Source organism: Hydra vulgaris, chromosome 15, assembly GCF_038396675.1.
Source record: "Hydra vulgaris chromosome 15, alternate assembly HydraT2T_AEP".
NCBI classification, from domain to species: domain Eukaryota; kingdom Metazoa; phylum Cnidaria; class Hydrozoa; order Anthoathecata; family Hydridae; genus Hydra; species Hydra vulgaris.
The window spans coordinates 29,258,803-29,402,981 of NC_088934.1; the positions used below are offsets into that span (position 1 = coordinate 29,258,803).

A 144,179-nucleotide genomic window follows, 5' to 3' on the forward strand; every position below is an offset into this window, starting at 1 on the left:
ATATTAGAAAAAAGTTGTGTGGAATTAAAAATTCAGTATCAAAAGGTCGACCGATAGCCTGTGATCAGGACAGTTTAATAAAAGCAATTGTAGATATTGCCATGAAAGGGTCTGCTTCTGATGATAGGAGAAGAACTGAAATGGTTCGAACTGTAAAAACATTAAATGACTTGGTTGAAGAATTGAAAAATCATGGTTACAATCTCTCGAGATCAGGAGTTTGCTTAAGATTACTTCCAAGCAGATCATTGAGCACAGAAGGAAAAAGAAATGTTAAAACTGCACCTGTCCGGTTAATAAGAGCACAAAATTCTGAGCATAAATATCATGCAGACACAAAATTTGCCAAACCATCCATTAGTGCCCTTGAAGAACTTGCGGCAGTCTTGGGTCCTAAAGAAGTGACGATTCACTCCCAAGATGATAAAGCTAGGGTGCCAATTGGATTGACAGCGGCAAGCAAACAAGCACCAATGATGATGCATATTGAGTACAAGGTAACTTTAGCTGATCATGATTTTGTAATTGCCTCTCAACACAAACTTATTCCTTCAGTAATTGCAGCCATAGAAATTAAAAAGGATTTCATGGAAAAACAAGCAGTCACATACTCTGGCCCAACATACATAGCAATCAGAAGTGCAAAACATGATTCATCAAAAGCACTTAGTCACTTAAAAGACATGAACAAAATAAACCATCTTCCTGCATTTAAAAGCAGCTTATTTACTGAAGATGGAGTTAGCAAACCAATCATGATTATAACTGTTGATGTGGGCTAGATGAAAATCCAAGATATGAAAAAACAATTTATTGTGCCAAGACTTATTTCAAAGAACATGATCTTGATGCAATGTTTGTGGCCACTAATGCTCATGGAAGAAGTGCCTTTAACAGGGTTGAGAGAAGAATGGCTCTGCTAAGCCATGACCTAGCAGGAATTATACTTCCATTTGATCATTTTGGAAGCCATCTTAATTCAAGAGGAGAAACAACAGACAAAGTTATGGAGAAGGCAAACTTTGCCAAAGCAGGTGAAGTTCTTGCACAAATTTGGTCTAGCACAGTCATTGATGGATTTGAAACTAAAGCCGAGTACATAAAACCAAACAGTGAAAAATGTGTACAGTTAAAACATTTTGGAGCAGAGTGGGATGCTAAACATGTCAGAGAAAGTCAATACTTCCTTCAAATTGTAAAATGTAATGATCAATAATGCTGTGGTCATCGTCGCAGCTCACTGTTTCATCTTATTCCAACTGGTTTTTTTCCACCACCAATTTCTTTGTTCCAAGGAGAAGATGGTCTTGAATGCAATAATACAAAGAACAACTTTGCATCTCTCTTTTTAAACTTATCACTTTGCAAAACAATTATGCCCACGACAGTTACAAAAAATCCCAATGGATTGCCATACGACTACTCATGTCCAAGCATTCAAAATTCCTTACCAAAAAGAGTTTGTACCAATTGCAGTTTATATTTTGCAATTATCAAATCAATGAAACAACACAAAACAGTTTGCTCAAGTATTGGATATTCGAATGAAATTCAAAAAGTTAGACCTCAACGCTTAGTTGCTCAACGTCTATCTGAACTCATGTGTGTCTTTTTAAATTCGGACAAAGAAACAATTGAGTGGTATGATCAAGATGATGTTGATACCTCTGACCTCAACTGGCCTTCAAAAATTATTGAAGAACATGGAACTCCAATACTTGAAGTTCAAAGTCCGATTTAGGAACAAATTTAGGTTTTAGACAGATATTCATCAATTGTATTTTTCTTTATAAAAATAAACTATTACAGTTAAAATATAAATTTATAAAAAATTTTTTTTGTCACGTCACACAGGGTGGGTAGGTGGGGGTGGGGGGTTCTTCAAAATGTCACATATGGGGAGGGGGGTGTTAGAAAAACGACAAAAAAAGTCACGTATTATTTGAACAGCCCCTTAGATAAAAAACATTTTATACTATTATAAAAACACATTTATAAAACAATTGTATAACACATACAAGTATTTATCAAAAACTTTTTAACTTTGAGCATATAATAAACATATATGCAAACTATAATTATATGTAACTTGAATAGCGCAAACAAAAAAATTAAAATTAACATGAGAAAATCTTCATATATAAGACGCAAATCCAAAAAGTAAAAAGTTTTAACTTGCTTGGTATATCTTTTTTGAATGACCGCGTGTATTTTGAGAACGCGCTATTTCAAGAAAGCCTAGTAACTAATTAAAACTACTTTAAAAGCAAAAGTGAAACGACACTACTAATAAATTACAGTATTAGTATTAAGATTAAATTATCAATATTAACAATATTAAATAATGTACATTATTATTATTAATAGATATTTATTTTTTATGGCACCTGCGACTAAATATTTTTTCCTGAAATTTGGTAGGTGCTCAGATAATATGTATAAAAAATTATCCTGATAGTTTTGAAAAAATCCCAACATTCCTTCAACATTAATTTGACACAAGAATAGCAACTAAATTTCCAACATCAATAAAGTCAAATCAAAATGTGTAATCCATACATAAATACCACTTTAAAATCAAGCCTTTCTATTTTTCTATTTCTATTTTTCAAAAATAATCTAAGTTGACATTTTTAAAAAGCCACAAAGAACTCTTGCACTACTTAAAAAAAAAGTCGAAAGTGTGGCGCATAATTTTAGCATTATTTCTGGCTCCGTAAAACGCGATATTCGCGTACCTACATTAGGATCAAGGGTGTTAACCCTCTCCATTTTTACAAAAATTCTTTTTTTGTCGTATTTGATGCTTCTATAGCTTACCAAAAGCAACCATACAAAGAGGTGAATAGTTTAGTTACAAAATGGCATAAGCAAAGTTATTCAACTCAAAAAAATATTAAAGATGTGAGGTTCTATGCAAAAGTGAAAAAATTACTTATTGTCGTCAAAATCAAAACTAAAACACAATTAATTTTGATATTTATAATAATATTTTGATATTTATAATTTTGATATTATAATATTTATAACATGCTGGTTATCAACCCTCTTTAATAAGTTATGTAAGTATGGAGATAACACTGTAGGATCAAAGGTGCTTACGGATCAAAGATGCAAATTCTCCCCTACGCATCCGAAATAACAATACGTCCACAATATGCATAATTGACGTTATATCTTTTAACCTTGGTTTCAATCAGGATTGATAAAAATGTTTTTTTTCTGCTTTAAATGTTGCGGCATTTAAAGCAGAATTCCAATTGGTTTTATTATTAAGGACAACGACAAATAGCTGCTCTTCATCAGATTTTGTTTTGAACTTAATTTGCTTAGCTTCATTTGTTGATTCAACTAATTTAAATATATTTAGAATCAATTTTCTGTCTTCTTATTTAGCACTTGCTGTATTGAAATTTTACTAATGCCAAATGTTATCACATTGTTTTTAATCTAATTCGCTTAAAGAAGGTTTTGTTTTTATATTATTTAGATTGCTAGAACCACCAAATCAAATTATTTTAAATATGAAGCAAGGTAATAGGCTTAAGACACTTGAAAGACTGATCATGCGAATGAGATAGCTTAAAACCAATTAAAGGGTGGTAATATTGATTTTAAAACGCTTGCCTTATACCTCTCTAAGTGTCGATCCCCTCTGTGTTTTGGCCCAATTTAAATGGCTGATACCAAATAACTGATAGATTGACTTTAGCGCATTTTTAATTGTCCAAAATCGAAATATTAGCAACTAATATAATCCATAAAATAATGTCAATGCCATAAAACGCATCTTATTTAATTACAATAATAGTTCTATTTTCATTTTTTCATAACCTTGGGTACATTTTTTTTCATTTCTAGAATTCGCCATTTAATGTAAAAATATATTTGAACCTTTAAAAGAGTTTATAGATAACTTTTTATATTGATATTTGTATTTATTATAATTTATTATAATTTGTATTTATTATAATTTCATTACTAATTTTATAATTGCTTCTAATTGTAAAACTAAAAATTAAAAAAAAAATTTAATTAGATTCTAGCAACAATTTAAAAGGGTGGTTGTTTCACAACTTAGTTAGAGGTTAGAGGTTAGTCCCAAAGGAGAATTTAGAGTTCTAAAAAGATTGAAAGTTCCTCCTCACAAAACATAAGGATCAACTTAAGAAAAAAACGTCAACAATACTCTAAATAAGTAAAATTTTATATTTATTTTTTTCACATTAGGTTGTTGCATAAGTTTCTTTTGCGATTTATTTGTTTGTTTATAAACCGCATTTTCCACATGCATCTAAAAAGAAAGAAAAGATTGTAAGTTAAATTTTTAGCAACATTTTTACGGAAAAAAAAATTTAAAAAAATTATACCGGTGCATGATTTGCAACATTTATCGTGCATTCTTTTACGTTGCGCCAGATCACTCGCTAAACAATAACCTTGTTTTAACCATATTCCGCAGTTCGGTTCAATATCTGCACAACCTGGTGCAACAGTAACTGGCTTTACTAAAAAAATAAAGAATTAAAGATGAGTTATTTCTGATATATAGCTGGTAATTTTGTTTTAACAAACGTTAAATTCAAAAAAGTCAAATCAAGACTAGAAATATTTTTTAAAGGTAAGCCAAGACACTAAGTTAATAACGGTTTATACTACCATTAAATTAAACAATACTGTCCTGTCAGAAGAACAATACTGTCCTGTCAGAAAAACAATACTGCCCTGTCAGAAGAACAATACTGTCCTGTCAGAAGAACAATACTGTCCGATCAGAAGAACAATACTGTCCTGTCAAGACAGAAAAAAACAAGTCACCAAATTGCGATTTTGTAAAAAAAAAACCAAAACAATATTATCAAAACCTTTACATACATGATCATAGGTTTCACAGTGAAAATATGAATTAATGTTTGTTTATGCGACACAATGGTCGCAAAAAGTGACCAACGGAGCCGTCCAGTTACGTAGACCTGGGAGATGTGAAAATAAAAGCAGATTGTAGGTGGTGTCATTGAATAAAAAATAAAAATCATAAGAAAATATAAAATGTGTGGCAAGACTTTTGTGAAGTAGAAAAACGAAGAATAGACGATAAGGGGGTATGGGGAGTGTTGAACATATGCAACAAAGAACAAATATTTGATATACTGATTTTAGAGACTGTTGATGTGTACAGGTGTGATGGTGTAGTGCATTAGTATGTACCGTTTGGTCGTCTCGTCTGGTCTCGTTATGTTTTCGTTCACTTTCAAATCGGGTGAATAGAAAGCTAAACACACTCACTCCTTGCGCTTATGGGCTAGCGCATCAGAGCCAGACGTAAGACCTACAGAATGGATTTCAATTGATCGAATGCACACATTAGTCACCGTAGGCCACAAGCCATCGCTCTTAGTCAAAAGAGCTACTGCCCCGTGCTGGTGTGGAATGATGTGCTATGGAGTGAGATTTTAGATCCGAGCACATAGTCAGCGAGCGCTGATCCGACGTGCATTGTGGAGCTTCCGAATGAACGTGTGCGTGAGTGTTAGCGTAGCCATTAGGTTATTGAGCGCCGTAACCACATCCAGCGGGATAGCCTAATGTCCGTTTTGTCGTTGTAGTGTACATTGGAAGAAGTCGGGGCTCACCAGCCACAAAGAATAAATTTGTTTGTTAAAAAAAGATTTATACATTATCATAGGTTTCACAGTGAAAATATGAATTAATAAACTAATGATGAATGAACGAATAATGAATGAATGATAATTTATGTATACCATTGTGTAACTTGATTGTTAGATTTAAAACAAAAAAGTTAAAGACCAAAAGTAGGTTCTGCTTTATGGCATAATAGTACTAACCTTCTCCTCCACCACAAGAGTACATTTTGTTAATTTGAACAATGTCTGTTGCGCTAAAGCCGGAAATTCTGTTATAGTTGTCAATGAGCCTTTGCTTTGAAGGATCTTTTGTTGTTATCGTTTTAGTGTTAGACCTTGCAAATGCTGTTGAACTAAATTACAAAATACAAAAAACAATTTTATAAATTTAATCGAAACATTTATAAAAACATTTGTAATTAAACTCTGTGGCTATTATCTATATCGGATATTATTACTGTTACCTATAATGCATCATGGAACTTAAATCATATGGTGTACCAAGAGAATCCACTTCGTTTGAAATTGCGAAAGCATACGCCCATGCTGTTAAATGTAAAACAATAAATACAATAGAAAATTGCAAAATTTTATTATGAAATATGATTGCGATTTGTAACTTTATACTTTTTATTGTAAACTATTCAATTATTAATGTAATCTTTTAATTGGTATTTATAACTTGTCAAACAATTTTTTTTGAAAAAAGTGTCAATGTTTATGTAGTTAATAACAATGAATATATTGTTTCATTACTGTTTTTTATTGTTAGCGTTGTAATAAAGAAATAAATGCTTACGCCCATCAATATTTTTGGTATGAACTATAACATGTTGATCACGGTCAGGACGGCATTGTTCGTGTTGAAGACCTAAGTTGTTAAAGTTTCTATTTGGTTTAATAAAATTATTTGTGTAGACATAAAATTTTTTAGTTAAATAATATTATTAAAAAAATTTAAACTAAAAAAAAAGTTTAACATAGTAGAAATTAAAGAGTTTTTTTTACCGATGCTGTGTCCAATTTCATGAAGAGCAGTTCCTTTGTCAAGACAACCAGCACCTAATGAAATTCTATTTACGCCATACATTCCAACCGGTGAGTTACATCTATATATAGATATATATAACTTAAACGACATGGCGATATTATTGTAACATGCCAAAATTAGGGGCATCTTAACAACATTATTTTTATATAGTTATAACTAATGCTGGGAGCTGTTCTTAATTAGTTGCAGCTGAATTAGCTATCATAGTTGTCAAACGGCTCTTTTTACTTTTACAAATGTTGCCAGCCAATATTTCACCAGGTAATTTTCAAGTATAAAAATATTGACAAACTTATGCAAAACATATGAAAAAAGATTTGTACTTTGTACCTTTAGTGGTTTAAAAAACATAAAAGTTGGAGTTACAGCAATCTTGCTAACCAATATTAGTGTTTAACTTATTCTAAAGCTGCAAAATTCAATCAGTTTTTTTTTTGTAATAAACGTTGTATATTTATATTAACTATAATTTTGCCATCGTTGATGACAAAAACCTTTAGTAAACTTGAAGGTGTTCTTAATTTAGCCATCTCTGTTAGCTAAATGAAGACTTTTCAGCATATTGTTAATGCCAAATTAGAGAATTTTTGTTTCTTACCCATTACCACTGAAGAAAGATATATAGTTTGACTCTCCATTTCGTGGAGTAAACCTTAAACACGTAAATTTGTGGTAATCTGCAATTGCTGCATGTACTGCATCTCTTCCTTGTTGCCCTGAAAAAAATGACTTTTATATTTTGAGCTACTTTTTTGAGTTAACTATTATTTGTATTATAAGTAATTAACAATAGTTAAGAAGTTAGTTAAATTTTTTATTACCTAAAGAACTTTCAAAAGCATATGGTATTTTTCCATTTGGCCAACGTCTGTTTCTGATTGAACCGAAAGGACTGCTTCTATTTTGTACCCTTTCCCATTGTTCAGGTGACAATTGAATGTCTCCCTGATAATAACCAGGGGCTAAATTACATTAAAACATAATTAAAAATAAAACTAACTATTTGTTAAATATATATTATTTATTATATATATATATATATATATATATATATATATATATATATATACACTAAAAGTTTGAGGTATTTTTTTAGGTACAATAAAAGAGTACCTGATAAAGTAAATATCGTAAGCAAATATATATATATATATATATATATATATACATATATATATATATATATATATATATATACATATATATATATATATATATATATATATATATATATATATATATATATATATATATATATATATATATATATATATATATATATATATATATATATATATATATATATATATATATATATATATATATATATATATATATATATAGTACAATCGCTCTAATTCTAATCTCCTTAATTCGAAAACCTCCATAATTCGATAAAATACAAAGTCGCCGTGAAATGCGTTTAAGAAAAATCAACTTTCTATAATTCGAAAATCTCTTTAATTCGAACTTTTATTTTCTCCCATAAAATTCGAATTAGAGATATTCTACTGTATATATATTTGATCAGCGCTATTTACTTTATCAGGTGCTCTCTTAATGTATTTAATAAAATACCTCAAACGCCTTACAAAATTAACATATTGTCGTTACAAAAGAAAAATTAAAGATTGTACAAATTTAAATGTGTACAAATATTATTGTTGAGAAACATTGTAAGCGAATTTTTATTTTTTAAACTTTAAATTTATTATAAATATAGTCAATTGTTTTTGTTTAACTTGATGTTTAAACAAATAAAATTTAAATTTAAATAAAAATTTTAAAATTTTATTGGTATGACGTCACCAGTGACTCGTTAGAAAATTTGACTAAGCCATTTCGTCACGTTGCACGATGAGTACAAATTGCAAAAAAGTGGCGAAAACTTTTTTCCGATTTTTTTTTTAACAGAAAGTGATCTTTTTACTTTAAACAGGTGCTAACTGTATTTAAACTCAACATAGAATCGTTTTCTGTAAAATATTTATTGCAAAATTTATTGCATCTAGAAGATTATACAGGTATTTTTTCTTTGTTGTTGATTAAACATGAAAAGATTAGAACTAATAAACACAATTCAAGAAGTTGGTATTAATTATGCGAATTTGCAAGCCGTTTTAGAAACTGAAGCAAAAAATAAATTGCTAACCAATGACGAACCAATGTTATTTATATTTATTTTAGTTTGACTAAAACTCATGCAACTGAAGAATTAGCAGAAGCTGTTGTTGTACGTGCAAAATCAAGTCCTGGAAAATCTGATTTGGGAGAGAATATTAAAAATGTTTTCTAAAGATCTACCTGGCCAAACTTACCGATCTGATAATTATCAGCCAACTATGATGTCTGCAGATCAAGCTTTATCACTTAAAATTCAATGTGATTTGAGTGATTTACAATACCAAATTATTCAAAACTAATCTCTGATGCAAAATGTTGACATTTAGCCTCCATTAAAAGCAATCCTAAAATCAAAAGCAGATTGTTATCCAGAGGGTTTGCATATTATAGAAATGTCTGCAAACTGCAGTTTGTACATGGTTAACCATACCTTGCTTCAAATTTTGAAACTAAATTCTGAGCAGCTTCAAAATTTAGATAAAACGGTTACACATGGAGTATTCAATTTGAAATGTGGCATGGATGGTGCATCTTCACAAAGTATCTATAATCAAACGTTTGATGATACTGATCTTGCTACTGGAGTACAGAATGAACAGTCAGTATTTCAAACTGCGATAGTTCCTTTGAAATTAAAAATTGGGAGTTCAAACAAGTGGAATAATCCTATACCATCCAACCCTCATTTTTGTAGATCTCTTGAACTACAATACCTAAAAGAAACAGATGAACTCATTGCAGCACAAGAAATAAATCTTAGAAAACAAATCGAAAATCTGCAAGACTATATTTTAGATCTAGATCTTCTCAGTAATAAAAAGCAATGTTCCGTAAAAATTAAAATTGTTGTTGACTTGAATATGTTGGATGGCAAGTCGGTAAATGCTATCATGTTTTCGAATTCATCACAATCGTGCAATGTCTGTTTTTCAAAATTGAGTAATATAAACAATCTAGTAAAAATCAGAATGTTTACTCCAAATAAAATATCTCTTACTATGGGACTATCTACTTAACATTGTTGGATTAGACTTTTTGAGTATGTGCTACACTTAGGATATACAATGAAAATTAAAAAATATCAGTCAAGATCAAAAGAACATAAGCTTTCTGTTATTGAGCAAAAAAATTAAATTCAGAATTGGTTTAGGACCGAGCTCAGCCTTGTTGTCGATATGCCAAAGCATGGCTATGGTTCCTCAAACACAGGTAACACAGCCAGAAGAGCATTTGACAATCCAGATACTTTTGCAGGCAATACAGGAGTTGATAATAAAATAATTGTTAGATTGAGAAATATAATGAAAGCTGTGTGCAGTGGATACCACCTTTATTTAGGGGCCTTCAAAAAATAGTGTTTAGCCACTTCTGAAATAATAATTCAAAAATATAACTGGTACATAATGCCACCTACAGTACACAAGTTATTAGAGCATGGTTATCAAATTTCTGATTGCTTTGAACTCCCAATTGGTGTATATTTAGAAGAGGCACAGGAAGCAAAAAATAAATACATTTGAAATGCAAGACTAAACCATACATGTAAATTTTCAAGAAAAAATGCAATGGAAAACCAATATCATTATCTGTTGTTACGTAGTGATCAAATAGTATCAACATTCATCTTCAAAATAACTAAATCTATTGGTTCTGTTAACTTAGATTCTGAAGTTTTAAACCTTTTGCTTGATGAACAATAAATATATTTTAAATAATAACTTTTAATATATTACTAAATGTTGCAAATATTGGTTTATATATATATATATATATATATATATATATATATATATATATATATATATATATATATATATATATATATATAAATATATATATAAACCAATATATATATATATATATATATATATATATATATATATATATATATATATATATATATATATATATATATATATATATATATATAAATATATATATAAACCAATACATTCGAAAAGACCCCCTCCCCGGGTCTTTTCGAATGTATTTTCTGATATATATATATATATATATATCAGAAAATACATTCGAAAAGACCCGGGGAGGGGGTAAGAACAACAAATGATTTCATTTCAGCATTTTTATAACTTGAGATCTTTAAAAGTTTGTATATATATGTGTGTATATACATATATATATATATATATATATATATATATATATATATATATATATATATATATATATATATATATATATATATATATATATATATATATATATATATATATATATTGGAATACTTTTGAAAAACGACTTTTGACCTTATTTTTGTGATTTGATTCATAGTGCGTTCGTTTGACAAAGTTCAAAATAAATTTTTTTACATTAGAAGAATTTAGAAAAAATCTTTTAACTTTTTTTTAATGTTTAATTAAAATTATTTATATTATTATTTTTTTATTTGTCTATGTACTCTTTTTTTGATTGATGCATAAAAATACATAAATAAATATTTTTATTTAGACAATAAAAAAAAAAGAAAAACGATTTATTTGCTATTCTCCTAATATAAAAAAAATCAGTTAGAACATTGTCAAACCAACGCGACGATTTATAAAGATAAAATTCTTCTTATAAAATGTTAGTCGCTGAATTCGTTTGAAATTTTTTTAAATTTATTTTAAGTAAAAAAACTAAATACCAACGTTTTAATTTGGATGAGCAGGTTTTATACAGAACTGTTTGTCTCTAGATATCTACTTCATAAGTTCTCAACTGTTGAAGAGTGTGAACAAAATATTATTTCTTAACAAAAGCTAAGAAAATAAATTTGTTCTTGTAAAATTTAAAATGTAAAAAAACGCTGAACTCCTACAAACATTTTGACTTCAAATAGCCCTGTACTTCAGTAAGGGTGAAAAAAAAAAAATTAAAAAAACATGTCACTAAATCTTAATTAAATAAATTAGTCGATGCTTTGTAAGAAATCCTTATTACTCATACAAAACCGCAAAAAAAAAAAAAAAAAGGTTTTAGCAAAGAAACCTCTTAAAAATAAATGTATATAGTATTTAAAATATACTATTTATAGAACAGCTCAAATCCTAGCTTTATTTTCAGAAGTAAGTTATGAATTAATTTTATGTAACTTTCACTTACTTTCCATCTGCTTGATCCATCCTGCAGATAAGGTTAAAAGACTTGAACATACGATAGAAATCAATAGAAACATGGTATGCTTTATATAAACCAGATTTTTTTTTCCTTATAAGTATGTTTTATTATCGTTAACACCTGTTTCTTGAGCTAACATACAACCCAACAAGTAAACGGCGGTGATTATTATTCGTTTAAATTCTGTTTCAAATGCATTTATTTAATTGAACATCTGCCAATAATTGTTTGTACTATCCAAATATTTAATGTAGAGACAACTCAAGCAACTTTTACCAAATCATTACTAAACAATATTTCGTTGCTGATTCCAACAATGTTTAAGAAGTAAAATACTTTCTTATCTCCTTTTAAACAAAAATCTTGTTTTAAAGAATTGAAGTTTTTTACTTGTCCTTATAATTAGTTAGGGCTGGTAGATCAAGTAATTAAATAATGGAATTGATGCTGATAATTTTTTTGCGTTAATAGTCGATAAACCTTCAATCGGTAATACAACTAGGGACTTATACTTATTTTGATGTATTTTAAATATACTATTTATAGAACAGCTCAAATTCTAGCTTTATTGTCAGAAGTAAGTTATAAATTAATTTTATGTAACTTTCACTTACTTTCCATCTGCTTGATCCATCCTGCAGATAAGGCTAAAAGACTTGAACATACGATAGAAATTAATAGAAACATGGTATGCTTTATATAAACCTGATTTTTTTTCCTTATAAGTATGTTTTATTATCGTTAACACCTGTTTCTTGATATATATATATATATATATATATATATATATATATATATATATATATATATATATATAATAGATTTTACATCAAAATATATATATTATATATATTATTATAAATATGTATATATATTATATATATATGTATATTATATATATTTATACATATGTATATATATACATATATATAATATATATATATATATATTTATAATAATATATATAATATATATGTATATTTATAATAATATATATAATTTATATATTTTGATGTAAATTCTATTTTATATATATATATATATATATATATATATATATATATATATATATATATATATATATATATATATATATATATATATATCAGTTCATAAACATGATATGCTCTATATAAATCAGATTTCTTTTTCCTTATAAGTATGTTTTTTTATTGTTAACACCTGTTTCTTGAGCTAACATACAACCCAACAAGTAAATGGCGGTAATTATTATTCGTTCAAATCCTGTTTCAAATGCATTTATTTAATTGAAAATCTGTTAAAAATTGTTTGTACAACCCAAATATTTAATGTGGAGACAACTGAAGCAATTTTTACCAAATCATTACTAAACAATATTATGTTGCTAATTCCAACAATGTTTAAGAAGAAAAAATACTTTCTTATCTCCTTTTAAACAAAAATCTTGTTTTGAAGAATTGAAGTTTTGTCCTTTTAATTAGTTAGGACTGGTAGATCAAATAATTAAAGAATGGAATTGATGCTGATAATTTTTTTGCGTTAAGAGTTGATAAAGCTTCAGTCAGTAATACTACTTTTAAATACGTTTCTAAATAAATTTACTATAAATAGCTTATAAATTTTCTTTATTAATTTACTTTATTTTATATGTTATATTTATCTGTTCACTACATAAATTAGTGTTTGGAAAAAAGTTTAGATTTTCAACTTAAAAATTAGTTAGCTGGCAACTGTCAGTTTTAAGTCAAAAAAACTTTTGCGGTTTTTGGTGTTATATCTTCATTCACAAAATCACAACACGTTTTAACTAAGTATTTCAAATTCTCAATTTATACTTAATCGTTTTCAACAAATTTAAAATTGAATTAAACTCAACAGCAGAATGTAAAAAGCTGTCAAATTAAAACAACGTTATGAAGGTATTTTATTTAGGGGTAGACCAAAAATTACGTCACGCAGTTTTTGACTGTTTTGGACACCTTATCTCTGCCCTATTGTAAAAAATCTTCACGTTTTTTCAACTCCATCTTCCTACCGCTAAAATTATGCAACAAATTTATAACCACGTTATAACAAATTTATAACCTCTTTATAACCCAACAAATTTATAACTCCATTAAAGTTAAGCAACAAATTTTAAGCTACTTCCCCCCCATCCCCCAAAGAAAAAAAATATTTTGGTTTAAATTACAATAATGTTTTAAATTTTATTAGCTGCTTTTTAGTTAACTAATTGATATATCGTGTCGTTAGAATTATTTCCACATTTTTGAGTTTCAAAATAAAACGATTTAAAATAAAAAAACTTTAGGAGGTGGCAAATAAATATTTTTGTGTAATTTATGTTTTTACAATAACTTTTTATTTTAACATAGGTTTCAATACAGTAAAAAATATTATTCTGAGGTCAAAGCGAATTTGCCATATTTTAAAACTAGGCGTAGGGGAGCCAACCAAAACGAGGCGCTTGGTATTTCATTTTCTTTGAGGAGTTGTAGTTTTTAGTGTAGATATGTAATTTTTTAAATTTTATCACGAACTTTTAGGCGAAAATTATTCATATGCCTGAGGGCGACGTTAATTAATTAGGCACCGTCAGAGCAGTCGTAGCGCAGTGGTTAGCACGCTTGCCTCAAAAGCTAGAGATCCGTGCTTCAACGCCAATTCTGAGCAAGTTTTATAACATTGGTAAGGAAGGAGGCGTGAACTTTCTTTTATATGTTCTTCAGCGGTACTCTGTGATAAGACCGTTAGAACTTCTTGGGGCACCTAAAATAAATAAAAATTGAACAACGTTACGAATGCGATCCTGTCTATGGTACATAATATACATAACATAAAAAGACGTCAATAACTCAAAATTTTTTCAAAAAGTGGAGATAAAATAAGATAATTCTAACGTCGCGATATTTCAATAGATATAAATTTTAATTTTTATAATATCATTTTACTTTTTTGCACTCCTATTTCATTTGCAGCTCTACAAAAACTCTTTAAATTAATTTTCTGTAAAACTTTTTAAATTATGTTTCTATAAAACTTTTCAAATTAATTTTCTGTAAAACTTTTTAAATTATGTTTCTATAAAACTCTTTAAATTAATTTTCTAATAAACTTTTTAAATTAGTTTTCTATAAAACTCATTAAATTACATTTCCATAAAACTCTTCAACTTAATTTTCTAAAAAACTCTTTAAATTAATTTTCTATAAAACTCTTCAAACTAACGGTGACTATACAGACCAATATTGTGGGAGAATATTTGTTATATTATAAATTTTTTTAAAATATTTTTAAAGTTTATGCAGTATCGTATATACCACTCTTTTGCAAAAGCAGAGTAACGGATCTTAATTGTGGAAAAGCACGTTTTTATTTTTTAACATTTTATGTTTTTATAAATAACTTTATTTTCTGGTGTTGTTTTTTTAAGTACTTTATATACAGTTTTTGCTTTATTTTTGAGGATTTCTTAAGATTTTTATTGACCCATGGTGACTTTAAACTTTTATTGGTTATAATAAATTCACGTTTTGGAAAATTTGCATCATATATTTCATAGAAAGTTTGAAAGAATGTATCGTATACTTCATTAGCTTCAAATGAACTGTTAATATGGTTCCAATTTATTAAAGATCCTTAAACGATGCTAGATTTGCATCGGTGAAAAAACGTTTGATAATGACTTTTTTATGTTGTTGTATTAAGAATTCTGTTCAACCAAATATCTAATCATCTTGCTGTTAATAATATACTTTACAAAAATCAATACGGTTTTAAAAGAAATAACTCTACTGAACATACAATAATTCATCTTACTCGTAGTATAACTGATTCATTCGAAAAGTCAGAGTTTACTTTAGGCGTCTTTATAGACCTATCTAAGGGTTTCGACACAATTGACCATGAAATACTGTTTAAAAAACTTGAACATTATGGTATCACCGGTAATGCTTTAAAACTACTAAAAAGCTATTTAAAACATCGCAAACAATTTGTCTATGTCGACGGATCTTCTTCACAAGATTATCTAAATATAACGTGTGGTGTTACACAGGGATCTATATTAGGGCCCTTATTATTTCTGATTTATGTTAATGATCTCAATGAAGTCTCAAAATTAACAACTATAATGTTTGCTGATGATACAAACCTATTCCTATCTAATAATAACATCGATAAACTTTTTTATGATATGAACATTGAACTATCAAAAATATCAGACTGGTTCAAGTCAAATAAACTTTCACTCAACATTGATAAAACTAAATGGATTTTCTTTCATTCACAATTTAAAAAACATTTACTTCCAAGTAATATGCCTCTTCTTCATGTTGATAATATTCAAATAAAAAGAGTAATTTTCACAAAATTCTTAGGTATCATTGTAGATGAAAATCTATCATGGAAGAATCACATCGGACATTTATGCAATACAATTGCAAAAAGCATTGGAGTTTTATATAAAGCAAGAAGTGTTTTAAACAAACATTCATTAACTCAACTATATTACTCTTTTATACACTGTCATATTAATTATGCCAATATTGCATGGGGTAGTACCCATAAAAGTAAATTAAATCCACTTTACTGTCAGCAGAAGCATATTGCACGTCTTATAAATTTCAAAAATCGTTTTACTCACTCAAGGCCACTTTTATTTAACATGAATGTTTTTAATATATATCAAGTAAATGTTTATAATGTTCTTTGTTTTATGTTTAAATGTAAAACCAACTCATCTCCAGCTTCCTTTTTTGATTTATATTCTTTAAAAGAAAAAAATAAATATTCTTTAAGAAATGATAATTTTATTAAACAACCAAAATTTCAAACAAACTTTGCATTTCTTTTCGTGGACCTTTTTTATGGAACCAAATAATTTTAAAAAATTTTGATTTTTCTCATGAATGGAATTAAAAAAAGAAAACTAAAAAAATTAATTTTCTCAATTAAAAATATTTTTATATACTTTTAATTGTACCCAGTTTTGTCATCACTCATTTATATTTTACTTTTATACAATATTGATTTAAAGTTTAAGTGAGAAACTATATTTAAACATCATTATTTGAATTTTGTTAAAAGTTGCACTGACATTATTTGTACAGTAGTCATTTATTAATTACTTGTTTACTTTAATTTTTATTTTAATTCGTAATATTTGTAAATAATTTGTATCACGAATGGAAATGTTTAAAATTTGTATTTATTTATTTTATTTATATTTACTAAGTTCAAAGTTCTTCAACAGCGGTTCTCGGTGACAAGACCTGTATGGTCTTCTTGAGTTCCCGCGTTCTTTATCTTTATTCTTTATTTTTATTTATTTATTTTTAACGATTTCTTTGCATGTAATTTTTCTTATTGATATGTTTGTAAATATTGTGTTAAATATTGTAATAAAGAACAAACAAAAAAAATCAAAAAAAAAATGTTTTTAACTATTATTGTTGTTTAATAATTATTATATTATGTGTATATATATATATATATATATATATATATATATATAAAAATTAGTAAAAAACACTTATCTAACTTTAGTTAGATTTAGATAGAGTTAGATAAGTGTTTTTTACTAATTAATTATTGCTCTGTTCTTTAAGAACATTGAGCACTCTATTTGTAAAATACACTAACATAATTTACATATATATATATATATATATATATATATATATATATATATATATATATATTTCTGATGAATCTTTGTTGATGAAACACAGTGTAAAATGAAAAAAAATATTTGTTAAGTGATTTTCTACTAATATATAACTGCTCTGTTCTTTTAAGAACATTGAGCACTCTATTGTGTAGAATACATTTTAAAGTTGTTTAAATATATATATTATATATATATATATATATATATATATATATATATATATATATATATATATATATATATATATATATATATATATATATATATATATATATATATTTCTGATGAATCTTTGTTGATGAAACAAAGATATAAAACCATTCTTGTTGTTGTTGTTGCATACGTCTTGTAAGAAAAAAAAATATTAAAAGGAAATATGCAGTTTTAACATATAATTAACTGATTGGGAAGGAGTTTAAAAAAGCATTAACATATGCATAAACTGATTGTGAAAAGAAATAAAGATTTATTAAGTGTTTGGAAAAATTTTTCTGTACATTTAGTTTTTGTATTAGTTGTTTTTTTTAAATGGTAGGCAATTTAAAGATTTTCCTGAAAATTTAAGCCTAACTCTATACCTATACAAAAACTATGATCAAAAAATATAACTTCAGCATTATTTTTTTCACAGAATCTTGGTGTAAATATGAACAAAGTACACAATTTGAATTCAAAAACTTTAAATTTGTTCATCAACCGCGTGAAACTCATACTGGTGTAGGTGTAAGTGTTTTACGTTACACAAAATAAAGTCAATCGATTTTATTTTGCGCAAGGATTTTAGTGTGAATGAAACAAACTTGTGAGTTATTATGCATAGAATTAGTTAACAAAACTCTAGAAACATAATCTTCAATACTATTTATAGACAACCAGATAGTAAATTTAAAACAGTCAAAACTCATTTTATCGTTACCTGAGAACTGGTTTGTTCAACAGACCAATTTACATATTGTTGGTATAACGCGGTTATAGTTTAGGAGGGTATTACTGCTCTCGTATTTTGTTTATATCTAGTTTAGGTGTTTCAATATATAATCTTTACTTGAAAATTATGATTGATATAATACTTAAAATCTATTTATCTAAAATTAAAAAGGTTTTCGCATACACAACATTGTATATAATATATAATCTTGTTTGCTATAACATTTTTACAAAAGGAAATAGCATAAAAATAAGAAACTCAAAAATGTTTCTCTACCCAACATATAGGTTATCACAAACTTGAAGAACTATATTATAACTATAATATTATCTCTATTATCATAAAGCATAAATTCTTATTAGTCTTCTTTGGTTTTTTTCTTTTGTTTTATGATACTTTTTGTTTTTAAAATCAATTCATAATATTGCTTATCTATTTCATAGGTAAAACACTTGAGTATTTCGGCTAAATCTCTTTTATTTTCAATAGTGCTCAGTTTTAAAAAGCCTAGTTTTTTGATAATTGCATTAATTCAGTAGATTTTTGTTTCCTTATATTTTGTATATACCCAATTCTAACAAATTTAAAGTTTTAAAAAATGTTTAAAAAATATGCTTTTATTGCACATATTTTATTTTCGAGAAATTTTGGAAAAAAGAAAGCTAATAGTCTATTAAATCTGTGGGAACCATCTGCATCATTTTGAAATTACTTGACTTTGTAGACATTTTTTATAGCAGTTATTAGACCAATTGGACTGTATACTTATACTTTTTTTTTTAATACAACGCTCTGTAACACAGTGTATTGCATCAATTTCATGAAAGTTACGATGTCCCGCTCAGAAACATTTTTTCTATAACCTCAATGTTGCTGCTGTCTTCTGACTTTAACAAATTAAGTAATGCAAAATTCATTATTGAACTGTCCGACTAAAAAAAAGATTTTTAATAATATAATGTCTTTTACTATATAATTCTAAATTCAATAATACCTTATCTTAAAAAGCTACCGGTTTTTGTCTTACGCAAGACTACCTCACAGACATTTGCATGGTCTGTTGATAACACTTTCATCACGGGCACCAGTTTATTAGACAAAGTAAAATACAAATTGCTCTCAATGATGAAAATGGCAACTCAAATTTTTTACTTCGCCGCAGCCTTATCATTGCTGAATCCCTGATAATAAGCCAGCAATTTTCGTAACTAGTCATTTTCCGGTAATTTTGTCATATTACTTATATGAATGACACACTTCTCTTATGCTTAACAGAAGACTATATCCGTTTTAATACTTCAGTACTTTTTCTTTGTTAACCATGTTTTCAATTTCTTTTCTTTCAGCCAGTTGTCTAAAAACTTTGAAGTCTATATCGTGGATTTTTAGAATCGTTGTCTTTCTTACTCAAGGCCGGCTCGAGGAATTCTTATCGTAGTAATAATTGCAAAGTATCGAACAGTACTTCAACAGAGAGTGTCTTATATATTTATATTGTGTTATTAAAATTGCACCTTGTTGATACCAAATCAAAAAGATTATTATGGCAGTAACAAAATCAGACATAAAGAAAATTTTGACAGAAATGTTCAGCGAATACAAAAATGAAACTGAAATAATGCTGAAGCAACAAGAAAAAAACTTTGTTGAGATTTTAAGCTCCAATTTAAAAATAATTAATGATCGATTAAGCTAAATTGAAAACAAATCGGCGGAAAGTATAAACAAAATAAACAAATTAGAAAAAGAACTTGATGAATTAAAAGATAGTCTTAACTTTCACGAACATTTAATCGACCAAAAAATTAAAACGGCATGTAATAACTTAGAGAACGAAAGCCCTATAAAAAATATTAGCGAGGAAAATAGGATATTAGAAAATCGATCAAGACGAAATAACTTTAGAATAGATGGTATTACCGAAAGTATAAACGAAACCTGGGATGAGACCGAAGATAAAGTTTTAAAGCTATTCTCTTATGCTTTAAGAGTTAATGAAGTTGAAATTGATAGAGCTCACCACAAAGGTTACAAAAACGAAGGACGACTGAGAACTATAATGAAACTACTAAAATATAAAGACAAAGTTAAAATTCTAAAAGAAGCTCATCGTCTAAAGGGACTAAACATCTACATCAATGAAGATTATTCTCGAAAGACAGCAATAATAAGGAAGAAATTGTTTATTGAGGCAAAACAAAGAAGAGAAAAGGAAGAAAATGTCGGATTAAGGTACAATAAAATTATTAAACTAAAAAACGTATCTACAAAAAAAGGTATAGCTAAGTAAAAATATTAATTTTTATTATCATAAAAGAGATATAGAAATTTAATAACAAAAATGACAGATAAAATAACTAAAACAAAAACTTTTGAGATTTTCAATAAGAAAAATACACTACTTTTGAATAAAAATAATGATCCTGATATAAATCTTTTTGAGGATAATGATATTGAGTCTTGTTACTGTAATGTTGAGAAAGTTTCTTGATATATAGGCTCAACGCAACCATCATTTACGTCATTAACTTTAAACATTAGAAGTCTGAAAAAAATTTTGAAAATTTTAAATCTATGTTACATAACATAAACTGTGAATTTAAGGTAATATGCCTTATAGAAACTTGGTGTCAAGATGAAGATTCCAATAATTCGAATCTTCCCTTGACAGGGTACAAATCAATTCATCAAACCAGAGGTAAAGGTATGGGCGGCGGTATATGTTTTTTATCCACAATACACTGCAATTTAAAAAAGCAGAAAATCTTACATTTCTCAAGGCCTCATCAAATCTTCCACGAAAAAACAAAAACTCTACGAAAAATATTAAAAAAAAAACTCAACAAAAATGAAAAAAAATAAAAAAATTATTAAAACCTTTTTGAAAAACTAAAGAAACAAGCTATTATTCAAATTTTTTACAAAATAATATTGGTAATAATAAAAAACATGGGATGTTATAAAAGAAGTAATAGGAAAGGAAAAGATTATTTCAGGTGATATCCTGCCAAACCATTTAAACCATAGAGGCAAACAAAAAATAAGTAGATTTCTGCAATACCTGCGTAACGGTAGAAGCTCCGTTAAAGTCGACGAAGAAATAGATACAGTGCCTTCTTTATTTAAATGCCGAAAATTTGTGATAGTAATAGTAATATATTTAAATAAGTCCTCGTAGATAAAATGACAAATAATTAAAAACCAAACATACAAAACAAACAAATTATACAAAAATTTATGGTTTGTGAAATATAAACTTTAAGTAAAAAAAAAAAAAGCAATTGTTATTCATAGCAAGTTGATAAAAAATTGGGAATAGGGAAAAAAGGTTGCTTTCATTTAATTAAAGTTTACATCTATGACAAATAGTATCTAAAAAGCCAATATTTGTAGCTGCTAAAGCACGAATTAATTAATAAACGTGCAGCTCATCTTCAGTAAAAGATGTACTGTTTGCAGCTGGAGACAAAAAATACTTGTCAATTCTATTCTTAAATGCGTTAACTGACGGAACCTTTTTGCATCCTGACGGCAAGTTATTCTAATCATTGACAATACGATTTGTAAAAAAATTGTGACGAACATTGTTATATGTGAATTCACGCATTAGGGCGTTGGAAGATGATCTGCGAATTGGTGGATTATGTCAATTGATACTCTCAAAACCGTTTTCTAGCTTAAACTGTTGGATTAAGTCGCCACGTCTCCGACGACACCTTTCAGCGTAAGGTACTTTTACAGCATGAGGTACTTTTGTTGCTTTGTGCTGAATTTTTTCGATTTCTTTGATGTCACCTTTTAAGTAAGGACACCATACCGGAATAGTGAATTCCAGGTGCGGCCTAACATACGTAGTGTATAACTTACTCCAAACTTTCATATCTCTTGATCTAAATGTTTTTTAATAGGCCAAGTATCATATTCGCTTTACGTGTTGCAACCTGTATGTGTTGATTCCATTTTAGATCATTAGATATGAAGATACCCAGGTCCCTCTCAATATCCGTTGCCTCAAGAGTAAGTGATGTATTTCTATCATTCATTACATATTTATAACTACTATTTCCATAACCAAGGTGCATAACTTTACATTTTGGAACATTTAACTCCATCAGCCATTCCTTTGACCATTCTGTGACAATGTTTAAATCATTTTGTAGGATCAGGCGATCAGTATCGTGAAACTCAGGTCTTATTTCTTGTAAGAGTTTAGTATCGTCAGCATAGATTCTATGAACTGATTTTAACTTATCCGTTAAGTCGTTTACATAAATGATAAATAATGTTGGACCAAGTACAGACCCTTGAGGAACTCCGCTTAGAACATCGGTCCAGTTGCTAGAGTGTTCACCTAAAACAGTTCGCTGTTTTCTACTAATCAAAAATGACTCAATCCATTTTAGAACATTGTCATTAATCCCAAATGCTTTCAATTTATGAAGTAGTCTACGGTGAGAAACTTTATCAAACGCTTTCGCGAAGTCCAAAAATGCAATACCGACAAAAAAATTTTTACTTAACGCTTTCGTGATGTAGTCGACACTCTCCAATAAGTTAGATGTGCATCCTTTTTTGGACATAAATCCATGTTGATTATGTGAGATGCAGCTCGTTTTTTCAAGATATTTAGTTATCTGTTCCCTGATAATCTTTTCCATTACTTTACATGGAGCTGATGTGATAGACACTGGTCTGTAATTAGCGGCATCAAGACGACTTCCTTTTTTAAACAACGTGTGACGTGTGACTGTTTCCAAGCTGTAGGTGTTGAGTCTTCGGTAAGTCATTTGAGCTGCGCATTCTTTAAGTACCTTTGGACTAATGTTATCAGCACCAATAGATTTATTCGGGTTCAAACCTTTCAAATAAGCTAGCGTCGCTTCAAAATTAATAGTTATATCGCCTAAGTCTTCTTGATAATGCCTTTTCTCGAAAATAGGTAACTGACTACTTTTATTATCATCAACAAAAACTGATTTGAAGTGCTCGTTAAGTCTGTTTGCGATATGTATTCCCTCTGTTAACGTTTCATCTTTTGCATCAGATATAGTACTAATAGATACATGAACATTCTGTTGCGCCTTAGCATAAGCGTACACCCTTTTTGGATTACTTTTATCTGATGCTAGTTGTGCTTCAAATACTCGAACACGACGTTTACATGCTTTCTGCACTTGGCTTCTTAGTTTCCTATATTCACGAATCAGTGTCGCTGATCGCCAGTTAGTCGCAGATAAGTAATTGCCCAGTTGTTTTTTTTGCTTTATCATAGCTAATACCTCCCTATTCATTAACGGCGCATTACGGGACTTTTTTTAACGGAATAAATTGCTTGCTGAGTTTATTATATTTATTGCAGAAAAGTTCATAGCACTCATTAGTGTTTTTATTTTCAAATAATTGCTTCCAGTTAGTTTCCATAATCTTTTTACCGAAATTTATATATTCACCTTTATTAAAGTCATATTTTTTGTTTGAGAAAGTAGTCTCATTTTTAGAAAGGACGACATAATTCCAACTCAATATGCGATGACCTTGTGACGAATTACCAAACGGCAGAGAGCTAGATAAGTTGATTACTCTTGTTGATAAGCCTGTAATAATTAAATCCAAAATGTTTTTTGCTTTACCGTTAGATGCTTCGAATGTTGAGATAGAGTTGATAGAACGCTGATATGCTGGATTTGATTGAGGAACCTGAAATGGTACCTGAATAATTCTTTAAGTAATCTTTTAACCTGTAAGTAATTCTTTAAGTATTGAAGAGGAACTTGATCGTGTTATTAAAGAAGGACAATCTTCGATGCAACCAGTTAGACATGAAACAGTGTTATTTAAAATTCAAAAAGAAATGACGCTATTTGAAAATGGTGGTACACGTGGCGACTATTTAGAAAAAACCTATTCATTTCTAATGACCGTGAAACTGACTAAATTAATTAACATGTTAAATAAATGTTTTTGCGTGTAACAATGTAATGTAAACTGCCATCATTTAATAGTTATTATTTTGCCTAAAATTGTACTGTTTTTATTCTATATACACTGTCATCCGAAACGTTAGCAACCAAATAAAATAAAAACAATTTTTTACTTTGATTACATATTACAGCAATTTTGTTTTTTTAATTACGCTTTAAATGAAAAAAATGGTTAATGTTACATATAACAAAAAAATTTTTAACATAATTTTAACATAAGACTACTTGAAAAAAAAAAATAAACGAGAATTTTTGTTTGTATTGGTATTTTAACACAAACACGTGGTCCTCCAAAACATTAGCAACTTTTTTAAAACTACCCAAAAAAATGTTAATATCAATACTTAATGGCATATCCTTTACTTTTTAGGATCAAGGAACATTTTCTCGGCATAGCCTCTACGAGTTTATTAATTTTTTTGTGTAATCTCATTCCACGTGGCTTCAATAAATTTTCAATCGGGCTGAGATCAGGTAATTGAGCTGGCCATTTCATTAATTTAATTTGATTTGCTTCAAACCATTCTTTAACGAGTTTAGAGGTGTGTTTGGGGTCGTTGTCTTGTTGAAATGTCCGTAAAAGAGGCATATTATTATCAGTATGAGGAACCACTTTTTCCTTGAGAATATCACGATAAACATACTGATCCATAATGCCATTTATTCGGTAAATAGTTCCGACTCCACTAAAACCAGAAAAACAACCCCAAACCATTACACTTATTCCACCATGCTTGATTATTCCTCTTGTGTATTTGGGATCTAAGCGTTTACCTTTAGGTCTACGTACCTTTAAATTTCCATCAGGACCTTTCAAATTGTACTTTGATTCATCGCTCCAGAGTACTCTATTCCAATCATTTATAGTCCAGTCTCTATGAAAATTTGCAAACTCAATTCTAGCTTTTCTATTCTTCTGAGAAATGAAAGATTTTTATGCTGATCTAATGCTCAAAAGTCCTGAAAGTTGTAACCGTCTACAAACTGTATTTTGAGACACAGAAATTTTCAGTTTTTTAATAGTATCATTAGCGCTGTCAAAAGGATTTTTTTTAACATGACGAATAACTTTTCGATTGGTGAAACGACATGTTTTGAGTGGTCTTCCGCCCTTATGTTCTGTTTCTAAAGGACTACCTTTATTAAATCGTTTGATTATTCCACATACAATTGACTTGTTAATGGAGTATTTCGTTGCGATTTCCTTTAGTTTGATTCCTTTCTTGTAATCTTTTACAATACGTTCTCGAAAAGCTAAATTATACTTGTTTCCTGCCATTATAATCCAAAACAGCATATATACGCGATCTTAAATTAATATTGTGATAATTGTAACACTCCATATTCATCTCTGGACAAAAATTAACAATTAGTTGATTCTAATTGGTTAAGTACTAATAATTACAACACAACAATTCCCTTGGGCATTATTTCCACATTTGTGCTGCTGATTTTCCGTAAGTTTTTGTGAGTAATTATAAAAAGTTGCTAATGTTTTGGAGGACCACGTTTTTGCGTTAAAATACCAATAAAAGCAAAAAAACAAGTTTATTCATTTTTAAGTAATCTTTTTATGTACAAATCTTTTTTCTTATATGTAATATTAAGTTAAGCATTTTTTGTATTCAAAGCGTAATTAAAAAATTTGTATGACTAATCTTTTTTAAACAAACTTATAAAATAAAAGAGTATAAATTTTTAAACATAAAATTTTAAATATTGAATTTTCATTCAAACAGTCTAGAAAAAAAATTTCAAAACTATTGGAATGTTATATAGAGCTAAACCATTTCTTAAATTTAAATCACTAAAAGGTTTATACTTTTCTTTTATTTATAGTTACTTAACATACTGTAACATCGCTTTAAGTACTAATCATACAAACTAAAAAAGCTTTACAGTAAACAAAAACATGTCGAATTATATTTGGTGCTAAATAATAAGAACCTTATGAACCTCTCCTGTGTTTACTTGGAGCATTAAATATACAGTATCGGACAAAACGAGTGCAACCAAATAATGCTAATTTAGTTTCTTTATATAAAAGTGCTGCTTTTTTTCAATTTAGAGAATAACTATGTAACTGTTTAGAGACAAAGTTCTTCAAGTTTTATTCATTACAAAACTCATTATTTGTACACGAAAATTAATAAATTAATCAAAAGTATTAAAAAAAGTTGATTTCCTTCTGGACAAAACAAGTGCAACTCGACAAAATGTTTACCAAGCTGTATTTTGTTATCAATATTTCGTGGCGAACCCTTTGTTGTCGATCACAGCCTTGCATCTTCGAGGCATAGATTTGATCAGGTGATCAATGAAACTTTGTGAAATCGCTGCCCAGGCCTTTTAGATTTGTTCAAACAGTTGATCCTTATTACGAACACCTTCACAATTAATTCTGCGGTTAACGATCTCCCACAGGTTCTCGATAGGGTTGAGATCCGGAGATTGAGGCGGCCAATCCTTCACTGATAGGTGGTTGTCTTGAAACCACTGCTTGACTACTTTTGCAGTGTGTTTCGGATTGTTGTCTTGCTGAAAAACCCATTTTATTGGCATATTCCATTCAGCATAAGGTAACATAACATCTTTCAGGATATTTATACATGAAACGGTCCATTATTCCATCGTTTCGATGTATTGGACCTAGACTGTTAGCAGAAAAACACCCCCATACCATTACATTGCCTCTATCATGCTTCACGGTCTTATGTCAGTAACGTAAATCGAGGCGTTTTCCGGCCGGTCGACGTACACGGCAAATGCCATCGCTCCCAATGATGTTGAACTTCGATTCATCACTGAACAGGACAGTTCGCCATTTCTGCACATTCCAGTCAGTATGAGATGTAGCAAACAGGAGTCTTTTCTTCTGGTTTTTTAGTGAAATCAACGGTTTCTTTGCAGGGCGTCGAGAAAACAACCCGGCTTCAACGTCGTCTGATTGTTTGGTCCGATACAGGCAGCTCTAATTGCTTTTGTATCTCGACTGACGATATCCAGGGATCCTTCTTGACGGATCTGACGATCATAGAATCCTCTCTAGAAGTGGTGGAACGCGCTCTTCCGCTCTTCTTTCTGCTGCCAATTTCCCCGTAGAACGATATTTGGAACATAGTCTTGATACGGTCCATTTATTCACGCGATTTTTATCACAAATACTTTTTTGTGACATTCCACTTACGTAATCGCCAATAATTTTCTTTCTTAGTTCCAATCCAAGACTGTCGGGAGCCATTTTTGCACTTGAAGTCATAAAAATAATAAAAATAAATAATCACGCTTCTCAAGGCTTACCGAGTTACATTTACCTTGTGATGATACAATAATGCTCTGTGGAACACAACGTCTTGGTTGGATGTGGACTGTATTGATGTAATGAAACACTTGTTGTATTTCACTTCTTGTATTGATGTTCTTTGATAAAACAATTTGATAAAACTCACTTCGATAAACTGTCTTGATAATACTAACTGATTGACTTCCATATACTGACTGAATAACATGTCAATTTACATGTCTCTTATATAGTAAAATGAACCTGTGTGAACCTGTTCTGGAAGATTCTAGATGCTTCTTTTCGATGTTTCTGGAAGCTTCTGGATGCGTCTGGATGCTTCTGAATGTTTCTGGATATTTCTGGATGCTACTGGATGCTTCCAGATGCTTTTTCTGGAAACTTCTGGAAGCTTCTGCATGCTTCTGGAAACTTCTAGATATTCCTTTAATTATTAAAAAACTTCCGAGACGTTGACTCGGACCAGACTTAAGAAAATGAAACAAACCAAAAAAGTTGCACTTGTTTTGTCCGCTGCAAAATGGCACTTGTCAACAAAATTTTGCCTGTGTGTTGTCACCTGTCAGCTGATTGCTCATGTCATGGCATGCTATGACTCCAGACTCCTTAACTGATTGCTGTGGTAGTATAGTTCGTTTCGTTTTTAAGACATGTAAAATTAGGAACACTTTTTAGCACTGTTCGATATTGGTTGCAAATGTTTTGTCCAATACTGTATATAAAATCAATTTACATCAAATTTTAGTCTTTATGTATAGAACTAAGTTAGCATTGTCTCCAAACCTATTTGAATCCTATTTTAGTGTCATAAATACACTACAACATCTCAAAAAACAACTTCGTTGTTCCAAAATATAGTTTGAAATTGAGCTCATACTCAATTTAGCATCGTGCTAATAAAAAGGTAACCTCTCTAGATTTATTTAAAAATCAAAACAGTACTTCTTATTTATGGATTACCCTATGTTTGATTTTAAATGTTTTTTTAAAATAAAGTTAAACTCAAATATAAAAGTTAAGATATATTAAAAAAAAAATTATCAAAATCCATATAAAACGATATATTATCTTTTAGTTTATATATTTACATCTTTACGATAAAATATTTGTAAATTACGATTTTATAAAAATGGTGCTCGGTGATAAGACATTATGTCTTCTTCTTCCTCAAGCAATTTTTTTTTTTTATTGCATATGTATGTAACGTCTGTTCACAAAAAATCCGGAATGAAAAATTGTTCTTAATTGAATACAAAATTAATCGATTTTTGACAAAAATTTTAACTAAAATGATTGACTGGACATTGTTAACTATTTTATAACCGAAAGTGGTCCTAAATCAGCGGCTTTTCGAACTTTAGTTTTGACTGAATCCATTAGGTTGAAAAAGTAGTCTGGATCAAACTCTTTCAACTTTAATCGAATTCTATTCTTAAGGTGGTCAAGATTTTTCGCAGTAAATCCATTTCCATAAAATTTTGCTTTTAAATGTGCCCAAAAATTTTCAATTGGCCTTAACTGCGGTACATTTGGGGGGTTATCTTTAGCGTCGACAAAGTTAATACCTAAAATGTTGTAAGTTTCTAATGTGTGTTTTGCATAATGACATCTCGCTCCGTCAGGCCAAAATAAAATTTTCATGGTTTGATGCTTGGAATTTATAAAAGGAAGAAGTCTTTTTGTAATACATTCTTTAGAATAAGTTTTTGCATCCAGTGCACAGTTTTTTACAGCAAAATAAGGCGATGAATGACCAAAACGACTGATTGCAATCCAAACGAGAACTTTCTCGTCAAACTTTTTTTTGAAGTTGAATTTAATGTTAGGATCAGTTTGAGAACTATCCTTTGTATAGTAGCCAGAGTTTTGTGAACAATTTGCACCATTTACACAGAAATAAGATTCATCGTCCATGATGATTTCAAACTCATTTGATGGCTTGAAAAAAGTTTTTGAAAGTTTTAATAAGTTTTTCTTTTGTTTAATTTCTTGCTTTTCTGTTGTTTTTTGTGCATTTTTTCTTTTGGTATACTTTAGTCCATGCATACTTAATAATCTATTTACGTATGAAACGCTTATCTTATATTTTAGTGCCAATTTTCTTTGCGAAATCCCGATTCTCTCTTCTGCTCTTGCAATCATGGACTCTCTCTTTTCTGGTGTAATTTTAAAAGGTTTTCTGCCGCAACCGATTTTTCTATTCATTGGCAAATTATTTTCAGACCTTTTAATTATGTCATAAATTGTAGATTTAGCGATTCCCATTTTCTTAAAATGATCCACTGTAAATTTCTTTCCACTGTTTATGTTTTGTTTATAAAAATTTCCAATCACATTTCTAACATCGTTCTCTTTTAGATGCTCCATGTTTATTTGAATTAATTATTTAAACTCAATTTTGCCACAAAATGAAACTGTTGTTGTTGACCGATTAAATTTAAAAATTTTGAATCGAAAATTCGAAATTTAGAACAATTTGTGTACATTTGAAATCAGTCCGGATTTTTTGTGAACAGACGTTATACGAAAACTGTATTTGTAGTGAAAGGCGAAATAAACTTAAAAAAAACAAAAATATTTGATAATTAAAATAGTATCAAACAATTGTTTGTGGGTTGAAATTGTTTAGTCTAGTTAGAGAAATGCTACACACATTTCTATATCAAAAATTCACAAAAAAAAACGAACGTAAAATAAAAATGTTTTCATAGAAAATCTAATGATCTTTAAGCTACCGGTTAGTTTGCTAAAGTTATACAAGATTAGTTATGGAGAAACCCCCTCCAAATTTACCTGAAAATGTTTTTACTTATTTTAAAGTACAAAGAATTCAAAATTGTTGATCGGTTCATTTTTTTTTATCGTTAACTAATTAAAATTTTGCATTATTTTAAAGTAAATCCAAGTTTTAAGTTTAGCAACGTCTATACCAACGGTGTAACAACGTGTTAAAAATCATAAAACTTAAGTGTCGAATATCATCAAATATATAAAATCGAATATAATGCCATGGATACTTTACTTATCTAATTCGACTTCACAGCCAATTGACTGCTCCGCAACAATTCGACTGTTTCGCAGCCAACTAACTGTTCCACAGCCAATTGACTGTTCTACAGCCAAATTTTTTACAGTCAAAGTCGTTACGGACGAGAACGTAAAAAACTGAAAAACAAAATGATTGTATTGAGCTTAACTACAGGATAACCAAAATTTACAACTTTGAATCTAGGCTTGATGATTATCTCACAACCAATAGCACAAAGCAATTATGATAAGCTTGCTGTCAAAGTAGGTGTTGTTATACAAGAATTTGCTAAATATTTTATGCAGTAGCAGAATTACGTAAACATGCCGCTAATTATGAAGATAAAAATATTATTAACGCATGGTAAGTATGAATAAGGATTGGGACTGACAAACAAAGACAACGTATATGTTACTCAATAGTTAAAGTTTGGTGTGTACCTTAGGGTAGCAAATTTTAATGTTGGCATTAAAAATTAGTTTTTGCAATAATTATATATATAAACAGGTGCTTTTATAGTTAAAGGTTCAATTAGAATAAACAATAAAAGAACAAACCTTTCTACTTATGAATGAAAAGAATAAGTTGAGAAGATAATTGAGTAGAGCAAAGCATAAAACAATACAGTTTAAAAAAAGAGAGTAAAACCTATAACATTTACTACTTTATTAAATTATTTTTGATATATATATATATATATATATATATATATATATATATATATATATATATATATATATATATATATATATATATATATATATACACACAGAACACTGGTACCACTTACTATTTTGACTTGTTGATGTTTCGTCCAAATCTTCACGGCAATATTTACACTTGACTTGGTTAGCTGTTGTTATAGTTGTACTGTTTTTGTTGAAGTTGTTGTTGGAGTCGCAATTTTGATTTGATTTATTTGCTGCTCATCATCAAAGTTAGGCCTACGTTGTTTTTTAACTTGTTTGCTACAAAGAGCAGTCAGTGTGTTTCATTCAACTACATAGTTTGACGTTTCCGTTTTTAACTTATAACTTTCTTTCGGATATGGTAAGCTTTGTTTTGAAAAATGATTCTTTACCGGCATAAAAAATTGGGACAAGTTTTGATTCAAGCATACATTTTAAGTTAGCTGACGACAAAATCCTAGAGTTAAATTTATTACGTGGCTGAAAATTTCGTAAATAATTAAAACATTTTAATATCATTTTATTATAAAAATTTCTATGCAACATGTTCTAAAAATATTTGCAAAAAGTTTAAACTTGTTCTATAAAATATTTGCAAAATAATAAACTTTGTCATAACTATTTCATTATACCCTCTAATTCATTTTATTCTGTTTTACTTTATAAGGTTTAACTAAACATTAGTAAAGATATTATTCATTGTTACGTAGGATAGAGCGAGGCATATTGGGAAAGTGGGGCTTTTCCGGACAGTTTTACCTAAAGCTTAATATCTCAGCTGATTGCGTTTCATTTTGTAAAAAAAATTAGTTTTGAAGTACAAAAGTAAAAGTACCAGAATGCATCCGTAAGTTCGGAAAAAACAAAACTTTTCCATTATCTTAAGTGATACAACGACGAAAAATTTATCTTGAATTAATGCAAGTTTGCTTGACTAAAAAGTTTAAGTTTTTCAGACATTATCTTTATCTTGTTTTAGAATCTCATTCTAAAAAGATATCTGGTATTGAACTTTTTGAATAGCAATGATTTCAGTAAAATGACGTTTGAGGAGCTGGGGTAAGATAAGGAGATGGATAATAGTCTCCATACTTAAGGTAAGACAATAATGTTTTATGTAGAAACTGACATTAAAGATCAGTTTCCACTCATCTGTTTTTCAACGGTAACAGGAATGGAGAAATAGTTATATGAGCATGCCTAGCATAAATTTTAATTTGTTTAAAGCAAAACTACGCATATCCACGTGATTATTTTTCCATTCCCTTTTGGTTCCCGTAAAAAAACGGATGAGTGGAAACTGACCTTAACAACAGTAATAAAATTAGTTTAATAATAAAAAAACAAACAAATAATTTCAATTCTTGAGTTAAAACTTTGATAAAGTAGTTTAGCAAATATTTTATAGTTATTTAAATATTTTTCAAGATCTTATTATCTAAAAGTAAGTGATTAGCAAAGATTTCTTAAGGAGTTAGATCTCCGAAATTATTGTAGGGTGCTTATATATTTTTTTCTGTTTAAGTGTTAAGAAAAATATAAAAAAAATACAAAAATAAAGTCCTTGAGAAATCCTTATAACCATAATTTTACGTCATATCGCTATGACGTAAAATTATGGCGTAAAAAACTATTTTTTTACACCAGCCTTTCAAAACTGCAATATATTGAGAAAATTGTCCTATATTAACTATGGTCTTATATGCAGCTATTATGTAATCACAATATAACATAACGTTTAGGTGGAAGGGAGGGGGTCACTTTATTTACAATCAAAATTAGTTCAGTTGTTATATGCTTATTTTAATAAATACAATCAAAATATTTTTAAAATATCAAAACATTAAATAGTATATAAATGTATATATTTTCTGTGAATTTAGCTTCATTGAATATCAAGTTTTGCTTTTTGGAGTTAAAAAAAAAAGGTCAGATAAGCTTTAAAATATACATCTCCAGTTTAGTGAATATCCTCGGACTTGGAAGAAGTAAATATATTTAAATAAGATAAAAGAAAAACCAATCGTTTAATACAGGAATGTTTTCATTCAACAGTTATAACAGTGCAACGAGTTTTTATAATTATTTATGCGTTGTAAATTGAAGCTTATGTTATGTTATGTTATTTTATAACTTTTTTACTGACAAACAGCAATATTTAGAAAAATGTATATATACACAGTTTAAACTCTTCACTTCGTCTTCAATTTTTTATTCACTGTTGAGAATGGATAATCCCATACCTTGGACGATATGCCGAATCCTGAAAAAAAAAAAAAAAATTCTATAATTTTAGAAACAAGAAATACTTAATAAAAACATCAATAAAAAATATCAATATAATAAAAGAAATCTTGAGCTCAATTTATTACAAATATGTAAACAATTTACCGCTATTATGGTCGTCAAAATGATGTAGAACATGATAGTGCTTTAGAGAGTGCATATAACTTCCTCGATCTGGAGATCCATGATGGAGATAATAATGAATCAAGTCATACATAATGTATCCTACAAGCATTCCAGCCATTGTGCAACCCCCAAGACCATAAGGAAGTATAAAATTCAAAAAAAAAAAAATTGGAGTGGCTAAAATACCGGCAGCAACAGGTGGAAACACTAATCGATTACTATCGAAAGGAACCTGAACAAAAAAAGTCTTAAAATTAACTTCAAAACATAAATAAGACAAAGTTTGTTGACATTTTTTTCTTACATTCTTCCTATCGGTTATTATTGTAATAATATTAGTTTATATTATTTATATTATTTGCATGTTTTTCTTTGTAAGCAATTTTTAAAACCATTTATCTCAAATTTTAATTTTTTAAAACTTTTATTTCAATATCTTTTTTTTTTATTTATATAAAAAAAAATCACTCTTGCCTGTTTTTCAATTATGCCTAATAAACTTTATTATTTACTAATTGACTAACTTGTGAAGTACGTAAAGTGTCATAATTAACTAACTAGTTGAGTACCTGAAGCGTCATAATAAAATACTTATCCTTGTTGTAGTATATATCTTTGATGTAGCGCTTATACTATATCCTTGTTGTAGTACTTAGTTACCACAACTAAGCGTAGCAAATAAAAAAATTACCTTGTGATGTTGGCCGTGTAATAGGAAATGCAAAGTAATAAAGAACCATGATTCAGCACTTGGTTGCATATGAAACAAGTAACGATGAAGAATATATTCCGATAGAGACCATAGTGGGATCCCAAGCAAAAAAAAGCCGAAAGAAAAAAAATACGCAACCTTTTTTTCAGAAGTGTAAAACTCAGAAACAAAATTCTGATAAACTCTAGTAGTCGAATAAAACTGTATTATTATAGCAATCGGTAGCCAAATCAAAGGAATCATCCACCACTTTGTTTTTGAAAAAAATTCAATAAAATCAGAGTCAAACAACCGTAATTTTTTAACAACTGGAGAGTGCACCCACTTGAAATAATTTTTGCCAAACTTGTGTGCTTGGAAAACCATTCCACGTTCCCAATTTACGAGATCCTAAAAAAATTAAATTAGCACTTGTAATTTGTAGGAGGCAACATATGGAGCATTCAATTCTTAAATGCAAATTATCTGATGAACAACTAAATCAATTCTAACTTTGAAAAAAGTAACGAACGACGCATTTTGCAAATATTACACGTTTTAAATTAAAAAGTTTAAACTCTGTTTACATATTACATTAGTTTAAATAACCAAGGAAATAAATAAGAAAATGTTTAATAATAAAAAAAAGTGTTTACATTTAGCATACAGGATTTAAAATTAAAGGAAATTTTCCCCAAAATAAAAAGCAATTTAAAAATGGACGCTTTTCAACAAAAATAAAAGTCACGCTTAAATTTTGAAAATGCTTTAAACAATTTGCTAAAAAAAAAATATGTTAGATATATAAAAAATTGAATTGATAAAAAAAAAAAATATTTATTTCAAATTTGTTAGAGTTTAAAAGTAGGAGAAAGGGTAGATAATAAAAATGCAACTTTTAACCTATTTAACTATTTTTAAACCAACATAAAAAAAAATAAATAAAGAAATTAGATTACAGCTTTGCTGCAAAAAGTAGTGGTGTTTAGTGGGTGTTGGGCATTACCGTTACTTTGATATCTGCGGTAACTTTGATGGGGTTAATACATGTGACTTTTATAAGGAATGACCTTGGAAACAAAAATGTTGAATGTAAAAGAGGCCTAATTATTTGATGAGAACTCAACAGTAGTGCTTGAACCTCAATTCAAACTTCTACACTAGAGTCATTTAAGCAACCATAGAGGAAAACATTTGCTTCACATGCCTGGCATCCATTGCAATACATTTATCACAATCTCTTGATCTTTCATAAGTTTTTCTCCGAAAGTGACTGTTCCGCAAGTTATTGTTGCGAAAGAATTCATTTCGACAAAAAAAATTTTTATCATTGTTTCAAAAAGTAAACTTTTATATTGGTAATACTTTGTCACTATTAAAACAGTATTTAATTACAAACATTTGGGTACATAGATGTTTAATTTTTACAATTTTATTTATTAAGAGAACAAATTTTCATAATGGACTTCGAAACGTCGTTTAGCAAAAACACTCGTTTCACAATTGCTACATCCGAAAGCGCTAATTTCGTATATACAACTGAAGAGTATTAGAACATCTTTTCTAATCATCTTCGAAAAGGTCTTGATTGTTTTTTTCCAATCAAAACAATATATCATAAAAAATAAAGTTGTTCTTATCAAAATAATTTATAAAATGCTAATTCGCAAATCATTTTATTGAAAAGATGGTCGATCACTAAGACCATCTTGCACAAAAAGGCATTTATCGAAAATGCATCAAAATGTAAAAAAACCATAATCACACACCACAAAAATGTGGAACTAAAACTTGTCAAAGAAAATAACTCTAGTAAGTTTTTTAGTTACGTAAATAAAAATCTACGCAACCCCCTAAAAAATAAATCCTCTAAAAACCAATAACAGCTTTACTACCAGCAATGTTGAAATCGCTGAAGTGTTTTACAAACACTTTAGAAATATTTTTACGGTAGATGACGGAAACTTGGCTAAAACAAATACTTTTGTTAATAAATATATTAAGATGGATTTCGTAGATTTTTCAGCAAAAAAAAAAGTTTTTAAAAACTAAAAAATCTAGAACCTAGCCCATAATTTGGACCTGACGGTATACCAATATACTTTTAAAGCAGTTAGCACATATAATATATATTCCGCTTTGGCATATATTCGTATCAAGTTTTACGTCAAGCTTGTTACCAAAATTGTGGCTTTAACTTCGGTTTTTCCTATTTTTAAAAAAGGACTTAATTCAGACACTAAAAATTATAGACCTATCTACCTCACATGTGGTAGATGTCGTTTTATAGAAAGTATTGTTGGTTTAAATATCGCTGATTATCTAAATATAAATAATCTAATAACACCTAATCAACTCGGCTTTTTATCCAAAAGATTTAAAAAATCTTCTTGAGTCAACTAATGACTGGAATAAAGGTTTATAGCCATTTAATTACTGACGTAGTGTACATTGATTTGACCTAATCCAAAACTTTTGAAAAAATTTGTAATGCACGGTATAATAGATAACCCCCTTCATTGGATATCAGCATTTTTTTCCAACAGATATCAAAGGGTTCTGGTTAGAAATTCCTTATCTAATCCGACCAGCATTCCAAGTGGAGTTCCACAGGGTAGCGCATTGTGTCTTTGAGTTGTTATTCTATAATAATGGTCTCTAATGTTATATTCCAACGATATCAAGCTATATAGTTCATTTAAGGCTGCCAACAGTCACGATCTTGCTGTTGCCATTTATAAAGTTTATCTCTAGTCAGAAAAAAAGCAGTTAAAATTCAAATTGCGAAATGCTATAATTTGAAACGAGCATTTGCAAAGTATATTTTGTTTATTTTGGTACAAAAAAAGTTAATTTCTCGGTTTTAATATCCTTTCGAAATAACTTTTTTCCCTGGAATTTTAAAAAATCTTCCGGTTAACAACTCTAATATAAATATATAATATAGTCTCTTAGAATTGATAAATTTTTAGATTTCAAACAAGGTTTGAGTAATTTTTTACAAATAAACTACCTCATTCCATCCAGACATGTCAACATCCATATCATAATAAGTTTTTTCATTTGTAATTTTCTCCTCGTGACTGGGCTAAAAAAAAAAGTTAACAATTTTTAAAGGCATCAAATAAATATACTTCCGTAATTACATAAAAGTTTTAATGCATTTCATTTCTTATTTTTAAGTAATAATATTTAAAAAAATTTAAACCAACAAAAAAATCAAAATATAGGAAAAATTAACCTGAATAGAAAACAGAATTAAATTATCTTATACTTTGCAGTTAATTGTTTTTATGTTTTGTGAATTAAAAACACAAAAGACTTTTTGTGCCTTAAAAGCATATAATTTAAATTTTTTAGGTTTAATTTTTAGCATGATATAGTTTCTTGCTGAACAAAAAAAAACTATAAATCTTAAAATGGATTTTTGTTGTTCTTAAACAACACAAAGACAAACTATAATCTACACATAATAACTATAAAAAGAATAAAATGTGTTTATAAGTACGAGTTTATTTAGTGGCGTGGCTGCGAACTCATGGCTTCGCTGTACGATTTTCAAAATCCTCCCCCTCTTAACGCAAGCAACTAGACAAGCAGAATTTTTCAAATGATTAATAAAATCATTAGAATTAAATGATTTTATGTTTTTTATTTAGTTATCTATTATATTTTATGTTATATTTATTTTATAAATAATTTGTATTTCGTTAAATGAAAAATTTGCATTAAACTAAAATTGATTTAACCATTTTAGTAAAGTTTACTAAATTTTAGGAACCAATTTTCAATGACGCATAAACACGTTTGCATTTAATTGCTGCTACATCACAATCAATCAGTAATCGTTTGGTCTTAAGTCAACTCTTGATCTCGTCAAACAAACTAGTCATTTTCCATATATAGCTAAACTACTAACGCGTATTTGACCCAAAGAATTATAAAGATCCGATTTGAATCTTTTGGCCGAAAGTTCTTGACAAGTCTGGAGAAAGGGGGTTTGCGAATGACGTATATGAGATGGGGAGGGGGTCAATCATAAAAGTAGAGACACTAAGTTAAGAAAAATATTATAAAACGTTGAGTAAAGTAAGTTAAAAGCGAAGGTACTTTTAGGGAGGTGGAGGGTACTCAAAAAAGCGTATAGCAAAATGCGGGAGGATGGGGGGGGGGGGAAAGGTTGAAATAAAAGCGTCCATACGTCCATAAGTACGACCATTTACTAAACTAACACCAAACGTACAAAAAGTGAGTGTAAATTTAAAACAAAATCTTTTACTTATTTAATAAAGTAAATTTATCTAAAAACTTTATTTGCGTAATCCTTTTTTTTTATTGAAATTTTTTTTTTGTGTGTGTTGTGTTGCCATAACTTTTTTTATTTTATCATAGGATTAAAAGTTTAGTATATAAATAGTATATTAATAATATTAAGTAACTAATTCTATAAATATACGGGCAATTCCACGGCGGAAAATGAAAAAGTAGTCAAATTTTATTCACTTTTTTGTCAAACTTTAGCAAATGAATGTTGATGTAGACACATGAAAGTTTATTTAAAATATGTTTTTAGTACTAAAACTAATTAATTTAAGTCATTTTTATGCCGAATTTTACGTGTTTTTATTGTCGCATGATAAAAAAAGTATCAACCGTGAATTTATTTGCATAACCGAATTAATTTAGGGTGAAAATGGAGCTAACATGTTCAGTTTGTTGTTGGTCAGATTTTAAAAATATATATATTTCAAGAAAATAACGAAAGAACTTTTGCAATTTTCATGTAACATAAATTAACAAAAACATAATAATGTTTTTCTTTCTAAAATTTAGTTAAAAAACTTAAATCTTTTAATATTATATGCGAAAGATTAATAAATATTTCGTTTTTACATTTAAAGCCTGAATAACGATGCTTAGATGCTTAAATGAACACACGTTTTTACGTAATTTTTATTTGGTTAATATTTTTTTTTTAGTAAAACAAATCGTTTGTAAATGCAATTAAGGGGGGTCGTCAATAAAGTACTTTGTCCTATATTTGTCAATTTTTATTCCCTTTCCTCCTGTCACAAACAATTAGATATACCTGTACCATCTCTCCCTCCTTAACTGTAATACAGTTTTTACGTCAAAAAGATTTAAATGTAAATACTTTGCAGCACTTTAAAAATTCAACCTAATAAAATTAAGGCAATAAACGCGTAAACATAAGAAGTGTAAGTAAAATTTTCAACAAAATTTTTTTTTATTTAAATGACTTAATATTATTAATATTATAAATTTGAATGAATTAATAATATTAATAAATTTGTCATACTAAAGTAATTTTTTGAAGTTGCTCTCGCAGAAAAAACTGTTATCGATTTGATAACTTTCATGAATGTTATAAAAAATAAATCAGGAAGAGTGCAACCAGTTTTTAAAATTGCTTGTGTTAATTACTTTTAATTAATGAGTTCAATACTTTTGCAAAAGACATTCCGAAAATTTCGTTCCGAAAATTTTGTGAAATGAAAAGTAAAATAACACATATAAATTAAGATAGTAACCTTAAAAGAAACATTTGTTTACTTAAGATTTTTTTTGTTTTGTTATAAAAATGACATTAATTTAGCTTTATATAGGTTTATTTCAACTATTATAAGTCTAAAATCTATACTGTTTATATCTTTGTGTTATGTGATAATTGTAATAAAGGAAAAAAAAATTATATGTTGAGTGTAAAAAGCTCTAAATAGTATTGGAAAGAAGAATGCAAAATGGTAATATATATTTACACACACACATACACACACACACACACACACACACATATATATATATATATATATATATATATATATATATATATATATATATATATATATATATATATATATATATATATATATATATATATATATATATATATATATATATATATATATGTATATATATATATATGTATATATATATATGTATATATATATATATATATGTATATATATATATATATATGTATATATATATCTATACATATATATATATATATACATATATATATATATACATATATATATATATATACATATATATATGCATATATATACATATATATACATATATATATACATATATATATATATATATATATATATATATATATATATATATATGTATATATATATATATATATATATATATATATATATATATATATATATATATATATATATATATATATATATATATTACTAGCTTGTATCTTACTAATTAGTATTAGTATTTCTTTTTAAATAAACTTCTAAATAAACTTGAATGAAAATAAATACTAAAATTGAAAAACGTAAAACATTTCAAAAAACATTTTATTTGTCCTTTTAAAAAAGTTTCATATTCTTACAGATATTTCCTGTTCTAAACAATCACACAGTTCTTCTTCCAGTTTTTGTTCAGGTGATGTTGGTAGGCCATAAATGTGTTTATAATAATCAAAACGTCTATCTTTCACGTCTCGTCATTCATCTTTGGATAAAATAATTTCACATTTTTTTAGCCTATTTTCCACCCTAACAAAAAATCTGTATTCCGTTTATACTTGTAGAATTATTGGGTTGAATCTGAAGAAAATGCATTGCTGTTCTCAACACAATATTATTTTTGTTTTGAGAAACACATCGATTGCAAAATAAGCGTAGTAACTTCTTCGATTGAAAATCAGTATTCTATAAAAAATGCAGTAAGGCTGATGATACCTCCTGGGTGACTCTCCAGGTATAGAATAATGGCTTAGTACAGCTAAGATCAGTGATACATATATTATAAAAATTTATTTATCTTGAATAAAATACCTCTTGAAAGAAAGCTTTTGGCAAGGGCTGGATTTGCTGCATATCGAAACAAAAACTTGAAACAGTTGGTATGTCTGCTTACAAAATCGAATAAAACGCATTAGGTCGTTTCTTGTGAATCATTTTTTGAGTGATATAATTATTACGTTCACTAGAACCTTTTACAGAATTTTTTATTTGTATTTTCAACAAAGTGCAGTAACTGCACACATCAATAGATGGAGACTTAAAACCTATATTAAATTAATTCAAAAAAATTCTTCTGAACTTTACAAAATGGACCTTCTTATTTTTTTTACAGGTTTCATTGTTAGAGTGCTTAATTTTTTGATACTAAGATCACATCGCAAATAAATTCTTCCTGATTTATTCCTATTATAATAGCTTTCCGTACCCCGCAATAGACTTATGAATGCTCTCACAGAAGCTTTCTTTTCAATAGACTTATGGCTTGTTCTGTCTCCACCTCTTTTGTCTTCTACGTGATGTCCAACAATTGTTTTCTTGTTAAAATTTTACAATTTTGTACGACCTATTTTCATTACACTGAGGAATAGGTTTTTACAAACATGCAAGCATGGTAACTGGTCAGATTTTAGAAAATATTTACTTTGAAATTCTGTGAACCTCCTTTCTTTTGTTTTTGAGCTATGAGTCTTGGCCGCCTTCTTATGATAGCACTTAAATCTTCTAACATATTGGCAATCATGCTATCTTGTCTCTGTTTATTTGCCTGTTTATAAAAATTATCCCTTATGTTCTAATCAAATAATGGTGTTATTTTATAACATAAAAAACGATTGTTTGATGAATTGTGGTTGCAAGGTGCATCGATGTTTGAGCCTGGGGAGCCGAATATTTTTTTTATCCTCTGCTCTTTTTCCATTTGTTACTTTTCTTTTCCTGTTTCCCACATTTGCATCACCCGCAAGAACTGTATCTTTCTCGTGGTCCGACATTACTAATTATTTTTTCAATTAAACATTACAAAATCATCAAAACGACAAAATTATCAAATATCACTACAATGCGCTACAACTCAAAGACAAAAACAACAACATAACCTCAAAATTTGAACGCATTTTATTCAAGAAGTGATTTGTCACAAAAATATGGTCGCCGTGAAATTGTTTTGTTTGGTTAGATGGACAAATATTTTTTTGAATGAAATTAATTTGGGATTTACCTCGATTTTATTTTATTTAGATATATTGAAGAAAAAATGTTATGTATGAAAATCTCTGCGTTATATTATGAAATTTATAAAAGCGAAAATGTTTACTACCATAGATTATTTTTTTATTTTTGTGACAAAACTATATATATGTGTGTGTGTGTGTGTGTGTGTGTGTGTGTGTGTGTGTGTGTGTGTGTGTGTGTGTGTGTGTGTGTGTGTGTGTGTGTGTGTGTGTGTGTGGTACAAAATACAAAAATATTTCAACATCCTCCCCCCTCCTCCCTCACCCCTCTATTAAAAATTACTGAATCCGTCACTGATATATATTAAAGGATAAATTCTAGACTTAAAATGGTTAAAATAAACTTAAATAAAGCAAAATCAATGTCTTTATTATGAAAAGAAAAAAGAAATCTCATGTAAGCAACTGTTTCTTTCAAGAATGCTTTCGTAATGTAGTTGTGTATTTACTTTTTTTTATGCGATACTGCGCTTAAGGAACAATGACCTACTGTTAAAATCATTGATCTCAAAATATAACTGGATAGCGTATGCGGCAAATTTTTTGAAGCCAGTTTTGGCCTCCCAAGATGGCGACGGTTTCGGCTGATTACAAATGATGAAATTTTTGTTATGAACTTATATGTCATTTACATATATAAATATTATGAAATGTACATGTCTCAAATATAATTTTTGGTTTTACTTAACAATAATTTAAAAAAAAAGGCAATATTACATATTTACGTAAATTTCTCTATTGTTTAACAAAATATATTCTAAACAATAAGTTTGTATAATTATTATTATTAATAAAGCAAGATATTATAATAATATCTTGCTTTTTTAAAGATAAATAAATTTTATTAAATAAGATAAAAATTTTTAGTTTTTTTTAATTAAGAATTAGTTTATTTAACATTAGTAAAGAACAAATAAGGAACTAGTAGTTATACAAGTTAACAATTTCCAAACAACTTTCGAATAATTATTTTAAGTTTGAAAAACTGAAATAATTTTATTCATATTTTGTTTATTTTTCATTTAACTACTTTCTTTTAATTTTAGTTTTACTATAAATTATTTGATTAATATTGTTTATAATACAATTTATGCACCTTTTAGTTCTTAACTACCTAATGCTGTGTGCTAGAAGGTTAATAACATAACTGCATGGTAGGCAGCTAAATATCTTTTTAAAATAAACTATTATGAAATTAGTTTTTCAAATAGATATCACAAATTTACAAATGCTGCATGAACTATTAGCTGAGCTCTGTAAGTACACACAACTCAGGGGTTCCTTCTAGAATGTTTTATTTAGTTATTTGTGTCTTATATTATTTTATATATATATATATATATATATATATATATATATATATATATATATATATATATATATATATATATATATATATATATATATATATATATATATACATATTTATTTTTCTAGTTAATTTGGCAGCCAAACTACCAAATGAGCCAAAAAACAAGGAAAATATATAATTTATAATTTCATTTGGAAAAAGGCAATCTGTTAAAACAACCAATTAATTTGGAAACACCTTTCTGTTTTTTTGCATATAACACTTATGGTTGGTTTAATCAAACCTCCTATGTCTTTGAATTTTAAAAAGCTATTTTGTTTTAAATGAAAAGGGAGTACTAGTGCATTCTGACATTTAATGAGGATATTTCTTTTTGAAGTCATTTTATCTACGTATCCAGCAATATATGGGATCAAAGTTTTTTTGTATTCAAATAGATTGTTGCAGTTTAAAATATCTGGATTATCGTGATCACTAACTGTTGGTTCTCTCTCCAACAAATCATTTTTTCTTATTAATTCAATTTCAGTAAAAGATATTTTAGAACTAAAATCACCAAAAGAATCGTCTAAAACATATATATGAGTTTTATCTCTGATGCTGCAGTTTTCATTTGAAAATTAAACGGTACTTTGCATAAAAAGTTATTTATATGTGAATTGTTGGCAATTGATATTGCTGTTAAACATTTCTGCAGATCTCACAGCACCAAAAAAGAGCTCTAGATGGTTTTGACTGAGTTTATATGATAATAAATAATTTAATGGTGAACCTTCTTTTTCAACCCAGTTAAGAAATACCTTAAGCAGATTTAATTGCTGCCAAATATCCAATGAAATGTTTTTCGATTATACAAGATCAATGTTTTTCGATTATACAAGATCATTTGTGTAGCAGTAATCTCTTTAAGACTAATGATATTCTTTAGCAAATCATTTTCTTGAATTTAATGTCTTATAATCAATCTATTATGCAAATAAACTTAACAACATATTTATAAAATTATTTAACAGCTATTTACAGTTCATTAATATAAAAAAGTCAGCAAGCTGTAATATATAACCATAATACTTAACAGCAGGTAAGCAGGATATTTATTTAAAGTTAAGGGGATATTTCAAAGAGGAGGAAATGTTTTGAACATTTCTATATAAAGATATAAATAAATTTTTTTCAAACAAATGTATTTTTATATACATTTATTTCTTCAATTGTATTGAGTGATTATCCTTCAAACTATAAGAAACTATTATTTACTTTTTATTTGTTTTAAAAGTTGTTAAAATAACTATAATTCAGACCTGGGTTTTTTTTACCAGTATAAGTGACACTTAATAATCTTTTATTCAAATAGGTTATGCAATAATAAAATTCAAGTATAATATAATTCTAGAAGGAACCCTTAGGTTTTTGTATACTCACAGCACTCAGTTAACAATTCATGTAGAATTTGTACAAAATGGCATCTTGCTACAAAAAATAGAGAATATAGTAGTAGAGAATATATAGGGTAGAAATGATTGTCGTTTATCATACTGTTATGTTATTAACCTTCTAGCATACAGCATTGGGAACTAAAAACGATAAGACTTATAGTTTTTAGTTCCCAATACTTATACATAAGACTTAACTAAATTTGTAAATGCCATTTAATAATAAATTCAATTATACAAAAAAATAATTTCTTTTTTTCTCTAATATTTATAAAATTCATTTGTTTTCTTTTATTTTTAACAAATTTATAAGCTTATTTAATTTTTTTTTTTTTGTAATTTGATATAGCCATTTAAAATGTATAACGGTTTCACCGATAGGAACTAAAATCGCCGCCATCTTGGGAGGCCAATTTTAGCTTCAACTTTTTTCGGAAAAAAACAATAGAACCAGCTATCCAGTTATATTTTGAGATCAGTGGTTAAAATATGCATGCGCACGAAATTATCGGAACTGTGAAGAGGTCTTTTATTACGTAACTCTAAAAAATCAAACTCTTAATAATAGTTATAAAATAATCCGCGATAATAAACGCATGGTGATGTAAGTTACGTAACGGTAACGTAAGTGATGTAACGGTAACGTAAGTGATGTAAGTTAAATATACATTCTCAATAAAAAAAATTTTCGTAGCCGGTCGCCTCTGATGAATTTTTATATATTATTTTAATTGATAAACAAATGCAATCCGCTTTACTGATTCGCTTAAATCTGATCTAAAAAGTAAAAAAAAATTTTAATTTTTTGTTCTGCGTAACGTAAGTTAAGTGCCATTTTCAGTAATAAGTTCCCTCATTTTTGACCAAACTCTTTTGATTGCAAACACTTTTGACTCAAAACTTTTTAGCTTATTTTATTCTTTTAAAGAATAAAATAAAGCATATAATATCCTTTTAAAATAATATCCTTTTAAAGAATAAATAGTCTAAAGACTTTAGACTAACAACTTTTATAAAAAATAGCTAAAAATTTAATTTACAGTTTAAATAGGTAAATATTTGATAAAATTGTCGCGCATGTAACGTAAGTTAAAAATGGAAGTGCCCATATATTTATAACATATACTTATATTTAAAATATACAAAATGTATATACTAATTATCTTTACTTAATTAAAAAGACTTATTGAGACAATTTTTGAGTAGAAGTATTTAAAAAATTTTAGTGGATTTATTAAAGTACATTAGGCCGGGTGAATAAAAAAAAGCTCACAAACAATCTCTCTGAGTAAAAGCTAAAAAGCATAATCCAAAAGTGATGGTGAAGGAATAGTGAGACCACCCCTAGAAATAATTGTTAAATAAGTATGATCAGGATTGCTTTTATCAATATTGACACAACATAAAAATTCCTTACAACATGTACCAAAAACGTTTTTTAAGTTTCTTTGCTATATATCCAGCAATATGAGCACCTACTTATTGGTGCAAGTATCATGATTTCTGGAGTACACTGAGCTTTATCAATATCAAGAAGAAAGTTTTTCAAATCTGTTAAATTATTTTTTGACTCAAGAGGCATTTTCAAACTATCATCAAAATTAATACTTTCTTTAACTTTATACTTTTGATTTTTAATATTTTTTCAGAAATAGTGACATCTTTTAAACCCACCAAAAATCTTCCACCACTCATTTGTCTACATTGTCCAAATCTCCTTTCTAATGGGTCACTTTGAAATCTCGCAGTTAAAACAAAGTGATACCCATCATTAAGTAAGTCCTTGGTCAATGAGGTATGACTATTAAGTGTTCTTATTAGTGCTGCAGCTGTCTGAACACTTAAAGTAAACTTCTCACAGTTTAGTATCTTTTGTGATTACCAAGCTTCAATCCAATGGGTCATTTCCCTAAGAAATTCAGGTTTTTTATCACCAGAAGCGACTGCATTACCTTAAATATTCCAAGTTGAATACTGACATTTAGAATTTGATAAAACCCACTACTTGTTAAATACTGTAAGAAAATCTGCACTACTATTAAGATCAGGAAAATATGAGTGATTCGCTGCAGATGTAGCTTCATCAAAAATTGCTAAAGAAACATTTTATTTAAAATTGCCACGATGTAATACTTTCATTGTTATTTTCGGTGCTTTACGCTAGCCGGCATTAAGAGGTCTTTTTCATAAATATTGTGGAAGGTTCTGCATTTAATTTCTCCCCCACATACAATTATAGGATCTTTAAATCCATTAAAGTTAAAATCTGGAAATAAAAATCTTATGCAGTTTAACAAATTATTTCTGATGTTTTTAATAAGATGTACAACATCAAAACAAAGGTAAATTTTTTTTAGATTGTAAATAAAAAACAAATCTTTGGCTTGTTGATTCGATGCACAAAGAATTTTTTTAAAACAAGAAACATTAGAGGAATGGTTGTCACACAAAATAACTCTAACATTAAATTCGCATTCAGTTAAAATACGAAGACATTCAAAAATTTCTTCTTTCAACCATTCAGCATTAATTGTTTTTTCAGGAGACGTTTTAATCACATATGGAATGTTTTGTTTCAGGCCAACTATCATAAAACAAACTATTCCCTTATACATTTCTTCAGACTCATCGCTACCAATCATTTCTCCAGCAAAATACTCCTCACATTTTTGCAAGTATATTTCATCAAAAATCAAGCAAATGTCTTGAGATATCTTACCTTCTAATTTTAAACGTTTTGCACAACTTAGAGCATCAATATTTCCACTAGTTATTTTTTTAAGTAATGATAATGATGGTAAAGGCAATTCTTCACGCAAAAGTTGGTATGACTGCATAGAAGTATATCGTAATATCAGTGAACACTTTATAATATTGGCTGAATAAATAGGTTTTTTCATATATTTAATTTGCTGTAATTTAGTCAATACAGATGAAAATTGTTCAGCTTGTGATTTAATGTAATGTAGGTAGGAAAATAATTCTACTTTTCCAAGATAAACAACAATCTCTTCCTTGACGAAACCACTGAGGCAATGGCAGAGGTGAACCTTTGTGAAAGAATTTAACATGCATCTCATTGTTTACACGAATGCACTCTGTAAATTCTGGAATAGATAAAGTACTATGACTCAATTTTAAAAAAATTACACGATCATGATACTTCAAGAATGAAAAACCATGTGGAGCAAGACTTTCAGTAATATAATCAATGCTACTAATCAAATCATTCAATAAAAACTGTTCATATTAATCTGGCTGAAATATTCTTTAAGTTGGTGATTTTCTTAACGAATTAGAAGATTTTATAAGTTTTGATGAACCTTCTTCAGTCAAATTTGTGCAATCAAAAATAGTTGGAATAGGCTTCAGTTTTTTTATTTTTGTAAAATATTTCATAATATTATTATATTTTTATATCAATTTTAATTCTTACTTTTATTTTATTTTTTTTTAATACACAAATAATACACATTAACACATAACAAATATTTTAAACAACATTAATCATATAACTATTTCACAATTATTAGCCAACTAAAAACAAAATAATAATATTATTAACCTAACTACTAATCAATTTCCGTCCCGTAACGATCTAAAATACAAATATAAACCGTAACGTCCACTAAACAAATCGTAGCAAAATTAAACTTTTACTACTTGCCTGATGATTGTGATAACACATGAAACTCAGAGTTGCAATATTAAATTATATTATAAACATTAGCATTTAGCTAATTCCTGGTACTGCGGGTAACAGTAACATATATATTATATATATATATATATATATATATATATATATATATATATATATATATATATATATATATATATATAAATTAGTAAAAACACTTAACTAATTTTTTTCTTGGACACTTGTTTCTCCATCAGTCGGTTCTTTTTTAGGAAGATTTCTTCCTGAAGAACCTACTGATGGAGAAACAAGCTGTCGAAGAAAAAAAATTAGATAAGTGTTTTTACTAACTTATTATTGCTCTGTTTAAGAACATTGAGCACTCTATTTGTAGAATACACTGACATAATTTATATATATATATATATATATATATATATATATATATATATATATATATATATATATATATATATATATATATATATATATATATATATATATATATATATATATATATATATATACAGAGGCGTAGAAAGAATTTTTTGGTATTCGAGATAGGTAACTTCCAGACATGGAGCAAACTCCAAACATTTATATGTTTATACTTATGTCAAATAATGAGGGTTTGCAAAACATTGCTATGATTGAAGGCTGGGAACAAAAAAGCCCCAAAACTTTTGCCCCACCTGCCCCAAACGTGAGAGCAACAAGTTGATGAAGTATTTTTTGTACTATTCTTAACTAGACTTATACTCATCGATAAATTTTAGATTTCATTTTAAAATATTTTAGCGTTCAAAAATTATGACCATATAAAGTTTAAACCCCCCTCAATTTGAGGGGGTTACAAATTTTATATGGTAATAATTTTTAAACGCTAATAGATAATACTATGAAACTTAAAATCTCGAACACCAAAAAATTCTTTCTTCGCCTACGTATATAAATATATATATATATATATATATATATATATATATATATATATATATATATATATATATATATATATATATATATATATATATATATATATATCCTTATTTTTATTTCGTGTAAGTTTATAAAAAGGATTGAGCGCTTTATAAAATATCCTAGAATAATAACAATAAAGTTTGTTCTTAAAGTTATTATAGGCCTGATAATGTAAAGTAAATAATAATTTTTGTCTGACAAGAAACATACACGTATACGCTATAATTGCGTTTGGAAATTGGTTTTGAATCTGGTGAATAAATCTTGAAATCACCGCTGTTTCCGTCTTAGCCGGTAGAAATTCTCGAAGAACCTAAAGTTAAAAAAAAACGCTATTTCCGCAAAAATCCTTTTCTTCTTCAAAACTTAGAAACGATTCTAGGTCATTATACTTTTGAAAAAAATTTTCTTTTTTTACTGCTTTTAGTTCTTTGACATGATATAAATATCCAAACATAGTATCATAATTAGTTATTTGTTCAAACCTTTTTTTCAAGGACTGTGCTGCAGTATCTGCAATAACTAAAAAAATACTCCACGCTCGGCAGATTCTGCCGTCGATTATCTTTTCCCTCGTACTCAAACATTCTTCTTTTCTTTCTCTCCCTGACATATTTAAAATTTGGCTCTACACCCAGAGTGACACTCTGGGTGTAGAGCCTGTAGGCTTTTGTGTTTGAGCCTGTAGGCTTTTGCTAACACTGTTTATTGAAAACAGTACATCATGCCAAATCCTAGTAAAAACTCATTAATACTTATTTCATCCATCACTAATTGTGTTTCACTATTGGCTTTTGGATCCTTAGTGAACTAAACTAGTTCAACTAATGCAGTATGAACTTCCTTAATTTGATATCGAAGCCCTTTACGCTTTCCAGTTTAAACGAAGAAGAATCTTGTTGATATGTTTTTTAATTATTAAATACTCTTTTGTGCTTAATAGACGTCTCCCCCCCTCCCGCTAATTAATTTTTCAAAAATTTTCCACCCAGGACATTCTTATTCCAACCCACCCGGCTATTAAATTTTAGAAAAAATTCCATCGAAGACAAGACAATTTTTTATAAAAATTTTCTTTTTCACTACTTACTTACGTTACGTAATATCATTCATTCAAAAAACTTTGTTTTAAAAAAAAGAACGTTCTATTTACTACTTTCTATCGTTACGCCATTTTTCATTAAAAAAGAAATTTTCTTCTTTCTATCGCACGTCATATCATTTACTGTACTTATTTACTTGTATACGTTGTAATGTTATATATTTCTTCTTTGGACTTTAGTACTTCTTTATTATATATTTACTTTTTTCAGACACTAATATATATGTTAATAATTAACAAAAACATTACTTAGTTATTACTTTTAGTATATAAAAAATACTATAATATATATATAGTATATAAAAAATACTATAATATATATATAGTATATAAAAAACTCGAAATTTTCCAACCCCCTTCCCCCGCTTATTCCAGCCCCCCTGCTTATTAAGTTTTAGTGATATTTCCAACCCCCCCCCCCCGCTTATTCCAACTCCCCCCCTTCTATTAAGCACCAAAGAGTAATTGAACTTATTGCGCGGGTGGTCAGATATTTTTGGCACGTATATTATTATTATATTATTTTCATTTAACCAAAACTTTTTCTTATTTTTTAACGACAGTTAAAAAGACCTTTTACTTATTTTTTTAAAGAGAGTTAATATAAGTTGTTAATAATAAGTAAAAGTTTTGGTTGCTCTGGAACGGCTGCTCACCCTAAGGACGGTACTGCTTATATCGTAGTAGAAAGAGACTTTTATGGTAAAAAATTATACTTCTTACGTGGTCACTACTTCTGAACGCCATAAGATTTTACTATGTATTTTTGAATTCTGTCGATAAACTTCAATCTTAATTTAAATTTTCATAAAAACACTTTCCCCTCTTACTAAGTGTTTGGGGTTTGTAATTTAGGTACTTCTCCAACATCTGATTAAACTATTATAGAGCAACTATTATAGATGCTCGGAAAATAAGAAATTTAAAAATTTTATTCACCCAGCCTACTGTCTAGGGTATTAGCACTTAATAAGTTGGTATCTCAAAGACGACCTGAATAATGACGTTTTTTACCCTGAGCAGGAGGGAAACTCCAGACGTTTTAGCACTTGCTTAGCTCACCGCTCTACACACTAAACTTTATTCAACTAAATTGTTTGGAATCACAAACACGTTTTTATTGAACGTTTTAAACAAATCAAACTTCATATTACGTATGAATAGTCTTTCATTGGTTGGAAACATATAAATACTGCTTGTGAAGTAAAAAGTTGCACTAAATAAAACATTTAAGAACAATTTACGTCACAGAATCAAAAATGCATGTCATATTTCATAGAAAGAAGAAAATTTGTTATTTTAAGATCCAAGCTGACGTCAATTTAAAATACATTTGTCTGTCATGTTGACTTGAAAACAAATTTTACTTAACTTCAGAAGTTGAGCTAAATTTGTTTTAAATTTATTCAGAAGCGTTTTTATATGTGAATACTTTAGCTATTGAGAAGGCATCCTCAATACTTTTTAGTATAAATTTTAACTTGGAAATTATTAATATTAAAACAAAGTTCAAACAAAAGGGTTTTGTTTGAATAACTAATAATCTTTCATATATTTAAATATGATATTTTTGCAACATTTTTATTGCAGTAACCGTTTTAAAAAGTTGCAAAAAAAATTTTATAAATTTTCATTTGTTATAAATCACCTTAGTAAAGATGCAGAATTGTTGCTAACTTAGCAAAGAGAAAATTTATTTGTCTGTAGGATAGAGCGGGGCATATAAGGACACCTAAAAAACAAATGCTTATTGCGGATAAATTAATCTTAGTCCACACTATTTTTTATAATTTTCCTAAAATTCATTGATATAAGAAAAAACATAAGAAAAAATTCTTAAAATTTATTGCTGCGACAACCTAAGTAACGAAACTCTAGACTAGCAAAGTTTATTTTACAAATGGATGGGGCAAAACGGGATCAGATCAGTTAAAGATCAGCAGTGATTCGTTAATTGTAAAGCTTTAAAAATAGTAAAAATAAGTCTATCTATCATTTAAACATGTTTAGACATCAAACTCTCAAAAAAGTAACAAACCCATTTAAACTACACGCCCATACGCCCATACACCACAAAAAAGATAAAACAACTAAAATAAAAAAAACTTTTTCTGTATTATTATAAAATACTCTTAAAAAAACAAACTTAAGAAGTTGTTTTAAAAATTAGGTAGGGCAAAACTAGAATATATTAAATTAGTAACTACTACTAAATTTAAAATTAAACAAAAAATAAATCGCACAAAAATAACTATTTGACAGCATTTTTATTAGTAATATGCCAATGTAGAGCAAATTTAAATATGCATCAGAGCTAGGATATATAAAGAAAAAGTATAAAAAAGTTTGGTTAGGAATTGACTTACGAAGACCCATATTTTTACAGGTCCAATCTCAGCTAGTATTGTATTAAAAGCTTTATCTATTTAAAATATATTTTCATAAACTTACAATATATAGTTTTATATTCTGTAGTAAAAAAATTTCCCCTGTTTTAATTGCTTGTCTGTTTCTTTACCCTCAATTTTACAATTATTATTTGCATCAATTTAATTTTTTGGATAAAAAATATTTAAATGTATCTTAATAATGTATCAGCAAACTTAAATATATATCAGCAGCTTTTCTGATTCAAAGTTTCTTTTTACTCACAGCTAAAACTGGATTTCATCCCACTTTGGATGATTGATCTTACTTATATAATCTCTTACCATCGTTGTTTACATTAAACACTATTAATAATCAAAGTTAAGTTATAAAAATAACAACTTTTTTGAATTTATTACTAATATTGCTTTTTTAAATAAGAAAAATTATAATTAGATTGAAAATAAAATTATAAAACTGTAAATAGCATTACGAAATGGTAGTAATATACTTAATTATATAAATAACTTTTTGTCCAGATATGCCCCACAAAAGTCATTTTTCTAAAATTAATACTATTCAAAAAGTTCAATTCCAGATATTTTTTTTAAAACGAGATTCTAAAAGAGGATAAAAAATGCTGTCTGAAAAATAAACTTTTTATGAATAAAGCAAATTAGTCATTGTTCAAAATAAATCTTTTGTCGTTGAACCACTTAATTTAATTTAAAATATTTTATCAAAAAAGCCTTTGGCAAAAAAGTAATTTTTTGAGAAAATATAAGGCCTAAGTCATAACTTCACCGTTATGCCCCGATATAAGGCGTTAGGCATAACTACTACAATGTCCTGATATGGCCCCGTTCTACCCTAAAATTACAATATATTGATACCAAACACTGCAGAAATTGTTTTGAAAATTTTACTTCAGATTATTTAAAATTAATAAATTCATTTGCATAAATAATATATATACAATATTTTTGTTCATGCATAACAACACTCTGATTAAAAAGACTAAAAATGCTGAAAATAAGCTATAAATACAAACTGTTAACAGCAAAAGGTTCATAAAATAAAGTGACAACATGAAGTCAATTAATAATTCGTAAAGGTTGAACTGGAATCCATACTGGCAGTGCCACTAATATTATTGACAGTGCCATTAATATTATTGACACTGGGATCAATATTATTGACAGTATTTATAATGCTTATGACTTTATATAATTTTTTATGTTATAAGTAAAATACCGGGTACAAAGCCATGTTAAAGTAATATTCAGTATATTAGTTTTGTCTTCGATGAGATTCATTTAACATTAAAAGTCATAGTTTTCTTAGGTTAAATTAAGATGTTTTAAAGTCCACAAGGGGCCATCTATAAAGTACATACCACTAATTTAGGATCCCTTTACCCCCTTGTACTCACTTGTATGCTTTTAACGACCTCACCCTCTCTCTGCGTACGTACGCATTATTTTTTTAAAAAAATTACCCCCTCCTTTCCTTACCCAACGCATAACTTTTCAAAACACTAAAAACAAAAAAATTATAAATTCGTCATTTTATTGATTAATTATATTTAATATTAAATTAATTTGTCATATTTCTGTTACATAACACAATATCGATTTTTTTAACTTCGTGAAATTCAACGTTTTTGTAAAAAAAAAAAGAAATCCAATTTTAGGAGAGATCCTAAAACTAAATTTTTATATAGTCCAACCGCCTACGTACTCGTTGTCTTAAACACCCCTTCTCCCCTTTAAAGGATTAATACTTTTTTTAGTAATCCACTCCTCCAAACATGCGTACGCGCTTTAAGCTCGACGAATTTTGACGTTTTTGTTCACTTAACATATCAATGTAACAATATATCAACATCAGATTATCATACTATTTTTAACAACCAACGTTTCCGTGTACATTAAAACAGTTAAGTTCACCATCTTATTTTGCAATGACAATTTTTTTTAATGCTTATATTTAAGGGAAAGGCTCTAGAACTATTATATATACCCCAAAACGCTCAGATTTTAGCGTACATATATGAACTTGATTTCGCATTCTTTGACAATCAGTTGCTATAATTTCAGGTAAAATGCGTTTTATACAGAAGCCCTTTTGCCTAAGTTTATCTGGGTTTTCATTTATGGTGTATATTGCTGATAACTTTGTTTTTAACAACTTTAAAAAAACAACAGTTATAACACGTTTAATACGCACATCACCACATTATGTGCAATGTGGCATCAGGTAATGGATCCATGTATAGATCTATTTTTATCTACTGTAGATAAAAATATATCACATTCTGAAATGTTTAAATTTTATAACGAACACACAATATTATCAATGCTTTTTCTCCATTCATTTCTCCTATCTTCTAAACTCTAATTAAGCAGCTTATTTTTGACACAAGCTTTTTGTTTATATTAGAGATTGTTTTCTTTTGGATTGAATGACTACACTGTAAGCATTGCATGATGTAATTCTTCCGGTAAAATATAAAAACTAAAATAAACATACCTCTAAGTAATTCATGTTTAATACAATTATATTTCATATATATTTTTACTTCAAAAACTTCGTGACACACTGTACAACGCTCAGTAAAAGTTGTATTTAAAAAAAAAGTAAAAAAAACTGTATAGCCATCAGAAAAGAATATATGATTTATCAATATTAGTGTTTTTAATGTAGCAAATCAAGGAATGTAAAAACTTATTTTCATATTTGAGGTTTGGTGGATGAGGCAAACATTACTTTTATTCATTACTAGAGGCCATTAAGTGGTCTCTGATTATGATTAAAATCATGATTATTATCCCATTTATTTTATTATATTAAATGGTTGTATTGAATTCAAAAAAATGTTTAAAAGAAAGCTAAGTTCTACTGTGCAAAAACAAAAAAAACGAAAAAAAAAATAAAAAATATAACATAAATCAGAATGTTCTTTTTTGAAATTTAAACAAATTAAATAAATAGACTTTGCACAAAAACTATATTGAGTTAGGAAAAATATTTAAAACTTGTACTTATATGAAAATACTTGTTGCTACAATAACAATATTTAGGGAGTTGAGGGTAATTTTAATTTCTACTGAAATTAGTTAACAAACTTTTAAGTTCAACATAATTGGTCGACTAACTTTAGCTTAACTGAAATTTATTTTAATAAAATACTGCTTAACCTAAAAACAACTCACAATTGGCGTTTTACTAACGTTTTACTATCGTATTTTGATAACCGTGGGATAAGATTATTTAAAGATACCCTAAAACTACCGTGAAATTGAATTATTATTTGATATTGGCAGTAGAAAACACTATGATATGATGAAAATTGAAACTATTTGATTGCTTAATGGCTGTTTATATGTTTTTATAATTATATTTGGATTTAATTATAATTGAATTTTGTTGTCACTTGTTATATAACTTTATATTACCGATTAGGAACGCCCAACAGTTAGGGCAACCTTTGTCTCAACAAACTCGACATTAGATAAAAGTGTTACGATATAATAAAGTTCTATTTATGTTGAAATATGTTTATAAGGAAAAATGTAAACGTGCCAACTAAATAGACGCTACAAAATAACTATATGCTTCATTCTTTCTTTTTAGCGAAGTTGGTAAACACAGGGCCACATACAGAAAAAAGATCCTATGCTTAGATGTTAATTTAAGTTAATTAATATACTTAGAGGTAATTAATATACTTGTGGATATACATATATATACATCTATGTATACTTAATAATAAATATAACTCGTAGATGTGCGTGCACTCGTTTACGCCAGTGCATAAATAATTCTGTCAATTTAATTATTTCATAATATACACAGGTCAACAAAAAAAATTTTTTTTCTGGTGCCGAGCAAACAAATTGATTTTTGTATAGCATTTCTCTTTTTGATTTCAAATATGCAACTCATTTTTTACCATCACGTCAAGTTGTAAAGATATTTAGGTTCAAATCTTTAGTATTTGGGGAAAAGTCCCTGATATTGTCGAAAAAAAAGTTATTCAAAAGTATGTCAACCTGGGTCTCAAAAGAAGCGTATTTTCATAGAGATTTTAGAAAACATAAATATTTTTCCTTAAAATTTATTGACAAAAAAATTATGAGAAAAAATGCTAAAGACTCTAATAAAAATTTCAACAAAATGTTATTTAGCAATAATACAAAAAATACTTATTTCTATTACAAATGAATAACGTTTTTAAAATCTCTATGAAAATACGCTTCTTTTGAACCCCAGGTTGACACACTTTTGAATAACTTTTTTTTCGACAATATTAGGGACTTTACTCTAAATACTTAAGATTTGAGCCTAAATATCTTTACAACTTGACGTGATGGTAAAAAAAGAGTTGCATATTTGAAATCAAAATGAGAAATGCTATACAAGAAACAAATTGTTTGCTCGGCACCAGAAAAAAATATTTTTTTTGTTGACCTGTGATATGCTTTTAACGACCTCACCCTCTCTCTGAATTAAAGAAATATACATTAATTTAACTAAGAAATTTAACCCAGCATGGAATTTGGTCCCAAAAAAACGTTCTGAACGTATTTCAAATGTTTTGGGAATTGAACAAGTTTAATATCATTTCTAATAATAAGGCAGCAAAGCTTTTTTATAGCAAAGTACTGCACAGGTTTTTCGTTGACCAAATTAAATAATTCTTTTGTTTTAATTTGATGGTAGGAATTAAAGATTTTCCGACTATTATTTTGTTAGCAGTTATGTAGTCCAAAAATTTCGTTAGTTTTTGCAAAATACCGATTTAAATTGTTTCATTAAAAAAAAAATCACAAATCAAATGCCTATTTCAAAAAAATATTTACTTTTAAGAAAAAATTACAGGAATAATAAAAACTTATTTTTGTTTAATTGCCTCTCTTTCGTAATGAAAAAATCTCATCTTGCAATTCCATGGGTTTTACCTATCACCTTGAAGTCAAGTGTAGTTTATGTGAATGGAAAACTTATATTCTTCTAAGCAGAGTAGTAAATTGAACTGAAATACAGCTCAGGGTAGGAAAAAATTTAAAGCAAACACACGAATGATAATTGGATTTAGAGAAATAGGTGAAGGGTATCAATCTATGAAAAACTTTAGTCGCCGTATGAATTTACAGTTTGACAGCCACTCTATTTAGCAAACTAATTATAGAAATATCAAATACGATAAAACTGCTAAAGAAAGTACGAAATGTGCCACAATGGAAATGAAAGATAACCATATTGATAACAATAAACCAATAATGAAGCATGTTAAGATTGATGGTGCATGGTAATGACGCGGCCATACCTCCCTTAATGGATTTGTAAGTGCAATTGTGGTTAGTGTTTAATCTTGAATACTTTCTCGAGAATTTCTCGAGAAAAAATCATTATTTTTATTTTTCAATTCTCGAGAAATTGAATAAAAATTCTCAAGAAAAAAATTAACATTAAATTTTAACATTAAATACTAATACTATGATAGCAAGAGTTTTTAAGTAATAATTTATTGCAATATTTTATATTTTATATAAGAAAAGAACGATTAAATTTTTTAGGAAATTCATGATTTGTCTGATTCTTTCAAACGATCTTACAAAAAGTTATCTGTAGTTTATTTCATTTATTTATTTATTTATTCTAGTTTTTATTGAAAAAATGAGCAACAACGGCAAGGGCAAGACTTAAAAAGATGTTAAGTCTTGTTTTAAAATAAACAACGATGAGACACATTGCAATTTATGTACAAGAAAATTATTATGCAAAGGTTTAGCAACGATTGGTATGCGGAGACATCTCGAAAATGTCCACAAATACACTCGCGTATTAGAAAGTTCTACGTCTCATCAAAATATACGGAATAAAGTTGAAAATCTAACTAATCAAACTATTTTAAAATTTGTAAAACGACCAACCTTGGCTGAATTGATTTCTAAATTGGCTGCTGAGGACGGTATATCGTTCAATAAAATTACTAAAAGTGAATTTATACAGCAAAGTATGAACGCCAAAGGATTCAGATTAACTCAAAAGCCTTCTGAGGTGAGACAAATAATGGTGGAATTTTACCATAGCAAGAAAGAAAAGATAGTACAGATTATAAGAAACTAAAGAACAAAGAAAGAAAGTTCAGCGTATCTATTGACGAATGGACAAGCGATAAAAATCGTAGATTCATGGGTGTTTATTTATACAGAAATAATGAAAATAATTCATTTAACCTTGGTTTGATTTTTATCGAAGGAAGTTGTACATCATAAATAACTTTGGAAATATTGTCGCAAAAATTAGAAGAATTTGGTCTATCTTTACAAGAAGATATTGTGGCTGTTATGAGCGATGGTGCTGCGGTTATGAAGAAACTTGGTAGATTATCGCCTGCCTTGCAGCAATTATGCTACAATCATGCCATACATCTAGCAGTTTTGAAAACATTTTACGCTGAACCGAAAAATGAAATAAACAAATCCGTAGAAATAAATGGTGCTAGCATTGGAAGTACAGAAGATGACTTTAATTTGGAAATTGATGTGTTACGTAGCAAAAACTTTCAACTTAAATCCTAAATTAAAGATGCAATTGTAGGAATACGGAAAATTGTAAAACTCTTTAAAAATTCTCCAGTGAAAAATGGAGTTTTACAAAAATATGTAAAAGACCAAGTACAAAAAGAATTTGCTTTGCTACTAGACTGAAAAATACGCTGGAATACTATTGAAACAATGGTGAAACTGTTCTTAAAAATCAAAAACTGTGTGCAAATGGCATTAAGTGAACTAAATTTAAACCATTTGTGGAAAGATAATTACATACAAATGACCGAAATTTTATTAGCTGGATTAGAACCAACACGAACAACTGTAGAAGCTTTAAGTCCAGGAGATGCAACAATTTTAACGCCCGAAGGAGCCTTAAAATTTTTATTTAATAAATTAGAGGAAAAATGTAGAAAGAATTAAATAATTAGAGAATTCTTAAAGAATATCAAAGAAGAAATAAGTAAAAGGAGAAATGATAATGTTGTATCTTTATACAAATTTTTACATAACCCAACAAATATATTCTACTTCTTCTTTGAAATCTTCGTCAAAAAATGATATTTATAAAACTGCTAGAGAAATATTCGATAGATTGTATGGGTCATCCGATTCCGAAAAAGATCTAACTGAAGAAACATCACTAGCAGCAATGTCAACACTGAGCTATCACTTAAAGAACAACTAAATTTAGCTATAACAAATACAACAAAATAAATTATGCCGCGCCAACGTTGCGGTAACGAAAACCAGAATCTTTATCAGACACTTAAAAAAGAATGCAGCATATTCCAATTAACTGCAATAAGGTCACAAAATTTGGAAAATCTAAAAGATGCATTATCTACAAAAAAACCAAGTTCAACGCAAAACGAACGTAATTTCTCGACTACTAATGATTTTGTTACAAAAAAAAAGAAATAGATTATCATTCACGTCATTGAATGCGCTATGCTTTTTAAAATATTACTTCAAAAACAATAAATAAAAATTATTATTTATGTGCTTATAATTTGTCTATCTGTTGTTTTCGTTTCACACTTTTGTACTAGTATTTTTGTGTTACATAAATTAACTAATAAATAACAATTAAAAAATCCTTACACTTGTATATTTTAGAGTATATCTTTTTTTCGTCATATTTTTATACCATTTTTTTCTTATATTAATTGACTTAATATAAGTCAATTAATATAAGAAAAGTTTGTTACTCTGCTGTTTTTTTAATCCAATGTTTGTCCATATACATTTTATGTACATAAATTATATTAAAATTAAAAAAAAATTACGATTTTGACATTCCTCAAACTTTCTCGAGAATTCTCGAGAAGCTCATTCTCAATTTCTCATTTCTCGAGAATTAAAAAACATCGAAAAATCTTAAACATTAATTGTGGGTGATAATTGCGTTGATTATGAAGCAATGCATGTCAAAACTTTGCATGGGCTGTAGTATATGGAAAAATAAAAAAGCTTCACCACGATACAATGTTTTGAAAGCTCAACATATCTGTCATATAAATCATAAACATTCTTCTGGGTCAATGGAAGAAGCTGGTGCTGTAAAAATATTTGCACGTTCAATTAAAAATAATAATATTATTTATATTCATTATCTTGAAGACGGAGATAGCTCATCTTATAAAGAAGTAATAAAATCTGATCCCTATAAAGACTATAAAATAACTCCTGAAAAGTTAGAGTGTGTTGCACATGTACAAAAAAGAACTGGTACACGGCTACGAAATTTTATCAAAAGTTACAAAGGAACGTCGACTCCACTAGGTGGAAAAAATAAACTGACAGAAAATGTGATTAATGCAAAATTATTATGGTTTAGCTATAAGAAGCAATAAAAATAACATTTATGCCATGAAAAACGCAATATGGGCTATTTTATTTCACTGTATTGGATATTCAAATCAAGAGACACTGTTTTTGCCCAAGAACTGAAACAAGTTGGTGTCAGTATCAGTATTACAAATTACATAATACTTCAAAGTATAAAGAATATATTAATTTACTATTATGGATTAGTAACCTTTTAAAACTAGTGTTTAAAGATCTATCAAATGAAGAATTACTGTTAAAATGCGTACATGGGCAGGCCCAAAATGCAAGTCTTAATGCATTGGTTTGGCCTCGTTGCCCTAAAAACATATTTGTTTGTAAACAAATATTTGAAGCGAGTATTAATTCAGCAATTTTACACTACAATGAAGGTGTTAAAAATATTTTACTTTTATTTGGGCGTTGTTACAAACTCTAAATCTTATGAACAAATTATTTCACGTGTAAAGAGCATGGATATAAAGACAAGTGAGAAAGTAAAAAATAGAAGAAAAAGTTTCAGAGCAATAAAAAAAAGATCATTTTATGTATCAAGAGGGTTTTAAACGTCATGTATATACATTTTTAAATATATTACAACTTGATTGAACTTTGATTTTTTGCAAGATTTTGTAACTTCAAAACCCACCATCACAGGTTAGAAAAATTCAATTTACTTTTTAAATAAATTTTCACAGTATCTTCAGTATACATATAAAATTCATATGAACTAACCCCTTATAACAATTAAATGTATTTATTGCATATTATTTGTTTTTTATTCACAATTTGGTAATTTTTTGGGGGGAAAGATGGATATTTTTTATTCTATTAAGATTTCATATGCTGTTTTAGTTCAAATGAATTATCTATTGTTGAAGAACAAACAAACAAAAATTCATTGTGACTTGTTGATTAAATTTTGTGTTGTGCTTTGAAATTTCCTTATTATTTTATATAAGTATGGGTAGGCGAGGCAAGTTAATAAAAAAAAAAGCCAAATGATTATTAACATGAATTCAAATTTTTTTAGAAGTTCTTAAGAAATAATAATAGTTTTTAAAAGAATTAGGTTTTTTCCATTCCTACCACCTTAAACTCCTTTTTTAAAAAAAACAAACATGTTTAGTCAACTTTTTCAATAAAAAAAACCCAGTTATTTCACTTCAGTAAATTTTCTACTAATTCATCTAGTAATCATTCTAGTAATTCATCAACCAATACATCATTATTTAATGTTCTGTATATAAAAACAAGGTTTACCGTTTTTACTACTTCCATCTTGTTTCTTATCTTGGAATGAACAAGTCTAAAAGTTAAAAAAATTCTTTCAATTCCAGCACTAGAAGCTGGTGCGTTTAACAAACCTTCAATATCCATAATGTTGCAGTCCAAAGATTTTAGAGATTTCCACCGTTATATTGATGATACATATTTTTAAAACAGATTCACTATACAAATAACTTTTATCGAACGGAGAAGATTTGGTTTTTAACTTGAATATTATTGGTTACAAGTTCTTATATTCTTTATCTCTAAAGGTCATTGCAGCTTCATTTTCATTTTCAGAAAGATTAGATCCAAAGTTGATATTTTTTTGATGGGTTTAAACCATCGGTTTAAACCATTTGGTTAACCCTAACTAATGTATCTTCGAAGCAGTCATTTTAATAACTTTGATTTTTTTATTCTTTGAATTTAAAGAACTTAGCAAATTTTTGTTATTTAATTTTTAAAATTAAAAGATAAGTATATCAATTTTTATAAAAAGAGAATATATCAATTTTTGTTGAAAAAAACTTTAATAAATATAAAAACAAAAATGCATACAACAGCTACTTATTTTCTAAACATAAGACAGTTGAGAATAAAATGAGGAATGCGAAAACGTAAAACGCAGAAATAAAGTGCGGAAATTTTTCGATAGATACACACACTTTAACGCACATTTTAAACAAATCAAGTTTTAAAGTTGTTTAACTTCCTTATACTTTATTTATAATTTGTACTACTGTTGTAGCAATTTTTTACAACTAAATCTCCATCTTGGCATTAACCTATTTTGCAGATCAGGACATAGCATTTTTGTGATACTGCAACTAGGAAGACTCAATATTTATAAGTTCCTTTCTATCCTTCTTTCTCCAAAGTAAGTTGTGTTGATTGTGGCTATAGAGCCACATGTAGAATTATATTAATATCATATAATAATATGTTCATAATATCATATATTATATATTAATATCATATATTAATATTATATAAATATATTAGTGTTATATTAATATATTAATGTTATATTAATATATCTTATATTAATATTATATATTAATATTAATATAATATATATTAATAATAATATATATTATATTATTATTATATATTAATATCACATATTAATATCATATTAATTTGTTCGATCCTATATAATTCGTCTGAGTAGACGAATTATATAGGATTGAACATATGGGACAGATTGTGTAAAATCGGACAAAGATTATTATCAATATTTTTTTTTATAACATATATGTAAAATATTTTATTTTTTTAATGCACGTCTTTTTGACGTCAAATAAATTGTCAATAACATACTTCAGCTTTTTTAGATCTGGTGTTTCAATTTTTTTACATGTGGTGTTACAATTTTTTTACAAGTGGAGTTTTAATTTTTGAAAAAAAAGTATGAGGTTCGATAGCTACTAAAGTAAGATTGTAAAGGAATTCTAACAATTTTCCCATTAAATGCTTACCCGTGTTGCTCTGTGACAAGACTTATATTTGTAATGTTTATCATAAAAAAAGAGCACTTAAAAATACATTCTTGAGTAAGCTTTGGGAATGCATTGTTATTTTAAAAATAAAATTAAAAAAATAGAAACTGTCCTTAAATATACATAGTGTACATAAGCCCTGTGCATAGTGTACATAGGTTATAAATGTGCATAGTGTTCGCAATTAAGAGCTGATATAGGAGACGGGGAAAAAATCCTAGGCCGACAAAACAATCCTCAGACTCTATTATCTATATATTCAAGGTATAAATAATAGAACTCTATCATCTATGTCTTTTAAGAGAGCCCAAATGCGAACCTCTAAGCACTATAATTTGGGCTTTAAATTGTGTATAAACAAAACGACCGATAAACAAAAACCGCGATGAAAAATTTGCGTAGGTTAAGATATTTTTTGCATAATAACTTTCAGCAAACTTTTTTTCTAAGAAATTGCAAAATTAAATATGAACGTTCATGTATTAAGAAAAAATTCGTTACCGTGATATTATCTTCCACTTCACCGATCTGGAAGTCTTTTAATAAGTTTAACGCGCTTTTGGAGTGCAAATGTATAGTTTTATCTTGTAAGTAGTGTGTGATATCATTTCCAGCATGAGATAAAATCAGGTTTTCGCCACCAGGATGTTGGTTTAGGAAACGAGTGATGTCGTATACTTTACCACTCTCAATAATCCAACAATCTTGTGCGCTGCAGTGTTTTTTAATTTCGTTGTAAGTAAAAGTTTTAAATCTTGCAGAAAAATTGTTAGAAGACGGAGCCATAATTAAATCATTGAATAAGTGGTAATAATAAATTCTCTACTTGACTATATTCAAATTCATAAGAAACACGTTTTCATTAAAAAAATAATCACATAAATACATACTTCACAAAATAATTCACAAAAGAAAATTGCCAATTTAATGACAAAAGAATCATATTAAAAACGAGAAAATAAAATTCTTTGTAACAAAACGTGCAACAGTAACAACAACAAATAGTCCTTGAAATCTGTTTAAAAACATCAAAAATTTTTGCTAAACTCGATATTATATTAATTATGAACGATTGAAAGTGTTTATTGAACTCAAACGTCTTAGATGCGCTAATTACTAAATGTTTCTATGAATAGACGAATTAGGAAACTATACATTTCTGCCATCCTAAGCGTCACAATTTAAAAAAATAAAAAATAATAACATTGGTTTACGATTAAAAATAACTGCAGCAGGGTTGCTAGAATTGTTTTTATCAAAAGTTAACTACATAGCATAATTAACTACATTTTAATACATTAAATTTAAGTGTTTTGTATCGCAAAACACTTAAACAGAAGATAATAAAGTAATATTTAAAGGAATAACTTCTTTTTAAATCAAATAATTCAATAAAACTTTTTTATAAACAAAAGCTACTTTTTTAAATAAAAATTTATAAAAGTTCAAAAGTATCATAAATATTTTTAATAAAGTATAAGCAGAATTTTACTTTTTTCGTTTTACTTTTTGACTTATTTTATTTTGAATATTTACTTTTGACGTTTTTTTAATGCTTGAGGAAAGATGTTTAAACCGCGTAGTTTAATATGTCTGAAAAAAAAGATACAAAAATTCGTTCGAAATATTCAGTATTTCTTGACAACGCTTTATTTAAAACTTTTAAAATACCGCCAATTTGAAACGTAAATTACGATTTTAAAAATACAATAAAGAAAAATTTCAGGTTCGAATATTCCACAGTTATGCCTTCTAATTCCAATCAAATTGTAATAAGCGCCCTTAGATTAATTATCTTGATAAGGTTGTGAAAATTATATATATGTATATATGTGTGTGTATATATATATATATATATATATATATATATATATATATATATATATATATATATATATATATATATATATATATATATATATATATACATATATATATATTTATATATATATATATATATATATATATATATATATATATATATATTATATATATATATATATATATATATATATATATATATATATATATATATATATATATATATATATATATATATATATATATATATATATATATATATATATATATATATATATATATATATATATATGTATCTGTACCTCAGAAGTCAAAGGTCAGTTGTCACATTTTAGAAATTGCTCAGGAGTGAGGAAATAGTAAAATGATTAGTCTTTATTGGCTTATTCTTGATGGTTAAATTTATGTAATTTTTTTTTGTGTTTTATTTAATTTGTCTTAAGGCACATTAAATATAATTATGATAAAAATTATAAAATTCGTTTTTATTCACAATTTTTATATATTTTTAAAATTCTTTTTAATTACTTTCCATTTTCAAATGTTTTTTTTCTTTTAACTTTGTTTTTTTGTCTTTTTCTTATCTAATTTTTTTCTTTTTTTAATTTGTTTGGTTTGGTTTTTAATTTTTTTTTCAGTTTTTGCTTTTTTATACCTTTTTTTTCTTTTCTTCATTCTCTTTATTTTATATTTTATTTCTTTATTTTTATTTTATTTATTTTTCTTATTTTATTCTTTTTTCTTTATCTTTCTTTTTTTTTTTAATTTATTTCTAAAATTCGTTATAAAAAATCGTCCGCCATTCCGGAACTCTCTGCACTGTCTCTAACAACACTGTCATTAACAACAACTTAATTATCGATAATAAAACTATTGCTAATTCATTTAATGATTATTTTTTAAATATATCAATGAATATTTCTGAAAAAATTGAACCTTCAATTAATAAATTTAACGATTTTCTTAAAATCCCAAATTTTAACTCATTTTTCCTTTCACCTGTTACAAAAGAAGAAATTGAAGCAATTATTTCCGTGATGAATGATAGGAAAAGTATTGGCCCTAATAGCCTTCCCACTTCAATTCTTAAACTATCTTCAAAAATTATATCTGAACCAATCTCTAAAATGGTTAATAACTCATTTAAAAAAGGAATTTTTCCTGACGTTTTTAAGATTTCTAACATTATTCCAATTCACAAAAATGGGTCAAAGCTTGAACCATCTAATTACAGACCTATTTCTTTGTTATCCAACATCGGAAAAATATTTGAAAAAACTATGTACAAGAGACTGTACAGCTTTTTTGATACCTTTAATTGCTTTCATAAATTACAATACGGATTTAGATGTAATCATTCTACTACACATGCGCTAATTGATTTTACAGAAACTTTAAGAAACGCCCTTGATAAAAATAAGTTTGTTTGTGGTGTTTTCCTTGACGTGCAAAAAGCATTCGACACAGTAAATCACGATGTTCTTCTTGCTAAAATTACAATACTATGGTGTACGTGGAATTCCACTTAAATGGTTTAAATCCTACTTAAATAACAGACTTCAATACGTTACAGTTAAGGAAACATCCTCAATAGCCAAAACTATAATTTCGGGAGTCCCACAAGGGTCAATATTGGGGCCTCTGCTTTTCCTTGTATACATCAACGAACTAAACACCTGCATTAATAATGTTTTAACATACCATTTCGCCGATGACACTAGCCTGTTAATTGTTGAAGATTCGCTTGAAAAAATGCAGTTAAAAACTAATGAGGCCATATTTTCTTTTATTAATTGGCTCAGAGCAAATAAAATTTCACTAAACGCTACAAAAACTAAAATAGTTATCTTTAAAACCAAAACCCAAAAAAACAAGGAACAATGCACTTTTAACATTAATGGAAAAATATTAACTTCGTCAAAAACTGTGAAGTACCTTTTATATATATATATATATATATGCATATATATGCATATATATATATATATATATATATATGCATATATATGCATATATATATATATATATATGCATATATATACACATATAAATATATATATATATGCATATATATATACATATATATACATATCATATATATATATATATATATATATATATATATATATATATATATATATATATATATATATATATATATATATATATATATATATATGAGTTTGATACAATCAGTAACCAAATTAATACGTTAATGTTAACCGCAAATCAGTAACCAAATTAATGTTAACGGCAAAATGCCGTAGCAGTAATAAAAAATATATATACGTATATATTTAAATGTTAAATTATTAATTTGATGAAGAGACTTTTCCAGGAGTCTCTATGCTGATTTAACAGTTTATCACATCGAAATACGATTTTTAAATGTATTCAAAGTTGGAGCGTTTGCAGTGTGCTGTGTGAGAGAATTCCAATGGACCGCAAGTTTGATCTCTCCTCACGTCCTCTTACGATTTGACGGTTGAGTTGCTTGTCATAGCCGCGCAGGTTGTACACCTCACGCCCAATTAGTTGGTGCTGTGGGACCAAAAAATGAACTTCATTAATGTTGTTGAAAATCTTGAATTTTTGAGGGTGGTAAGTTTGAGTATCTTAAGACACTTTGTTTTATCAATATGGCTGATGAATGATATTGTCTTAGTGACGCGGTCTTGAACATTCTCAAGTAACTTAATGTCTGTTTCTAGATACGGGGACCAGGCTTGAATGGCGAATTCTTGATGTGGCCGGATATACGTTATATAGAGTGTGCTCTTCGATGGATTTGTAAAATGTTTCATTAAAATTGAAATCTCTATAAAGAAGCATTGACGAGCAGCCAAGTTTTTGAAGAACTCTTTTTGCTGCTAATATGGTAGTTAAAACACAAACAAATTAGTCATCGTCGTAGTCGTGAGGACGATAAATACAACCGATGAGAATGATATCTTTCCCAATTTTGATCACACGCCATATTTGTTCAATTTTGGGCGAGTTAAGTTATGCAACATTATTTTTCTCAGCTACAATACTATCCTTGATGTAGATGGCAACACCACTTCCTCTGCCAATTCTGCCCATACGATATAGTTGATAACCAGCGATTGATCTATCAGAATTGCTCGTGAATCAGGTTTATGTAAACCATATGACATGCGGTAACAGTGATGGATCACAGATGTTAGCTAACCTAACAACAACTTCATCATGTTTATCTTTATTTAGTGAGCATGGATTGTTGGCCCATTGGGGCAGGGAGGGGCAAAAATATCAGGGCTTTTTTGTTCCCAGGCTCCAATCATGTGTAATCGTTTAAAAAAATGTTTGTGAAATAAGTCAGTAAGTTGATAAGGGCATTAAAAAACATTTAAACTATTTAACTTCAAAGTTTCAGATAAAATATAAATTAAGAACTATGTGACAAAGTTCAGTTATTTAACAGTTATTTAACAACTTTATTTTATCAAAACTTTTCCTGGTCTTTAAAGCAGCAAACTTGTCAATCATTTCATCAAAATCATTATCTTTTATCATATCACTTTCAATTGATAATAGAGCCTGATTAAAAAGGCTTGACTGTCCTGGGTTTCAATTTTGAAAAGCTCCTGTCACACAAAGCCACAGACATGCAGATTGTAAGAAATAGTTGTAGGCTTAGTACGAGTATTGGGAGAGACTCAGGGAAGTCCCATTAAGCTATCAACTTTAAAACATCAAATACTGACCGGTCTGTAGCTTCGTGGGGATCGATATTTGCTGCATTCGAGTGCCTTCTCAGCCTTGTTATTTCTCTTAAAAGGTCAACTTTGGATAATTTTTCATAGAAAGTGGTCAGTTTTAGAACTGACACCAGCAACTCTTTTACGGTTGCTGATAGAAGATCTTAGTTTTAACGGCTTCAAACAAGTTTGCTACATTCTTGATCCCCGCTGACCTAGTCTGGAGTTCAGAATGAAAAAGATCAATGCAAAGTGGGCTTAGCACTTTCTTAGTTATTTCTCTGCCATTTTTTTCTTAAAGCAAATGGAATTCCATATTGGTCTGATTTTAAAAGTCTGTTCAATTGCTTGCTCCACTAAGTGACTACGCTTCTCCTGCAAAAAAAGTCTTAATGGATCTAGCTTAGTAACCACTTTGTTAAAAATTAAGCCTTTATTCTGAAGACGCTGCTGAGTAATATTAACTTTCTCAAGAACAGCAGCCCAAAAGTACAGGTAGCAGAAAAATGTAAAATCACAGAGATCAGGTAAAGACTTTGTACTGTACCTCTTGTGCTCACATTTTCACTAGGAACACATAGAGTTTCAATTGCCTTCACACATTCATTAAACTTATCTTTTACTAGTTTAAGAGCAGCATTATTTGCTCTCCGACCTGTTGTTGATAGCTTTTTGACCGACATTGCAGAGTGGTCAATTAAAATATCCCATCGATGGGTGGAAGCAGCAAAGAAATATGTTCTTTCAAGAGCTTCAAAACATGTTACACATGAAGCATTTTCAGCAAAAAAGTGTTGACCACATAAGTTAAACGAACGGTCCACACTTTCATTTCTTTCATTTCAGAGTGGCCTAAACGCCTCCATAGATTCCAGACATGTGGCAGCATTATCATTACTTAAGGCTCTTGACATCATAGTGTCAAGTCTATTACTTTCTAGATTTTAAAAAATGTCAGAGCTAAGGTTATTAGCTTTTTTGCCTTTTAAAGTAAAAAATTCTAGAAATACTTCTCTTACTTTAACTTTTCCATTGTAGATTTTCACAAATCTAATCATCTCAAACAGCTGGTCAGTATTTGATTGGTCAAATGTGCTGACAAACAAAGTTCCAAAATACCTTGCAGCCTCTATTTTGTTGACAAGAATTAACTTCACATGATTTGCCAGAACGTTTAAAACTTTTTTCTGAGTTTCTGGTTAAAGATAGGGATGCTTTTGCAGTACCTGAAATTTGCTTTAATCTCATTAGGTGTTCTATCAGCGCATGTAATATTTAAAAACCATCTCAACTATTTCGAAAAAGTTTCCCCTATTCAATGAAGAATAATATTACTAATGGTCACAAAATGCCAGATTTTGTTTATCAAAATACAATGTGATATCTAGCAACCTGTACAAGATATTCCCCCAATTTTTTTTCTCCCTTTCACCACAGCAATACTTTCAGCAATAAGTGTTGTGTGCAGCTTATGTACTGCTGCTAATGTTCTCCGTTTTTCAAGGTAACATAGATGATTATTCGATATCTCATGACTATATAACTTTGGGCTTAGCTTCCACAACATTTGAAACCCAGTGACAAATTTGAATGTTGCATTAAAAGCAAAGAGTTTGCAGTAAAAGCAGTATAGCTTCTCACTGACGAGCGAGTAAATCATTCATTACCGCAGCATTTTCTCAATAATTGATATCATCTTGAAAAACCATTCTTTTGACAGCTGGCGCACATCTTCTTTCGCTTTTGCGCCTCGCCTTGTCAAAGCACTTAACAGACCATCCTTATTTTGAAAAACAAAAGCTTCCTCTTTCTCAAAATAATACATTCCAGAAAAAAATCAGATAAAATATTATAAGATTTTTGATCAACTTGATTCATCGTCACATTTACAATATCATGAGAAGAATCGTATTTAACGCCAATTTCTGTTTCATATTTATCCACTGCTACTTAGTTTTTGCCTACTGTGTTTCTATATTAATCCTCTTACACTTCTGTCTCTATTTCCCTTATTGAAAAATGCACACTGCTGGCATTGACGGAGTAAGTATCAATTACATAACTCGAATTGTGCTATCAAAAGTGTGACAAGCGAAATCTTAATTTATCCTAAAAATAATACATGATAGTGGAATAGATATAGTCAAAAAATCAAAACAAATATTAGCCTCTTTGGGGAATTTATTGTACGTTTCCCGGAGATATTAATGAATCACTAATTTTCAATAACGTGCTATTTATATATTTAAATCTTTTAAAGTCGGTTTTCATAAACGTGGTCGCGCGACCTTATGGAAACATCGTACGACAAATTTTGTCTTGCAAGATTGTTTTACGGTTGTGTCATTGATGTCATAGAGATTTATAAAATTCTATTCCAACGACAATTTTCACACGACTCTATGATTGGCTGATTCTATTATTGCGCGCTGTACTATGTTTTCTATTGGTTGATACTAAACAACGCAACCAATATATTTCAAAAATAGAATGTAAACAAAAATAAAATTGTAATTTGATAAAAACATTAGGTCGTAAGACACGATATTATCGTGTATATATATGGAAACTATATGGAAACCAACCTTTAGAAACAAATATAAATTCTTTTTATATTAAAATCGCATTCGTTAATGGCTCTCTAGCGTATTATATAACGTGCCACATTAATCTTTTACAAAAGGACGCTATTTGCTTCTTAGCAACTTGAACGCGTGACTTTCAACACTTCAAAATAAATTTTGTCAAACACTATAATTCTTGTTGAATATAAAACATCAAAAGTAGGTAGTTTTGTGATAAACAAAGCCAAGATAATAAAATCGGAAAACATAATGGCTTATCATAAAATCAACAAAACGTTACTGTCATTAATTTTTATGAAAGACATCCGAAATACAATCTTTTGTGAAAGGCATAAGAAATACCATTCCTTGATCTTGAATAAAAGACGAAAGATTTGTATGTGAAATGAAAAAATAGTTATTAATAAACAATATCAAAAAAACCCCTAAAACTGTTGGTTTGGTCAAACGCAAAAATAAGTTAACACAAGCATGAGCAGTTCTGTCAAATTTGCATTTTTTTCATTATGGTGTCACCTCTCAGGTCGTGATTATTTCACCCGGTACGGTCCGCACAATCATCCCCTAGCGACGCCACTGGTTTTTTACTAATGTATTACGAACTATATATTTTTATCTAATAAACAAGAAAAAGAAAATAATATTAAAAAATAATAACAATAATGAAAAAAATAAGTAAATATGTATGTATCTTTATTTTCTTTTGTAATAATCTTATTTTCAATCATATCTTTGGTATTCAAATATCACTCAGAAAACTTTTAAAGACCGTTTTATTGTAAACAAGTTGGTATTAACAATGGTTATGAAAAGTTGAACTAAAATTTATATTCGTAAAATATTTTTAAAATATATTATATATTATATTAGTTTTTTCTATAATAATTCCTACAATTTCGTCATAAATAATAATTCATTAAATACTAAATATATGTGCAATTGATTTCTTAAATTTCATTCTTTTTTTAAAACATTTCACACGTAAAATGAGCATCTTGGTGAAAATTTCATAGTGACTATGATTAATAAAAGCAATTTATTATTGTAGAAAAAAAATTTTGATTTCGAAAAATTAGAATTATGAAAACAAAAATAATATATAATGAAAGAAAACAAAGATATAAAGATATATAAACTTGAAAAATAAAAATATTTTGAAAAAAAAAGTGACCTAAGAGCATCTAAATCCAAAAAGCTTTATTGATATGCCACCAATATAAAATGCTTTATTAAATGCCACCAATGCACCTACTAAAACTAATTGGATTTTTCTAAAAATTTCTTATTTACAGTAGAAAAAGGGTAATCCCACAACTTCGTAGAAATGCCGAAACCTAAAATTAAAACAATGTATCAAAATAATATTACATCGAAAAACGTTTACTTTTCAATTTATTAAAAATATCTAAAAATATAAAACCTGTACTGTGATCATCAAAGTGATGAAGAACATGATAATACTTTAAAGAGTGGAACCAACTGCCTCTCGCAGGTGAACCATGGTGCAAATAGTAGTGTGTCAGATCGTAGATAACATAACCTAACATCCCCCCTGCAAAAACAGCTCGACCAATCCCGTGTGGCAAAACTGATACAAGAAGGTAATTCAATAAAAAGGCAAAGACTGAAGCACAGGCAGGTGGAAAAACTAAACGCATTTCATCAAATGGAACCTTAAAAACAAATAAGATATATCATCATCAAGGTCATAACAAAAGTAGTAAAAGAGATAGTATGAAATGAAAAGAGATAGCATGAAACAGATATAGAAAAAGGCAAATGTAAGTAAATCAAGTGGTGGATTATGATAATCAAGTGGTGTGTTAAAATATTGTTGTAGGTTAAAAGTGACTAGCTTTTCTTTTGCACAGCATGTATTTATGTATACACACATATACATACTAATATTATATGCAAGTGCCAATGTCGATACAACAATTAAAAAACCTAGTTATAAAATCTTTATGAAGAGCTGTATAATAAATAGGAAGATAGATATGGTATGACATATCCATCTTCCTATTATCTTCTAATGAGGGTACAGCTCTAAAACTCAGTTTTACGGTTCTGAGGCTAGCTATTAGTCAGGTTTCCCAAACACTGTAGTAGCTCTCATAGAGGCTGATTCCATCAACAGTTGAAAAATATCGAAGTATTAACAGTGCCATGTTGCAGATAGATGGTGTCCCTGTTTTTACTTTTGATGTGCATTACCAAGGCAACATTTAGAGCCCTTTTTTACGGCTTAGGGTATATAATAGTAATGAGCCAATTGCTTGGGTTATTAAACAGTGTACTGAGTACTATCTATGACTTGAGTCAAGTTCTTTAACAAATTTAAAAATGAATAAAGTTCCAAAAACTATAAAACACAAATAACCATCATCATCACCAAGTTCTCTAAACCTATCATTCACTAATATTCGTGGTCTTCGAAGTAACTTTTCTTTGGTTGAGTCTTGCAAAGTCTACCAGACCTACTTGCTCTTTGTGAGACTAAATTGAGTTCAGCTGTCTCATCTTGGGATCTTAGTGTTGATGGCTATCTTCCTTTAATTCGTAAAGACTCCAATAGTCACATTCTTGACCTGGGCATTTACATTCGTAAGAATTCACCCATTTGTCAGGAAACTAGGTTTGAATCCAAAGACTATTCCTTTATGTGCTTTCGTTTAGCACCACTTCACTTTATTGCCTTTCTCTTTGTTCTATATCACCATCCTTCATATCAAGACTGCACTCTTTTTGATGTTATTTCTGATCAAATTGACCAAGCCCTCTCTCTTTATCCATCAGCCAATATTGTTGTTATTGTTGACTTTAATGATCATCACCCTGAATGGCATGGTTCTAGTGTCAGTGACTCTGCAAGCATTAAAGCCCACAACTTTTGCCTTTCTCAATCCCTAACTCAAATAGTCCACTTTCCAACTCGCTTTCCAGACAACCTGAATCATTTACCTTCTCTACTCAACTTATGTCTTGTTTCTGATCCTAGTCAGTGCTCAGTTTCTCCACATTCACCATTAGGTGCTTCTGATCACGGTTTGATCTCTCGAAAACTATTATCTCATTCTTCTTCATCATCTAAATCCCCCTATCATCATACCTCTTAAAACTACTTTAAAGCTGACTGGGACTCTATCCGTGATTTTCTTTGTGATGGCCCTTGAGTAGAAATCTTTTGTCTTCCAGTAGACAAATGTGCTTCTTACATAACTCTGTGGATTCAGGCTGGCATGGAATCTTTTATTCCCAATTGACGATTCCAGGTAAAGCCTAACTCTTCTTCATGGTTTTCCTCACATTGTGCTGCTGCAATTGCCAATCAAAACCATTACTTTCATATCTATCAGCAAAACAATTCTCCAGAAAACAGACACCTGTTTATTACTGCTAGTAACCATTGTAAAAAGGTTTTGTCTAACGCCAAAGCCCGCTATTCTCAGGTCATAAAATCTCATACTTCATCACAAAAATTAGGCTCTGGTGACTTCTGGAGAATCTTCAATAGTATCAATAATAAGGGCAAATCTGTAATTCCATCTCTCTTTTATGGTTCAGACTTTGTCACCTCACCTAAAGACAAAGCTAAATAGCTTGCTAAGAACTTTTCATCAATATCATCTCTTGATTCCACAACTTGCGTTCTACCTGATATAGCCGTCAAGCAGGTTGATCGATTGCTTGACATTCGTATCACTTCAGCTTCTGTATCTAAAGTGATTTCCTGCTTAGACTCTTCTACAGCTTGTGGCCCAGACAACATATAACCTATACTATAACCTGTTATAGTCTTGCTGAAGTGTTCTCTGAAACCGTCGTCTATACTTTCAAAACTATTCAACAAATGTTTAACAGTCTTGTTTTTCAGCCTGCTGGAAAGCGGCATCTGTTATCTCTATTTTCAAAAATTCTGGAGAACAATCTGATTTGTCTAACTACCATCCCATTAGTCTTCTTCCTATCATAAGCAAGGTTTTTGAATCTTTAACTAACAAACACTTTACCTCTCATCTTGAATCTAATAATTTACTTTCTGACCATCAATATGGATTTCGATCTTCTTGCTCTACAGCTGATTTGCTAACAGTAATAACTGATAGGTTTTATCGTGCATTAGATAAAGGTGGAGAGGTTAAAATAAAGTATGGCATGCTGGTCTTCTCCTGAGCTTTCTCCTTATAGTGTATCTGGTAACATCTTTAAGATTATTGAATTCTTCCTTTCCAATCATAGTATAAAAGTTGTCCTTGATGGACAGCACTCTTCTTATGTAACTACAAGGGTTCCTCAAGATTCTCTCCTTGGCCCTATACTCTTTAATTAACATTAACAACCCTTTAAGTCGTCTGTCAATCGTTATCTTGCTCTACAATCTTCATCTTTTCTCTTTCAGTAACTTCCAACTTTAATTAGTGGTTGCTTGCAGCCTTGTTGGAAGCAAAGATGGTTAAAAAATAAGAAAAAAAAGCATAGGATGGATTTGGTATATGAGATTTAATGGAACCAAAATCGAATTTTTATTTTAATACTTTCATTTACCATTAATTAATCACTAAATTAATATATGTTTTTTTCTTAATATAAAATATAAAAAAGATCTTAAAGGGAATCACAGTTTAAGGGTCTTAAAGGGAATCACAGCTTTACCACAACGTGATAAAGCTGTTTAAATATCTTTATGGTTTAATTAAAGTTTTTTGGTAATTTAATTTTTAAATATTGATAGTTATATAGGCAATGAAAATACCCTTGATATAAAAAGAAATCATTAGGGAATTTAATCATACTATAGAATGCACTATATAATGCTATGGTTAAATTTCTCAACTATCATGTACCAGAGCTGATAAGGCCGCCCGGCGGCAAAGTAACTTTCTGCCTAAAGGCGAACTTTTTAGGGAGGCAGAAGCTGTAGGTGGCAGCCTCCCAATCAATTTTTAGCAGCAAAATGTTCTTTCTTCTGGCTCTAGTAGCTTCTGTTCTTTTATTGGCGACCGCAGTAAGAGTTATTTTTTGGAGGCAAATTGTTTTGGAGGCTAACCCCATTAGGAGGCGGAAGCCATTGGTGGCTGCCTCCAAACAAAAAATGGAGGCAGAACCATTTGGAGGTCGCTTCCAATGGCTTCTGCCTCCCAACTGGCTGCAGTCACTAAATTGGAGGCGGAAATATTTACCTTCTGCCAGCAGATGAAATAAAAAATAATTGCATGTCTGCTTTTAAGTTAATGAGCAATTAAATATTAACTAGAAACAAATGTTAAATATTTGACATTAAGTTTCATTTTATATGATTGCATGCAAAAGTTTTGAGTATTTAAAAAAATTTTAATTTTTTCTTTTAAACTAATAAATTAAGTAGAATAAATTAGTAGTGCAACAACAACAACAAAAATTTATAAACTTTAAATATATATACTTTTATAAATATTATCTATACTTTATTCTATACTTTTAAAATGTTTAAAAATATAGACTCATCTACTTTTACATGTTTTAAAGCTTTAAGCGATTAAAAGTTTAAAACGTTTAAAAGTTAAAAAAGTTTAAAATGTTTAAAAATTCAAAACATTTAAAACATTGAAAAGTTTAAAAAAACATAATTGAAAATTTAAAAAGATGTAAATTTTTAAATTGAGTTTATTAAATATTTTAATTGCTTCAGCGATGTTTCTTGTTGTACTTTCAAAACTATAAAATGTCTGCAAGCATTATTCGTTTATTTGCGCGTTTGAATAATTTTTTCTCATTTGTATGCGCCTATTTGTACATAAATTATTACCATTTATTTTGGCTGTTTCATCAAAAAATCCACTGTAATTTAATTGAACAACTTTTAATATAAATTAGATTAATTTATTAACCACTATATCCTATTAAAATAAATATTGAAATGCTTTTAGTTTAAAGACACCTCCAAAAGCCTACCCAATGGAAATGTGTCGTCCGTCAGACAAAGGGTTCCCACTGGGTAAACCATCTATTTATGTCAGTCAGTCTATGTACACTACACTATGACTACGGCTATATTAGTCGATTATGATTAGGCTATACTAGTATGTATGTGCATGTATTCTAAAAAACTTTGAAAAATAAAAACAAAGAAATTTTTAATAAACATTAATTATAGGTTAAACAGTAATGTCACAGTTAACACGCAAAAAAAAATTTTTTTTTTTTTTTTAAATATTAATTATTGATCAAAAACTTATTTGTCATAAATTTTTTTTTGATTTTTTTTGCTTAAGGCTTGTAAACAAAATTTCGAATTTTTAACATTTGTTTTGAATATAAAATTACAAACTTATTCGATAGTCCTAGAAAAACAGCCGCTCTGGCAAAATCATAATTATTTTTTTCAAAAAATTATTTAAATAGTCAATAAACCATATGAAACCAAACTCTGATGTAAAATATTTAATATTTGTTCTCAGTTAATATTTTAATTGCTTGTTAACTTAAAGACAAATGTGCAATTACTTTTATTACATCTGCCGGCGGGAGGCAAATATTTCCACCTTCAATTTGGCGGCCGCAGCCAGCTGGGAGGCAGAAGCTATTAGAGGTGACCTCCAAATGGTTTTGCCTTCAAAATTTCTTCTGGAGGCAGCCACCATTGGCTTCTGCCTCCCTATTGGCGTTGGCCTCTAAAACATTTTGCCTACAAAAAGAAATCTGCGGAGGCGAAAAGATTTACACCATTTTTCAACACTCTCATGTACAATAAACTGGGACCGAATTCTCCACTTCTAACATAAAAATTTATTTGTTAAAATTTAAAGAAAAAGTGTATACCACACAATGTAATGAATATAATGCAGCGCTTAAAAAGAATAGAAAACCTGGAAATAAAGTTATGAGCTTAAGTAAAAATTTGGAAATGGTAGGTGTATCTGATAGAAACTGCCCGAGAAGATTTAGGATATGTTTTTAGGTTTAGGATTTGATTTAGGAAGTTTTTACATGTAAAGCATAAAAGTGCAGAAAATTAATTGGGAAGAGAAACTTGCTAGTTTTTGGAGAAAAAAAAGGAGCAGATGTAGAAAAACTTGTAAAATGGTAAAGTATTAAAATAAAATATCAACTAACCTTGTGGTGTTGACCATGAAAAAAGAAATGCATTGTAATCCAAAAAAAAGAAGGTCCTTTTGGCTCCAAATGAAATAAATAGCGATGTAACATATATTCGATCAATGTCCACAATGGTAAACCAATTGAAAAACTGAAGCAGAAGCACGCCAGAGCTAACGACTTATAAACGTAAATATTCTCAAACTTAAATTTATCTGAAATGGTTTCATGCATTTCATTAATTGAAAGCATAGAAACGATTATAATTATAGGTATCCATACCAAAGGTATTACATACCAAGGCGTTTTAGAAAAAAATTCAACAAATTCAGAATCAAATAACTTCAATTTCTTGTTCACAGGTGAGTGTACCCATTTCAAATAGTTATGGCCTAATTTGTGAACTTGAAAAACCATGCCTTTATTCCAATCCACAAGATTCTAAAAAAAAGTTTTATTTAGTAATTAAAACAAATTTATATATATATTTATATATATATAATCAATATATATATATATATATATATATATATATATATATATATATATATATATATATATATATATATATATATATATAATTAATATATATAGGCTTGGTCGGGAAGCAGGTGCGATCACACTCTATATCTGATCAGGCAAATAATATTTAATTGCAACAACATGGCCACAGCTTTTCAGTTATTTTGAGAACATTTCAAAAAGCACAAAAAAATAATTTTTTTTATAAAATTAAGTGACAATTTTATAAAAAGTTACAACTTACAATTAATGACCGTTTAAAAAAAAAAACGTTCTTCAATTTATCAAAGAGTATAATGTAATTTTTAATTAAGTATTTATGTTTTTTCAAGATTCTAATGAAACTAACGGTAGTTGAATTATATATATAAAAAAAAAAGAAAACTTTTTTATATAAATTATTTAAAGCAATTCTTCTTAAGTAAGATAAACAAGAAAAAAAATAAATTGTTGTGTTACTATAATCGTTGCGGTCTATAATGATCATTATCTAAACTGCAGACTACGTATACATTTAAAAACTTTATATTATACTTAAACTAAGCGATGATTTACTTTTATTGATCGTTTATAAAAAGAAAATTTTAAATTTTATTTTTTAAATTATATAAAGTTAAGTAAGTTATAAAATTCTATAAATAATTATACATATAAAAATATACAGTATGTCAAAAGTCAAAAAAGTGTATCGCCCCTTAAAAGTCTAAAAAGTGTATCGCCCCTTAAATAACTATTTTGCTAATATAAAATTAATAGTCTATTTGTGCGCCTTTTGCCTTGATGACTGCAAGACGCCTTTTAGGGATTGAATTTACTAAGTTTTTAAGCCATCGTGTGTCTAATTTTTCCCATTCCTCAATGAGAATTGCCTTTAATTGCGACAAGCTGGATGGTTTTTGATCAGCTACTTCAATTTTAAAATGATTCCATAAATTTTCAATCGCACTTAGGTTTGGTGACTGAGAAACCCAACCTAACACTTTAATACTGTTTTTTTTTAAACCACTCAGTTGCTAATTTTGATGTGTATTTATGATCTCTATCCTATTGAAAGGTAAAATTACGAGATAAGCATGCACTTCTGGCGCTTGATCTCAGTTTTTGCTTCAGAATATCAGTATAAACCTCTGATGTCATTATTCCATCAATGAATTCACTAACATCACTCCAAGCAAAAGAGCCCCAAACCATCATCCGACCTATGATAAAAGGAAAAAATAAGTAAGAATATATCATTTTGAAATGTTATTGACAGTTAGTCTCATACATTTAGGATTTTGGCGTTCACTATTTTTTCTCCATTTGTGTATGATACCATCAGAACCAAACATATATATTTTTGTTTCATTTGACCATAAAACTCTTTGCCTATGGTCAATAGTCCTACTTAAATGTTTCTTAGCCTAAGCCAATCTTTTCTTTTGATTCTTTTTACTCAAAAGTCTTTTTTGGAGCAATTCTACCTACAAAATCTTGGTTTTTCAAGTGATTACGAACAGTTTGAGGATTTACGGTTATACCATGATCTGTTTGTAAATCTTTTGCAAGCTTTGGTGCAGATAATCCTCGATCTTGTTTAACTTTTAGAATAATTTCTATATCAATGCGTAAAGTAGTATTAGCTGGGTGTCCTTTTTTTGGCAATTTTTTTACAGTACCCATTTTTTTATATTTTCTAATGATATTTCCTACACTATTAGGCTTAATATTTACTATTTTATAAATAGTTTTATATACTTGCCTACTTTTATAGTGTCCCAGGATCAGTTTTTTTACTGATTCATGAATTTCATATCTTTTCTAAAAAGAGAACAAACTTTGCTAAAAAATTATTTAGAATAACTTCTATTAATCAATTTTGTTTGTTTTTGGCTTTTTTTCTGCAATTTTACCAAGTAAACAACACAAAAAAAAAAAAGTTAAAAAATGATTAGGGGGTGGTACACTTTTTTGACTTACACTTTTTCTAATTTAGTGGATAATTTTTGTTTTAAGTATAAGAATATTAATTTCTTGTTATAAAAATGTTTTTTTATATAAATTCAACATTAAAAAAAAAAAATTCAGGTCAAAAATCTAAATTTAAGCATATAAAAATTTGTTTTTATTGAAAAATCATCAGGCGGTGATGGACTTTTTCGACATACTGTAGATTAACTTTTAATTCTTTAAATGTAAATCTTTTTAAAATATTTGTACAATTGATTTTTATAAAAATCAACAAATGCGTTTTCAATAAAATTAAAAAAATAATAATCAAAGATAATAAAATTAATAATCAAATAAACATACAGGAGCTTACAGGCGACTGAACATAAACATACATATATACATAGAGAATCACGAGTGAATAAACACCGTTGCAGAGGCACAGTGGGCCAAACAACTGTTTACACAGATATTGGTTCATAACTTTTGAACGGAAAGTGCTACGGAGTTGATTAAGAACTTTTTGGAAAGGTTTTTATGCGTAAATTTTGGAAAAAAAGTAAATTTGCTGCAGGATATTTAGGTCAAAATTTAAAAGAACAAAATATCGAAAATTTCATAAAATTTGCTTTTTCATTGGTTATAACTAAAATACGTATAAATATTTACAAAAATGTATGTTTATTTTGTAATAAAAGATAACATAAATACATCAATGACAAAAACAATAAAAATTATCAAAAGAAGTACTAAAATATATAATTTATTCATATGTTAACATTTTAAAATATGTGTCATCTTCAGATAAAATGTTATAAGAGACATTTAGTTTATGATAATATTTATCAGAATGTCTTCTTTCATACCAAAATTTGCAGAATGGTTTTGACTTGTATCTCTTATCAAAAATAATTTGATCAGATAATATCAACATTCGGTAAATGGTGTCTGTTAAATTGACAATTTAGGAGTTTTTACTTGAGAGTCTAGTATGTATCAATCTTAATATTTTGTTATTACCTTTTAACCCAGAATTATAAAAATTTCCCAAACCACTTTCCTCATTACTCAAAATTAGCACCCAAGAATTACCAATCAGTTTGTGAAGTGATGGTGTTATACTGATCCATGGTCCAGGTAAATTTATTTTTGTAACAGAGAGAAACTTGTTAATTAGGAATAAATAAAAATCTGTAAAATAGCTTTTATATTGATCCACATTTATTTTCCTTTTTGAGGAAAATGCTCAAAGAATTACTGAGAAATTTGAAATTTTGAAATGTTGCAAGACATTGAACAAGCAATTGTGTAATAATTAAATCCTTATAAGATTTTTGATGCAATAGTTCTCTAGCTATATAACCTGCTGTTGCTATTCCTCCTTTTCCAATTGTATCAGGGTAGTCCTATTTTATACCTGTTTATTTCAACATCTCTTTTTTTTAATGAAGTGTCTGCTTGCTTCAGAAATCTATTTCAAGCACTAAAAGGAGACTAAGACCAATCAAAAACACCAGCTTTCGCATGTACAATAGTCTTCATGAAATGGTACTAAGAATGTAATATGCCCTTTATATACTAATTTATAATATATATTATAGTATAATAAACAGATGGACTTAAAAGCACTTTGCTAATATAAAAACATTTGATTATTTACGAATTTAATTGTTTTAGCAAGTCAAAATGTTTTTGGCATAATGGAAACATACATAAATTTGAATGTTCTCAAAACATCTAAAAAGCCATGGCTATGTTGTCGCAACTAAATATAACTTGGGTGGTCAGAAATAGAGTGGAATCGCATTGCTTCCTGACCAAGCCTGTTTAAACTCCATGGGTTAGTTGGAACTGAATATTTGCTACATTATAAGAGGTTTATGATTTGACAAAACTTCTACTTCTGCTCAGATAGTTCAATTTGCTGAGACAAATATTGAAATCTGTCAACTTCAAAATGGTTACAAGAAATTCTTGGAACTAGCGATCATCTTTTTATGTTGAACTCCATGGTGTGGTGTTCAACCTAAACTCTTGCCATCTAGTGTAACCAGGCACCTTAGAAACCAAGAATCACTAATTCATTTAAAATATAGATTTTCAGGTCTCAATTCAAACTGAAAGCTGGTGAAAAAAAAGGAATTTTTCATTTTTCTTGCTTATTTACAATGTTTACATTTCAGTTCCTCATACAGTTAGTAGCCAATGATCTGTGTTTATGATGCTAATTGTCTGAATGCTAATTGTCTGAATGCTAATTGTCTGAATGCTAATTTCAAGCCATTAGACAGACTACAGTTACAGCGTTCAACTGTTATCTGCGGTAGAATATAGAATGAAATCAATGACATGCAATGTCATTGATTTTGTTCTATCCACCACCAAGACTTGACTCTAATTTTCTCCATGCTTCTGGACAAACTTAGAGTCAAGTCTTGGTTTTTTAAGTTGTCACCAAAGCAACAGAAAGAAAACTGACTATGTATATACTAGTAATTAATGGATTCCACTGATTAAGAAATTAAATTTCAGTTATTAGCACTGAAATGAAACAGAATTCACTGTTAACAAAAAATGAAGAACAGAAAGAGTACTTATTTTATGTTGCCCATGGACATGGATACATTGTTCAAAGAAAAGCACCTTGCTGCTAGAACTTTGAAAGTCTGAATAGATTTGCAATGACACTAATGATCGACTATATAGTATTGACAACTATTTTAAATATAAATTAAAAAAACAACAAAAAAACGATGCAACTACCAGTTTTGTTGTAGTAAATACAGTGATCCAGTTGCAACTGCTAAACAACAATAACTTGTTTTCCATAATCATATGAAATAGTTTAAATTGATATGTAATCATAAGTTTTAATTACAGAGCATCCATAAAGAAAAAATTTGGACGAATGGTATTAAACATCAGCTGTGTTATACTTATGGACTTCATTTAGCAGTATGTGATCTTTGTTACAAAAAGTGAAACCTTTTAGAGGAAAAATGATTGAAGGTGATTCACAGCATTAGAAATAAGAATAATCGAACACAATATTTTTTAAATTTCATTAATCTTATTACATTTAGCAATGGGGGTGAAGGAGCCAAAGATGGAATATATATATATATATATATATATATATATATATATATATATATATATATATATATATATATATATATATATATATATATATATATATATATATATATTTAAACATCTTTAGGACAATTTTTGCACAGCAACTTGTTTTCTTCCTCAATGCAACTATATCTGATATTTTTCGCTTTGTGCTTTAGCAAGTGCAAAAGCAATAAGTTCTAGACGAGCAAACAGATCTTTTAATGACAAGTTTAGAGACTTTTGGTGCAAAATAGAGTTAATTATGCCACAGTTTGCTTGATAGATTTGCTTCAAACTTGACACATAGTATTCTAGCATGTATATTGAGATATGATATATCTTGAGTTTTAGTCTAGCTGCTTTTTGTTCTCTGCCAAAAAGTGTTGATTCCTAATATACTTGACAATGTGCACTATGCAATCTTTAACACTCCATAACTGGGTCATGTGCTAACAAATTCATTAAGTGTAGTGAACATCCATGTGTAACTACATTAAAATCAGATTATGATTCAACATTATAATTCATTTTTGATGCATTATCAACGCAGTATACATTGCCAGGTAACAAGATAAATAACTTTTTAAATTTTATATACAATCTTTTAGCTCATACTTGTTCTAACACCATATGACATTTAATGGACCATATTATTACATTTTCTATCTGCAATCATTTCAAAGATACAACAAACTAATGATATTGAGGGGTGATGTCAATGATCCTGAGGGGTGCTTCTTATCAATTTGACTGTTGAAACATATTTCAGTTTTCAAAAAAAGTTCAAAAAAAAATTATATACAGTGGCAGATGCTACAAGGCATGTATTTTAAACAAATGATTTTGATAGCCTAATAATACTAATATTATAAATTCTAATAACCTACAACTTGTCAGGTTATTGCATTATGCACACAAAACTAACACTGTAACTGCAAATAATAAAAAACTTGAGCAAAAAAAAAATCAGATTTCAAACAATGTTTTGATTATTTTGATTACAATTATAATAAATTTAACAACACTCTACAGTTATGATAACCAAAACCTATGCTATATTTATACTAACTTTTGCCTTATAGTTTTTTTGAAATTGTTGTAAATCAGCACTATCCTGTAAAACTTTTACAATATTGTAAAATCTTTCTCTCAAGCTGTGTAAAACTGTACTTTACAAAATAAGATTTTACAATTTTGACTTTTATATAAGACAGCGTACTTTACAATGCATAAATTTAGCTACACTGTAAAAATTGTAATTGTAAATTTGTCTCGAAAAATAGTACGATAGATTACAAATACAAATATATTCATGATTTTTTGCTTAATTACTGGCTACTTATCATCATTGTTATAAAATTTTTTCCGTTTTTTAAAATAAATCAAAACTATGTATTTAGTTTTACAATTTTCATCAGCAGATACAATATTGGCCTCTTATTTGACCTATGAGTTTATTTAATTTATTTAAATTTTTAGTTTTCAAATTAAAATTTTAAATAATATTTAATATTATAAATCATATTCAATCTTATAACATTTGATTATTTAAATATGAAAGAGAAAGTAAAAACAGTAAAAATATTCTAAACGACTAAATGAGTCAAGTTAAATCATTCAAAGATGAATCATCAAGCAAATTAAATATGAATACTAATTCATAAACAATAAATGCAATAAATTTAAAAAATGTACTTAAATAATTTAGTACATGTGTAGTACAAATTATAACAAAATAATTAAAATATAACAGAATAATTAAAATATGATCATAAATATAATTATTTCTTGTTAAAGCAAAAACAAACAGTTCAAAAACAAAAATTCTAGAATGGCTAACAAATTATTTAAACTATTGTCAATAAATTATTTAAAATCATTTATTTATTAACAATAGATGCTAGTAAGCATTGGAACAAGAAAGATTAATAATATACAACTATTTATAATCACATTAAAAGAAAAAAGTGTTGCAGAATGCAATAAAAAAAATGATTTAAGATAAGTTGAAACAGTTAAATAAAACGAAGAGTATACTTAAAAAATATAACAAATAGTCATAGAGTTAAAAATCGTTTTAAAAACAATTTACCTCATTCCATCCCTCCATTAAACTCATTTGTGAATACTAAAAGTAAAATATAAAAGCATGAAATTATTAAAAAAAAATTGCATATATACACACACACATATGCACATATATAATTACATACATACATAATAACAAAAATAATAATAATTATTTTTAAGATAATCTATGAGTATTATATTTATATATTTTTGCTCATTCAAGTTTTGTTATTACAACCTTTTGTTTGGCTTGCTTTAACATTACTTTGCTGTCTTGTAATTTCTATCCCTTAGTTCTTTGTCTGCTTTTGTTGCTGTTGTTTGCTGTTGTACTTTTTACATTTTTGCTGTTGTACTTTTTAAATTTTTGATTATATTTTATTTGTTTGACATTATTTAATGTATTATAAATGTTAGATATTCATTATCTTTAATTACCAAGAATATTTTTTGATTGATTTTTAGTAACTAGATATTTTACAAGTTTAAAATAAAGAGATATTATTTTGATAATTTTGTTTTTAAAAACGAAATTATCAAAACTAATACAACATAGTTAACTTATCTTGTACTTAGTATAATATTTAAAAATGCTGTACAAACTATTATATTTTAGGGAGCCTAAACTGTGTTTCACTAAAACAGCCTTTAAATAAAAAATTTTATAAAAAAAAAATAATAATAATGTTAATATTGCTTGCAATAAAAACATCAAATAATTTTCAATTCTATTTTTACAATCATTTTTGCTTGAAGAATTGATCACTAGCTTCTTATTACAAATTACTAACACCTACTACTATTTGTTAAATAGTAATACCTACATCTTTTGTAGCAATCATGTCTAATTAAAAGATATTATACTAAAAATTTAAGGATTGATATTAATAAAAATTAGTTAGCTATCATTAAAGCAGCTTTTTTTTCTTGTCTATAAACTGTCTAAAAACCAAGACCCTAGCTAAAACATTAAAAACTGGATTTTAGTATACCTGTTAAAAATATGTTCTCGCATTTTATTTTAGTACAAAAAAAAAAAAGACTTATGAAGTTATTTTTTTATGACTATGACTTTCATGTCAATGATAAAATGTGTGTGTGTGTGTGTGTGTGTGTGTGTGTGTGTGTGTGTGTGTGTGTGTGTGTGTGTGTGAGTGTAAAACATATTTTTAATTACCTCCTCATCTTGTTCGTCAATACAACCAATTTTATATTGCTCCAGAAGCTTATAAGCATTTAATGAGTGTTGATGTATAGAATTATTTGTTAAAATATTGGTCACATCAGATCCTGCTTTAGTTAATATTAAATCAGGACCTCCAGGGTGATTTTTCAAAAACTTTGTTACATTATAAACACCGCCTCTTACTGTCACCCAACAATCTTCCGGAGATACATGTTGCATTACATCTTCTTTATTAAAAATTTTTAAGTTTTTATCTAAGCTTTCTTTTTTATTAACCATTTTTTTATATTAAATTAGTACATACTTATTTTTATTAAACCATCTAAATATAAACTACATCCTAATTTAAAGGAATAAGCAAATGATACATCTTGAAATAAAAATTTATTTTTCCTCTCAAATTTCGTGCACCAGATTCAGATTTCCACCTATGACATAACATACGGCGTGGGTGCACTGCCTAATAAATTTAAACCTTTCCTAATATAATCTAAAGATTTCTTAATATTAATTAGTAAGACCACACTTAAGCATATTTAAATTTAAAACTTCTTATTCACAATAGAAATTCCGCACCTGCAGGTTGAAAGATAAAATCAGTTAAACACAATTAATGATAAAAACATTGGCTCCAAAGCCAAGCTATGTCCAAATGGCACTCTATGTAAAACAAACATATGGCGTCTACTCCCAGCACTTCAAGTCGAATGGTGTGTTTCTATATTGATATAGCTTTTTTAAGTTTTATTTAAATGTTAGTACTTTTGGTCCACTTTGTAAATGGCAACTTTCGTGTTCGCTTTCGAGATCGCTTTTCTGCATTTTTTGTTGTATTACTTTTATTGTTTATTGTGTTATTGGTTATTGCTATTATTTTATTTTTAATTATTCCCGTTTTTTTCTTAAAGTTTTTAAATAGAAAGTTGATATACTTTTAAATTAAAGTTCACTACTTATTCTAAACTTATGTAAAAAGTTTCTATTATCGTGAATATTTTATTTTTCTATGAAATCCAAACCAAACAATGCTAAAACTATAACAAACCACCAAAATTACTTTCTCTAATCTTTTACTATTTACTTTTTTTTAATTTAACTAACTACATGATGCTTTTAAATAAGAAGATTTTATACTTTTTTATCTTCTTTTTTTTTAATATTTACCGGGAAAACTGAATTTTATGCTATAGCAACAATCAATGCTTTAGAATGTGTTGATCACCACATGGTAATTTAAAAATTACGTATTTCTTAACATTTATTGTAGATATTTTCTGTTATTTTATTATTAATAATTTTATATAAGGATGCTATAATATTTTTAGATTCAAACACTTTATTATCTCTATATTTATTAGTTTTTATTACTAAGTCATGTTTGCATAAGTAAATTTATTTGCATAACTTTGAATAAATTTGCATGAATACAAAACTGTTGGACTAAATATAAAATATATGGGTAGTGAACTAGTATATTAGGCGATGAATAAAGGAGAAGTAAGAAAATACAACCATTTATTATATAAGCAAGAAAAAAACATCCTATTCTTCCTATCCTTCCTATTCCTACTCTTTTCCTATAATATATTAATATGGAATTTAATGTTGCCGTTACTCATTCGTGCGTGTTTAACAGAATTCACGGCAGCCATTACACCCGAGTTAATAACGAGAACGAGTCGCAGCACTTTTTCTTATAGAAAATGTAAATGAAAGTGTCTGCAAATATCTAACAAATGTAAACCTTTAATTATGCAATATTAAAACTATTTATATATAAATAGTTTTTTTTTTTTTAGGTATCCCAAGAAGACTTGGCGGTCTTGTCACAGAGCACCGCCGAAAAATATTTAAGTAGGAAGTTCACGTCTTCTTCCATATCGATGACGCTAAATATGTCCAGAGCTCGCTTTGAACCCTGGATCTCTTGCTAATAAAAAAAAGGGCTCTAACCACTGCGCTACGGCCGCACGTTTTAATATTGCTTATATACAAACAATATATTTGTATATATATATATATATATATATATATATATATATATATATATATATATATATATATATATATATATATATATATATATATATATAAGTATTTTATATGCAAATGTAAAAAACCCACTTATATAACGTTGTATATAACGTTATATAAGTGGATCGTGTAATATAAGAAAACCTTTCTAATGATGACATGTCTTATGTATTAAATTTTTGTATTTATGTTGTTGTATTTTAAAAAATTCTGGAGACCGGTAAGTTGGTAATTACCAACTTATCGGTCTTCAGAAATTTTCATCTTTGTTGTGCCACTGTTTAGCCCACTTCAGATCCTTTCCTTCATTGTAGCTGTTAACTTGGATTTTCTGGCTGGCCGGCAGGACTTAAAACCTAAACTCTTTTAATTTTCCTCAAACAATATGCTTAAAAACATTCAAATTAACATTTTGGAGTATTATTTTTATCAATTTTGTGGTAGGAAATCTTTTTTTATAATTAAAATTAAAAGCATATAGTGCGACATATGTACTTTTGTCTCATAACTAATATATGTTTTTCGGTCATATGTTAATGAATATTTCTAAAAAACAAATGAAAAAATCATCATTTCAATTTTCTTGTTATAAAGTTCACCCAAAAACCAAAAATTTGAATTTACCATATATACATAAAATAAAGTTTTATACATGAATTTCAAACAATTTATGTATAAAACTTATATTATCTAGTTTTTAAGCATTTAACAGTTTATTGTTACATCGTAACACTCTAAATTACATGTAAATATAAAATTACAAACTTAAATAACTATTTTACAAGTACAAAAAGCTACTGTTTATATTGAAAAAATGCTGTAATTAATTAAAGTGTAATATACAACTTTTATACTTTGTTTTACAAAATAAAATAAGGTGGAGGTTTTCTTTCTTTTTGCAGGTGTCAAAAATATCTTAGGCCGAGGAATTAAAAAAACCAATTGCTGCAATTATCTTTATACTCTAAATTGTATTCATCGAGAATAGCTGTAATACAGTAACTGCCTTTCCGTCTGGTAGATCTAGTGGTTGTAACTTCTCTTTGTTTATTTTTTAACACTAACACTTAATTTTCTTCTGAGCGTTTACCATCACAGTGCAGTGACCTCTAGTTGTAGTGTATTCTTCATTTCTATTTTGGGTTTAACAGCTTCTTTAGTTTTATTGAATATACCAGAAAGTAAACGTGTATAAATATCGATCTCACCTGAAGATAACTGTCGACAAATAGTTACTGCTTTACTGGTTGATATTTTTGAAGATGTTGCTAATTTGGTTGCAATTTTGGTTTTGCTGAAGTTCTTGCTGGTACTTAATGACTGTTCTTCTGAATCTTGAGATTCTTGATATTCTGTCTCAGACTTGATTTCGGAAGTTGACGTCGTTAATGATGCCTTGTTGAAGTAAGCTTTAAGGATATTTTTCTTCTTTTAAATGGATGAATAGTTTTTGAACAAGCAGCCTTCCCAGTTGTATACCCAACCTGTTTTAAGCTTTCAATCTTTTGTCCTCACTGCCGAAGCCATTCATCATCTCTTTTTGTTATTTTTTTGTGTGATTTTTTTTTGTTGCCATAAACTTGTTTCTTCTTTCTCGCTTTGCTTTATGCGTTCTCGTCTCCCTTTAATGGATTCTCCCAGAGACAGATAGTGAACAGTAATTTGGAATTTGAGTGATATCCTGATGTTATCTTTCAGTGATTGTTCTTCTAGTGGAACAGTTTTCCCTATCTATTCGACTCATACAATTGTACAAGGTTCTTCATCTAGATTGTCATGTCTTTCAGTAACGGAAGCATTTTTATAGTAAATTTTGATTTAAGATAAAACTTCAATATATGTCTGATAGGTAATAATAATAAACATAAATGCTATTGTACTTTTATATTATTTAACTGCCATCTGGCGAATACAGATTCATATATAATTATTAAGGTTATTCAATCAATTAGCTAGTATAGTTTCCATCTTGCTATTTTTTATAAACTTTTAGAAGACTACAGAAAATTCTAGAGAGTATTAGAGATTTCTAAGAACATCCAGAACAGTCCAGAAAATTCTTGGCTTAAGAAAATGTTTAAAAAAATTCTTGATTTTAGAAAGTCATAATATCTGCAATTACTACCTACTATTATACTTCTTTAAAAATGTCGTGTTATGCATTATTTTGAAAGAAGTTGTAACCCTAGTGCTCAATGTTCAAAGAACAAAGCCGTAATAAACTAGTAAAAAATACTTATCTTATTTTTCATTTTATGTATGTGCATATATATATACACATATTTATATATATATATATATATATATATATATATATATATATATATATATATATATATATATAAACGGGGCCGACAACTCGGTGTAGGGATGGAGGGTCAAACGGGCACTGGCTCCCCACAGAAAATTATAATGTCTGCAACTACTACCTATACTATTTTAAAAATGTCGTGTTGTGGGTGACCTTTTTTAAAAATCAATCAGAATAAAACCCATTTTGATTACTTTTGAGCGAAAGTTCATCAATATATGAGATAGGAAATTTATTATTTTAAAAGAAGTTGTAACCCTGGTGCTCAATGTTCTAAAAAAGAAAGCAGTAATATATTAATAATACATATATATGTATATATATATGCATATATATATATATATATATATATATATATATATATATATATATATATATATATATATATATATATATATATATATATATATATATATATATATATATATATATATATATATATATAAATAAACGGGGCCAACGACACGGGATAGGGATGGAGGGCCAAAAAACAGGCACTGGCAGCCCACTTTTTTTCTCAAGGAACCTTTTTTAAAAAAATTTCTAAATACAGAGGAATTTTTTTTAGAAATTTACAATTGCGCCCTTCCACTTCGAAATCCGTGTTCTGTTTTTGATGTTCAGAATATCTAAACATCGGAAAAGACGAAGAAACAGCCTGTTGAAGAAAAAATTTGATCAGTGCTTTACTAATTTATTATTGCTCTGTTCTTTAAGAACATTTAGCACTTTATTTGTAGAATACATTGAAATAGTTGTATATATTACGGTGTCCCTAAAGACAACAATTTTTTTTTAATGCCTTTACATACTACCTAAATGTGTTTTATATACGAACCGGTGAGAATCAGAATGGTGCAAGTCAACGTTTTCTTAATTTGAGATTCTGAAGATATTTTTAGATTTATTGTAGAGAATTATATTATCATATTATATATATATATATATATATATATATATATATATATATATATATATATATATATATATATATATATATATATATATATATATATAATATATATGATTACATCATAAAAAGTATAATATATTGGATGTTAATGCATAAAAGTGACGTTTATTAATTAAAAATAAAACAGTGCATTTTTACTAATTTTTTTGTCAATTACTTTTTATGGATATGATTTTTATAATATAATTATGATTTTTAAAACTATCAAGTAGTTTTGCTTCTTTTGAGACACAACATAATACACTTTTAAAAAACTTTTGTCTTGATAATATAGCGGACTCGTTAAACGTTCAAATGCCTTGAGGAACCCCTAAAAACATTTTATATCTAAAAACTTTTTAAATCCAATGTTATTTTAATATGAGCTGGTAAAAACCACTGTGGTCAATATGTCAAAAAAAAAAAATAATTGTGTCAAATCAATATTTATGATTAAAAAGCATCATTCTGTTAAGTTTAAAACTAGTGTCAGGTGTAAGTTTAAGACTAGTGTCAGGTGTAAGTTTAAGACTAGTGTCAGGTGTAAGTTTAAGACTAGTGTCAGGTGTAAGTTTAAGACTAGTGTCAGGTGTAAGTTTAAGACTAGTGTCAGGTGTAAGTTTATGAAAAAAAAAATGTATATATTTTTTTGTTTGTTTGAAGGGTCTTGAGGAACCCATGAAATATTTTTATAGTTTCCCCAAGCCTATTTATATATATGATTGCAGAAATTGTTAGACACTATACTGTGTACAGTAGTGGTCAAAATAATATACGAGACAAAACTTATCTCTTCAAAATAATTTAATAATCTTCTGTTCTCTATTCTTAAAAAATTTCTATTGTGTTTAATTAGTTGATTGAAATCATTTTTGTAAAAAAACAATCTGGTAAAAATAAATTATTTACCAAAAGTATTATTTATTTTTAAGAAATTGTTTATTCAAGTCGACAAAACAATAAGGATAAAATATAAGCGAAAGAAAATAAAAAATACGAAAGAAAAAATATTTTATTTTTGGCATTTATTTAAATTTATTATATATTGGGCTTGATAATTACTGATTCACACGAGTAATTCTTTATTATTGTAGTTTGTACGAATTACGTGATTCTTTATTGTGAATGGAACCATCACCATACCATGAAAAGCAAACCTATTACATAATATTTCCACCAACTTGTTTTATTCATTGTACCATGAAGAGCTTTCTTGATTTTTAAGGTGTCTGAACCAGTGGGCACCCAATGTCGATCTGACGTCAAGTTTACGTAAAACTCTCATCAACAACGCATTACGACGTTGTTCCGACGTTGATAAAACGATGTCAGAACGACGTTATTTTACTGACGTCTTTCAAAGTCTTCTGACATCCTTCGACATTGGAACAACGTCACTGTTACAACTTCTGTAATCACGATGTTGAAATCTTGGCATCGGAACAACGTCGATATTATAACGATATTATAATCTATTTAATAGTCGAAAATTGATTGATGAAGATTAAGATATCCATAAATTTAGTGAACGGGTTGTGTAATGCACATTTAGATGACGAACATCATAGTATGATTATAATAAATACAAGAAATTAATTGTTAGCGGTATTAACTTAGAGTTTAAATGCAAGAGAATTAGGTTTCAAGTTCAGCAAATAGCAGATTTTCTTCTTTATTAAAAAAAGAAAACGTTGAATATACATCGGAATCCCAACGTCGCTCGATGTTTTTTTTTGACAGCTAAAAGCATTACAAAATGGAATTCCTTTTCCAACATGAAACCTTTACATGGCCGCAGACAAATTTTGTAAACTGAGGTGATGGAAAGGGGGAGGGGGAAGGGGTTTTGCAAATACAGGGTAAACCCTGTATTCGCAGTTGTAATGCTCACATTATAACTTTTTTCAAGTAAAAAATGTACTAAGCTCTAATCATACGGAGATTCAAAGTTTACAGGTTAGATTTTTGTATCTACGGCCGCATAGGTTGCACATAGCTTGCACATGGCTTAAATATTATAAATACAATAACATTAATCGAATCTTATTTAGAAAATTTCTATATATGTTAAGTTTGGTAACAGATAGGTAGCACCACTTCCTAAACTTTCTCGTAATTTCTCGCGATTTCACGTAAGGTTTCTGTGGTAATTTATTATTTAAAAATATTTTTTATGGTACGAAGTACAATATGGCCTACGTAATGCGGAAAGTTAAAGAAAATAAAAAAACGATAAACAAAGTTTGATTTTGAAAAACGAGTTTTGTATAGTATAAAACCTTTATAAAACATTATAGCAAACTCATGATTTATTTTTTAAATTGTCCAAATACAGTTTTTCTGCCATCTATGATGTTCATTCATCAGTTTTGCCGTGGCTGGTTCGTTGTACTTCTTAACCAAGTTTTGATTTTTCTAAGAGTGCTGAATGCTCTCTCGCTATGGCCCTGCTCAGGCCCCGACTTTTCTATGGCTATGCTTTATCGATCCGACGTTGGCCCTGATGTTTTTTTGACGTTAACCGGCGTCGCTTTGCCTACTGGGGACATTACTTTTAGTATCAGATCCAAACTTATTTTTTTTCAACCATCACTCTTGAAAATATTTTGCTATTTTTGAAATGTCTATGTACGAGGATCTTGGAGAAAATCATTTTTTGGCGTTTTAAATATAAAACTCGTGCAAACCATATGCAAACAGATTATTGGCGGTTTTGAAAGGATTTTGACTGAAAAAAATGCTGTTTTTTTCGGAAATATTTTTGATAAGCCAAACCATTAAAAACATTTTATTGGTTTAGTTTTTCAAGGACGTTATATTTAAAAATTAAAATACATATATAAATACATATATAAACAGAGGCGTCCCAAGGAGGCAGGGGAGGGGCGTAATGGGTGTTTAGCCGCTTTATTAAATTATCTAGTCGGCATATTGGATACTGTAGTTGGCAAAATGGGATCTTTAGTCGGCAGTCGGCACACGTCAGCTAACGAGGGCCTTTCTTTTTTTTTTGTTAATTCTTAGGCGGCAAAAAGTTTTTTTTTTTTTCTTTTAATCGGCATAAAACTGATACGTCAGCCCCCCATGTATACATTTGTACATGTATTTATAAACGTGTATAAATATATATTTTTAAATATATTTAAAAATTGAAATGCTAAGCTTATTTTTTAATTAACTTAGCTTTTTTCCTTTTCTTTTAATCACGACTTAGTCATTTAACATTCTCTAAGTTATAACTTATCGCTCTTATTCCTTTAAATTGTACGTTACAACGTATGTTGATATGTTGTCATGGCTGCGCAAATTCAGGTTTAAGAACGTTTAGAAAAAAAATAAACAGAACTACAAAAAAAAAATAAAAAAAACACGCCTTTATGAACTTTTCTTACGGATTGCAATTTAAAATTATGTAAACAATAAATTTAAGTAAAGAAGTGTGTAAAAACTTTATTATAAAAAAGTTTGGATTTGAAAATGTCAAATCTTCTAACTATATGTGGTTTTGCTTTTATGATAAATGTGTTTTTACATTTTTACATTAAGTCATTTCAAGGTAATTTTTCATTCATACATTCATAAATAATGTAGCTTTAAATTATGATATTGTTAACAAACAAACAGGTATATTGTAATTTTATTTTTTTAAATACAAAATTCAGAAGATTTCAAAGATTTTATTTGTGCTAATACTTTATTGGTATTTGGTAATTTAAAAGTTTCGCCAACATTACCCATATCCTCATGATTTTGGTTTATCTTTTAAACACCAAGTATCATTAATATATTACCAAAAATAAAATCCTTTTTTTGTACTTTGACATAATTCTCCTTGACGTAAATACCAAGCAAGTTGTGTTTATTTCAAAAATGAACATTAGAAAATAAGTTTTGAATTATTTAAAAGTTTCAAAAAATAATTTATATAGATTTTAACAAAAAATGTTTCAGAATTTTTATTTTATAAGAGGACTGGAATCAATTTTTTCATCTGTTTATCTAGACGGTTAAAAATCCTCCCTAGAAGCAAAAAACATTTTACCTTTTGCTTCATCTGATAAATCTGAAAAGTTGTTGGCTCAAAGATTTATTGTAAGATGCACCAGATAGTTTTGGTTTTATTTTGAAAGCATTTTTGTAACTTTAAGCTGATAATCATTTCAAGGGTTTTACGTTACCTTGAAATTCAAAGTTTTGAAAATCATCTTTTAAAGCTATGGCAAAGGTGATTTTCAAAAAAAAATCGTCTTTGATATATAAATATTGGCTTCATATCAAAATTACACAAATATTTAAAATTACCCAGCATCAAAAAATTAATTTTTATCAGATTTGCAAGGTTCTATTAAATTTTCTACAAGTGTAAAAATAATAAGTTTCTTAACCCAATTATATTTGCATTTACATATAACCTCAACTAAATTTATTCATAATTTTTTAGAAATCTTGCAACAATCTAAAATATTTAAACAAGTTTTCAAAATCTCCACTATCTATCTTTCAAAATCTCCACTATCTATCTTTCAAAATCTCCACTATCTATCTTTCAAAATCCCCACTATCTATCTTTCAAAATCTCCACTATCTATCTTTAATTTTAAAATGCTGCTCCATTAATCCTTATTTTCAAATGCTCCTCAATTGATCCCTACTTGTAAAAAACTCCTCCGTTAATTCTTACTTTTAAAATGCTCCTCAATTAACCCTTTCTTTTAAAATACACCTAATTTGGAAAACATTTCTTTAACAGCCCTGGAAAATATTTTAGTAAGCAATTTGCTTTTCATCCTTTATCAAATATAATACATGTTACATCAAAACATTGGTTTAAAAGACTCATCTTCAGTAAATCTGTTCCTCCATCCTCTTTTAATGATTTGAGACCATAAATACTTTAACTTTTAGCCCCTTATGTGTTACTGAGACTGCATGAACTTTTTAATTGGTTTATTTTACTTGCAGGAATCAGTGACTCAATGAAGAAAAAATATTTTTTAAGAATTATTATTGTTTTAGAATTGTTTTTAAAAATCTATATTTTTTACCTTTCAATAGTTTCTCCATCAGGTTTTCTTTTCTTTCTTTAATCCTGGTAGGATTAGCGCATACATTAGCGTGTTAACCCTGTTGTAATTATAAACTTTGGTCTTGGTGAGGAAACAGCTCCAAAGCTAAGTTTAGGTTTTTTCTTTTATTTATAAATTTGAACCCCATGTTAAACTACTCCTAGCAATTTGACAAACATTGACAAAACTGTTAGATACAGGCAAGATGGATTTTTTTTATCTTTAGAAAATCAAATGGTTAAGGTAAAACTATACTGGTATTGTATTTTTCCTTACCCACTAAACTAGTTCCACTTTGCAATGACATCGCAAATGGAGGAAGCAAATGGAGGAAGCATTTTCTTAACATTGAAATTTTCTTAACGATGAAAAGATGAAAAATAGATAGAAAAGCAAAAGAAAAACAAATAAAAAATTGTTTAGAATAGAAAATTTGAAATATAAAATAAAAGAAATAAAGTGAAAACAATTAAAACAATAATGATTAAAAATTAAAGAAAAACATTAAAGATTAAAGATAAAATAATTAAAGAAAAACATTAAAGATTAAAGATAAAGAAATTAAAGAAAAACATTAAAGATTAAAGATAAAAAAATTAAAGAAAAACATTAAAAAACATTAAGAACTAAATGCAAAGATAAAAGATAAAAAATGTTTGTGATAAATTCGAAAATAAAAAAACTTTAAGTTTTTAAAAGATACGAAAATAATATTTTTTTAAGTTTTATTAATTTATGTTGTATGGATTGTTTATACTGTCGTGTATTTTTGTGTATTGTTTATAATGTCGTGTGTTTTTTTGTATTTTTTATATTGTCGTGTATTTCTATGTTTTGTTTATATTGTTGTGTAATTTTGTGCATCGTTTTATATTGACATTTACACTTGTATATTGTTTATGTCGAAGTGTATTTATTTTGTGGTCTTGTTGCAAATTATTTTTATTGTTGCTTTTTTTGTTGCTATTAATCAAGTTATTTCTTTTTTTTTGTCTCATCATAATAATAAAAGATATCCTTATTTTTTATTTTCTTCATTATTTTTATCATCCTTCTGATCCTTTCTGATTAACGATATTACAAACACAACACCTAACAAAAAACGACTTAAAATAATGCAAAGTAAAACATTCAGAAATTCATTAAAATGTGATTTTTGATTAAATAATTTCAATAATTTTAACAACAAAAGTAAAGTTTATTCTAAACTGGAGTGATACATAAATAGAAAGCATGTTATAAAACCTTTAATCTGTCATTTAGTTTTGACCTGAGTTTATGATATTATAAACTAATTTAAATTTGTTCCCAGGTTTTGATCGCCGCAATTTTTAAAAGATATTACATTTTGACTCTGGTATTATAAAATATACGTTCAACTAGAGTTTTTAGTTTGTAAAGGTTTTGTAAAAATTCGTAAAATTCCGGGGAAAAAAAAATTCTTTCGAAAGGATATTGGTAACGAAAAATTAACTTTTTTTCGTACGAAAATAAACATTTCATGTTCATTTCGCAAGTACTTATTCCGTAATACAGCATTTCGCAAGTTGAATTTCAAAATAAAGCTTTTTTGCTACGTACGAAATAAGCGCTTTCGGAAATAGCATTTGCGAAACGAGCGCTTTCGCTAAACGATGTTTCGAAATTCATTATGAAATTTTATTCGCTAAATGGATAGAAATGTAAAATTTAACATTTTTATTTACCGAAATGTTTGTAATTAAATGTTATTTTCAGAATCACAAAGTACTAACAATATAAAAATTTGCTTTTTAAAACAATGATGAAAAATAAAAGTTTATGTCGAAATGAATTCTTTCACAACAGTAACAAGCAGAACAGTCATTTTCTGAAAAAAAATTTATGAAACAAGTCATTATAGATATATTTAATTATGTTTTATGAACCAAAAATGTTAAATTAACCAAGTAACAAAGTGCTATTTATTTATTGATATTCATAAGTGTCAAATGCGTATAAAATGTTTTATAAGTAAATAATGGTATTCATAATATATACTTCTAAAACGTCATTTAACGAAAAAAAAATATAAATAACATATAAATAACATAATAATATAAAATAATAATATAAATAACATGATTAGCACCAACTAAAATATAATGCAACTAAATTATATGTATGAAATTATGTAGATGCGCCAATAATTAATAATAAATTTGTAATCTGTCAACATGTAGGGGCGAATCTAGGAATAGAATGAGGGGGGCAGATCCTTAAAAAGTACCAACTTATTTCTAAATAAAATACAGAACTCCTCAAAAGGATCGCCAGACCCATTTGTACGGACTTAGTACTTATATTGCCGTACAACACTGAGCTGGCATGTTAGCTATACTACTTTCAGACAATAGCAAAATGTTGATTTGAATAAGCATTTGGTGCCTGCTTTTTTCTGTTATGCTAAAACTATTTTTATAATATAGCTTTTAAATAGAACATTTCGGAAAATAATATTATAGAAACCGGGAAAATGAGATTTTTTTAAATTAACAATAGTAAATTATAGAAGTATATTGGAACTAAAAACAAAACAAAAAAACAACTGAAAAAACCTTTTGTTTTGCAGCAAAGCAAATTTTGTTTAAATTATGGATGTCCCGGATTGCATTTTTAAAATTTTCGGCCATATACCTGAATATATATATTTGTATATTCAGGTATATGGCTAAATATTTTAAAAATGGCCGAATAATTTTTGATCATACAATTATCTAAGAAAATATCCGGCCAAGTATTTTCTAAGATAATTGTATTTACGGACATATGTTTTCAATAACGAATCTTCAACGCGTATTTTGATATCAAGTATTTTAAAATTTTGTAACGGTAAACATTCTAAAATGAAAAGTTTTGTTTGGAAACTTTTTAAAATAAATGACCTCTTTCAATCAACAAGAGCTTGTATTATATGCAGAAATCAAATAAGTAAGGGATCTAATCATTTTAGTCAAAAGTCGTAATAAATTTATTTGTAAAGTCAAATAAATTCATAAATGTGTGATAAAATATTTATTTCTTGTGCACAACTAATTCTTATTTATTGGAACTATAAATCTACTAACATTACATTATTTTAAAAAATAACACGAAATTGAGTTTTAGTTACTTTTGTATTCTATAGTGTAAATGGCGCAATTCTGACTATGTTAACATGGACAAAAAATTATACATCCACTTTATTTCTAATTTTTTTACTTTTTTAAATAGAGCACGTATGAATTTTAAATTGTTACAAAAAAATGACATCCCGAATAGGGTCTTTACTTATCCTGTAACAAGAACAAGGTGGTCAAAATATTAGAGTTCTAGGAATTTGTGTTATCATTTTTATAAGTCTATCTAAATAATCTTAATTCGCAAACATTAAATCACACAAAATATGATTTGTCACAAAAATTATTTTTTCTTTAAAAAAATGTGGACTTTTTGAAAAACCTCTCACATTTTAAACCGTTATAAGTATACTTAAAAAAAAGAGAAAATTTTAATAGTAAAATTATTTTTATCAAAATCACAATAAACTACTGATAACAAAAATAAAAAATATTATTTGTTGAAAGTTTAAATAGATAATTTATTTTGTTTGGTTTTCTCAAAACATATAAAATGTCCCGTTTTAAAAAAACCCTTTTCAATTTGTGTTCTTGGTTCTCGCATTCTGTTAATTACCAAATGTTTTGATCAAGTCTAAACTGAGTATCTTTAAAATTACTGCAATAGTTAAAAAAGTTTTTTTTTAATTAGTTAATAACATAAAATCTCCGGCGTTACAACCGGATTATTTTATTATCCGGCCGGATAAGGCCGTAAGGACTTCTTGGGGCAACTAAAAAAAATTAAAAAGTAAATAAAAACAAAGCATGTTCCCTGATATTGAGACTATAAAATTTTATTTATATTTAAGAAAACTACGCTTACGAGGTGAAATTCAATTTTATGAGAATTTTTTCTTTTTTTAAAAAAAAACGTTTTTTAAATGGACGAGCTTGAAAACTTTCCCAGGACTTCTAAAACAAAAATGAAAATATTTAAACGAAAGATTTTTTTTATTGTAGTTATTTTTAAAATTTTGCAAAAAAAAAAAAAGATACAACAAATATTCATTTTTGGCATTTATGCCAAAAATGAATATTTGTTGTATCTTTTTTTATTCTCTTGCCCAATATGCAGTGAAAGTTATGCTTGAACAAAAAATTAGTTCAAGTGAAGCTGCAAGACATTGTAACATTAAAAAAATCAACTTTGATATATCAGTTAAGGCAGCCTAAAAAATCTAGAAGATGCAAATATTTATATTCAAATACAAAATCAAAAAAATATTTTCAACAGAAAAAGAGTTAGTTTGGTAAACCGGCAGATGCTGTAATAATGCATTACAAACTTACATTAAAGCATATTATATCCTTTTCATTAGAGTATGCTTTAGCAAACCAAAAAAAACTGAAATTTCATGGATGAATAATAAATATGCTGTTGAATAATGGCTGCAAGTATTTGCCCAAAAGGTATAAAAATATGTTATCTCTATCTAAACCACAGCCTACAAGGGTTGGTAGATCTCCTGCATTCAATAGAGAAACCGTAAGAGTTGTATATAAAAATTACAAAAATGTTTTAAAATGTTAGCATTTTGAACCACCAAATATTTAGAACTGTTAAGAAACAGGAATTACCACAGTCTACGTACCACCAAAAATTCTAGCTTTAAAAGGCAAAATACAAACCGAGTACATGGCTAAAAGTATTTTTACTAATATTGACTTTTTAGCTGCAAATGTTACTGATAGACCAATAGTGAATAATAAAATTTGCATTTCTAATGATAGTACTGATGTTAAAACTGCTGCTGCCAGTTTACCCTTAACATAGTCTAATGTTTTAGAGAAAATATCTTCTGTAAGTTTATTATCAAGTGTTTCACCCAAAGCCAAGTTAAGAAACTAATAACTTTAGAAAAGGAAAATCGCAGTATTTCGACTGATACACCTGAAATTAAAGTTGTTTTAAATTCAAAATCTAATAAACAACAATGTAAAAAGGCCTCTTCATGGAAAAGAAAAAAAAAAGGCAAAACATAATATTTTTAGTCAGTCTCACACGTGTTTAAATGATAAAAGTTCTGATGATTGATTTTTGAGTAAATATACTTGATAATGAAAGTAAATTTGATTCTGTAAATTTTTTAATTGACAAGTTGGCTGGAATGAAATACTCTAGACTTTATCAAGCAGAAGTTGTAAAAATTGTTGGTATACTTTACAAAGTTAATTATTATATGAAATCAAGATTTTTTTGTAATAAATTTATGCAAAATGATGATAATATTTATGATGTGCTTGAAGATATTATTATGAAACTTCCACCACCAAGTATGGTTCAAAATAGTTATAATAACTGATTTCATTTAAAAGATTTGTAATACAAATTTTTGCAAGATTGTAAGAAAACGAGAAAAAAGTCTTAAGTATAATTTTTGAGCAAAATATGAGAAAATATCACAAAGTTTAAATGGTTTCAAATTTACTCAATAGACTACTCAAAAGACGCCTTAAAGTAAAAAGTGGGTCAAAAGTGAAACAGGTTCCCCTACTCTTGTACTCTTAGTTTAACAGCTAAGTTTTTGAGTTTTATTTACTTAAATAGGTGATCTAATAATAATTACTTAAAAATAGACATTTTAGTTTTGTTCTCTTTGCCTTTTACACTTTAATAATTGAATTCTGGATTTTCTGGATGGTAAAGTGGTTAACTTTTATCAGATGTGATGATAAAACAAACACCAGTTTGCATTCCAAATTTCTCAAATACTTTTACAAGTTCAAGTTAACCATAGTTAAATTGAAGGGTATAAATTTTTACTCTTACCAATTTACAAAAACGAGAAAACGAGAGAAAACGAGAAAACGAGAGAAAACGAGAAAACTAGAGAATATTCATGAGTTCTAATGAACTTCGAGAGTAAAAAATTAAGCAAATAAAAATAAAGAAATAAAATAAAAAAGTAAAGAATCAAGCATTTGATGTGACCTCAGGATGCACTTGCACAGAAGTTTTTTATTTGAAAATTCTCATAAAACCTTTATCAAAATAGGAAACTATCATGTTGCATCTTGGAACTAAACGGTAAATTTTAGCGAGATTGACAAAACGAAGCAAAGCAATTTATTGTTTCGGAAGACATTACATTTTCACCCAGACGTAAGGCTGGGTGAATAAAAAAAAGCAATTGCTTATATTCAGCGTTTTTGTAATACTCTCTTTTAATACTTTTTGTATTCTCATACTTTTGAAAGTCTTTTTTGAAATCTTGTTTAAAATTTTAAGATGTAACACACGTTTTAGGTTTATACTGCATATATAGCCACCGCCAATCTATTTTTAATATTTGTATTTGTTAAACAATCTTTCTCTTCAGAGAATTCAATTTCAATATTACCATCTTAACTAAATAATCTATTAAATAAGTTATTTGCAAAACAAATAATTGCAACTTTTGATGATCAAAGTAGCTCAGGAGTCGCATGCTAATCGAGCGTTTGGGGTGTTTAATCAAAGCCTCAAGATCTTAATTTCTTTGCTTTTTAACGCAAAGAGACAGAGCTAGCAGCATCAACTTTGAAATTACATCATTATTATCAAGAAGGGAATCAAATAAAAATTTTCAAATTGCATCAGCAGATAGCATATTTGCATCACGTCTACTAAATACCTCTACAGTTATTTTGATTGGTTGAAGAACCTTCAAGAATTTTTTCAAAACTGAAACATATATTCGTAAAACAGTTCTGGGGAGTTCAAGCATTTAATTTTTTTATTGAGCCAATAACTTTTAAAAATCTTTTAACCATTGTCACAATGCTGTTCCCGCTGGCCCGGTAATCTAGCAGTAAACTAACTTCAATACCATTCTCTACTTTTACATGGTCTTGTAAAATGGAATTTCTTTTTGCCGAAACTTTCAAATCGTTTGTAAAGCCGGCTTTATATCTCTTTTACATATTTAGGGTTCGAAATCGTTTTGATTATCACTTTTAGTTTAAGATTCACTAAAGTTGTCACTGGAAAAACTAGAATCATTTTCTTAAGAATCAATATGACAAACATTTTCACTTCTTTTGTAAATAAAATCTATTACAGCCAAGCGTATGCCGTGCGTATGCGTAAGCCAAGCGAATGCCGTGGTAATAAAATAGTTGGTGTATAAAACCGGATAATCTCTTAAATTTTTCCGCTGCAGTATCATGTATGGAACATCTGAAAAAACTTTCAAACTCTGATAGGATCTCTTTATTCAGGTCAATTGCTACTTCAGCTGTACAGCTTCCAAGAATTTTAACCTAAATTAATAAAAAACTTATTGAAACGAATATTGATTTTCAAATATTTTCGATTGCGTAGACTAGTCAATTCATTAAACTTAAGACTAAATTTTTCACTTTTTTCTTTTTGTGACTTAATTTTAACAATAAGATCATTTTTTGCCATAGCACAATATTTGTTCAGTTAATTTACAAAAATATTTTATTAGTAGTTACAAAAACATTTTTCAAAGTTGCCTTTTAGTAATTTTTTTTTTTTTTTTTTTGGATTTCGTTTGTTAATCGTTGAACAGCTTTAAATAACTAATAATAAAAATGATAATATAAACTTACAGGTATCTGAAAGAAGATCGCAAAGATCTTGTCGTCAGAACCTTAAATAAGCATTTAACAAAGATAAGATTAAAAAAAAATAAACTTTTACAAAACTACAATATAAATAATCTGTGTCTGAAGAAAGATCAAGAGGATTTTCTTGTATAAAATTCATTAGAATTTTATATTAGAGTAAACCAATATATAAAACAAAAAGTAAAAAGTATAAGAACAATAAATAAAATAAGTAGGAATAAACTTCTATAAACGTAAACATGTATGTAAACAATAAAAAAAGTAGACCAAATTATATTTTTAATTTTTACTATAATTAATAACTCAATATATTAACTAATGAAAGAATAAGGTTTTTCAGTTTTTTTTTAAAAAGGCAAAAAGTATTTGATACTTCAAAATTAAAAATCCGCAAAACAATTTTATTCCAAAGATGTGGCGCTCGATAGGTAATACAAAATTGATTAAAGTTTGTTTGACAAAAAGGTTCATTTAAAAAGTTATTATTTCTCAAAATATATTTACTGATTGGTTTAAAAAAGAAAAGATCTTTGAAGACAGCTAAGGATAAGTTATTTAATATTTTATTTTTTGTATATTTATTATACAAAAAATAAAATATTAAATACATTTAACTCGTATATATTCAGAACTCTCATTTCAATAAAATAATGCTTTGAATGAGAGAAGCGATTCGCAAAATTGATTATACGGATTGCGCGTTTCTGACGGAAATAAAGACGTTGCAACTTTTTTTTTTCTGTACTTCCCCAAGCAATATTGGCAAAATTTAAGTAACTATGTATAAATGAGTAATAAAGATGGATTAAGACTTTCTTATTGAGATAGATTCGTAATTTACATAGGATCCCCATGTTTTTAGAAATTTTTGTACTTATATAATCATAATGGTGATTTTTCACTTAATGCTTGACGAATGAACACACTTTTTTATTTCCCATCGATTGAAAATCCATCAATGGCCTCAAGTCTAGCCACAATCTCTGCTATGTTTCTGAAGAAAAAATGATACGAGAGGTTTAGTCGTTTTTGCAGGGATTGTCTTACAGTTGCTTAGACCAGCAACTTTATCGCTATTTAAGTTTCTTTTACTAATAATAATGTAATGAACATCTAGCAAATGTCTTAATAATCCACTGGTTGACGAGTCCTTTCAATTTAATAATTTATTTGCACATTTCAAATATTTGGCTTGTTCGCCTCTTTTTTCTGTTGAAAAATATTTTTCACACTAAATTAACATACAATTCTATTGAAGTAAGAACCCAAAAACACAAACTAACAAAAACTTTAATACTAAACTATACTTTCATACTAAATGCGGCAGTTACAAGACTTGATCTAAAATAAATTCAAATAATACAAACAAAACATTTACAAACAAACTTTACAATCATTTAGAACTTTTCTTTTTAATAAATAAAGGTAACTCGCAGGTAACACATTATGAATAACTGAACCAATAAAAAACACAACTCTTTGACGGTGTTTAAAACTTCTAAATTTTGGCACCAACCATCAACTGTACAATTTAAATAAAATAAGGCTGATTAATAAGAAATATATTTAATTGACAATTATTGCAAGGCATCAAGTTTTAGGCGACATCAACCAGTTGTATTTTTTCTGGAAAAAGCGTTCCTTATATTATAATTGACATCATGCAAAACCTATATTTAAAAATAATATGTTTACATATAAAAACATCACAACAGCAATATTACAAGCTAGCTGTTTGTACTTCACTAAGACAAGAATATGTTTTTAAAATGATACTATAAAAATGTATGCTTGTTTTAGTAAATTACAAACTGCTAACATAATTTTGTTATATTGCTGTTGTGACGTATGTATATACATATAAAGCTTTATAAATGGTTTATAACTTTTGTAAATAAGTACAAATTTATTCAATTTCGAGCTTTTGCTGTGTGTTTCTGTACAAAAAATTTGCTTAAGATAAATGCAGGTTTTTTTTATACAAAAAACATAAAGAAATTACTTCATAAGATAACTTCTTGCAAGTTTCATTTAATAAAACTACATTGTTTTGCTCTAAAGCCATTTGTACATAATAACAAATTACAGACATCATAAATAGGGCACTTTAAAAACATATGCTAACTACAAAACCCTTATGCAATTTATCGGCTTATTTATCTATTTTAATCAAGTTACACAATTAATTTCCAGACTTTTTATCTAGATTCAGATTAAATTAGGCAGATTGACCACTTAGTTCTATACTACTTTAGGCATAATTTAACTTTCGTTAGTTAAAGGTGTCGTCCATAAATTACGTCGTACAAATTTTGACCATTTTTGACTTCCCCGTCTTCCCATCGTCATAAAATAGTAATACTTAATTATATTATATAACTAAATGTCTAACTTGCGGGATTTTATTGGACAAAGAAAGCCGCTTTTTTTGTTTATAACAATAGCCCACCATTTGTAAAAAGGGCCAAAGCTGAAGCCGAAGTGTGGAATAAAAGTTAAAAATGCAAGTCAAAAGTTCCCGATAAATTAAGTATAATTTTTAAAACAAGTTTTAATAATTATAGAATACTTAAAAAAAATTTTTATAAGCCTATGTTTATTAAAAAGTATTTTAGTTTATAAAAATGCTTCAAAAGAGTCTGTCGTTTTACTTTTCTATTCAAAACTTTAATCCCTTTTTAATTGAAAATAAATTAAGGAACCATAAATTATTAATTTACAAGTATTATAATTTCCGCTTAACACTTTTACGTTAATAGTTTTTAAGTTTAAAATATATTTACTTCATTTAAGAACAGAAAAGTTAAAAATATTTGTTTACAAATTTAATCCGCCATTTGTAAAAAGGGCAAAAAGCAGCTTCACTTTTCGGATCGATACTTAGTTATTTAATATATATCATTGATCTCGCCTTATGCATGAAAAAGCCATTTGCCTAATCATAGTTTGTAACACTCCTGCGCTTATCGTAGTTAAGGTACTCGTCGCAACGCCGAAACCATGAATAATAAATAACTCCATATGGAACATTAAAATGTCAAGTAAATTATTACAACTTAATAGTAATATAATATTTCTCTTAAGGCGGCGGCCTAATGTGCCGAACCCTAGATCCAACCCTGATTAAATTTTTTGAAAAAATTTAATTACTTCCTAGTTACTCATCAACATACTTAGACATATTAAGTTACTCGCTTGTTACGTGGTTTTTTATATTTAAGTTTAAGACTTTACGAGTTTGCTTAGAATCATTTTTACAAGTCACAAGAGAGTATTTAGCATTTTGTATTTGAAATAATGACTTTATATTATAAATACGAAATACGTTTTCAAGCCGCTAGGGAGAAATGACTTAACATGTTTGTTAAAATAACATTTAACAAAAATGTTATGAATTGATTTTTACATTTTTTAATATTATAGACGACATCTAATGTCAGATTATGCCCATTAAATAGCTTTGTAGACATTAAATATTTTATATTTTTATATAAGCACCCATAAAACCAAATTGCTAAAATTGCAAAGTCTGCAAAACCATGCATGCAAAGCAATTAATTATTTAAATAGGTTAGTAAACCCGGCACCAGTGATGAAAAGCATGATGGTTCTAGATATTGAGAAACTTAACACATTACAGATATTAATTTTTATGTATAAATACAAAAACAATCTTCTACCAAACGTTTTTTCAGATAACTTTCTTATATCATTTTCTGAAAAATATAATCTGCGTTCAAATACCAGGAACGACTGCGTTCAAATACCAGGAACGACTATCAACTAGGAAAAATTAAATCACAGCAGTCAAGTTTTCTAATTACAAACCGAGGTCCATCAATATGGAATCGTTTCCAAAATAAAAATATTAAAGACCTAAAAAGCATTTCATCGTTTAAACAACAAACTAAAATGCATCTCCTTAATTCCTGACATCTATATTATAGTTTACAGTATTTGTTTTCAGATTTTTTTGTATTTTTTCTTTTTATTTATTTATTTTTTTTTTCTTCTTATGTGTTTTAATTTTATTAAATTTTTTATTTTTATTTAAAAATTAAAGTGTTTTTTTATTTTTATTTCAATAGTGACTAAAGGGGCTCTATGAAAAGATTGTGATGATAAACGCATCATCCTTACCTTCTTTGAGTCCCTGACTGATTATAACAGTATATATATTATAAATTAAAAAGATTAAAAACGTCATTTTATAAAGGTTTTTTTATGTTTACGATGTTATTTATTTTATATGAAAAATTGTAATATTTTTTAATCAGCGAAATAAAAGTTAAATAAATAATATTTTATATTTTATGTTGTATATATATATATATATATATATATATATATATATATATATATATATATATATATATATATATATATATATATATATATATATATATATATACATATATATATAGGGTTCATGGCAGTTTTAGAAATCCAATTTCACCCAATTTCAAGTACTTTTTTCTTGAGTTTGGGTGGTGAAAAGTATATAATTTTCCTTGTTTATCTTGAAGGATATAATACTTCTGCAACTGAATCCATGTTCCCCGAATATTTTTATCAGAATTTTTTAAACAATTAAATACTTCTAAATAAGTTGATAGCAATCTGTTAAAGGAAGGTTTTTAAGTAATAAAAAGTAATTTGATAAGGAAACAAAGCCATTTAAGTCCAATAAATATAAAATATATTTTTTAAAATATCAATTTTTATCTATCATACAATCTTTCCATGCAATTTATTGATAATTAAACCTTAATTATAATTTATTCCTTTTATTATTCTTTTAATAGAAAAATAAAATGAAGTTTTTTAAAAAGATATTTCGAACAAAGTAATGTTTTAACAAAATATAAACTATATACGAGAACTAAATAAAGTTATTTTAGTAGCTTTCTCTTTTGCTCTAAGATACCAAGTGCTAGCTCTAATTTCTTAATTTCTTTGTTTTTCACATTTGCTTTTCATTTCATAGAATTAGTTTTAGAAATTAACCCTAGATCTTGCTTCTCTTCGGCTTCCTCAAGAAATTTTACAAAATCAAATTGCAGCATTTCACTGGTCTTTTTCAGTTGATCTTGTCTTGTTTCAACATCTTTTATTTCATCGCTAAGAATTTTCCTTACTAATTGACTTCTTCTTTTTTATTAGTGTCTGTTATTGAACTTAGGTAGCTTCTATATCTTTCATCAGATGATTTTACTTTAATTATCATTTCGTTTGTAATTTCAATATTATGTGGCTGAAGATTATTTGATAGCATATGAACTTTAACTAAACAAATTGCAGTTATTGATTTTTCATTTAAGTTTTGTTTGAGTATTGCGGCATTTATGCTAAAACCTCTCTTAACTGAAGCTTGTCCATGACTCAAAATTAGTGTCAAAAGTATTTTGACAGTTGATGCCAACTCATTATCTTTATTTAGATTGCACTTTTCAAAAGAGAAGTCATCAAACTATCTCTATTGAATTCTTGAAATTTTTTTGATAAACCATTGACATTGACGCAACAAAACTGAAAACTTCAAGTTTTAAAAGAATAAGTTTGTCTTTAACAGCTTTTTTGACAATTAAAAAGCTTTTCAATTTGGGTTGCTTTGAAGATAATAACTTTTCCTAAACCTCAATTAACTTGCATATATTAGGCCAGATTTTGATGCCACGATGTGTTACAGATTTGCTTTCAAACCACCTTGTTGTACAAAAGAAAAGAGGGTATTATTTTGCATCCGTGACTGTTTCATAATCTTGACACCAGGCTGCCATGAAAAATTTGCTAACACCCTTTTAGAGTTTCTTTAATATTTCATGTGGTTAATTCAATAGCTGCTTTAAAGGCACCATGAATTACATGCAAGGAGCAATTTCTAATATTTATTAGCTGTGGCATCTCGTTGTTCTTTCTGTGTTTATTTAGATCATCGAGAAATTTCCGATTTGTAGAGGGAAATTTCAGATTTGTACGATTTCTATCCATGGAAACTTGAAACATTTTACTTGAATCAAATCTTAATAAGTTTTTGTTGAATTGAGTAATGTCAGAAATGAGTAAGGTCAAAAATGAGTAAGGTCAGAAGCTGTAGAATGACCAAGAAAAGCTGATGTCCAGTATCGTACTTTGACTTTGTCATTGACATCCCAATATCGAGCAAGTAGGTCCATCTGACATGCTTGGGTTATGTCGTTCAAACTCTTACGATACTTTTGAGGAACTCATGGTGAAATCTTCTGCTACCTTGCTGTCAAGAAATATGTTTTTAAAAGTGTGATTTAAATTTGCACATGAATTATTAGAGTAGCAGCTCATTGTAGATTTCAGTGCCCATATGATCTCAGCGTTAGTTGATAAGGATGATTTAATTGAGAAATCAATAGTTGTTTGTTTTTTGGTGGAAAATGTTGTATTTTTTTCTTTACATCTAAGTAACTCAGCTTGCAACTCTTTTCCATTAACAAATAAAAGATGATGTTTTTTACCTAAAATAAGATAATTGAAGATTAAACATTTAGGTTTCAAAAATGTCTAACATTTTAATGTTATCTTTCAGTTTAACTTGCAAAACTTGAAATATTAAATTTAATAGATTGAAATCAACCTTGTGGTTGCTGTTATTGTGAAAACAATAACAGCAACCACAAGGTTGATTTCAATCTATTAAAAACTGAGATTAAAATATAAAGTTAAGAACTAATCAAACATTATTTCGTTTTAATTTTCATTCTTACATTAAAAAAGTTTATATAACTACCTAAAGCATGACTTTTAACAGCCTGAACATCCATATTAGACAATTCAAACAATTTTTACATCTTTTGCAATGAGCTTTAGTTTATGCATGAGCGTCAGGAACTAACCAACCTTTATAAATATGGTATTGTAACTAATCTTCTTGAAAATAGGTTATATTTCTGAAGTCATATCTTATATTATTATATTTAATTAAATATTTGTTTAAAGATATGGTTACTATATATTATAAAACTTATAAAACCACATTAGTGAGCAACTTTCAATAAAAATAAAAACTCAAAATTTATTTATTGCAAAATAACTTCAAGTTATATATAAAACTAAAAAACTTTCCCTGATTTTAAATATTTTCAAAAAATGTTCCCTGAATTTTCCAGGTATTCCCTGATTTTTCAGAATTCAAAAACTGTTCCTTTGTTTTCCCTGAATGCCATGAACCCTATATATATATATATATATATATATATATATATATATATATATATATATATATATATATATATATATATATATATATATATATATATGTATATATATATATGTGTATATATATATGTATGTATATATATATATGTATATATATATATACATATATATATACATACATATATATATACATATATATATATATACATATATATATATATATATATATATATATATATATATATAATGAATATATATATATATATATATATATATATATATATATATATATATATATATATACATGTATACATGTATATATACATTCATATATAAATAAATAAATAAATATATATATATATACATATATATATACATAATGTATATATATATATATAAATATAATATTATATATATATATATATATATATATATATATATATATATATATATATATATATATATATATGTATATATATATATATATATATATATATATATATATATATATATATATTATATTATATTTTTTATATTATATTCTATTAATCATTTTATATTTTAAAATTATTTTATATTTTTATTGTGAATGAACCACGGCTAAAACACAGGCCTATTACACAAGCTGCAAAATTTGAAAACTGGAGGCCTATTAGTAAAAATTTAATTTAGACTTAATTTTGATTTATAAAAATATTCAAACAAATTACAATTGTTATCTAACTTGCCAACTAAAGGCATGCTTATTTTATATTGATTGAAGAGAAAATATTACAAAATTTTAATGAAGCATAATTTATTTAAAAGAGTTTTACATTTGTCAAACAACATAAATAACAAAAGTTTTAATTTAATCACTCAGTTTTAAAAATATTTGAGCTGGCTCCTTGTAAGAGCGTGAAGTGTTTAGCTTTGAATAATTATTTAAAAAATATTTGACAAAATTTTAAAACTTTTCATACACATATTATTTTTAAAATAACCCAAAAATATAAATTGTCGATTAATTCAAAGTAGTAAGATAACGAATGCAAACAAACTAGAAAACTCAGATCTAGTACAATAAAAAGTACATACCAAAAGAAAGTAAATTGACTTATAATGTCAGTTGGCTTTGTCAAACCATCTCTATCTAAGTCTTTGAGATAAGCACCATACTCATTACAATATGAATATGTATCAGTGTCAAGATCTTCATTACTAATATTAAATCGAAGGTAACCAACAATGTATACTAAAGCCATTTTAACACCATCAGTTAAACTAGACTAATATTTTCAAAGAATCAAATATTTCACTTTCCTTTTGTGTTAGTTGCCTCTGACAGTTCGTGCAAGTATGACCAACATAAAGCTCACAAATGTCTGAATCATATTGTAAAAGTAGTTTTGATTGCTCAATTTTAGTTTTTTCTAAAACTTGTTGAAACGTAATAAAATAAGCACCACCAGCACCTTGACGCAACTTACTAAATACTTTTTCAATAGGGTCAGACGTTAAGTCGCCAAGTTTTAAAAATTCGTGCGATCTACTTAACAAATATTTTGTTAACTCAACTATTCCTTTTAAGATATGAACTATTGCTTTAGATGTTTCAACAGTCAATGTTTTAATTCTTTTTTTTTCCATTATTTTCCATATCTTTGTCATAATGAAAGTATCTGTTGCAGACAAAGATCATCTGGTGATTCAATGACAGAGCGCAATGGGTCTCTTAACCTTTTATCATCACCCAGTTTGTGATCATAAATAATTTTCTACACATCTATAAACTTTTTTAGAAGTACAACAGTTCCTTTAATATTGGTTTGGTCTATTTCAGGATGTGTTGATAAAGCAGAAAGTGTTTCATCACAAAAAACTCTTTCATCACAAAAAAATATTTTGTCGCTCAACAGGTTTCGGAAAGATTATTCACAAAAGCTGTATTTCTTTTTATGCATTATTTGAAACTATAATATACAAACTTTGATTATAATTTCATAAATAAAAATTTTTGTCAGGAAGTAGTTTTAAAATGTTTTAAAAAAGTAGGAAAGATAAAGGTCATTAAGACTTTGATCTCACAGGCCCCAGTTCCCTGAGCATTTGATTCCACGTAATAGTCATTATTAAAATGGTTGCCTAAGACCAAAATATGGCTACAGTATAAACTGTAAACTTATTTATGCACAGTATTTTATACTTTTAATAAAATACTGGGGGGAAAAAAGCAACCGTAATGTAATGGTTAGATTTTTGGCTTCAAAACTGGAGGTCCCTGGTTCGAACTCGGCTCTGGCCATATATGCTTTATAGGTTAGGAAAGAGGCGTGAATTTTCTTGTTAAATGCGCGCTTTATGATAAGATTGTTAGGACTTCATAGAACACCTAAATAATATATAACTATTTTTCTCCTTTCTAAACATTAAGAAGAATCAAGAACTACGTTTCACTACGTTATGCACTGTTAAAAGCTTTAAATAAAAAAAACTTTTTGAAAATCTTAGAGAAGAACTTTAATATTTTTTTTTATAACTAAAAAAAAATTTTGATGGCTATTTTTAAAAATGTCATTAAAACATATAAAAAACTATTAACAAACTACATTAAAATATTGAGTTATTTTAGGCATATGTTCAACAGACTATTGGGAAGAAATATTTACATATGATGAAAGTAAGAAGCCAATAACTAGAAAAGAAGTCTTACTTGCAGGAACAGTGAGAAACAGTCAGCGTAAGATTTTCTTGTTTTTGTGTTATTATTATTACAATATATAAGATAAATATACAAAATAAAATATACAAAATGAAGAAAAATTAAAAAAGAAAGTATTGTTCAGATCTAAAGAAATAAAGTACAAAAAACGCGGATACTCCAATAATATAATCAAGTCTTGCCGGTGTTGGTGAAATAAGAACTTTTTCAAAAAATGTTTTAAAGTTTATTTTAATTTTTTCTTTATATGTTGTGTACTGCTTGCATTCAACAAACTACTGAGACTTCTTAACCGATGAAATATATGGACAATAATCTGTACAATTTTCTTAATAAATATCGCTAAAATGATATTAGTTTCAAAACAGAATGCGGATAAAAACGTCCATAATTTTCAAAAAAAATAATCGTCTTGCGCCCATTCAATCTCATTTGTTGGGTATAACCATTAGAATCTTATTACTCGAACACGATTATTAAAATATTATTTATTGAACATAATAACAATATATTTGTAATGGTGTACTTCTAAATACATATCTAAATTATCTAAAAAGTGCAGAAGAAACTAAAGAGCTATACAATGGTGTCGCTGTATGTGAAGCCAGGTTATTAAACGCTGGTGTATTTACGTTTTTGCTGACAAAAACGATAAACCACTGTCAAAGAATGGCTCACCTCTAAAAGTAGCATACATGCATGTATTCGCAGACACTCATATATTTAGACATTAATTTCAATATTTTTACATATTATTTTGAAGTAGCATAAAATGATATAAAGTATAATATATAAGTATAATATATAAGTAGCGTTTAAATGGCTAAAAATAATATTTTTATATCGTATGTATTTAATAATAATAATTTATTTTAAATTTAGCATATCTAATTATTGGCATTCCGACAGTTTACCGAATCTATAATGATACGCCAGCTGTATATATAACAAAGACTTTAGAATCTCTCATTACACCTCTTACTGATCAAGATAAAAAAACTGTTCAAATTATAATATTTATTGCAGATGAAAATCCTATTAGAAGAAGATATTTATACGAACTTATAAAAAATAATTTTGAAAAGGAACTATGGGAAGGACTTATAAATATCATTGGAGCACCAAGAAGGTTTTATTTACCACTTAATAACATACCTGTCACTTTAGGTGATTCAAAAGAGCGAGTATACTGGCGTTCAAAACAATGTCTTGACTATGTATTTATGTTTGATTATATTCACAATCAATCCAAGTATTACATGCATATAGAAGATGACGTAGTTGCCAAAAGCGAGTACTACGAAATTGTCAAGCATAAAATTTCATTTAGTGATATCCAAAGAGAATCATTATTGCCCTGGAATCAGAAAAAAGTTTTAATTAAAGAGGCTTGGGTTGTAAAAAATTTTTATATAAGTGGCTTCATAGGGTGTTTGATACCATCAACCTATTTACAAACTATGGCAGCATTTATAAAGATTTTATACTATGAAGCACCGGTAGATCTAATTTACCCACAACTGATTGATTTAATGAAAATTAAAATTGAGCAGCATGAGTCGTTATTTACACATATAGGATTTCAAAGCTCTTCTTTAGGAACATAAACATAATTTAATGATTATTAATTTAAAATTGAACAAAAAAATTTTTAATTTTGATTTTATAGTCAGTTTTTTTATTGAGTCTAAATATTACACACACACGCACACACACACACACACACACACACACACACACACACACACACACACACACACACACACACACACACAAACACGCCTACACGCGCATACACACATAAACAAACAAACACATATTTGAACATATATTTATATCACCATTGTCCTAGAAAGCATATTATATACATTTTTGGTTGTTGCCTTTTTATCTTTTTTTTTTGTCATTTTACATTCTTATCTTTAAAGTTAAGCTTATATTTTTTTTACAATCGAAGAGGTTCAATCTGATTCGAACCACTAAATTTTTTATTGCGTATAAATGATTTATTTTTAGCATCAAATTTAAATTTTATAATTTTTGCAGACGACTCCGATCTTTTTTATTCCAACAGACATTAAAGTTCCTTTTAATTTAATAAAGAGTTTTTCAAAATAAATGAGTGGTTTGCAAATAGTTGATTCTCATTGAATGTGAGAAAAAAAAATAATTTACTTTACAAAACTTGTAAAGGGGATAATTTAAAATAAAAAAGGTCCAAGTATTAACCCCTAGGAAACATCACAGTTAAATACTAATTGGGTGCATATTAAATCATATAAAATTTTTTAAGATTTTTCAAATAACTTGGCCGCCATTTAAGTTGGAGGGTGCAACTCCGTAGTTGCACCCTCCAACTTAAAACACCAAAGGTATAAACTAAAACACCAAAGGTATAAACTAGATTAATATCAACTAAAAAACCAAAGATATAAACTAGATTAATATCAACTAGGCAGTCTGATTGATAAATACTTTATACATCTCAAAGATTAAACACACATCCAATTAATAATTTTATGTGTTTTTATGCAGTTCCAGGATTTTATTTTATATTTCTTAAAACTGCTGCATAATCTGTATAAAAAAGATTTCATAAAGCATCTTTCAAACATTTTGAAAGATGCTTCATGAAAGTAGATAAGCTTTTAAGTAGATAAGCTTTTTATTTGGAACTTTTGGAAACTAGGTTTTAATTAATTTGCTGTTGGTGGAAAAGTATTTTGTATTTTGTGTTTTAAACAAAATTAAAAATAGCCATGAAAAGTTTTTGAAATAAAATTGAAAATACTAATGAATAAAAGTATTTCAAGTAAAAATAAAAATAATACAAAAGTATTTTAATATATATATATATATATATATATATATATATATATATATATATATATATATATATATATATATATATATATATATATATATATATATATATATATATATATTGAATTGTACAGGATTATGTTCTTTAACCTCTGGAGATCTTAGAACGTTTGGAAATCTTGATTACTGGTCTCATGATTACTGGTCATTACATTTTTTAGAAAGAAAGTCTTTAATATTTACCTGTTTGAATTTTTTTTTTTTTTAATTTTATAATTTTTTGGAGAGAATGTTTTTTTTTTACTTTGCTTTTTGTAACGTTGTTATGTGCTACATTTGTTATGTGCTACATTTGTTATGTGCTACATTTGTTATGTGCTACATTTGTTATGTGCTACATTTGTTATGTGCTACATGCGTTATGTGCTACATTTGTTATGTGCTACATTCGTTATGTGCTACATTTGTTATGTGCTACATTCGTTATGTGCTACATTTGTTTGTTCTATAGTAAATTTCAAAAACTTTTCTTTTTTTCAACACACTGCTTTAAGTTTTAAGATAGTTAAAATAAGATAGTTGTTGGTTTAAGTTTTTGTTGCAAGTTTTGATCAGTTTTATTTTTATTACAACTTTTATTTTGTACATTAGTTGTATACTTCCTTTAACTGTTTGAAAATAAACTGAAGTTTTATTTTATAAACCAGAGTTAATGTTGGTTTCTATTGTGAGCTTATTTTGTTGGTTGATATAATATAGAGATGTTGTTATGTTTTTTATCTTGCCTTTGAACACATGTGGGGTAAACAAAAAGATATTTTTAGATTTATTTTTTGTCTGCTATTGTTGTTGTTGTTACATATATTTTATCTTGTTGGGATACAACAACCTTCAAAAACACAAGTTATTTTTTAGTTTTCGGGTTTTTAAAGTTTGACACAATCTTCTCTGTATTTTTTTTTTCACTTTTTGTGTTTTTTAAGTCAGATATATTTGATGTTTATTTTTGTTATTTAAAATTTTTTTGTATTATTAGTAATATAGCATTGTTAATATAGTTATAATTTGAGTTTCTTTAGAGAATTCATTCTTCTAAAATAAAGGAGTATGACAAACTGATTGCATACAGAAAGCGAAAGATTGAAATTCAGGGCATCCAACCTCAACGAGTTCAGCAAACAGTCAACTTTGTGAGAAACTCTAAAATTGCATCTCAGGAGACTTTAGATAAATCTGTAGTTGATTGTATAATAACTGACCTGCAGCCATTCAACACAACTGAGAAGATCAGTTTCAGAAAATTGATAACTACTCTGGCACCAAACCGAACGCTTATCTTTCATAAATCTGTCATGATACAAATTGAAGAACGCTACAAAGTCATGTGTCAGAAAGTTACTAGCTTTACTTTCATGGCTCCTCTCCTCTGTTAAAAAATGTCATTCTTGAACTGAACACTGCTTTGCCAGCAATTGCAGCCTGGGAACGTTTATTTAGTGTAGCAGGACAAGTGTTCATGCCAAACCGCACTAGAATGACAGATGAATATTTTGAACAACAACTGCTATTGCGCGTCAATGGAAAATTGTAGTAGACCTGCCAATCTATTGGAATAAGCCTATTAATGTTGATGAATATATTTGTTTTATTCCTTATTTATAACTTATTTCTTGTATGTTAGTGTTTGATGCGTTTATTTTTGCGACGCACAAAAGTACTTTTTACTTTGTAACTAAAAAGTACTTTCAACATACTGTACTTTTTTACTTTTAATTAAGTATTTTTGTTCAGCAAGACTTTTTATTTTTACTTCGTTACTTTTGCAATCAGTACTTTTACTTTTTACTTAAGTATTTTTAAAATGTAACGACCCCAACCCTGCTGGTTTCACATTCTTTACGGAATTTTAGTATAATATGAAACTACGTTTCAGTACCGGAGAAACTATTTATATTTTAACTGATGTTTTTGGTGAATAGTAATAGTTAATTCACGGAATGGAAATTATTCTTATCACGTGTTATTCTTTTTGTTTTAGAAGGTTAACCCATCAGAAATTAAGCGTTACTTTTTTTGAGTTGTGCTGGCTGTTACCAGATAAATGTGTTTTAGTGTTTTTATATTATTTGAGAAGATTTTGCAAACAAGTCCCAAGGCGCTTCTGTATGTGACTAATTCTCTTGGCCTTGATTGGACTTACACTATGATCTTTATATGGATTAGATTTTAAGACATCATTAAACTAACTAGTGTCTCCATTTCAGAAGTATTCTTTCAGTATTCTAAACCTTTCAGTATTCTAAATCAGGTAATCTAAATAAAGTAATCTTTCAGTATTCTAAATCAGGCTATAGTTTAACAATGATTGGGAAAAATTGTCAGCACCACCAGCTGACTCCTGTGCCCCTGAGGATTTTGTATGGCTAATTGCAGATGTGATTATGTTTCCAAATTAGGTAATTATGGGTACCGTATTTGTTTTCACACATTTTAAAACCAAAGCAATGCCTTGATGTTTTTTTTTTAATTTTTTTATTTTGCCGTTTGTTAAAAGTACTAAAAAGAAATTACAATAATAGAAAATCCTGGCCGGAGCAAGAAGAAGACAGACCTGGCTTATTACCAAACCCCGATACAATGTTGTTTTCTAACGTATTAACATAACTAATGAGTGATAAAATAAAACAGTATAAGTACCTACAAAACTTCAGCAATAAAATATATTTTTGCTAACAATCTTCCAGCAGAATGATTTAAAAATAAAATAATACAAAAGTGAAACAGTCGTGAAAGTTATTAATGGTAAAAAATTGCGTTAAGTTTTATTAAAAATAATGCAATATAAATAAGTAATTAGGGCTGATTAATAAATATCAACAAAAAAGAAAAACAGTAAAAAAAAGCAACCAAAATTAGATGATTTATTAATTCAAAACTTTCAAAATGTTTTTAAAAAAGATATTTGAAATCTAGTATATCGAAGTCCAAACGGTTTTGTTCGATATAACATGGAAATACTTTTTGAGATCTTACTTTCTGTATATTTAATATGGTATTTCCTTGACAATTTTTTATCTAAAAGCACTCCTTGAAATTTTATAGTTAATTCCATTTTAATTATTATGTTATTGATTAAAAGATTGTGCAATTTAAGAGGAATATTATCGGCTTTACTAGGTTTATTGAATAGGATAAACTTTGTTTCATCAACGTTTAATGAAAGTCGGTTACTTTTCAACCACTTGTTGATCTTATTTAATTTTTCGTTAAAAATTTTAAAAAGAACAATAATATCTTTGTGAGAATAAAATAAATTAGTGTCATATGCAAATAAGATAGTGTTTAATATTTTTGATGCTAATTATAAGTCATTTATATAAAGTAAAAATAATAAAGGTCCTAAAATAGAACCCTGGGGTACCCCACAAGTTATTAGGCTATTTTTTGAATTTTTTGATTCTTTAAGTATAAATTGTTTTCTGTTAGTTAAATATGCTTTAAACCAAAGTAAGCTTTTGTTTTTAACACCATAGTTTTCTACTTTTTTTTTTAAAGTATTTTATGATTTACTATATCGAAAGCTTTGGATAAATTAATAAAGACCCCGATTGTATAGCAATCACTATTAAATTCATTTGATATAACCAATTCAGTTTAACCAATTCAGTCGTCGCATGGTCAATAGAATGGTTTTTTTAAAACCATACTGATTACAGTATAAAATCTGATTTTCAGTTAAATATTTGTTGTACATAATGCATTCAATTAGTTCAGAAAAGCAGGGCAAGACTGAAATAGGTTTGTAGTTTGAAAAATTAGTCTCATCACCAGATTTGTAAATAGGTATTATTTTTGCAATTTTTAATTTGTCAGGAATATGACCTGATTTAAGTGAGAGATTACAAATATGGAACAATGAGGGTTTGATAATATTAAAAACAGATTTAATTACATTAACATTAATTTGGTCAGTACCAGTACTTTTATTTTTTTTAAGACGCATTATGCAGTTCACTTTTTTTCAAAATTGGTTTGTACAGAGTTATATCAGTAGTTGTAAGATGAATTAAATTTTTTTTGACTAAATGGAATTTTCGCTACTGAGCTTGGAACAACATCAAGGAAAAACTGTTCAGTTTCTTAATAATAACTTCATTTATGATAAATGAGTTTTCCATCAGTTAAAAGTTTTTGAGGTAAGTTATTTTTTGCAACTTTTTTTTCCCAAATAATTCTCTAATAACATTTCACGTTTTTCGAGTGCTTTCTTTGTTAATTTCAAGCATTTTAGCATAATAATTACTTTTTAATCGTTTTTTTAATTTTTTCAAATAAATTTTTATAGTTGTTGTAATTAATTTCATTTTTATAAGTTTTATGTTTTAAATATTTTTCATACAATTTTTGTTTTTTCCTTGATGATTTTATTAGCTCTTTGGTCATCCATGGGGATAGAAATGACTTAGAATTTATTACTTTTAAAGGAAATGCCTTATCATGCATTTTACAAAATCAGTTCAGAAATAAATCATTAGCATTAATTACATCATGAGGTTGTAAAATAAGATTCCAATCGACGGATTTGTTTAATAATTTTTAAAAATAGCTTATGGAACTTTCATTAATTTGTCTCATGAATACTGTTGATTCGAGGGTAGTATTATTAGGAGTTACGTTATCAGTAATAAGGAATTTAGGGAAATGATCAGTCAGTCAAGTCAGTCTTAATTATATCCGTTTTATAACGGCTATTAAGAAAATTGTTATTTTGCTATCTAGTAATGTTGATGATTGTTCGAAAATTGTGAGTTATCACGCTATCTAGTAATGTTGATGATTGTTCGAAAGTTATTTCTAGTAATGTTGATGATTGTTCGAAAGTTATTTCTAGGAATGTTGATGATTGTTCGAAAGTTATTTCTAGTAATGTTGATGATTGTTCGAAAGTTATTTCTAGTAACGTTGATGATTGTTCGAAAGTTATTTCTAGTAATGTTGATGATTGTTCGAAAGTTATTTCTAGTAATGTTGATGATTGTTCGAAAGTTATTTCTAGTAACGTTGATGATTGTTCGAAAGTTATTTCTAGTAATGTTGATGATTGTTCGAAAGTTATTTCTACTAATGTTGATGATTGTTCGAAAGTTATTTCTAGTAATGTTGATGATTGTTCGAAAGTTATTTCTAGTAACGTTGATGATTGTTCGAAAGTTATTTCTAGTAACGTTGATGATTGTTCGAAAGTTATTTCTAGTAATGTTGATGATTGTTCGAAAGTTATTTCTAGTAATGTTGATGATATTTTAGTAACTCTTTTTGCTTTGTTTTTAGTTGGGATAAAATTGTATTTCGAGAAGAGTATCAATAAAAATTTTTTTTAGGTGACACTTTAGCAGCCATTTTAGGTGACATTTGTCACCTAAAATGGCTGTTACTACTCCATGTATAGAAGAATGGCCGCGTTTCTACCATGTCCTATCAACAGATAAATGACTGCATGGTATATCACTAACAATGTCAATATGGTCAACCTCTACAGCAGCAGTTCTCATACTTTCAGTATACACAAATACACTCAGCTACTTTTTTGTAAGAATCTTTAACAAATTTGTTGGTTAAATGGTTCTTTAGTTAAACATTGTAAGTTCATTATCAACGAAAAGGTATCCATAGCACTCGTATAGCATATCATATGTATCTCATATGATATCTCACTCCCAAAGCAATCATAGGTATCCAAAACTTAAACATTTGACACTAATAAAGTGTTAAAATCCTCGTCATTTTAATTTTTTTATATATTGTGATGTTTCTACCACAATTCAGGGACATTAATCCACAAAATACATTTTAAACATTGCAAAATATACTATTATAAAAAAGTCATTGTCAAGATAATGTATTACTACAAATGTAGACATTTCATTATTTAAACATAATTTCTTTCGACTTGAACAAATGTTAAGAACATATGAATTCTCAATTATTTTCTTATTTGAAATAGTACCATTCCACTTTCTCTCTTTTTTTCATTATGTAATTTTGTTTGTTTGACATTTTATTATTATTCAAAATCAAAAAAAGTACTATATATGTATATTATATATAGACATAAATGCGTATACTAATAAATACATACATATAAATACATACATATAAATACATACATATAAATACATACATATAAATACATACATATAAATACATACATATAAATACATACATATAAATACATACATATAAAATGCAACAAGCAAAATAGTAAACATATATGAAGTTATAAAAGTATGACTTTTATGAAATGAATTTCAACGTAACTTCCTCAAGTCTATTTGTAATTTCAAAATAAAATTTAAATTACCCCATAAGTAAACGTTTATATATATAGAAATTAGGAAAATCTTTTACAAGCTTAGGTAATAAATTGTTAAAGTGGCTTTCATCTTGGTAAATACTATTTAGTGGTCAGTAATTGCTGGTTAACTTTATTACTTATCTAATTATTGCCAAATAAAACTATGCAAGTAATGCGCGGAGTAATATTGCTCCTTATTGGTAACAGTATATAATATAGGATTTCAGACTAATGCCAAACATTTTTTTTTTGTGATGTTTTTAATCTTCCACGCTTAATATTCAAATGTAAAATAAAATGAGTCTCGATATCTTATCAAAATTTGTAAGTAATTAAAACACCAAAACAAGTATTATTTAAGAAATGAAAATCTATAAATAATTTTAATTTTTTTCGAAGTTAGAATTTTTATATTTGTTTTTGTACACACGTAATATTTTTGTCTAAATATTCCTAACTCTGTAAAAATAATTATCTTGCATAAAAAATAATTATCCTGATTTTGCAGTGTAATAATCTCTTGCCTAATGCAAAAACATTTCTGTTAAAACGAACTGAATCCCGCTTAACCTAATTCATTTAGTAATAAAATTTTCAAATATTACATTTATTATTTTAAACTTTTTATTACAGAGATAATTCAAAACACTCTAAATCTAAGTTGCATTCTTTAATATCTAACGATAAATTCTGATACTCGTCAGCAAGACGTTCAATATCTAACAACATATTCTGATAATCGTCAGCAAGACGGTAATTCTCAATCTTATCTTATAATAAATCATGAAGGAAATACATTTTCAAAACTTTTTCATAATCATAACTTATTATTTTACCACCTTGGTATACTAAGCTAATTTTTATTTGTAAATATATTTCATCAATTAGCATCAGTATATTTTTATCAATTTATCGGTCGTTAATATCATTAGCGAGCTAATAAACTTCACTGCCTTTCATATACACAAAAATTGTATAAATAAAAATTACTTAACCTAACACATGGGCTGAAAAGTCCCGGGCCTAACAAAGAAAACACGGGTTTTTTTGTTCAAAATTAGCTTTATTCATCAACGTAATCTCCATCAAGAGCAACGCAATTATTCCAGCACCGCTCTAACATTTCAATACCACTTTTGTAGAACGATTTATCTTTTGCTTCAAAATAGGCCTCAGTTTCAGCAATAACCTCTTCATTCGTGCGAAATTTCTTACCGCCGAGCATTTTTTTCAGGTCTGCGAACAGCCAGTAGTCGCTGGGAACACCGTAATCGCCAAATCTGGCGAATACGGTGGATGTGGGAGCAATTCGAATTTCAATTCATGTAGTTTTGCCATTGTTTTGATTGACTTGTGATACGGTGCGTTGTCTTGATGAAACAAATTTTTTTCTTTGCCATATGCGGTCGTTTTTTTGCAATTTCGGCCTTCAAACGCTCCAATAACGCTATATAATATTCACTGCTGATGGTATTTCTTTTTTCAAGATAATATATGAATATTTCACCACGTTCATCCCAAAATACCGAAGCCATAACCTTTCCAGCCGATTGTTGTGCTTTCGGGCGCTTTGGACGAGGTTCACCAGTTGCTGTCCTCTCAGATAACGATCGTTTTGATTCCGGAGTGAAGTGATGGATCCATGTTTCATCTATTGTCGCATATCGACGCAAAAAATCCGGTTTGTTACGTTTGAACATGGCTAAACACTGCTCAGAATCATCAACACGTTTTTGTTTTTGGTCAACAGTGAGCAAACACAAAAACGGCACCCACTTTAAACAGAGCTTTCTCATAGTCAAATGCTCATGCAATGTAAAGCCAACACGTTCTTTTGATATATTTACGATGTCAGCTAACTCACGCAACTTCACTTTTTGATCATTCAAACGATTTTGTGGATTTTTTTTATGTTTTCTGGTGTTACCGCCTCATTTGGACGTCCACTGCGTTCTGCATCATCGGTGTCTCTACGACCACGTTTGAAGTCAGCAAACCAACGTTTTATTGTTGTTTTTGATGGAGCGGAGTCACCATAACACTTTTCAAGCCATTGCTTGAACGGTATTTTTTCCCATCAAGAAGCAGTGTAAAATTAAAACACGAAATTGTTTTTGATTCATTGTTCTGAAAATAAAAAAAGTAAAGTTACTATTAGCAAAATAACTCACAAACTAATGAATAGAATATAATGAAATTTTAACAGCTGTCTTTTGAAGGTTAGTATTAACTGAAAAAAAGGTGACTGCAATAAAACTCACGCTATCTATGTGTTAGGCCCGGGACTTTTCTGCACATGTGTTAAATAACTAACTGCGGCACCCTCTGAATGTATTCCCCATTGACTTTTTATGAAAAGCATTAAAGAAATTATAAAAAAAACAACTAACAAACAATTATAAAGGATGAAAACAAACAACAAAAAATTGCAAAGGATAAAAACAACCAATAAACAATTATAAATGATCAAAATAACTAATAAATATTGAAATATATATTAGCATCAAAACTAAATTTGTAACCAAAAACTTGCGTTATTTCACCGTTTAAGATTCAGACACATAAAATATATATAAATTTATAAGGACACTTATAATATATAAAAACAACATCTAGGTAAAATTAAACTAGATAAAACTATTTAGCTTTATTTATATGTTTATTTATAACTATTTAACTATATAGCTGTTCTATTTACAAAAATTTTAGTATTCACTAATTCTGGTTATTTTGAGTAACAAATTATTAATTTTTTCACTACTCATTGATAATTTAAAAAAACTTAAATTAAAAAACGTTTTTTAATTTAGAAAATGTTTGTCAACGCAATAAGAGTTGTCATTCTGCAGCTAATTGATCAAATTATTACTTAGTAAAAAAAGAAACTCTTACTTTGTTAAAATGAACATAAAAAAACTATAAAATATTCAAATGCTTTCGTTATCAATATTACTTATCGATCTAAATTTGTAATAAATTGTTAAAGTCGGACTTAAGATTGTTCATAATTTTATTTAGCATTATACACAACGCATCTATTTTAAAGTCGGACTTTAGGTTGTTCATAATTTTACTTAGCATCATACACAAAACATCAATACAAAAATTAATCATATTTACAAAAAAAAAAAAAAAAAAAAAAAAAAAAAGTAATATTTACAAAGCTATGCTTTTATTGATTAATTTAGCCACCTAAGTCCACTATATTTAGGGTGACCATTATCCTGGTTTTTACGTAGGAACGTACAGCGTTCTCCTACGGAAAAACCGGGAAAAAGGCATTACTAACAATATTGGACTAAAGTTTTACGGAGGTGCCTGAAAAATTTCAATGTTATGTATTATTTATGTCCCTTTATTATAAAACGCAACGAAACTTTATTCCATTTTCCTATTACCTAATTAATAAGAAATTAGGGAAACTGAATAAAACATTTCGATTTATGATGAAAGGACATAAAATCACATAAAATTAATATCCTACTTTCCAGTTTTTAAACTGAAAAGTAAGGCAACAGAAAATATCACATTTTCTGTCATTATATTACTTTTCAGTTTAAAGACCGGAAAGATGGATATTAATTTTATGGTGATTTTATGTATATATACATATATATATATATATATATATATATATATATATATATATATATATATATATATATATATATATATATATATATATATATATATATATATATATATATATATATACAGTATTGGACAAAACATTTGCAACCAATGCTAAAAAGTGTTCCTAAATTTACATGTCTTAAAAACGAAATGAACTGTACTACCACAGCAAACAGTTCAGGAGTCTGGAGTCATAGTATGCCATGACATGAGCAATCAGCTGACAGGTGACAGCACACAGGCAGGATTTCGTTGACAAGTGCCATTTTACAGCGGACAAAACAAGCGCAACTTTTTTGGTTTGTTTCATTTTCTTATGTCTGGTCCGTATCAACGTCACGGAAGTTTTTTAATAATTAAAGGAAGTATCCAGAAGTTTCCAGAAGTTTCCAGAATCATACAGAAGCTTCCAGAAGTTTCCAGAAGAAGCATCTGAAAGCATCCAGAAGTATCCAGAAACATTCAGAAGCATCCAGACGCATCCAGAAGCTTCTAGAAGCATCGAAAAGAAGCATTTAGAATCTTCCAGAACAGGTTCATACAGGTTCATTTTACTATATAAGAGACATGTAAATCGACATGTAATTCAGTCAGTATATGGAAGTCAATCAGTCAGTATTATCAAGACAGTTTATTGAAGTGAGTTTTATCAAAGTGTTTATCAAAGAACATCAATACAAGAAGTGAAGTATTTCCATATTTTTAATCTCTCCCTTAAATCAGGTCATATTCCAGATAACTAAAAATTGCAAAAATAACACCTATTTTCAAATCTGGCGATGAGACCAATATTTCAAACTACAGACCAATCTCAGTCTTACCCTGCTTTTCTAAACTAATTGAACGCATTATGTACAACAGACTTTATAAATATCTATCTGAAAATAAGATTTTATATAAAAATCAATACGGTTTTAAAAAAATCATTCTACTAACCATGCAAAAATTGAATTGGTTAAGCATATATCAAATGTATTTAATAGTGATTGCTATACAATAGGGGTTTTTATTGATTTATCCAAAGCTTTCGACACAGTAAATCATGAAATTCTTTTGAAAAAATTAGAAAACTATGGTGTTAAAAGTCAAAGTTTACTTTGGTTTAAATCATACTTAACTAACAGAAAGCAATTTGTACTTGAAGAAACTAATCACGCTAAACTCAAAAAAAATTATAGTAAACAAAAACATGCTTGCAGGATAGTATTTGGGGCAAATAGAAAAACACAATGCGAACCTCTCTTACGTCAGCTTGGAGCTTTAAATATTTATAAGCCTAATATTCATCAAGTAATGTTATTTATGTTTAAAGCAAAACTTGGGTTTTCTCCAGTAACATTTCAATCCTACTTTAATGAAATCTCCCATAAATATCCAACCAAATTTTCAGTGAATAACTTTGTGGTTCCCATAAACCTTCTTAAATTAAGTTCGTACCAAATTCAATATCGGGGACCTTTCGTTTGCAAAAAATTTCTTCCAATCTTTAGTAAAAAACAAAACTTCGTTTTAAACTGCACTTTGCAAAGTTTTAAGGATGATTCAAAACGGTATTTACTGAACATAGAATTGGATGTAATAGATTTCAAATACCTTTTTTGAAAACAATTTAAAGGTTTGGACTGAATCGCTTGAAAATAAATTAAATCTTTATTAAAATCTTTATTTTAAAATTATTCTGCTGGAAGATTGTTAGCAACTAATTAATTTATTGCTGAAGTATTTGATTTGTTTTTATTTTTGTAATTATACTGTCTTTTATCATTTATTGCGCATGTAAATTTTTGTGTGACGGGGCTCGGTGATAAGACAACCTGTCTTCTTCTTGCTCCGGCAAGGATTTTTCTTTTATTGTAATTTCTTTTTTGTAATATTTATCAACGGCAAAATAAATTAATAATAAAAAAAAAAAAATAAAAAAAAAAAGTACAACAAGTGTTTTTTTACATCAATACAGTCCACATCCAACCACGACGTCGTGTTCCACAGAGCATTATTGTATCATCACAAGGTAAATGTAACACGGTAAGCCTTGAGAAGCGTGATTATTTATTTTAATTATTTTTATGACTTTAAGTGCAAAAATGGCTCCCAACAGTCTTGGATAGGAACTAAGAAAGAAAATTATTGGCGATTACGTAAGTGGAATGTCACAAAAAAGTATTTGTGATAAATATCGCGTGAAAAAATGGACCGTATCAAGACTATGTTCCAAATATCGTTCTACGGGGAAGTTGGCAGCAGATAACAAAGGTGGAAGACCGCGTTCCACCACTTCTAGAGAGGATTCTATGACCGTCAGATCCGTCAAGAAGGATCCCTGGATAACATCAGTCGAGATACAAAAGTAATTAGAGCTGCCTGTATCGGACCGAACAATCAGACGACGTGCTGTTGAAGCCAGGTTGTTTTCTCGACGCCCTGCAAAGAAACCACTGATTTCACTAAAAAACCAGAAGAAAAGACTCCTGTTTGCTACATCTCATATTGACTGAAATGTGCAGAAATGGCGAACTGTCCTTTTCAGTGATGAATCAAAGTTCAACGTCATTGGGAGCGATGGCATTTGCCGTGTACGTCGACCGGCCGGAAAACGCCTCGATTTACGTTACTGCCATAAGACCGTGAAGCATGGTGGAGGCAATGGTCTGGGGGTGTTTTTTTGCTAACGGTCTAGGTATAATACATCGAAACGATGAAATAATGGACCGTTTCATGTATAAAAATATCCTGAAAGATGTTGTTACCTCATGCTGAATGGAATATGCCAAAAAAATGGGTTTTTCAGCAAGACAACGATCCGAAACACACTGCAAAAGTAGTCAAGCAGTGGTTTCAAAACAACCACCTATCAGTGAAGGATTGGCCGCCTCAATCTCCGGATCTCAACCCTATCGAGAACCGCAGAATTAATCGTGAAGGTGTTCGTAATAAGGATCAACTGTTTGAACAAATCGAAAAGGCCTGGGCAGCAATTCCACCAAGTTTCATTGATCACCTGATCGAATCTATGCCTCGAAGATGCAAGGCTGTGATCGACAACAAAGGATTCGCCACGAAATATTGATAGCGAAATACAGCTTGGTCAAAATTTTGTCGAGTTGCACTTGTTTTGTCCAGAAGGAAATCAACTTTTTTTAATACTTTTGATTAATTTATTAATTTTCGTGTACAAATAATGAACTTTGTGATGAATAAAACTTGAAGAACTTTGACTCTAAACAGTTACATAGTTATTTCTCTAAATTGAAAAAATGCAGCACTTTTATATAAAGAAACTAAATTAGCATTATTTGGTTGCACTCGTTTTGTCCGATACTGTGTATATATATATATATATATATATATATATATATATATATATATATATATATATATATATATATATATATATATATATATATATATATATATATATATATATATATATATATATATATATATATCATATTATGATACATTAAATTATAAAAAATTAAAAACAGAAAGTTATAAAAGATTTTCTTTTAATTTAATTTCTATTCCACCATTGCTTCGGCAAAAAGCCCTCAGGTTCTTTTATTCTTCCTTCTTTAACACAAGCGTCTAAAAACATTTTTAATCGAATGATCATAGGTTTTCCATCATTAGAAGTCACTTTTATAACCTTAGGTAAATAATTATCGTACAAAATAAAAAGCAACTTTTGAAATTGTTTTCCAAATCGTTTCATCATGGCATGACCAGCAACTTCTAAAAAATCATAAATAATGACCGCACTTATAGACGGACGTGGTTCTAAAGTGAGAAAGCGAGTTAACCAGACCCAAGCATAGTCAAGTCCGTGCGGATGCGGCTTATCTCCAATAAAAGGTGGCATTTCTGTTTGGACTATTGCTGCATAAAGTCGTACTATGCCAGAAACTTTTTTTAAATATTTATCTTCGTCTTCTATTTTGCCATCGTCTATATCATAGCCAATCAATTTATGATACTCTTGGATATCCATATTTTTTGTGTATGGTATGTAAAATGGTACAAGATACGGGCAATTCCTATAAAAATGAGCAAGAATCAGCTGTCCACAGTCGGGAAAAAGAGTCCAAACGCATACTGCTATAGCTGCAATTGGGAAAGCCGTTTGGTAATTAGAGGCTATTTGGGTAGCACCTTGAAGAACTAGTTTCTTTGCCAGTAGGTTCTTGCACAGAAACTAAAATAATAGATTTTTTTTTTACATAAAATCTATTATAATAACAACATGAATAATATAATTAAAAATATTTTTATTTATAATTTTATTTAAAATTTTAAATGAAACCTATTATTATTGACCTATTATATAGAAATTAAAATATTTTTATAGTATATATAATTATATATACAATTTATTTTTTAAATTATATATATATATAATCATAATATTTATAAATTAATATTATTGAATTATATTGAAATATGATTATATTGAAATGTAAAATGACAATTGTATTGAAAACAAAAAATCTTTATTTATTAGGTGTTGAAAACAGTGCAAAAACAAAAATACTTCTTTTTTTTTTAAATAAATAAATGATGGAGTAAAATAATTTAAGACACGCATTCTTATGTCTTGTTTTTTTTTTTACACATCATGACAGCATTACATTTACTGTTTAAAGGTTTCCTTTAGTATATATACTGCATAAAAATATTTCTATTGAAAGCAGACAAATAATGTCAAGACTTTAAGGTAGCAAAACACTTGCCTTCGACAGGATCCAGGCCAATTGAGATTTTGAGACCCGAAACCACTTGTGTGTATAAAGAAACTTTGCATAAAAAGTTTTATAAAAAATCAAATCATTAAACATTTTTGCTACAATGTAGTAAAAACTTTTTTTTTTTAATGCAATGTAGTCAAAAAAATTTATGCATATTTCAGACATGTTTATGAGACTTTAACTTGACTAGATATCATATTGTGTCACTTTAATATAGGAAAAATAACTTATGCATGATCTTCGAGTTGAACATTTATGAACTAAAATGCAAGGCATTTTTTAAATTGTAAAATAGACTCATTTCTATTTAATAATAATATATACCTTGCTCTTTAAGAAGCTGGTATATATATATATTTTTCATACATCTTCACTTTCAATAAGGCCGCAAGCAACCACTATTAGATTTGGAAGTTACAGAAAGAGAAAAGATGAAGTTTATAAATCAAGATTAACAGACAATTGCAAATTATATGAACCAGGAAAACAAGAGAGAATTCCAAAGAACTGATGTTCAAGGAAAGAATGAGGCTTAATTGAATGACAATTAACACGAGAATGAATTTCAGTAGATGGCTTAAGAGATGCTAGCTCTTTAGAGCAGCACCCATTATAGTATTTATAGAAAAGAGAAACAGAAGCGACATTAAGATGTGACAATAATTGAAGGTTGGCTGTAAGAGCAGGTCCAATTATGCTTACAATGCATTTTTGCACCTTGTCTAAAAGAGAAAGGGCATCATTCGAAGATCTACTCCAAATATGGCTACAGTATTCTATGCAAAGACGAATTTGAAACATATATGTTTCAGTCGTGGACAGGAAGGGCGTGTGATCACACTCCAATTTTGGCCACACATGTAATTGTTTTTTTTTTGAAAGCTTGACCATGGTTCTTTAGATATTAAAATTTAGATATTTAGAATTAAAAATGCGCTGAATAAAACCGACAAAGTAAAAATATTAAACAGGCTAAACTAAATAAAAAGGAAGAAATCTTAACGAAAGAGAAATTAAAAAAAAAAATAAAACCTATAGCTCAAAAAAAATTAACTAACATGAATCTGAAAAACGAAAACTAATAGAAAATTATTTTCTGTTACATTTTGTAATTACATTAAGGAATAATTGAGTAACTCGTCGTTTTGGTTTGACAAGTTCCTAACTGATTTTTTTTATATTCGGAGAATAGCAAATAAATCTTTTTTTCTTTTTTTAAATGTCTAAATAAAAAATTTTTTATTATCATTTTTTATTTATCAATGTATTTTTATATATCCATCAAAAAAAGAATACATAAACAAATAAAACAATAATGATATAAATGATTTTAATTAAACATTAAAAAAAATTAAAAGGTTTTTTTTAATTCTCCTAATACAAAACCAACGCGACGAACTTTAAAACTTAGATCAGTACTAATGTTTTTATAAAACTAGGTGAACTCTTTTAAATAAAAAAAACTTATATCTATCATTTAATAAAAAACTAACTTTATTTGAATTATCAAAAAGTATTTTTAAAAAAAGTTTATTGAAACACATACATTGTAATCGTTGTTTAAGAATACAGATTGTTTAAAAAAATTACATTCATCATTAAAAAAAAGAACTTTTGAAATAAAAGTTTTATTTAATATTCTATGATAATTTATTTTATAGCGTTTTAAAACTTTATTTTAAAGCGTTTTGTTTAGTGTAAACAAATGTTATTAGAAAGTTTACATAGTATAACCAATGATAAATATTACGCAGATATCTAACTCAAGCCGCGGTTGTGAGGCAAATTTGGCCATATTGAATACTGGCAAAAAAAACAAAGGAGATTTGACATTTTTTTATTTCACTTTTGTTACTCAAGAAATGGTTATATTCTGTTCTGCTTATGGTTGTACATACCGATTTATTAAAAGTATTGAAATATCCTTTCATAAATTCCCTTTAAAAAATAACGATCTTTATCAAAAATGGGTTATGGCAACAAAAGGAGCATCATTTATTCCAACAAAATATAGTTATATATGTACCTTCATAAATATTATAATTATAAAAATGCAAATAAACCTCGATTAAAGTCTGATGCTGTACCATCTCTTTTTAATTTTTCTGGAGAAAATGATTTGTAAAAAGACCATCAACAAAAAACATATTTCTATTAATGTAACTGAGACATTCGAAACTGTCAATAAAAAAAAGAAGTCTCTTTCTTTGTCATCTTCCCCTAACAATCATATTTTTACAAGTGTAGATTCTATTGATAATCTAAATAATAAAGTTGACTCTCCATCCAAAGTCAAATTTAAACGAAAAGTTAAAACTCTTAAGCAGAAGCTAAGAAGGAAAGAATTGAAAATAAATACAATGACAGAAATTATTAAAAACTTGAGAATGGCTTTTATTAGCTGATGCAGTTCATCAGTTATCAAAAGCTTGCCATTCATTGCCATATTATTGCTGATTATAACTTTTCTAGACTTGTTTGTGACTTATATTTAAATAAGTCACAAACAAGTCCAGAAAAGTTATTATCAACAAGTGGACTTGTTTGTGACTTATTTAAATCTAAACTTGTGAATAAATATAAAGATCCTAGACTCTAGGATCTTGTGACCTCTAGGCTAGTAGCCTATAGGTCACAGATATTCACAAGTGAAGTGAAGAAATTTGCTTTAGCGCTTCATTTTTATTCACCTCGTGCATATACTGTTGTTAGATCATTGTTTGCTTTACCTTGTATTAGTTCTCTAGCAAGTTGTTCATTTGACTGATTTGATTGTCTATTGATTGTTCACCTGGTTTCTTTAAAGGTGTTTTTTAAAACAAAAGAGATCAGAAGATGTTATGTATAAAGATTGTGCATTGATGCTATGCATATAAAATCAGGTCTTGTCTATATTCCAAGTAATGGTAACTTTGAAGGCTTTTCAGATTATGGAAACAAAATATCTGCTTTTGATCCAGATACCATTACTACTGAGGCTCTTGTATTTATGCTTCAAGGTCATTGAAAATGTCCTATTGGATATGTTCTGTGTGAAAAAATTTCAACAACAAACTTAATTTGTCTTTTAACTAAAGCAGTTAATTTGTGTATTCAACATGGTATAGATGTTCACAGCATAATTTGTGATGAAGCTTTTGTCATTCTTAGTGCAATGAAAAGTCTTAATTGTTCATTTGATAAAGTTAAAAATATTAAAATTTATTTTAATATCGAATCTTATGATAACAATATAGATTTTATTCCTGATCCTTGCCATATGCTAAAATGTGTGAGCTTGGTGTATTTATTGATAGTCAAAATAGATATATAAAGTGGGAGCACATTACCATTCTGCAAAATTTGCAAGAGAAGTATGGCTTAAAGTTTGCTAATAAACTCGGCAATAGCCATATTTTCAGTCATAAAATAAATGTGAAAATAGCTGCACTAACGCTTAGTAATTCTGTAGCAGATGCTATTGTATTTTTAATGCTATCTGGGCATCCATCTTTTCATGATGCTCAAGGCACATCAGATTTTATAAGGAAAATAAATCAGTTTTTTGATTTATTTAAATCGATAAGTCCATTTAGCAAAGATTTGAAAAAACCTCCCTTTCTTAATGATAAAATCCATTAGCTTGGTATTATAAAAAAAACAATTCAATACCTTGCTAACTTAACAGATAAATGTGAGACTAAAATTCTTAAACATAAAAGAAAAACATTTGTTATAGGTTTACAAGTATCAAAGATTTGTCATTTTATTTGCCATCAAGATTGGAAAGTTTGTTTAAACATGTGCTGACCTACAAAATATCTCAAGATCACCTAGAAGTGCTGTTTGCTTGTATTTGAGGCAAAAATGGTTTTAATAATACTCCAAATGTTATACAATTAAAGTCAAGCCTAAGAAAAATTCTTTAACAAAACTTTTTGATTGGTTCACAACATGCAAATTGCCTCACTTTTGAAAAAAATTCAGCTGGATCAATATTTTTTTGAAGTAGAGCAAAACGAGATCACTGATCATAGAAACAGAAATCAAAGACAAAGATAAAAATACAGTTGCAAATTTATCAAATGGCCTTGAAACAATTTCAACATCAATATACAAACAAGCAATACTTGGTTATATAGCTGGTTACATTGTCAGAACCCTTAAAAACAAATTAACTTGTTGCATTTGTACTAAAGCACTTAAACAACCAGATAATGTAATTTGTTATCATAACTACTCAATATTTTACAAATCATTTTGGTTATCCTTAATAAATTTAAAGAATCAGGGTGGATTAAATATACCATCTATTAATGTTATTAAAATTATTGAAAAGAGTGAGAAAATAATTTAAAGGTTTTGTTATAGGCATGAATTCAAAAATGTTAACCATTTTTTCTTAAAAAAACCTAAAGTCCTTAATTTTAAACTTAATGGTTTATAAAATTAATGAAGGGCTTGCATGTAAAAAACTGTTTCCTAAACTGAATGAGCATGATTTATAAACTGAATGAGCATGATTTATAAACTGAATGAGCATGATTTATGTCATGAATTTTTAACTGAAGATATGTACTCCTTTCAACTCTTAAAAAAGATAATTAATAAGTATCGCTCAATTCGTTTATTTTGTTATGGAAAACATTTTACTAATGACTTTCTCAATAAAAACAAAGTCAGTTATATTACTTACCTTAATAAAATTATAAATTACCTTTAATAAAATGATTTTGTAAGGCATATAAATATTTTATTATAAATTTAAAAAAGAAGTGTATAGTTTTGGAGATAATATAGTTGTTTTTTTTAAATATATTCAATATTTTAATATATTTAATATTTAGATAAAAACTTTTATTAAAAATAAGAAAATAAAGTTTATATCTAAACATTGAATATATATTAAATAAAATATATAGAATATTTTATATATATATATATATATATATATATATATATATATATATATATATATATATATATATATATATATATATATATATATACACACATAAAATATTAGTAATAAAATATTGGTAATAATAATTTGAATATAAAGTACCTAGATAATCTAATCCATTTCTAGTTTCTTTAAAGCATATAATACATTAAAGATTTTTTTCTATGATAGTCAAATTATTTTTATAACAATAACTTTAAAGTAACATCAACTACTTTTAGTTTACTATTATAAAAACAACATTCAGATAAAATAATTTATGTCAACTTCTTCTACAAAAACACAACATTAACTATACCAACAAGATTATATTGTATTGTCTTTAATAAATAAAGCTAAACATGCCTATAACTTTATAATAAGTTTATAATAAAAAACTTATGCAAATGCTTAATCACTTATTTACAATGTTTTGCCAGTATTCAACATGGCTTCCGCCAAAAAGAATGCCTCACATTTCCTAACAGAATTTTTATGGAGTTAGACATGTATTTATATATCATTGAGCATAACAAAAAAAAAATAGTTTTGTTATGTTTTTGATTTTATTTATTATATGATTATATGTTTTATTAAATATATGAATTCATTAAAATCTTTATTAAAACAATCGTTTTAGTTGTTGCTTTTAAAATTAATTGTTTTAAAAACATTCAAATTCATTGTAAAAAATTATCTTACAATAATTTAAATGTCTTTTGAAGTATACAATCTTTAAAAGCAATTTCTCACTTTTTATTACCTAAGACTTTCACGCTTTTTAAAAACGTTTCCAAAAATCTCAAAAGCCATGGTTTAGTTGTTTCAAAAAAACAAAAAACGCATGGTCAGGAATAGAGTGCGATCGCATGCCTTTCCTGTCCACAACTGATATATCTATATGTATGTATATATATATATATATATATATAAATAAATATATATATATATATATATATATATATATATCTATATATACACATATATATATATATGTATATATATATATATATATATACATATATATATATATATATATATATATATATATACATATATATATATATACATATATATATATATATATATATATATATATATATATATATATATATATATATATATATATATATATATATATATATATATATATATATATACACACTAATTAGTAAAATACTTTTTACTAACTTATTATTGCTCATTTCTTAAGAACATTGAGCACTCTATTTGTAAAACACTAACATAATTTATATATATATATATATATATATATATATATATATATATATATATATATATATATATATATATATATATATATATATATATATATATATATATATATAAATGCCTAAAGTTTTTTTTTTTTTGTAAAAAAAAATGTGCCCAGAAGCAACTTTTAAACATAGTGAAAAGAACATAAATCGAATATCTTATAGCCTGCTACCGCTAGGAGTGCTGCTATATTTGGTTGAGGGTTTGGTTAGGGTCAGGATTAAGGTCAGGCTAAAGGTTAGGGTTAGGGCAAGGTTTAAATATGGTTATATTACTTTGATAAATTGTTTTGTAAAGAGATGAAAAAAAAAAGAAATATGATATATAATAATTAAATAAAAATAACAAAATAATTATAAAAAATCTATTTTTATAACAAAATATTAAATTTAAATATGTATAAATAAAAATAGACATAAAATAAAAATACAAAAAAAATTATCTATATGAAAAAAAAATGTCTAGGAAAAAATTTATAATACTGTATTTATTAATATATATATATATATATATATATATATATATATATATATATATATATATATATATATATATATATATATATATATATATATATATATATATATATATATATGTATATATAAAACCCTCGGAATTAGGATCGGCATTTGGCAATGCCGACCTAAAAGTGTATGAGGTCAGGAGAAAATTGTAGACCTTGTTTCTTTGTTTTATCGTAACCCCTTTGTGTCAAATTTTTTTGCCGACCTCAAACAGTTTGATTTAATAAATAGTAAATGCATAAATTTTTAATAAATAAAGTATTATAAATTTTTTTCCTAGCCCCTGGCATCAAACCCTAATAAATCTTACAATTTTGCCAGGGCCGGGTCTTATTTTTATCCGGGGCCAGGACCCACTCACTAAGCACATTGTTTAAAATATTAAAAGAAATTTGTAAAAACTTTTTTGATAGTTGAGTATACTTAAGGTTCATCCATAATGTATGAATACAGTTGAGAGGAGGATGAGGAGGAGGGGGAGGAGGTGGGGGAAATTTAACAAATATAAAAATCAACATATATTATGCAACAGACATATGTCAAATAAAATGAATATTCTTTTGATTTTAATGTTTTTAATTTGAAACAATGTTAGGCCAAGGAAGGAGGGGGTATTGATATTGTAATGAATATGCGTACTTTGCAGAGAAGAGGAGGTATGTGTCGATAGAATACAGATGAACAAGGTACATTTCTATTCATAAGGGTCATCCTAGTTAATATTAAAATCCAAGCTTTGAATACACTGGGAAAAAAAATAAAAACATAAAATTATATCAACTTAAAATAAATCTTACTAATGCAAGTGGATCCATTTTGGTATTAACAGTTTTGTTGCCAACCTCTACTGTCTGTTCAGTAAGTAAAGAAAATAATTTTAATAACTTAGCCAACAAATGTTTGGAACTTTCATCAGATATTGCATTTATTGTTGTATTTATTACTTTGTATAAATTAAACTTATAGTTTTTTTTCTCTTGTGTAGTAGATTTATCTAATGGCTCACACTGTTTTTCAATTTGTGATAGAAGTTGATTCAATTGTAAATAATCTTTAAATGCAAATGCATCAATGTAATGATTAATATCCTGCAACAGTAAAGTTTTAATATTTTCCAGCTCAGGCGGAAAATCTATGTTAAAATTGTCTTTATTAACAACAGTATATTCAGGAGTACTTGTTGTATTTGCAACCGATTGTACAACTGAATGTTGAATATCAGGTTGGGATGTAGAAACTTTGATATTGTTGGTGGAAGCAAAAACTTTTTCAGCTTTTGTTTTCTTATCATTGATATAATCAAGCTGGATTTTTTCTTTCTCTATTTCACAAGTTTTAAAAAGTTTTTCCAAGCAATCTAACAAATGAGAAGCTTGTTTTATCTCAAAATTTAAATCTTCTTTGTCGCCATTTACGCCATCATTAACAATTTGTGACAACTGACTAAAACATGTGGAAACTTGAGACAATAGTGTAGTAACACATTGTGGCAGATTATTTTTGTTTTCTTGAAATAAAGAAATAATTTTTTTTTTTAATACTTGGGCAGGCTCCACAAAACCAAAAAGTTTTATTTTATTATCTCTGATTCTTTTTTTAGCTTCTTCTTTCTGCCTTATTGCATGCTGAATTTTTTTTCGTTCCTCCTCTGCTTCAACTCGTTTTTTCTAAAAGAGTTATAAGAAAAACCAAAATTTAAATTTTCTGATAAGAACTTAGAAAATAGCATATGACAATGGTATGTTCATAAATTTAGAGAAAATTAAATAATTAATAAAAATTGTTACCACATCAAAAAACTTAAAAAGATATCAATTTATATTAGTTGTATACATATAGCAAAAAAATTATATAAAAATAATAACACAACAATTTACTTGATATATTGACATATTGTTAAAATAAAATATTGATTAGGGACATATCTTAACACCACCAAAAAGTTTTAAAATGCAAGATTATATTTATTATGATTTAAAATTTATTTAGTAAAAAAGTTTTTTTAAAAAAAAGCAGTCTTAAATTTCAACTATGATTTTATATTTAGACCATGGTTGATAAGAACAAGACTAGGGCGAGTAGGTGTGAAGGGAGGGAAAGGGTTGGTGGTGGCGCTTAATGAGTTTTGCTGACTAAAGAAAGGAAAAACCCTTATATTCTCCAATTTGCCTATTATGTTGAGCTACCTTCCCGGAAAGCGTGTGCGGTCGCACGCCTTGCTTGTCTATATTTTTTTTAGAGTCATTGTTGAAAAAAACATTATCTTTTATAAAAATTTAACAACAATTGAAAGTTTTGATATGCAATTTACTCATGATTTTCATCAGTCCATATAATTAAGAAACTAATTTGTTATGTATACTAGAACTATGAGGAATTTTTTAAATTTTTTATCTTACGTTTATTCGATTTGTACACCTTTTTCCTTTTAAAAATGTTTTGGCTATATTTGATGTTTTATTCTCTTATATAATAGGAAAATAAGAAAATAAATTGCTATATATATTTGTAAAATATATTTGATTAATTATTTTTGTAATGATGGAATAAATTAAAAAGAATAACATGGTTTCTTTAATAAATGTATTTATTGCATTTGATGCATGTCTGAAATTGTTTCTTTTATAATATAATTTTATAATGTTAATACAAATTACTAGAGAGAATGAACATTACGATTGCTTTGTTTAAATAAATATATTTAAAATCTGAAAAAAAAGTTTTCAATAGGCTCCTAAACATTTTGTTAAAAAAAATTCAGTAAAGTAACAATGCACTAGCCCACAAGGGATATAACAATAGTTCATCAGGAAATAAACTATCGGGTTTAAATGCACTATTTGGGTAATCCTAAAAAAGTGTAGACTACGGGGTATTAAAATAATGGGGGTATTAAAAACAACTAAATATTTTATAATTAAATATTAGTATTAATGACTTTTTATTTTTTTGCATGAAAAACTTGTTAGAAAAAAAATAAATTATTTTTACAAATAAATAGCAATTAGTTCTCTCGCTTTCCTGTGCATTGATAAAAACAGCAAAAATATTTGAAAAACAAGTTTAAAAATTGTCCATGCTTCTAGCGCAAATTATAAAGAATTTCCTTAACATATTGACTGAAAAAAGTCGTGAAAAAATTGTATAACAAAACTATTTTTATTTTCGTTATATTCTTATCTACTTTTTTCCTCAACTTGTAACAATTTTGGTAGTAGAAAATAACAAATGCTCTAAAAACATGAAAACAAAAACAGTAAAATATTTAGGTATA

The 144,179-nt window shown here is 27.7% G+C and overlaps 5 protein-coding genes across 6 annotated transcripts in view; 1 reads left to right on the forward strand and 4 right to left on the reverse strand.

Moving 5' to 3' along the window:
* Nucleotides 1-4,195: 4,195 nt before the first annotated feature.
* LOC100202019 (low choriolytic enzyme) lies at nucleotides 4,196-12,692 on the reverse strand. 2 transcript variants are annotated; one of them, XM_065820200.1, is made up of 9 exons: nucleotides 12,555-12,692; nucleotides 7,518-7,658; nucleotides 7,295-7,412; nucleotides 6,654-6,754; nucleotides 6,445-6,516; nucleotides 6,110-6,191; nucleotides 5,847-5,998; nucleotides 4,371-4,508; nucleotides 4,196-4,294 (listed from the first exon to the last, which is right to left on the reverse strand). In XM_065820200.1, the coding sequence occupies exons 1-9, from the start codon at nucleotides 12,625-12,627 to the stop codon at nucleotides 4,269-4,271; spliced, it is 903 nt and encodes a 300-aa protein (XP_065676272.1). In that variant the 5' UTR covers nucleotides 12,628-12,692; the 3' UTR covers nucleotides 4,196-4,268. The 2 variants fall into 2 exon arrangements, with proteins under 2 accessions (XP_065676272.1, XP_065676271.1); XM_065820199.1 differs by lacking the exon at nucleotides 12,555-12,692 and adding an exon at nucleotides 11,926-12,478.
* A 20,854-nt stretch (nucleotides 12,693-33,546) lies between these two features.
* Nucleotides 33,547-65,569, reverse strand: LOC105843087 (fatty acid 2-hydroxylase). The gene is made up of 5 exons (XM_065820297.1): nucleotides 65,153-65,569; nucleotides 37,637-37,711; nucleotides 34,624-35,034; nucleotides 33,912-34,164; nucleotides 33,547-33,783 (listed from the first exon to the last, which is right to left on the reverse strand). Exons 1-5 carry the CDS (start codon nucleotides 65,435-65,437, stop codon nucleotides 33,713-33,715), a joined length of 1,095 nt encoding a protein of 364 aa, XP_065676369.1. The 5' UTR covers nucleotides 65,438-65,569; the 3' UTR covers nucleotides 33,547-33,712.
* A 7,892-nt stretch (nucleotides 65,570-73,461) lies between these two features.
* LOC100204744 (fatty acid 2-hydroxylase) lies at nucleotides 73,462-89,120 on the reverse strand. Its single transcript, XM_065820385.1, has 5 exons — nucleotides 88,672-89,120; nucleotides 87,517-87,552; nucleotides 79,872-80,294; nucleotides 74,200-74,452; nucleotides 73,462-74,113 (listed from the first exon to the last, which is right to left on the reverse strand). Exons 1-5 carry the CDS (start codon nucleotides 88,957-88,959, stop codon nucleotides 74,037-74,039), a joined length of 1,077 nt encoding a protein of 358 aa, XP_065676457.1. The 5' UTR covers nucleotides 88,960-89,120; the 3' UTR covers nucleotides 73,462-74,036.
* An 8,247-nt stretch (nucleotides 89,121-97,367) lies between these two features.
* LOC105844802 (alpha-1,3-mannosyl-glycoprotein 4-beta-N-acetylglucosaminyltransferase A) lies at nucleotides 97,368-118,295 on the forward strand. The gene is made up of 3 exons (XM_065819188.1): nucleotides 97,368-97,533; nucleotides 116,540-116,647; nucleotides 117,512-118,295. Exons 1-3 carry the CDS (start codon nucleotides 97,455-97,457, stop codon nucleotides 118,234-118,236), a joined length of 912 nt encoding a protein of 303 aa, XP_065675260.1. The 5' UTR covers nucleotides 97,368-97,454; the 3' UTR covers nucleotides 118,237-118,295.
* A 14,634-nt stretch (nucleotides 118,296-132,929) lies between these two features.
* LOC100215401 (mRNA export factor GLE1) overlaps nucleotides 132,930-144,179 on the reverse strand; it is a 25,863-nt gene continuing 14,613 nt past the window's right edge. Inside the window, exons 4-5 of the mRNA XM_065819912.1 lie at nucleotides 141,703-142,572; nucleotides 132,930-133,632 (exon numbers count right to left, since the gene is read on the reverse strand). Of these exons, the coding sequence (XP_065675984.1) occupies nucleotides 132,952-133,632; nucleotides 141,703-142,572 (1,551 nt within the window). The 3' untranslated portion in view covers nucleotides 132,930-132,951. The remainder of the gene's footprint in view (nucleotides 133,633-141,702; nucleotides 142,573-144,179) is intronic.

Excerpts from the sequence above, each read along its gene's own strand:
- LOC105844802 (XM_065819188.1), top strand. The coding sequence starts at position 97,455 with ATGTCAAATCTTCTAACTATATGTGGTTTTGCTTTTATGATAAATGTG. Across the intron at positions 97,534-116,539 it reads TTACATTAAGTCATTTCAAG|GCATATGTTCAACAGACTAT; the intron begins GTAATTTTTCAT and ends GAGTTATTTTAG. Across the intron at positions 116,648-117,511 it reads AACAGTGAGAAACAGTCAGC|CATATCTAATTATTGGCATT; the intron begins GTAAGATTTTCT and ends TTTTAAATTTAG.
- LOC105843087 (XM_065820297.1), bottom strand. The coding sequence starts at position 65,437 with ATGGCTCCGTCTTCTAACAATTTTTCTGCAAGATTTAAAACTTTTACT. Across the intron at positions 37,712-65,152 it reads AAGTGGAAGATAATATCACG|CCCAGTCACGAGGAGAAAAT; the intron begins GTAACGAATTTT and ends TTTTTTTTTTAG. Across the intron at positions 33,784-33,911 it reads TTTTGACGACCATAATAGCG|GATTCGGCATATCGTCCAAG; the intron begins GTAAATTGTTTA and ends TTTTTTTTTCAG.
- LOC100202019 (XM_065820200.1), bottom strand. The coding sequence starts at position 12,627 with ATGTTTCTATTAATTTCTATCGTATGTTCAAGTCTTTTAGCCTTATCT. Across the intron at positions 6,755-7,294 it reads TCTTTCTTCAGTGGTAATGG|ATGTAACTCACCGGTTGGAA; the intron begins GTAAGAAACAAA and ends ATCTATATATAG. Across the intron at positions 5,999-6,109 it reads AGTTCCATGATGCATTATAG|TTCAACAGCATTTGCAAGGT; the intron begins GTAACAGTAATA and ends TTTGTAATTTAG.
- LOC100204744 (XM_065820385.1), bottom strand. The coding sequence starts at position 88,959 with ATGGTTAATAAAAAAGAAAGCTTAGATAAAAACTTAAAAATTTTTAAT. Across the intron at positions 74,453-79,871 it reads TTCATGGTCAACACCACAAG|GTTCCATTTGATGAAATGCG; the intron begins GTTAGTTGATAT and ends TTTGTTTTTAAG. Across the intron at positions 74,114-74,199 it reads CTTTGATGATCACAGTACAG|GTTTCGGCATTTCTACGAAG; the intron begins GTTTTATATTTT and ends TTTTAATTTTAG.